Source organism: Dipodomys spectabilis, unplaced genomic scaffold (assembly GCF_019054845.1).
Source record: "Dipodomys spectabilis isolate Male_0828 unplaced genomic scaffold, ASM1905484v1 ptg000043l, whole genome shotgun sequence".
Lineage (NCBI taxonomy): Eukaryota > Metazoa > Chordata > Mammalia > Rodentia > Heteromyidae > Dipodomys > Dipodomys spectabilis.
In genome coordinates this window covers 25,291,626-25,435,804 of record NW_024870720.1, presented here as the reverse complement: position 1 = coordinate 25,435,804, position 144,179 = coordinate 25,291,626, and the positions used below count along the sequence as shown (strand labels likewise).

Sequence of the window (144,179 nt, the reverse complement as noted above, 5' to 3'; positions counted from 1 at the left end):
TCTTGTTTTTTTCAAAAATCAACTTATTACCTTGTTGGTTGCTTTTCTTTCAATCTGTAATTTATTTTGTTTCTGGTCATTGCTATTTCTTTGCTTCTATTAATTTGAGGTTTGCTTGGTTCTTCCTTTTCTAGTTTCTTGAGAGCCATTTGTGATATTTTTCTCTAACCCCCCCCCCCCTTCCTTTTCCTCTTATATATTAAGTTCCATCCTATGTCTACTTCTGTTGAATTCCATCTCCTCTGAATCAATAAAGCATTAATTTCCCCTTGGGTTTCTTCATTGTAACATTGTTTGTTCATGGAATTTTCTTTAATCTCCATTTTTGATGTTTTTTTTTTTTTTTTTTTGTCGGCCGTGGGGCTTGAACTCTGGGCCTGGGCGCTGTCCCTCAGCTCTTCAGCTCAAGGCGAGCGCTCTACCACTTGAGCTACAGCGCCATTTCCGGTTTTCTGGTGGTTTATTGGAGATAGGAGTCTCACGGTCTCTCCTGCCCGGGCTGGCTTTGAACCGCGATCCTCAGATCTCAGCCTCCTGAGTAGCTAGGATTACAGGCGTGAGCCACCAGCGCCCGGCTATTTTTGATAGTTTTTAAATGTTGTATATTTTTTAACTTCATGTTTTATTCTATGTGGTCAAGAAAATATTTCTCATGATGCCAATTTTGCTGCATTTTTTGTATTTGTTTTGTGTCTATGTCTTATCATATAGAATTTTCCTTATGCTAATGAGAGGAATGTTCATTCAGGAACCTTTAAATGAATGTGTTAACATTTGCTAGCTCGGCTTGGCCTATTGTATAATGTAACTCTAATGTTTCTTTGTTGATTTTTGTCTGCATAATCTGTCCTTTAAGGAAAGCTGGATGTTTAGTCTCTAAGGGTTATTTGGCATCAACATATTAGTATTAGGTTAATAATGTTTTATTCATTTATTGCTAACATTGGATGAATATATATATGGAGAGAGAATTATGATTTCTCTTTTGTTTGTACTGATCCATTGATGATTATGGACTGAGGCTCCTTTGTGGTGTTTCACAGGATTTTACCTAAAGTCTATATTATCTTCATTAGTATAAACACTCTTGTTCTCTTCTGGTAGGCATTTCTGTGTTCAAGTTTTATTGTTCCTTTACTTTCAGTGCATGTGAGAACATACAGATGACACAGTCTATTGTGTTATATTTGTTTTTAATCTACTCAGTTTGTATGTGTTTCAGTGAGGAGGTTCAGCTGTTTTGATTCAAGATCATTACTAATAAATATATATTCCTGTCATGTCATTTTTTTGTTTCTGTTGACTATATTTTGTTTAGTTTCCTCATCTCTTACTTTTCTTCCTTGTGACGTGACAGTGTTCTGTAATGAGAATGTTATAATTCTCCTTTATTCTTTTGTATATTTGCCTTATACTTCTGTGTCTCTTTGATGGATGGTATCATCCTTTTCTTTCTAGGTAAAACACCTTTAAGCATTTTTTGTGCTTAAATTACTACTAATAGTAGTGAGTGGAAACAATATTTACTAGTTTGAAAAAGACTTTATTCTCTTTTATGTTTGAGGGACAATCTATATTAAATATATGTCATATAATTTCTATATTTACACATATTGCATATATTATATATGTATATGCAATATATACATATATGTATATATTACACATGTATGAATTATATATATGTATTTATACACATGTTGTATTTATAGTATATATGTTCTATATATATTGTACTCACATGTATATACATATAATATATATATATGTATATATCCTGTAGTTGGTATGCATTTTTCAATATATTTCAATATATCAACCCTGTGTTATCTCATGTAAATTTACTGCTGAGTATTTTACTCTATAGCAATTCCTTAATAGGTGTCTTGAAATATTCTGTTGTTTTTGTAATTCTGCTTGTTTATGTTTTTTATGATCATTTGCTGATATGCTTTGGGCAGGATCAATCTTGTCCAAATTAATTAAAGTTTCACTGATCCTTACAAGCATCTGTATCTTAGTGAGTGCCTTTAAAATTATTATTTTGAATTCTTTTTAAGGCAATAATTAACTTCATTAAGGAATGGAAGGGGTAAAAACGATGGACAAGTAATGGACCCATTGAGTTATCATGTGACTGTAACCCCTCTGTGCAGCATCTTCACAATAAAATAATTTTTTAAGAAAGGTTTCTTTAAAAAAATTTCCAAGGAGGTGGGAGGGAAGGGATGGTAGGGGAAAAACAAAGGAGGAGGCAACAATCCTCAATAAGAAATGTACTCATGACCTTGCTCATGTAACTGTAACCGTTCTGCCCAGTATTTTTACAATAAAAAACATACAAATATTTTCCAAGAAGTTACTGTGTTCCCTTTGAATTATCACAGTATCTTCTTTTTCCCATGTATCTTGTGTCCCATATTGATATTTGTCCATGTGACACATCAGTTGGGTACCGGTTACATAGGATGGTTTCCAAAGTAAAATACTTTGTTATTATAATAAGTGTCAGGGAACTGGTGATAATGAATGCCTTTGCCTTGATGCCAGATATGTGCTTTGCTGTAGTGTCAACACAGATCTTCACTTGTAGGCAATATCCGTGAGATCTGAGTGTCTCAGGTGCTTCTTCTGTAGGAACGCGAGATTACATTGCCAACTGAGATGTATTTCTCACAGGTAAAGCTCCTCAGAGTAAAAGTCATTTAGAAAAGAAGATTATTCTTTTCTAAAAGTAGTGATTCAGTTAAAGTCATATTTACAAACCAAGTTAGTCAATGATGGCTTGGCTTTCAAATGTTTCTTCTGTAAAATGGCAGATCAGAAAGCAGGATGGAGCACCTTGAATATCTTTGGGTTGCTTTGGAGCAATGCATCAGGCATGGAAAAAGCAGGAAGACCGCCTGTCAGCGCCAATAATTGTTTCCAGTGTATCTGAATGCCGGAGCCTGCGGGCAATGAAAGGGAATCCTGAATTAGGGGGCAAGGATGCAGAAAAATAAAGACAAAGACAAAGGATGGGGTCGGGAGGTCTGCAGCTCAAGACTGCAGCAGCGTTTATTTTTAACTTTCCCTAATATATACTATTAGAAGTCAAGAGCTAATAGCAGGTTACAATAGTCCAGAAAAACAAGGAAAATTCAGTAAAAACAGAATGCAGTAAAAACAAGACAAGGTCAACTGGTAGAAAGTAAAACAAACTGCAGACACAGCAAAGCAATCCTGGGCACCTGGTGTTTTCTGTAAGCCAATCCATTATGGGCCTTCAAGCAAGCACAGGGGTCAAGATGACCTTTGAGCTTTACTGTCAGCTCCCAACAGCTCCCAACATCTGAAGTGCATTTATTGGGCTACTCAGCTTCATCCTGGGGCTGAAAATGAGCGAGAAGGGCCAAAGTTTACTTTGAAGGCCTTATCAAGTAAGCTGTGCATTGTAAGAATGTCTCTTTCTGGGTCACATCAGGATATGAGAGGCCCCCTGGCTGCTTCATGAGAACTTCAGAAGAAAATTGTTGCCTTCCCTACATTTGTCTACAGTACGAAGACCACTATAGTTTGCATCTTGAATGTCTTTCTAAGGCCTATTTTGGAGGTCCAGTTATTAACTGATGGAACTGTGAGTAATATCATAACTTTAAGAAAAAAGGTCTAAAAAGGGGAACCTATACAACAGCAATACTCACAAAACAATATGTTGGAAATGATCTGTACAACTTGGGAGGGGGGTTGGGAAAAAGGAAAGAGAGAGAAAAATGAAGGAGGGGTAACAGGTTAGACAAGAAATGTACTCACTGCCTTATGTAACTCTGTACATCATTGGATAATTAAAAACTGTAAAAAAAAACTCATAAAATGTAGTAATTTCATGACAATTTTCACTGGTTGTAATATCCTTGTATTGTTCCATAAAAATCACTACCTCTTAAAGTAGTTAATCTTTATAATCTGAAGTTTAATTTTTCTACCAGAAGTAAATGCAAACTCAAAATGTGGGACTACTTGTACTATTTTCTAGTTAATTATCATGTCTCAGCTGGTAGAGTGCTAGCTAATGAGTAAAAGTGTCAGGTACCAAGTTTGAGTCCCCATTTCAGATCTAAAAGAAAAAGCTTAAGGTCATCAGTTAATTTTACTGTGACCAAGAATATAGATATAGTCAGGAATGTGTGTAGATAAGTGGCAGTGAAATGACCTAGCATGTTGGAGGCCCTGGGTTAATGTATACCAGCTTTACAGAGCAAGTAATATTGAGAAGAATTTGTATCTATGAGTATCAATATAAAATAATAACTTAAAATCTGCATTTGATCAGATAAGCGTTAATTTAATATATTATGATTGTACTTTCTTGAACTCATAAAAACCATGATAGTCAGTTCTTTTTCAAGGTTATAAAATTAAGCTATATTGGCCGTACAAAAGTTTTCACTTGGTATTTCTATGCACACATATTTTGTACTTTGGTCAATTTCATCCTCTGTATTACTGCTGGAGCCATTTCAGAGAGAGTAGAAGATAAAGTAAATCAAAGCTATTAATGTGATTAGAATATTTTCTCATTTTCTGAAACATTTTTAAATGATAGGAATTTATACTGATAATGTAAAATATAGGGGAGAGAGTATCATTTTTATGTTGAATTTATACCTGTTTATATTTATTTTCACTTGCTTTGGTTAATCTACACTTTCCATGTTCATTTGAATCATCCTTTGACATAGTATTTCTGTGTACTGCATACAGAGTGTCTGTTTTCTTTCTTTTTCATTAGTGGTAATAGAAAACAGGCTACATGCCTGCCAGGCAAGCACAGTTGTTTATTAAGCTTCACACACAGCCCTTATGTTCCTGTTTGCTTTCAAGAGAGAGTCTCAGGCAATTTGTATGATCTGACCTCAAAATCAAAATCTTTCTACACCAGTTTCATCCATTGCTGAATTATAAGCTTCAGCTACCATCCATGTCTGACTCTTAAGTTTTCGTCCTATAAAACTTGCCATTCACTGTAAGGGTTTCTTTTATTTATTTTTTTTTTATTTGTGAACATACTGTACAGAGGAGTTACAGTTACATGGGCAGGATAATGCGTACATTTCTTACCAAGCATTGCAGCCTCCTCCTTTGTTTACCCTTCACATCCCTTCCCAGCTTCCCCCCTCCCCCCCTAATCCCAATCCTTTTCCTTCCCTCCCCCCCCCACCAACGTTGTAAAGTTCGTTTTGGACATGACAGCTTGTACTTCTCATTGTTGCAATAGGTCCACCTGTATCCTTAAACAACTGGTTTTTCCCCATCTCCTCCACAAGTTATACTGACATCAAATATAGTGAAAGCAGGGGTTATACTGTGGGGGAGGGACATACAAAGCAACAAAGAGATAATCTTATAAATGTGTTAGAAACACATGCATGAAAGAAAAAAACATTAAAATATGGATCTAAGGGTTCATTTTCCTGACATCACATTATCTGACGTTTTCCGCTTGACTCATACATATACTAGATATTACAAATAAGGGAAACCATGGGACCTACGTTTTTTTGGGCCTGGCTTACTTCACTTAATATAATTTTTTCCAAGTTTTTCCATTTCCTAACAAATGGGGCAATGTCATTCTTTCTGATGGAGGCATAGAATTCCATTGTGTATATATACCACATTTTCTTGATCCAATCATTTACTGAGGAGCATCTGGGTTGGTTCCATATCTTAGCTATGGTAAATAATGCTGCAATAAACATAGTTGTGCTGGTAGCTTTAGTGTGGTCTTGTTTGTAAACGTTAGGGTAAATGCCCAAAAGTGGGATTGCTGGGTCATAGGGGAGCTCTATGTGAAGTCTTTTGGGGAACCTCCATACTGCTTTCCAAAGTGGTTGAACAAGTTTACAGGCCCACCAACAATGAAGTAAGGTTCCTTTCTGCCCACATTCCCTCCAGCATCTGTTGTTGTTAGAGTTCTTGATTTTTGCCGTTCTAACTGGAGTGAGGTGATATCTCAATGTTGTTTTGATTTGCATTTCTTTTATGGCTAGGGATGTTGAACATTTCTTCATGTGTCTATTGGCCATCCTTCTTTCTTCTTCAGAGAAGTTTCTCTTTAAGTCTTTCGCCCACTTATTTATTGGGCAGTTGTTTCTTTGAGGATTTGTTGTTGGGGGATTTAATTTTTGAGTTCCAAGTATATTTTAGATATGAGACCCTTGTCCGTTGTATGGCTAGTGAAGATCTTCTCCCAATCCGTGGGCTTTCTATTGATCTTGCTAGCTATGTCATTTGCCCTGCAGAAGCTCTGCAACTTTATGCAATCCCATTTGTCCAACCTTTCTTTGATTTGTTGTGTTTCCGGGTCTCTATTCAGAAAATTTCGGCCTGAGCCAGGGAGACCTAGGGTTTCTCCTATTCCATCCTGTAATGTTTTCAGAGTGTCTGCTTTGAGTTCAAGGTCTTTGATCCATTTGGAGTTGATTCTGGTGCAGGGTGATATATAAGGATCTAGCTTAAGTTTTCTACATGTAGTTAACCAATTTTGCCAGCACCATTTACTGAAGAGGTTGTCTTTCTTCCATTCTATTGCTTTAGCTCCCTTATCGAAGATTAGATGGCTATGGGTCTGTAGGTTCATTTCCGGGTTTTCAATTCTATTCCATTGGTCCTGAGGTCTGTTCTTATGCCAATACCAAGCTGTTTTGATTACTATGGTTTATAGTAGAGTTTGAAGTTTGGTATTGATATTCCTCCAGCAGTGTTCTTCCCATTCAGGAGCGTTTTTGCTATTCGGGGTCTTTTATTGTTCCATATGAATTTTTGGATTGCCTCTTCTATTTCCTTGAAGAATGAGGTTGGAATTTGGATAGGTATTGCGTTGAATTTGTAGATAGCCTTGGGAAGTATTGCCATTTTCACGATGTTAATCTTTCCAATCCAGGAGCATGGGAGGTTTTGCCATTTTTTAAGTTCTGTGTTGATTTCCTTTTTCAAGCTTTTAAAGTTTTCATCATAGAGGTCCTTCACTTCTTTAGTTAAGTTAATTCCTAGGTATTTTATTTTTTGTGGGGCTATTACAAATGTAGTTGCTTTCCTAATTTCAGCCACACTTTTCTCATTGTTGGCATACAGAAAAGCCATTGATTTTTGGGGGTTAATTTTATAAACTGCTGCTTTGCCAAAATTTTGAATCAGGTTGAGTAATTTGGGAGTGGAGTCTATGGGATTCTTTAAATACAAGATCATGTCATCTGCAAAGAGGGAGAGTTTTATTTCTTCTTTCCCTATTTGGATCCTGTAAGGGTTTCTTAAATGAGACAGAAAAACATAAAAACTACAGTGATATAAGGCTTTGCAATTAGGGAGAATGTGAAACATAAGCAATTCAGAGATCAAAATGTTATTTGTTCAATTGTTAATATGTTCCTAATGTAACATCTAGAAATTTTTTAAAAAATTGCTCAAAATAAACCTATCAGTTGCAAAACTTCTCTTTTGTAAATAGAAATCATTGATTTGTGTAATTACTCAGAATCAGCCTCTTACTTAAAGAATCTAAGGTTAACATTTAGAATGTATCCCTGTTCTAAGCACGTTATTGGAAAGCAACACACAAGTAAGCATGTGACAGTCCTTTAGTGTTCATGTTCACTTCACAATACAGAGTAGGAGTCTGAAGTAGGTTCTTACTTTTTCCCTGTGTCAGCCTGAACTATGATGGCCTTCTATATGGATTTCCAGGAGGTGGGATGACAGGTGAATATACCCACATTTGGCTGTTGATGTTGTTTTGTGAACTTTTCTGACCTTTGTGAACTGTGATTTGAACTTTTCTGCTCCATGTGAACTATGATATGAACTTTTCTGCCTATGTACCATGATCCTTGTGATGTCCACGACCCAAAGAGATAAGACTACATAAGTGAGCCATTAGTGCTCAGCTTCAGTGGAGTTTTAATTGAATTTGCCTTATTTATAACTTTTCTCCAATATATTTAATATCTTGCAAAGTACATTATATATATATAGAAGTTATGGTTTCTATTTTTAAAGGTTGAAACGTTTCTTAGTCTACAAGAGGAAATGTTCATCATCCCTAAACATAAAGGAAATGGAAAGCAAAACAACTGAGATTCTGTCTCAGCTCAGTTAGATTGGCAGATATACACAATGGAATTTTGCACAGCAATTAGAAAGAATAACATTATGACATTTCCATGGAAAAGGATGGACCCAGAACAAATGATGTTAAGTGGTATAACCCAAGCTCAGAAACTACAACAGTGCATGTTTTCACTCCTTTGTGGAAGCTAGATCTGAAATACACATTTAGATATAATAGATAACTATACTTCGAGTCTTTATGTAGCTGTGCTATATATTTGACTCCTTGTATGTAAACCATGTTTTATCTCTGTATTCTGTAATATCTGTTTCAAAACCATCCCTGTGGTAGTCTGCCTCATATACTCCTGGGGAATGTGTTGTTTCTAGATAATTTGGTCCTTCCTCTGGAGTGAAGAATTCCAAACACTTTGAATCAGCCATCTTTTTGATATCCTGGGGGCATTTTTATGACGCTTTATTAGAATACTGTTGATTAGAGTACTTGAAAACTGACAGTGATGATGATTACATGCTTCTGGAACTATACTATAAAGCATTGATGCCAAACTTTAAACTGAATTGGATCAATGTGAATTATATTTCAGAACAGTTACTATCAAAAACTCTTCAATCATGATATCTGAGAAATGTTGAGCAATTATGAAATTACTATGTTTCTTCTGTGTCAAAAAGGATGCCAAACCAAATCACCACTCAGCTGCCAAAATTTTTTGCATAATTACAAAATGGCTTACATAAAACAAGGTACTTACACAAACATGTCATAGACTCCTAGCTGCCTGAAAGTATTCAATTACAAAAGGGATGCTGAATTTACCGGTCAAATCATCAGGAAATTAAATTTCTTTATAAATCTGCCATTCAGTCCACATGCCCCAATTGCTCATTTTACACTTTTGCTTGGATCAACCCAAGTTATATTTTAACGTAATGATCAATTTTTTATTTGTGTGTAAGCACAAGAACTTGTCAGAGGTGAACATAGTTTGAAGGTCGCTGTGCTGTTAGTCAGGATGACTTGGAAATGGATTTCAATTCTACTACTATTACAGCTGAATTATTACTTTAACTCTGGAAGCTGTGGGAAAGTACTGGTGTGGCCCGTGGAATATAGCCACTGGATGAATATGAAGGTAATACTGGATGAACTTATCATGAGGGGTCATCAAGTCACAGTTGTGAGACCATCATCTGCTATTTTTGTTGATAGCAATGAAGCATCCAGCATTAAATTTGAAACTTTCCCTTCGGCTTACAAAACCGATGAATTCATCGCATTTTTCACAAGATTCACCTCTATGTGGACATATGAACTGCCAAGAACAACATGTTTGGCATATTCACCATTACTGGAGAATCTATTTAGGACATTTTCTGATGCTATGCTAAATATTTGTAAAGAAGCAGTTCTGAACAAGGAACTTATAGCAAGGCTACAAAAAGCAAGATTTGATGTTGTGATTGCAGATGGCGTCGGTCCTTGTGGGGAGCTTCTGGCTGAGCTATTGGAGATTCCTTTCATGTACACTCTCCGCTTCTATCCTGGCTACACAACCGAAAAGTATAGTGGAGGGCTTCTATTCCCTCCCTCTTATGTGCCTGTCATTCTGTCAGGATTAAGTGGTCAGATGACTTTCATGGAGAGGGTAGAAAACATGATATGCATGCTTTATTTTGACTTTTGGTTCGAGACATTTGAGTCAAAGAAGTGGAGTCGCTTTTACAGTGAAGTTTTAGGTAAGTTTAATAGGGTAAGATCGTAACTTTTGTAAAAGTTGAAAGAGGTACTCTGAGATGCATGTGAAATAAGAGAAATTTGTCAGTTGTAGATGGAACAGTTAAATGAGATATAAATTTGTCTACCAGATTATGGGATCAGAGAGAAGACAATGGACAATTACCTATCTATACAAGACACTGTAGGAGATTATCCTCAGTAAAAATTGTTCGTTTTTTTCTTTGTTATCAAAATCACCAGTTACCTAAGAGACTGATGAATGAAAATATGTATACTGAGGAGATACATTTTTCACAGGAAACAAGAAATAGTTTTCCTTGATCAATTTCCTTATTTAAATCAAAATATTTATTTGTATTCTTCTTTATTTTCTTTTTGCTTATACCGAGGTTTGGACTCAGAGAACTCAATCTTACTTGGCTTACTTATTTGGGCTGTTACCTTCCCACTTGAACCATGCCCCAGCCCAGCATTTTGCTGCTTCATTAGAGGGGTAGTCTTGAAAATATTTCTGCCCATGTGAGCTTCAGACTTCATTCTTCCAGATCTCAGAATCCTGGGTAGCTAGGGTTAGAAGTGTGAGCCACTGGTGACCAGTTTTCTGGATTTACTAAATGACTTCCTTATTCTTGACCAATACAATGTTTCAGCACAGACTCAATAACTATAACTCTTAATGTATCCACATTCCTTTATTGTTTCTCATAATCTATTTTATAGACATACAATCTAGTAAAGTGATGATATACTTGTGATTATTCTCTGTCATTCTTATTATGTTCCTACGTTTACTAAATATTAGCCATCAATAAGGTAAATTCAGTTATCTAGTCTCAATATTTCTGAAATACTTCCAGCTGATATTTTCCAGTGTTTCCACATAAAAATAAATATTTTAGACTCCTAATGTGAATCAACTAAAAGGAAGAAATTCAGCCACAGTCATAAAAATTCACTCATATGGGAAATCAAGAATCAAGGAACAGTTATTACAATGTAGAAAACTAGTTTAAGTACTGCAGAGAAAATAATTTCTGTGACTATGAAAGAATTATTGAGTCTGGAGTTTGAAAATTTCTCTAATGGATAATGAGAAAAGAAATGCATAGTTAATTCTATAATTGCTTATTTTAATGATTATTTATGACTGCTAATAAATTGAGGTGCCATAGATATAGCGTCTTACCAGAATGCTTTTCACACAAATACACACTTACCATATTTCTTGTGTAGTACATTTTATCAACAAACACATTGTATATCATTAAGTACAAATTATACCAATCATTTTTAGAGAAATATAAATATTTTATTAAGAAACAACTCTTTCATGTCCTTACCTACTATTTACTTTTCCCCTCTCCACTCAGGACGACCCACTACCTTAATGGAGACCATGAGTAAAGCAGAAATCTGGCTTATTCGATCTTACTGGGACTTGGAATTCCCTCGCCCAACTTTACCAAATGTTGACTTTGTTGGAGGACTCCACTGCAAACCTGCCAAACCCTTGCCTAAGGTAAATTGATAACATTTTGTCTGTGTTATTTCATTTCCTTTTCAATAAATATGGTTCTGGACCACTCAATACAAGTCTTTGTTTACAGTGAAAGAAAAACAGTAAGTAGGGTAAAGCAGTCTACCAATTGAAACTAATTTTTGAACCATCACAAGTTTCTGGATCTCAGAAAACTTAGAGTCATTCAGAACAAAGTCAGCTTAATTAAGATTTAATGAGTCAGCACCTAGAAGGAATCCTTGATTCACTCATAAAACTATCAAGTAATTAGCATATAAAGAAATAAGTATTAGACATGCAAGGAAACACTGCAGCTATTTCTACTACAACGCATAGCCATTTTAAAAGGAGACTTTAGAATCAATTAGTAAAAATTATGTGGAAACATCTTGGAAAGGAAAAATTACAAAATTAAAGTAATATCTGATAGGAATCAAAGAAAGTTTCTCCATCACTAAGAGTGAAATATTAGATGAACAATGCTCAGATATAAGTTCTGAGAAATGAGAGTTGAAAAAGGTGTATAAAAAAAGAAATTAGACTAGTAAGAACAATTTATAAGAACTAATCTTTTTCTTTTTTAATATTAATAAATTTTTATTGTGAAAATAACGTACAGAGGAGCTACAATTACATGACCAAGGTAATGAGTGCATTTCTATCAAGCATTGTTGCCTCCTCCTTTGTTTCCCCTTACCATCTCTGCCCTCCCATCTCCCTCCCCCCCATGGCTTTACCTACCTCACACCCACAGCCAACAAAGTTGTAAAGTACGTTTTTCCACATAAAGTCTTGTACATCTCATTGTTGCAATGGGTCCACCTGTATCCCTATTTAAACAATTTGTTTTTTCTCTTCCCCCCCACAAATTATACCAACATCAAATACAGTGAAAACAGGGGTTATAGCGTGGGGGAGGGACATACAAAGCAACAAAGAAACCATCTTATAAATATGTTAGAAATAGTAGCAAGAAAGAAAAACCATTTGAATCCTTATGTTGGGGTTCATTTTGCCTAACATCAACTTATCTGACCATTTCTGCTTGTCTCAGATGTAAACTAGTTATTGCAAATAAGAGAAACCATGGGACCTATGTGTCTTTGGGCCTGGTTTACTTCACTTAATATAAGGGAAAAATGCTAGACAATAATTTAGACTCAAGATGGAAATGTTTGGAAATTTTATTGCACACTGGTGTCAATATCTGATTTAATACTACCTGTGCCCTTACTATTGGCTAATGGAAAATTTTGTGTTTTATGTATCTTATTGCGTTTTATGTATCTTCTCTGGCTATTGTCTGATAGTATTTGATTTTTCTCTCCTAGTTTTCTATTAATGATTTTGCCTGTCATAAGAAGGGTTTGAACTCAACTTGGACATTGTCCCTGAGCTTCAGTGCTCAAGTCTAGCACTCTAGCACTTGAGTCACAGCTCTGCTTCCAGATTTTCCTTGGTTAATTGAAGCTGAGAGTCTCACAGACACTTTTTCCCAGGCAGACTTTGAACCATGATCCTCAGATCTCAGCCTCCTGACTAGCTAGGGTTACAGGCAAGAGCCAACCATACTTGGCTAGTTGGATTGAGCAATATTTTAAATGTTTGCTTCACTATTATTTCTCTGTGTGTGTGTGTGTGTGTGTGTGTGTGTGTGTGTTTGGTAAGGCAAAATTTTTCTTCACAGGAAATGGAAGACTTTGTGCAGAGCTCTGGTGACAATGGTGTGGTGGTTTTTACCCTGGGGTCAATGGTTGATAACATAACAGAAGAGACAGCCAATGAGATTGCATCAGCACTGGCCCAAGTTCCACAAAAGGTGAGATAGTGTACCTCAATAATTGTCTTCACTGAATGGAACTTCAACTGTGTAAGTTTCTGATTGCACTAGTTTCCTGGTGAAAGATACACTGTAACTACAGCTCTAGCTTAGCCAGTTTAAAGACAAAGCAATGCATCACAGATGCTCAGATAGTATTCAATGTGGATTGTTTTAAATTTACAGTACGTACAACATGAATTCCGTCATCAGAATAAACACAATATCCAAAGTATGAAACTTTGTCTTTATCATAGTATTACCAGCAAGACTTCACAGACATCCTGAAATTTTCATCTAGTCATAGCAAGAATGTTGAAGCCTCTCAATAAACTAAGCAAGTTTCATAAAGGAATTAAATTACACTTGATAAGTGACATCATACAATAACAATTAGCATGTAGAAAAAAGGTTTGAAATGTTCTACATAGTTTAGGGTTCACATGTAATCCTTTCCTCCAATTTTGTAATTGACTGATTTAGTGTGCACTTGAGGGGGTTCTTCAGAGAAAGGCAAAAGAAGGATCACTCCTCCTGCCAGGTATGTATTCAGCCTGATGAATTCAGAGAAAGTAAATAAAGACAACCTGCCCTACAGGACTGGGCCTTCTTCATATATGAAACAAGATCTGTACAGTTCATGTGAAAAGGGAGATATTCTACTGAAAAATAAATGTAGCATCAGTAAAATTTGGATTCCTTGCAGCAGCCATATGACTTATAAACTACAGGCCAGCTCCATTTCCTACTTTAAAGATTTAACCACAATAATGATTGTAAGTTTGGATGTCAGTATCATCAATTTGTGATCAAAATTCAGCTTGCAGATTTCCGAGACATCACAACTAATAATTTCTATTATAAAACTAGTTTCATGTAATTACTAAAAAAGAATTAATTGATTAATCATAAAGAATTGGTTACATAGATTTGAGGAATTTGTCTTTAGAAAAGATTGGACGAAAATAACATGTGTTCATGTGCTGGTCATGAGGCAGGAAATGTAGCCTTAACATGCAGAACAACGGTGTGAGTTGTTGATCTGGGTGTCATGGAAAGACCCAGTCAAAAACCACATAATTGGTTCTAAGGACCATTTGTCTGTCTGTCCAGATCAATGTGTCCAACCAACATTTAAGGGAGGCTAAATGGCCAGGCTACTACCTAGAGTTTTGTGAGTCCCTTCATAGTATGAATAGTATGTTAATATTGTGTACTAACTCCATAATGTGGAACATTCTGTAATATAGTCTGACTTAATACCATGCTCATTATTGTGAAATTTGATTACATTTCTGGTCAAACAGGACAATATTTTTTCACATAACTTCTCTCCAGGGAGAACTGTGAAGGTAAAATAGTTGTTATAAATAGGCAGGTAAGAAACAAATGAAAATGTGAAACTAAAATGAAATCTCATAGAATGAAAGAATATTACCCTAATATCATTTTATAATGGTTGATAGCTAAAACTAGCATTTAGTAAATATTTATGTGGTAAGATGTAAATCATAAGAATTTTTAGTGCTGTTATGCACCAGATCTATCACTGTGACTACATAAAAATTTTGGAATGCATTCATTTGTCATTTATTACATCATTTGTCTAAATATTGTGAAAATTATGATGACATTCCATCTTATTGAGTGTGAAAATAAGTGCAGGAAATGTCGATATTCTTTTTCTCTTACTCTTATAATAGACCTCATTAATGCACCCTACCTGTTCTCTTTATCCATTCTATGTAAGTCATTTAACTGTGTGATCTCTATATTTTAAAAAGTAACATTTTGAAATTTAAAAATATTTTATCTCAACGCACCAGATTCTTTGGAGATTTAATGGAAAGAAACCAGAGACCTTAGGACCAAATACTCGGCTGTACAAGTGGCTCCCCCAGAATGACCTCCTTGGTAAGACTCTGAAATACACATACTGAAAGCATGGGTAACTGTAGAAGTAGTTGATAACAACACAACAGGAAAAGAACTGGTGAAGATGTATTAATAAAAACTCAAAAGTGAAACCACACATTTTTTCCTAACAAAAAAAGGCTAAGTAGTTGGAATTTCATCATACTACATCATATTCTTAACAATCAGTTTATCTTTCTGCAAATATATTTACCATTGATACAGAATTTTCTATAATTACCTGAGGTTATCTCTCTGTCCTTTAATTCATCCTTACATTATCCATCCTCCTAAAGAAGAGCAAGTATTTCAATGCCACTGAAACTTGCTACTTTGTTTTATTTTGAAAGAGTCTGCCTTCTTTGTGGGAAAAATTACTTCATATGAAATGATAATACACTCTATTTCAAGCATCCCTCCTTCATTAGATTAATATACTAGTTTTAAGTTTATGGGAGCATAATCTAACATGACCATTTTCTTGTTTTGGAATTTGCTATGATCCATTATGTTGTTTTCCTATCTGTTCCACAGGAAATGGTATATTTGTTTTCAAATCTCAAGTCATACAAAACTTAGGGCACAAACCATAGGAATTTTACTTACATCTCCAGTTGGTTAGATGCTACTTGCAGAGTGACATAAAGGCAAATTAAATGTAACCCATTGGTTCAAGAATTATTATTTAGACAACACTGTTCTTTTCATTGCTCATGTTATACATTTTTCATTTCATGTCTAAGACTTTAAATGAACAATTGTATTGAAATGTCCCTAATCCTAGGCCATCCCAAAACAAAAGCTTTCATCACTCATGCTGGAGCTAATGGCATCTATGAGGCGATCCATCATGGGATTCCCATGGTGGGCATTCCTTTGTTTGGGGAACAACATGATAACATTGCTCACATGGTGGCCAAAGGAGCAGCTGTTCAACTGGATATAAGAGCAATATCAAGCAAAGACTTGCTCAGAGCACTGGAAGCAGTCATTAATAACCCTGTGTGAGTATAACCTTCATTATGTGTAGGTGTGCATTGGTATGTAAGTCTGTCGGTCTCTTTGTTCATCTGGGCATTACACCCAGGGACTTGCTCATGATTAATGACTACTCTACTCTATTCATTAGTCTGATTCTTGTTTGACCAAATTGTGATTATAGATAATTTCTCACATAAGTCTGACCATGAAAGGTACCCTCAGTTAAGACTTGATTAATTCTGGAAGATTCATCAATAACCCATCATGTGTTTCACAAGTCACAATAATATTTGTGTATGTTTTATGGATGGGGTGTGTGTGTGTGTGTGTGTGTGTGTGTGTGTGTGTGTGTGTGTGTGTGTGTGTGTGTGTGTCTGTGTCTGTGTGTGTCTGCATGTGTCTGTGTCTGTGTCAGTGTCTGTGTTGCAACATTGTTATTCTATACAGGCCAGGATTGCCTCAAACTCATGATCATCATCTTTCAGCATTTGGAATGCTGAGATTCCACAGACCCACTTTCATTTCCAACCATAATTTGTTTTGTTCCCCAGGTGATTTCAGTAAAAAGGAATTATCAAAACCTTGAGAGTAGTACAAAATTCGAGACCAGGCAAAGTGGACTGAAAGGAATCACTAAGAATGACAATAGAAGAATGCAAGGAAGCTTAGGAAAGCAGTGAACTAGAGGCACATAAACTCTTCCTCCACAATTAACACTAACTAACTCATTCAGTTATAACTTTCTTTCCACCTAAGATCGCACTAGTTACTCTTTATAAAATAAAAATTCACTGTGTTTGAAAAATAGAGCATGAAGTTTCGGTGGTTGAAATTTTACTCTTGTGAACCACATGAAAATATCTGTCATTTCAGTTTCTAGTTTTTGTTGTTTCTTCAAAACATTCTAAATGGTTTGTATTGTTAAACAGCAAGAAAATAATCAAATTTCACATTCCTAGTATAAATACTTCCTCAAATATCTATGTTAATGCTTAGATTCTATCATTGTTAACTAACTACAGCTTTTAACATTACCTGATCATCCTAGTAAGAAAAGAGAACATATTTTGAAATGTATGCATATTCTTAGATATCAAGGGACTATGATTATCTTATTCAGAACAAGCATAAAAGAAATTACCTTCAGAAGTACAAGTGAAATGTAACTGCATGATTACTAAAATATCTGAAGCAATAAGTTATTATTCAAATTATTTCAAGAAATAGGTTCAATTATTTTTATACCATTAATTTCCTCTTATACTCAGTAATTCTCTGTATGTAATTCTTCCCTTTCACCATAACTGTAAAAATATTGTAGTGTATTTTACTTTTATTGGATATAATAGTATAGCAGACACATTGTAAAGGCTGTGTTACTTTGATCTCTTTTGGGGAGTAGGTGGGTTTGAACTCAGACCTTAATACTCAAATGTTTAGCTTTCTAAAGGGCATTCTAGAGCTGAGAAGGTGGTTCAGTGGCACAGTGCTTGCCTTGCATGCATGAGGCCCTGGGTTCAATTCCTCAGCACCACACAAGTAGAAAGAGCCGAGAGTGGCTCTGTGGCTCAAGTGGTAGAGCACTAGCCTTGAGCTGAAGAGCTGAGGGCCCAGAGTTCAGGCCCACAACTGACCAAAAAAAAAAAAAGTGGGGACATTTTATGATTTAAGCTCTGACTTTATTCTTTGCTGGTTATTTGAAGGTAAAGTCTAGAGACTTTTCTACCATTCCCAGTTTTGAGCTGTGACTGTCAGGACCTAGCCTCCTGGGGTAGACATGTTTACAGGCAGGAGCCATCAGCATCTAGCTCTGACTTCCATTTTCCTACAGATATTGAGCACCAAAACATATAGTTTGTGAGCCATATTTTATCTTCCTTTCTTTTGAAAGGCAGTGTATTTTTGTATTTTTATTTGCTATACAAGTATATCTCTCATATATTGTTCTTATTAAATTATGAACAGATACAATGTTGATACTGGGAGATACAGGAGATTTCTTAACGAGATAGTACATGCTAAAACTTAGCATTAGCACACATTTCAATCGTTTTTTGATGCATTTCATTTTCTTTCTACCTGCTGTATTACAAAAAGGATCACCACTAGTCCTGGCTGAAGTTCACCCATATCTGTGAGATCTTTTAAAAGAATAGCGATACTTGCCATTGCAATACTCTCCTTCTATAACACCTTGGAATTACCCTTAATAATCATTCTCTAGGCATGCCCACTTTCACCATACTAGAAAGAACAGTTTCAACACAAATCCCATGTACTTATATTGCCTCAAAGTGACTAGAGCACTCTCTTATTGGGTCTAACATCAAAATACTATCAAGAAAAATAACAGCAATGTTAGCAAATGTCTTTGATTGTCTATCTGAAAAGATGAATAATTAAAATCATCCTAAATATGAGTACATTTATTTCTCATAATTCAAGAAAAACTCACTTATTTCTATTTTTCCATTTCCTATCTTTTTGCTGTAAAACAGCAAACAAATAAAAACTGAGACCTTTCAAAAGAGGTTCATAAAAGGAAAAGGCAAGTCATAGAGTATTAGTGGAACAAGTAAGTGAAAGTTCAGGAAATAAAAGGAAGGCTAGATGACAGCCAATGGCTGATGCCTGTGATTCTAGCTGTGATTCCAGAGCTGAGATCTGAGAATTGTGGTTTGACATCAAGCCAGGCAGAACAGTCCCTCAGACTCTGATCTCAACTTAATATTCAAAGAGCCATAACTGGATCTGTGGCTCAAGTGGTAGAGTTCTTCCCCTGAGCAAAGAAAGCTCAAGGGGAGTGTGAAGCCCTAAGACCAGAATAAAACAAAGGAGGCAGGGAATTTTGTAGTTAAATAATAATTAAGCACCAATAAATGATAAAGAAAGCCATCAGGGGAAAATAACTTCTTGATTAAATTATCTATCAATCTCTAAATTATGACACAATTCTAAACTTTGAACAACATGCATTAATAATTAAGCTTTTATATTGCTGTGGATTTCTTTGATCATTCTACATTTGTCTTCAGAAATTCTTGTGTTAACAAGATTTTTCTTATTAATGAAAATACCATTCAGAGGAGTTACAATTACATGGGCAAGATAATGAATACTTTTCTTATCAAGCCTTGTTGCTTTCTCCTTTGTTTCATATTTCTATCCCTTCCCATACCAACCCACCTCCCCCTCCCACCCACACCCCCCCCCACGACTTTAACAAGATTTTTCTAAATGGTTAAATCCAGGGTCATTAAGAAGCTCTTGCCTTTTACACTAACAGGTCTAAAAATACAGCAGAAGAAAAGAATTCTCTTTTCTCTCAAAATTTTTTTAGACTCATCTGCAGAAAATTTCAATATCTGTATTTTCTAGTTTATTTGATATACTTACATCAACTTGATTTACCTTTAGCTACAAAAAGAATGCTATGTGGTTGTCAACCATTCACCATGATCAGCCTATGAAGCCACTGGATCGAGCTGTTTTCTGGATTGAATTTGTCATGCGCCACAAAGGAGCCCAGCATCTGAGGCCACTTTCCCACAACCTCACCTGGTACCAGTACCACTCTCTGGATGTCATCGGATTCCTACTGGCCTGTGTGGCCACTGTTACCTTCCTTGTCTTCAAATGTTGCTTGCTTGTTTACCGAAAGGTTTTTAAGATGGACAAGAAGAAAAAGAGGGAGTAGAGCTTTCAACACTCAGGAAATGGACCAAAAGCCTGCTAAGGAAGAACATCCTAGTGATTTTAAGCACAATCAAGCTGGGAGGGATTCTCATTCACACTTTACCTAAACCTATGCCTTTTGTATTTTCAAATGGATCTTACTCTTGATTAAAAATGAAGCAATGTACAATTCTAATGTCAGAGTTCCTCAAAAACGTCCATGTCAATGATTTATGTAGATAGTATAACTGAATTAACTGGGACATATGGAAATTTGAGTCTGTTAGTTTGAGAGAAGCATACAATCCAAAGTTTTATGGGCATTTTCTAAAAAGGAATATTTTATTAAGATAAAATGAAATGAACTCTTTCTGTGTCTGTCCAAAGAAAAACAGAGGGATAGGTTAAAAGAGGTAACATTTTATTCAGACTACTGACATATGGGAGATAGTTGACAATAACTGAAGTAAACTTCTGCTAACTCAAAGCTAACTAAGATTTTCATAAACATAAAGAGTGAGTGAGAGGAAATGAAGAAAGGAGACTTAAATGGGACTACAATCTATGTGAAGATAAACAACTACAAAAGAAGTGAAAATTTACTGGAAAAGGCCTGCTTTGGGTAGAAAAGTTAGAAGGTGTGCATTATACATGGTCACTGAGACATGATTATTGCTTTTGACCTATGGACAGATTTTATGAATGTAATGAATATAAGAAAATTATATATCATTAAGACCTCGGTGGCTCATGCCTGTAATACCAGCAACACAAGAGGCTGAGATCTAAAGATCACAGTTCAAAGCCAGCCCAGGAAGGAAAGTCTAGGAGAGTGTTAACTCTATTAACCACCAGAAACCAGAAATGGAACTGTGGTTAAAGTGAGTACTAAACTTGAGCAAATAGAATCCAGACCATGAGTCGCTGAGTTCAAGGCCCATTACTGACATAAATAAATAAACAAGCAAATAATAAACAAATAAATAAATAAGGGATCTGATGGGCATTGTGTTGTACATGTGTAATCCCTGTTCCTTAGGAAATGGAGATAGTATGGTGATGGTTTGATTTGAGTAAAGGCAAAACTGTATATGCTCAAGCAAACATGAGACTCTCATTTTTATTCCACTGCTATACTATAGGAAGCATTAATAAAACTAATTATGAAAGTAACATTACAAAAGGAACTAGGTAATGACAGCTACCCTTTATTAACATTTAAATGTATAATCAGTCTATATTTTAAACATAGGATAAAACAAATGTATAAAAACAAAATAATATATTTGTGCTCTTTATTATATTAAGTATTTAACAGAAAAAAACTTTGCAGATACTTTTTCTGCACTTATAATGAAGCTCTATATACATTATTCAAAGCAACTTCTAGTCTACTTTAATTTCTTCCTCAAATTATTATATACAGTAAGATTGCCTATTAACATTAGATATACAAAGGAATATTACTCTACCATAAGGAAAAATTGAACTATATCATTTTCAGGAAAATAAATAACACTGGAGGGACTGGGAAGATGGCTCAGTGGTAGAATGCTTGCCTTGCATGCATGAACACCTCATAAACAGAAGAAAAGAGGGAAGTGGCATTTGGCTCAAGTGGTAGAGCAGTAACCTTGAGCTGAAGAGTTGGGAGACAGCACCCAGACCTAGAGTTTAGGCCCCATGACCGAAAAAATAAATAAATAAAACTGGAAATCATCAGGTTGACTGCTATGAACCAAAAATAAAAATGCTAAATAGAGTTTGGTCTTACTCATTTGTGGAGTGGACACATAAATGATGATGATAATGATAGTATGCAACAGTCAAGATGACGTGAATACAGGACCTTTAAAGAGGGGATCAGCAATAGGAGGAAGAGAGAAAGGAAAGGCTACTGTGGAGCACAGAGGATAAAAGGACATTTAACACACACATCGATGACAGTGTCATGATTATATGAACTAAACGCTACTTGAGAAAGGAGACCTTGGAAGGGGGTGAGAATAGAGTGAAAAATGAAAATACGTTCCAAGTGCACAATGTGTGTATATGGAAATAACACTATCAAAACTCTCAAATTACAAAGAAATGATAACTAAAAAAAAATTCTACAAAAGAGCACTACAGATGCTAACCAGGCTATAAGGGAAAGAAAACATGAAATGCTGCTGGGAGCAATGCAAACCAGTGCAGCTCCTACGGAAAGCAACATGCAAGATTTTCAAAAACTAGACATGGAGCTAGTGAATGACTTAATATCACTGTTGGTCACATCTCTGAAGTAATATAATTGCACACTCAGATGTTTAATGCAGCATTATTTATTAAAAGACAAGTTATGAAATCAGTTTAGATGACCTTTGACTTTTCAACGAATAAGAAAAATAGAGATGTATTCATATATAAATATATAAACACATATATACCTATAAAAGAAAATGAATAGAGATCTACACATGTATATATTAGAGTATTTTACAGAAATAAGAATGTCATATCATTTGCAAACAAATTGGGGAGAAATTGGAGATTAGTGAGTTAAACAGATTAAGTCATGTCCTGAAGGACAAAGGTCACAAGTTTCCTCTGACATGCAGAGTACACAGAGAGTATATCTATATCTGTTCATCTATGTATATACACAGTGTTATTATATATATAGTATTATATTTGTATACATAATGAAAGACCCCAGCCCGTGCTTACCCATTAGGTACCCCAAGAAAGACTGCTGCCCCTCACCCTACATACCTAAGAGAGTGGGGCAGGATACGTGCAGGCCGCTAACCAGGAAACGAAACCTCGGGCCTCTGAGTCACCGCCTGCAGACCCTAGCATGACTCTAGTACATGCCTTAAAACCAGGCATTCCGGTAAAATAGCCGACCAAACCATTCCTTCCTGTAAAACTTAGCCCTAATACTAGGGTGAGGCAGGATGTGATAAATCACTTGTCAAAACTAGGGAACAAACAGTTTCGGTGCATAGCGACCAGCACAGACATGTCAGGGCAAGTACTGACACGTCAGCCCCCCCCCCCCCCCCCCCCCCCCCCCCCCCCGGCCTCGCCTACCCCGTCCGGGCGATTTTAACCTGACCAATCCCTACCTTAAGCGTAATTCAAAAATAATCAACCAATACTCTGTAACCATGCATCTCGCTTCTGTAACCTTGCTTCTGCTGCCCATAAAAGAGGATGCTTTCATGCATCAAGGCGCGCAAGTCTCCCGATAGACTTTGTCGCCCCGGGTACTCGTGTAACCGGTTCCCAGCCACCCGACCCGAACCTTGTGGATCTCGAGGTCGAGTGCACCTGGGAGCCTAGGCATGCCCGAATAAACCTCTTGCTGTTTGCATCCGCACAAGTGGTCTCGTTGTTCCTTGGGGAAGGGTCTCTTCAGATTGAAGGACACCCCACGCCGTCGGGGGTCTTTCATCTGGGGGCTCGTCCGGGATAGAGACCCCCACCCAGGGACCACCGACCCATTTCCGGGAGGTAAGCTGGCCAGCGTCAGTGTGTTGTCTGCGTGTTGTCCGTAACTAAGTTGTGTTGTCAATTACTGTGCGCTTGCGAATCTGGTGAGTTCGGCCGTGCTCGTCTGTATCTGGCGGACCCGTGGAGGAGCTGACGAGCTCGTACTCCCGACCGCAGCCCCCAGGAGACGTCTTGGGGGTGTCCGGAGCCTGAAAAAGTGGCTCATCTGGGGGCCTGAAAAAGTGGCCCATCTGGAACCCGGTCCTTTCGGACGCGTGGTTCGTCTGGGAGACGAGAGGTCCGGACTCTCACTAAAGTCTCCATCTGGTTTTGCTTTCGGCAAAAACGCGCAGCGAAGCTAAGTGTTGTCTGTGTTCGTCATTTATTCTTGTTCTTTTAACATGGGACAAACTGTCGTGACTCCCCTTTACCTTACTCTACAGAACTGGAGAGACGTGCAAATTTCAGCTAGCAATCTCTCAGTAGAAGTTAAAAAAAGGAAATGGATAACTTTTTGTTCATCAGAATGGCCCACCTTTAACTGTGGATGGCCACGGGAAGGAACCTTTAACTTGACTATTGTCTTACAGATCAAGGCTAAAGTAATGGATACGGGGCCACACGGACACCCAGACCAGGTCCCCTATATTGTCACTTGGGAGGCTCTTATTTTAGATCCTCCCCCGTGGATGAAACCCTTCTTATCTACCCCGACCCCCCAAATCCCTGTCCCCTTAGCCCTTCCATCCGCACCTCAACTCCCGTCCCCACCCCTTCCTTCTCCAACCCCCCAACCTCAACTCCCTCCTCCCCTCCTCCCTTCTCCAGCTCCCCAACCCCCTTCACACACCTCACTTTACCCAGCCCTTGTTTCTTTAGAAGGCAAGACACAAATTCCTCCAGAGAAGGACAGGCCTACCACCCCAAAGATTCTGCCACCAGGGGAGGACGTTCTCTTGGATTTATTGGCTGAGGAACCGCCACCCTACCAAGGGCTCGCCCCTCAGCCTCAGGGAGCGGCCGCTGCCGCCCCTCAACCGCCAGCCGATCCTGCACCATCTCCGGTGGCCGGCCGGCTTCGCGGACGCCGGGAACAGGTCCCGGACCCTGCCGCCACCTCTCAGGCGTTTCCCTTGCGCACAGGAATGCGCGGCCAGCTACAATATTGGCCTTTTTCAGCCTCTGACTTGTATAATTGGAAAACTAACAACCCTCCCTTTAGCAAAGACCCCTCAAAGTTAACCTCTTTAATTGGGTCTATCTTAGTAACTCATCAACCCACTTGGGACGATTGCCAGCAACTATTACAGGTACTGCTGACCACCGAGGAAAAACAGCGTGTTTTCCTCGAAGCTAGGAAAAACGTCCCCGGAGACAACGGGCGTCCCACTCAGCTGCCCAATGAGATAAACACTGCTTTCCCCTTGGAACGGCCAAACTGGGACTTCAATACACCAGAAGGTAGGAACCACCTACGCCTTTATCGCCAGTTGCTATTAGCGGGTCTCCATGGGGCCGCCCGGCGACCCACCAATTTGGCTCAGGTAAAACAGGTAGTTCAGAGAGGCGAGGAGTCGCCTTCGGCTTTTCTCGAACGTCTTAAGGAGGCGTACCGCATTTACACTCCTTATGACCCTGAGGATCCAGGACAGGCTACAAATGTCGCCATGTCTTTCATTTGGCAATCAGCTCCTGATATCAGAAAGAAATTAGAGAGACAGGAAGATCTCCAGACATTGTCCCTTCAGGACTTGCTCAAGGAAGCCGAACGCATTTATAATAAACGAGAGACTCCAGAAGAAAGAGAGGAAAGGCTTAGAAAAGAAGCAGAAGAGAGGGAAAGCACACGTGATCGCAAGAGAACTAAGGAGATGAGTAAGTTGTTGGCCACCATAGTAACAGGGCAGAGACAGGAAAGACAGAAGGGAGACAGACCGGGTACCCAATTGGAAAAGGACCAGTGCGCATACTGTAAAGAGAAGGGACACTGGATGAGAGACTGCCCAAAAAGGCTCAGGGGACCTCGGAGACCAAGGCCCCAGGCGTCTTTGCTAACCTTAGACGACTAGGGGGGTCCAGGCCAGGAGCCCCCCCCTGAGCCTAGGATAACTCTGGAAGTTGGGGGGCAACCTGTCACCTTCCTGGTGGATACGGGGGCCCAACACTCGGTATTAACCACGGCCCCGGACCCCTGATCAGCCTGGGTTCAAGGAGCCACTGGAGGGAGACGGTACCGATGGACCACCGACCGAAAAGTGCAGCTGGCCACCGGTAAGGTGACGCATACCTTTTTACACGTTCCTGACTGCCCCTATCCCCTACTGGGGAGAGACTTGCTCACCAAACTGAGGGCGCAAATTCATTTCGAGGAAGCGGGGGCACGCATTACTGGACCTAAAGGACAGCCGTTACACGTACTGACTCTCGGAATAGAGGACGAGTACAGGCTGTATGAACAAGAATCGAGCAAGAAAGACTCGAACGTACATCCTTGGGTGCACAAGTTCCCACAAGCCTGGGCCGAGACGGGAGGCATAGGTTTGGCTATCCACCAGCCCCCTCTAGTTATTCTACTAAAGGCTGCTGCCTCCCCTATATCTATAAAACAATACCCGCTATCTCAGGAGGCCCGTCGGGGAATTCGTCCTCACATAAAGAGACTGTTAGACCAAGGAATACTAACCCCCTGTCAGTCTCCCTGGAATACTCCGCTCCTTCCGGTCAAAAAGCCGGGAACTCAAGATTATAGACCAGTACAGGACTTGAGAGAAGTTAATAAGCGGGTTGAGGACATTCACCCCACGGTCCCTAATCCATACAACCTACTAAGCAGTCTGCCCCCCACTCACATCTGGTATACTGTTCTGGACTTAAAGGACGCATTTTTCTGCTTACGAATCCACCCCAGTAGCCAGCCTATTTTTGCCTTTGAATGGAAGGATCCAGAGCTGGGAGTGTCGGGACAATTGACTTGGACTAGACTGCCCCAGGGGTTTAAGAACAGCCCCACACTGTTTGATGAGGCGTTACATCGGGACCTAGCCGACTTTAGAATCCAACACCCCACGTTAATATTGCTCCAGTATGTAGATGATCTCCTACTGGCAGCCCAGACACAGGAGGACTGCAAATCAGGGACTGAAGATCTCTTGCAGGCCCTGGGTGCCATAGGATACAGAGCCTCCGCCAAAAAGGCGCAAATTTGCCAGAAGCAGGTCACATATCTAGGATATCAGATCAAGGACGGGCAGAGGTGGCTGACAGAGTCTCGCAAACGGACAATTTTGGATATTGCCCCACCCCAGAGTCCAAGACAGTTGCGGGAGTTTCTGGGAACAGCTGGATTCTGCCGACTGTGGATTCCCGGCTTTGCGGAGATAGCCGCCCCTCTGTACCCGTTGACAAAACCAGGGACGCTGTTTGTCTGGGAAGAGATCCAACAAAAAGCCTTCCAAAACATTAAGGAGGCTCTCTTACACTCCCCGGCTTTGGGGTTGCCAGATCTAACCAAACCTTTTGAGCTATTTGTAGATGAAAAACAAGGATATGCAAGAGGAGTCCTGACCCAGAAGCTGGGGCCTTGGAGACGTCCTGTGGCCTATCTCTCCAAGAAGCTGGATCCGGTTGCTTCCGGGTGGCCCCCGTGCCTGCGGATGGTCGCGGCGATTGCAGTTCTGGTAAAAGACTCGGGTAAGCTTACCCTGGGACAGCCACTTATCATTCTGGCCCCACATGCCGTAGAGGCCCTGGTCAAGCAACCACCAGACCGCTGGCTTTCTAATGCCCGCATGACACACTACCAAGCCATGCTCCTAGATAAAGACAGAATACAGTTCGGGCCTGTAGTAGCTTTAAATCCAGCCACCCTGCTTCCACAACCGGGGGAGGCGGAACCCCATGACTGCTTGCAGATCCTGGCCGAAGTACATGGAACTCGACCTGACTTGACCGACCAGCCCCTCCGAGACGCTGACTTCACTTGGTATACAGATGGGAGCAGCTTCTTGGACAATGGGGAGCGGAAGGCCGGAGCTGCCGTCACCACCGAGACTGAGGTAGTTTGGGCTGAGGGACTTCCGCCTGGGACGTCGGCACAGCGCGCCGAGCTGATCGCCCTGACCCATGCACTCAAAATGGCAAAAGGCAAGAGACTTAACGTCTACACCGATAGTCGCTATGCTTTTGCTACAGCTCATGTGCATGGAGAAATCTATCGCAGGCGAGGCTTACTGACCTCAGAGGGCAAGGAAATCAAAAACAAGCCTGAAATCCTGGCCTTATTAGAGGCCTTGTTCTTGCCCCAAAAACTGAGCATTATGAACTGTCCAGGGCACCAGAAAGGACAGACCCCGGAGGCAAGGGGCAATCGGCTGGCTGATGAGGCCACCAAAAAGGCAGCGTTAACCGGGACTTTAAAAACTTCAGTCCTTCCGGTAACATCTAAGCCTCAGGCAAAGAGACTGGATCCACTCCCGTACAGTCCAGAGGACATGGACGACCTAAAGAAAATGGGGGCCACCTTTGACCCCGAGGGAAAGATCTGGACGTATGATGGGAGAACAGTTTGGCCCAGGAGGTGGACTCATCAGATGATAGACCGCCTTCATAAACTAACCCATCTCAGCAACCGAAAAATGAAGACCCTCCTTGACCGCGAAGAAGGACTGAAGTATCTCCTGGGAAAAGAGGACAGCCTACAATCGGTGACAGATCAGTGCACAATATGCGCACGCGTCAACGCCGGAAAGACCAAAGTAGGCCCAGGAGTGCGAGTGCGCGGATAGCGGCCAGGGACCCACTGGGAGATCGACTTCACAGAAATAAAACCCGGCCAGTATGGGTACAAGTATCTCCTAGTGTTCGTGGACACATTTTCAGGATGGGTAGAAGCCTTCCCTACCAAGCAAGAAACCTCCAGAGTGGTAACAAAAAAACTGTTGGAAGAAATTTTTCCTCGGTATGGTATGCCACAGGTGTTAGGGACTGACAATGGGCCCGCGTTCGTCTCCCAGGTAAGTCAGCTGGTGGCTAAGCTATTGGGGATTGATTGGAAATTACATTGTGCTTACAGACCCCAAAGTTCAGGACAGGTAGAAAGAATGAATAGGACAATTAAGGAGACTTTGACTAAATTAACGCTTGCAACTGGCACAAAGGACTGGGTGTTCCTCCTACCCCTAGCTCTTTATCGTGCTCGCAATACCCCAGGTCCCCATGGCCTCACCCCTTTTGAAATTTTGTATGGAGCTCCCCCACCTGCTGTCTACTTCCTTGACCCTCATATTTCTGATTTTGCTAATAGCCCTTCTCTACAAGCCCACTTGCAGGCACTTCAGATTGTCCAGCGTGAAGTCTGGAGGCCTCTCGAGAGGGCATATCAAGACCAACAGAACAACCCCGTCGTGCCTCATCGTTTCCAGATAGGAGATTCTGTGTGGGTCCGCCGTCACCAGACAAAGAACCTGGAACCCCGGTGGAAAGGACCATATTTCGTCCTCCTCACCACTCCTACAGCTGTAAAGGTAGACGGAATCGCCGCCTGGATCCATGCGTCCCACGTCAAGGCTGCCCGGAGCCCGGAGAAAGCTGTAGAGACACCGGCCTGGAAAATACAGCGCACCCAAAACCCTCTAAAGATAAGACTCACGCAAACATGATCGCTCTCTCTCTCTCTTTATTACTATCTCAATTATGCTTCACCTCTCCCAACCCACATCAGCCTGTACAACAAACCTGGCAGGTTTTATCCGGTACTGCGGACATAGTCTGGCAGGTTAGCTCCAACCACCATCCGTGGGGTGCTTGGTGGCCAGATTTGACTCCTGACTTTTGCCAACTAGCGGCTGGATTACCACACCCCTGGGACTTATACGATGCCACATCAAATAACCTCCCTGTATACAGCTGCTGGGATGTTATGGAAGCCTGCTGGGGATGTTATGGTTGCTGTCATCCCGCCTTGAGGGAAGAGTTAGCTAAACTCGATTTCTACGTTTGCCCCCGGGAGGGCAGAACCCGAGCAGCATCTAATCGATGTGGACAGTCAGGTGACTATTTTTGCGCCTCATGGGGTTGTGAGACAACTGGAGATGCATACTGGAATCCAAGCTCCACCTGGGACTTAATTAATGTAAAAAAGGGATACCCCTGGGGCACTTCCTGCCGCTCCAATGGTACCTGCCTGCCCTTAAAAATATCCTTCACAGATAAAGGAAAGGCCTTACTCCCTACCATATGGATGACAGGCCGACAATGGGGACTTAGATGGTATAAGTCGGGACCAGACGTTGGGGTAACATTTCAAATCAGGCTGCGCAAACAATCAATAACCCCCATCCTGCCCATCGGGCCCAATCCAATTTTGTCAGAACCCAGGGCCCCTGCCGCCAAAAACCCCACCACTCCCTCTCCTCAAATTCCCTTGCAAAGCGCCACGGTTTCTTCCCCCTCCCCCCCCCCCCCCCACGCCAAGTCCTCCTTACCCAACCGCCTCGGTGACTGACCCGGCCTTACTGGGGACAGGAGATAGACTCATAAACCTGGTAAGAGGGGCCTATACCGCTCTAAATTACTCTGACCCAAGCCGCACTAAAAGCTGTTGGCTTTGCCTAGCCTCAACCCCTCCTTATTACGAGGGTATTGCTGCAAATGCCAGATTTTCCAAATATACCACACCCCCCACCAGCTGTAACTCCTTACCCAGCCATCAGCTGACCCTTCCGGAAGTATCCGGAAGAGGAACGTGTTTGGGTACTGTTCCCCCGTCCCACAAAATCCTATGTAACCTTACCCAGGCTGTTCCCGCTGGATCCTATTACCTGGTTCCCCAAACTGGACTCTATTGGGCTTGTAGTACCGGCCTAACTCCCTGTGTGTCAGCAGCTATCTTTAATCAAAGTAAGGATTATTGTGTATTAGTGCAGATTTGGCCCCGCATTAATTACCATTCTGACAACTTTGTTCTTCAATATTTCGAAAAGCCGATTCATAGAGGCAAGAGGGAACCCGTAACCATTACGCTAGCTGTTCTCTTAGGTTTGGGAGGAATATCGGCCGGAATTGCTACAGGAGCCACCGCCCTAACGAGAGTAGACCACTACATGCTCCTCCAACAAGCCATGAATGATGACCTAAAAACTTTGGAAAAAACCGTCCGAACACTAACGGACTCTGTAAGCTCCCTAGCCGAGGTAGTCCTTCAGAACCGGAGGGGTTAGATCTGCTCTTCCTGAAGGAAGGGGGCCTATGTGTAGCCTTAAGGGAAGAATGTTGTTTTTACGTTAATAAAACAGGGGTAGTAATTAGGTCCCTAGATAAACTCAAAGAAAGATTGGATAAAAGACAGCGGGAATTTGAGTCCCAACAAAGCTGGTACGAAGGATTATGGAACAAATCCCCCTGGTTCACTACCCTACTATCCTCCCTAATTGGGCCACTGATATTATTAATGCTAATTCTTACCCTGGGTCCTTACATTATAAATCGCTTAATACAATTTGTAAAAGACCGACTATTGGTCGTACAAGCCCTAGTACTAACCCAACAATATCATCACCTCAGATTAACGGAGGAAACATCGGGTGAATGAAGGATTTCATTCAGACAAAAGAAAATGGGGGAATGAAAGACCCCAGCCCGTGCTTACCCATTAGGTACCCCAAGAAAGACTGCTGCCCCTCACCCTACATACCTAAGAGAGTGGGGCAGGATACGTGCAGGCCGCTAACCAGGAAATGAAACCTCGGGCCTCTGAGTCACCGCCTGCAGACCCTAGCATGACCCTAGTACATGCCTTAAAACCAGGCATTCCGGTAAAATAGCCGACCAAACCATTCCTTCCTGTAAAACTTAGCCCTAATACTAGGGTGAGGCAGGATGCGATAAATCACTTGTCAAAACTAGGGAACAAACAGTTTCGGTGCATAGCGACCAGCACAGACATGTCAGGGCAAGTACTGACACGTCAGCCCCCCCCTCCCCCCCTCGCCTACCCCGTCCGGGCGATTTTAACCTGACCAATCCCTACCTTAAGCGTAATTCAAAAATAACCAATCAATACTCTGTAACCATGCATCTCGCTTCTGTAACCTTGCTTCTGCTGCCCATAAAAGAGGATGCTTTCATGCATCAAGGCGCGCAAGTCTCCCGATAGACTTTGTCGCCCCGGGTACTCGTGTAACCGGTTCCCAGCCACCCGACCCGAACCTTGTGGATCTCGAGGTCGAGTGCACCTGGGAGCCTAGGCATGCCCGAATAAACCTCTTGCTGTTTGCATCCGCACAAGTGGTCTCGTTGTTCCTTGGGGAAGGGTCTCTTCAGATTGAAGGACACCCCACGCCGTCGGGGGTCTTTCAATAATACCATATATAATGTGGATATATCTATAAGTATATATACCACTCTCTGTCTTTGTACATATATATCTATATATCACTGTTTCATCACTATGTGTGTATATGTGTAAGTTTATATAATCAATATGCATAAATGTATATATATATTTATATATATAATGATGTAATTGTTGGGCTGTTTGAGGGAAAGGAGATTAAAATGAGAGCATGATTTAGTATAACCAATAACAAAATGCATTGCCAATGTTTGAGGATGGAACATAGAACCAACTGAAAGCTTTTCACATACAGGTGTAAGGAGGGAATAGAACAAAAGAAAAATGTAATGAGTAGAAGTTAATACAGGTTAATTTAATGAAAGTGCAGTACAGTACATGTAGATATGAAATTACATAGTGAAATAGTTTATATGCACTGATACAAATTCTTGAAATTATAGATGCATTCCCTCATTACACGAGGTGAAAGGGACAGAATAGATGAATGAAAAAGTAAATGATAATCATGACCAGTAGTGGAGAGATTTAGTGAATTTTCTGGATTTCTGAGTAAACCTGAATAGAAGAGCACACAATGAAAATCTGCTAAGGGCTCCAGAACAGCAGGTAATAGGCTAGAAGCCAAATTTTCTTAATGTCTTATATTAGTCGTACCTTTTCTTAAAACACTTATATAGTCACCAGCAATTACTTAGCTTTTGCCTTATGGAACTGATTCCGATTACTTCCTTCAATTTTGCATTGGTTTTGTCTTACTCTCGTGAATTGCCTCTAACAATTCTGATTGACAAATGGTTGCAATCCTAACCTTATGTGACCTAGAATTACTAGTTAATTATTACTTTTTTTAACCTTAATCCCATTTATGCCAGGAACTCTAAGCCACTGTCACTATGACTCAGGAATCTAACCCTTTTCACAAAATTGATATTGAGAGCACATGCCTTGATCCTAGCTACTCAGAAGACTGAGATCTGAGGATCATGGTTCAAAGCCAGGCCACGCAGCAAAATCAGTGAAATTCTAATCTCCTATTAAACACTCAAAAGCTGGAGGTGGGGCTTTGGCTTGTGTGGTAGAGTGCTAACCATGAGCAAACAAAGACGAAAAAAAAACTTAGGGACAAATGTTCAGGCCCAAATTCAAGCCCTTGATTGAAAGGTGGATTCTAAACTTCAAAAGATAGTCAAATAGTATAATAAATAGTGCTTTGCCACATCAATTAATAATATAATTTCTGGTTCTGTGAAGTAGGTAAAACAAATATCCACCAAAGATGGGGCCCAAACAAAGTCACCACTGCAGTGCAGGTTTGATGGAGGTAAACACTGAATAGAGCAGAATCTTTTCCATTGGAAGTGAAAAGTAAACAAAGCAAAGGAACAGGTATACATTTCCCTTGCTCCTAGGGTCCATTCATAAAATCACTCTTTAGTAAAGTTAGTTTAAAAACCATTTCCAAATCACACTGGCACCAAGTGTGGAACCTGGCTACCTTCCCACCTCCTCACTGTGGCATCTCTTCCTAAATGGAGAACTGACACTTTGAAAAAACCATGGCATTGACAGACTTGTCACATGAACCCTGTGCGTTTGGATACTGGAGTCAACACTGACAGGTCTCTGAATTGATAATCTATGAATTTGTGCATAAAATATACAGCACACAACAAAATGGACAATTATTTTTGCCAGATTAACCATCACTAAAGTAACCAAAGTCATATTCAATGGCATAGATACCTCAACTGATACTTCAGAAATGTAGCTAGAGGGATTATCAAAAACAACTTCTCAGCAATCAATAGGAAAATGTAAAACAACTAGATCTATTTCTGGACAGATAATCTACTAAATTGGTTTGTAAGTATGTGGGAAACATGGACAGACCAATAACATATGGTAGAGATTCCAAACAAAGAGAAGACTAGGACCAGCTAACTCCACTACTGAATTGTGCCAAAGTTCTCAAGAATTAACCCTGTGTCTTCTCAAGCCATCACCATGCGGCCTGTGTTGGAATATTTCCCCTTTCATCTTGATTTCTTCATTTGGGTCTCCCCTCTTGTTTCCTCATCTTTCCAGATAATGGTTTCTGAAGATTTTTTTTTTAAATCAGCTAACTTCTTTATAAACCCTTTCTCTTTCAGTCTGTAACTTATTTTGTTTCTGGCCATTCCTCTTTCTTGCTTCTATTCATTTGAGGTTTGCTTGGTGCATTCTTTTCTAGTTTCCTGATTGGCATTTGTAGTGTATTTTTTAAACTCCCTCTTCTTGTTCCTCCTTCATGTTAAGTTCCCTGTTATGTCTACGTTTGCTCCATTCCACTTCATCTGAATCAAGAAAATATTAATTTCACTTTGGGTTCCTTAATTGTGACATCCTTTGCTCAAGAAATTTTCTTTCATTTCTCTGTTATGGGTACTTTAAATTTTTCTTTGTTTTTAAATTTTTAATTTTATTCTGTTTTTAAGAAAATTTATCTTATGATGAATTTTTTATATCTATTTTGTATCTGCCAGTTAGCTTATCCTAAAGAATTTTTCTTATGCTAATGGAAGGAATGTTCATGCTGGCACCCTTAAATGAATGTGTTATCTTTTGCTAGTTCTGCTTCCTCTATGGTATAATTTAATTCTCATGTTTCTTTGTTGATTTATTGGCTGCATTAGCTGTCTGTTAATAAATTTGGATGTTTAGTCTTCTAAGCTTTATTTAGTATCAGTATAGTGATATTAGGTTAATAATGTTTTATTCATAGAGTGGTTGGATTGGGGCTATATATTGAGAATTAGCATTTCTCTTTTGTTTGTACTGATCCATTTATCATTATGGAATGACCTCATTTGTAGTGTTTCATGGGTTTTTACCTAGTGTCTATTTTGTCTTCATTAGTGTAAGTACTCTTATTTTCTTCTGTTATTCATTTCTGTGTACAACTTTCATTATTTCTTTACTTTCAACCCATATAGGTTCTTACATTGTGTATTTCATTATATTTGTTTTTAATCTAAGCAGTCTGTATTTTCTTCAGTAAGGAGGTTCCCGTATTACATCCAAGGTGTTTCTGCTTCTCTTACTTTCTTGGGATTGCATAGTTTTTGTAATGATCATGTTATGATTCTTTTTTTTCTTTTGTATATTTACTTTATTCTTCTTCTCTGTCTATGTCAATATGATGGCAGCTATCATAATTTTCTTACAAGATAAGATTCTTTAAGCATTATTTCCAGGATTTGTATATTAGTAGTTAGCTCATAACATTTTTGCTAGTTTAACAATACTTTATTCTCCTTAATGTATAAGGGAATATATATATATATATATATATATACATATATGCATATATATATACTCACATGCATATATAGATATATATATACAGAGACAGAGAAAGAAACAGAGTTCTCAGGTTTAATGAGTTTTTCAGGAATTTGAATATATCAACTCCTGTCTTCTCTGATGTAAAGTTACTGCTGAGTATCATACGCAAAAGCATGTCCTTAGTATATTGAAATGTTATGTTGTTATAATACAGCTTGTTTTGTATTTATAATCATTTTGTGGTCTTTTCTTTTATATGACTGCATTCTCATGTGCCTTGGCTAGCATAAATTTTGTTCCAACCTACTAAAGTTCCATTAAGCCTTCTAAACATCTATATCTCACTGAGTTTCTTTACATTTATTATTCCGAATAGTTTTTAGCCAGTCATTAATTTCATTAAGATTTCTTTAAATTTTTTTCCCAGAAAATATTGTGTTCCCTTTGAATGATCATAGAATTTTCTCTTTTTTACCTGTATCTTATGTCCCTACATTTGCATTTCTGCATGTGGAAGGTCAGTTGTGCAGCCATTATATAGGATCATTTCCATAGTAAAATACTTCCTTGTTATATCTTAGGGAATTGGCCACATCAGATGTATCAGCTTTGAAGACAGTGTTGGTGTTGGTATTGGGTGTTGGGTGTTTGTGTAGGGTCAACACAGATCATCAGATGTAGGCAATGGCGGTGAGCTCTGGGTATGTCAGTGGCTTCTTCTGTAGGGAGAGGACATAACATTGCAGCTGAGATGAATTTCTCTTAGGCAGAGCTAGTCAGCAGCAGCTGTAGGTTGTAAAGACCACTGAGGCTGTTGAGCACTTGTCTGTTTATGGGAGTGTCCTGTGAGTGGTAGCTCCTTATGGTGACAGAGTCTAGGATTCCAGTGTGGAACCTGCCAGTTTTTATTTACAAAAAAGATAAAATAATCAATAAGCAATCAAATCTCAGCAATATAGTCAAGCACAGGCCAACCAAAAGAGGAAACTCAAGAACTGGTCATTACTCTCTGATTCAAAAACCAAAGTAAGGAGATTCTTTATAAAAAGAGGTATAATTCAGTTGAAGTAATATTTACAAAGCAAATAATTCAAATATAGCTTGCTTGAAAATGATGTTTTCTGTAGAACAGTAGATCAAGAAATAATATGGAGTACCCTGGAATATCTTTGCGTTGCTTTGGAGCAATGCCTCAATCACAGAAAACAAAGAAGACCACCTGTCTGTGCCCGAGGGACAGCGTAGTTGCTTCAAGCATCTAAACTGCACTTATAGAGCTATCCAGATTCTTCCTGGGGATGAAAATGAGTGAGAGGGGCCAATATTTGCTTCCTAGGCCTGATCAAGTAAGCTGTGCATTGTGAGAATGTCTCTCTCTGGGTCATATCAGGATTTGTGAAGCCACGTGGTTGCTTCATGAGAATTTCAACAGGCTCCCTCACTCAGGCTCAGAGGTTTGCTGTTGTGGGTGGCCTGAAGAGAGGGGCAGAGTCACCTGCCTGCTTCAAAGGACCAGTGTTTGATACCCAGCTCAGCATTGGCTTCTTGGCAAGTTTCCAGTGGCAAGTGGAAGTTGTCTGGGCATTGAAGGCGATTAGCCTGGCCTGTGGGTCAAGTGGACAGAGAAGCTGAGCAGATTTCTGGTTAGCAGTGTTAGGGTCAGCAGGATTTCTGTTGTTTTCTAGAGGCCTCTGCAGTTGGCACTGCTCAGGTTGAGGCTTCCCAGGACATGGGCAGGACCACTTGAGCCCTTGGGTCAGCTGCCTTGCAGCTTTTCTGGCCCATTGAGGGGATAGTAAACGTGGCACTCTGCAACAAGAGCTTTGGGAGTTGGTGAGGGGCAAGGGCACAAGGAGGGATGGACTTTTTCTCCATGGCAATGCATTTGTCTGCTAACTTAGTGTCCCAAATTAGGCTCATGGCTTATGAGGACAGCAGGCTTCCTCACCAGCAAATAGCAAGAGCAGGATTCTGAGTGGCAATTGTTGGGGAGTCCTATTTACCCTCCTCCACTAGGGGAAGGGTCTTTTGGCTCATGTTCAATGTTGCAAGATGGGAAAGTGAAGAGTCTGTGTTCTTACTCCCTTATTTTATAAAGTCATAGTTCAATCCTGAGTTCTCCATTGCAGTGGCCTCTTCATGTCCTCCCTGTACACTGCCACTCTGCTTCAAACTCCAAGAAAATCACTGTGGTTTGTCTGGGCTTTATTCCTTTGTTGTGGAATAAAACACCTTTATTTAGCCATCTTGCTTCTGTCTTGATGATAGGGAATTTCTTCCCAGGAAGCTATCTACTTGGAGGCTGCACTCTGGTGGTGGTGGGGGGTAGGGAGGGCAGTAGTAGGAGTGGGAGATGGGAAGGGATGGGAAGGGGAAACAAAGGAGGAGGTAACAATGCTTGATAAGAAATGTACTCATTATCTTGCCCATGTAATTGCAACCCCTCTGTATGGTATTTTTACAATAAAAAAAAGTTGTTACATCATCCTTTGTTTTTCCCCCACCATCCCCTCCCTCCCACCTCCACAACTACACTCCCCCACAAACGCTCTCCACAACCGGCCCCGGCCTATATTGTAAAGTTTATTTCTCAACATACTATCTTGTACATCCATTGTTATAATGGGACATGACCATTTTCTTGCTTCAGAATTTGCTCTCTATCATCCATTATGTGTATCCTATCTGTTCAACAGGAAATGGTATATTGATTTTCACATCTCAAGTCACATAAAACCTAATGCCCCAATCATAAGATTTTTTCACTTACCTCTCAATTGGATTAGGTGGTACTTATGGATGAGATCTGAAGGCAATGTCAATGTAACTTCATTGGTTCAATAATTGTTATTTGGAAAAGACTGTTCCTTTCATGTGTTCACGTTATACATTTCTCATTTCACGTCTAAGACTTTTAATGAGCAATTGTATTGAAATGTCCCTAATCCTAGGCCATCCCAAAACAAAAGCTTTCATCACTCATGGTGGAGCTAAAGGCGTCTATGAGCCCATCCATCATGGGATTCCCATGGTGGGCATTCCTTTGTTTGGAGAACAACATGATAACATTGCTCACATGGTGGCCAAAGGAGCAGCTGATCAACTAGATATAAGAGCAATATCAAGGAAAGACTTGCTCTGAGCACTGGAAGCAGTCATTGACAAACCTGTGTGAGTATGAACTTGTGTGTGCATGTGTCTGTCTGTTTGTGTGAGTGTGTGTGTGTGTGTGTGTGTGTGTGTGTGTGTGTGTGTGTGTGTGTTTCTAGATATTACATCTAGGGAATTGCTTCTCATTGGTAACTATCCAACACTTTTGCTACTATGCTTATGTTTTATTAGTCTTTAAGGATAATTTCTTATCAGAGTCCAGACATTTAAATTATCATCAGTTTAGAGTTGGTTAATATTGGAAGAATTCATCAACAACCTAGCATGTGTGTCCTAAGTCACAATAGTGTGTGTGTGTTCTAAAGCTACCAGCACAACTATGTTTATTGCAGCATTATTTACCATAGCTAAGATATGGAACCAACCCAGATGCCCCTCAGTAGATGAATGGATCAAGGAAATGTGGTATATATACACAATGGAATTCTATGCCTCCATCAGAAAGAATGACATTGCCCCATTTGTTAGGAAATGGAAAGGCTTGGAAAAAATTATATTAAGTGAAGTAAGCCAGGCCCAAAGAAACATAGGTCCCATGGTTTCCCTTATTTGCAATATCTAGTATAGGTATGAGTCAAGCGGAAAAGGTCAGATAATGTGATGTTAGGAAAACGAACCCTTAAATATGTATTTTAATGTTTTTGTTTCTTTCATGCATGTGTTTCTATCGCATTTATAAGATTATTTCTTTGTTGCTTTGTATGTCCCTCCCTCACAGTGTAATCCCTGCTTTCACTATATTTGATGTCAGTATAACATGTGGAGGAGATGGGGACAAACAAGTCATTTAAGGATTCAGGTGGACCTGTTGCAACAATGAGAAGTACAAAATGTCATGTCAAAACCAGCTTTACAATGTCAGTGGGGTGGGGGTAAGGGGGGATATGATTGGGTTGGGGGGGAAGGCGGAGGCTGGGAAGGGAGGTGAAGGGTAAACAAAGGAGGAGGCTGTAATGCTTGGTAAGAAATGTATGCATTATCCTGCCAATGTAATTGTAACCCCTCTGTAGAGTATGTTCTCAAATAAAATAAAACTTAAAAAAAAAAAATAGTGTGTGCGTGTGTGTGTGTGTGTGTGGCAACATTGTCATGCTGTAGAACTTGAACTCACAGTCATCATCTTTCAGCATTTGGAATGCTGAGATTTCAGGGATTCACTTTCCTTTCCAGGCATAATAAGTAGCTATTTTCACCAACAATTTCAATGGAAAATAATTATTAGACCCATGAGCATTCTTAAACAGGGCAAATGTGGACAGAAAGGAGTCACTAATGATGACAACAGTTGATTGCAAAGAAGATGAGGACAGCAATGAATTAGGGGTGTATGAACCCTCCCTCTATAAATGACACTAATTAATCCTGTTCAGTTAGAAGTTTCTTTCAGCCTAAGCTCTCACTAGCTACTGTTTATAAAATAAATGTTTATAAAATAAATATTTGGCAAATACTATATGAAGTAAAGATAGTTGAAATCTTAATATGGTGAAAAGGATGAATACATCCATCATTTCAGTTTTTGGGGTTTTTTTGTCGGTCATGGGGCTTGAACTCTGGGCCTGGGCACTGTCCCTCAGCTCTTCAGCTCAAGGCTAGTGCTCTACCATTTGAGCCACACTACCACTTCCCTTTTTTTTTGCATTTGTGGAACTGAGGAATCAAACCCAGGGCCTCATGCATGTGAGGAAAGCATTCCTCCACTGAACCAACCTCCTAGCCCTCTGGGGATTTTTTGGGAGGGAAGTGTGGTTTCTTTAAAAGAAAAAAAAACACTTTTACAATTGTTTACATTGTTGTTAAACAGTAAGACATAATCTAAGCTGTAATTTCTGTTCTATTTAATGCTTCCTAAATTATCTATATTAATGCTTTAATTCTAGCACTAGGACTTTTAAAATTACCTGATTAATCCTGTTAGAAAAACATGCTCCTCTATGTCCCAGCAATTCCATTTTTGGGTATTTACCGAAAGGGTCACAAACAAGACCATACTAAAGCTCCCAGCACAACTATGTTTATTTCAGCATTATTAACCATAGCTAAGATATGGAATCAACCCTGATGCAATGGGTCATCTTGTGTCCCTGTGTCAGTATTTTGTTATTCCCCTTCCCCTCTCCAGATTAGACATATGTACATACAAGATGCATGTACCAAAATCAAGTACAGTAACAACAGGGGATATGCTATAGGGGAAAGAACATACAAAGGAAACAACAACAAAAACTAAAATCACATGGTACATTGAAAACAATAACTATTAACCCAGACCTCTTATGTCCATATCTTGGGGTTCATTTCACTTAGCATCATCCTATATGATCATTGTATATGGCTTTTAAGCTAAGCTTTTCAGCTCATTGGCAAGATTATCCTATATGTATACTAATTATTGCAAATAAGGGAAACCATGGGACCTAAATTTCTTTAGGACTGTGTTACTTCACTTAATATTTTTCCGAGTCTTTCTATTTCCTAACAAATGGGGCAGTGTTGTTCTTTCTGATGGAAGCTTAGAATTCCACTATATATAGATCACATTTTCTTGATCCACTCATCTACTGAAGGGCATCTGGGTTGGTTCCATATCTTAGCTATGGTGAATAATGCTGTGATACACATAGTTGTGCTGGTAACTTTAGTATGGCTTTGTTTGTGATCATTTGAGTAAATGCAGAGATGTGGGATTGCTGGGTCATGGGGGGGTTCTATGTGTAGTTGTTTGTAGAACCTCCATACTGCTTTCCAAAGTGGTTGAACAAGTTTATACTCCCATCAACAATGCAGTAGTGTTCACTTTTGGACACATCCCCCCCATCATCTGTTGTTCTTAGTGTTCTTGTTTATAGACGTTCTAATTGGGGTGAGGTGGAATCTCAATATTGTCTTGATTTTCATTTCTTTTATGGCCAGAGAATTTGAGAATTACTTCATGGGTCTATTGGCCATTGTTATTTCCTCTTCAGAGAAGTCTCTCTTTAAGTCTTTAGCCCACTTGCTGATGGAGTGGTTGCTTCTCTGAGGATTTGTTTTTGGAGGGCTTATTTTTTGAGTTCTAAGTATATTTTATATATGAGACACTTGTCTTTTGTATAGCTAGTGAAGATCTTCTCCCAGTCTGTGGGCTTTCTATTGATCTTACTAGCTATGTCCTTGGCCATGCATAAGCTCTGCAGTTTCATCCAATCCCGTTTGTCCTACCTTTCTTTGATTTGTTGTGTTTCTGGGTCTTTATTAAGAAAATTTTTACCTGTGCCAAGGAGCCCTAGAGTTTCTCCTATTCCTTCCTGTAATGTTTCCAGGCCTTTGATCCATTTGGAGTTGATTCTGGTGCAGGGTGTTATAGAAGGATCTAATTTTACTTTTCTACAGGTGTTTAACCAATTTTTCCAGCACTATTTATTGAAGAGACTGTCTTTCTTCAATTCTATTTTTTGGCTCCGTTATCAAAGATTGGTGGCTACAGGTCTGTGCGTTCATTTCTGGGCTTTCTGTTCTGTTCCACTGGTATTCAGATCTGTTCTTGTGCCAGTACCAAGCTGTTTTGATTACTATGGCTTTGTAGTACAGTTTGAAGTCTGGTTGTTATTCCTCCAGAACCATTCTTTCTGCTAAAGATTATTTTTGGTATTCAGGGTCTTTTATTCACTAGCCATGTAACTGGACAAGGGTCTCATATCTAAAATATACCTGTAACTGAACTTTGAACAACAGGTGCATTAATAATTGCTTACTGAATAAATTAAGTTTTTCTTCTGCCTTTGAAATTGAACTAATTCTACTTTCTACTTAAAAAATCTTGAATTTAACAAGATTTTTTAAATGGCTAAACCTAGTGTCATTAAAAAGCTCTTACCTTTCACACTAAGATGTTTAAAAATAGAGCAAAAGAAAATCATTTTTTTCTCTTCAACATTTTTACCACCTACGGAAATCTTTCAATATCATTTTTCTAGTTCATTTGATATACTTACATCAATTTGATTTACCTTTAGCTATAAATAGAATGCTATGTGGTTTTCAACTGTCACGACCACCTCGACCAGCAAGGAAGACGCGACACCGAGCTCTTCTCTCTGCAGTTTATTCAGACCTTTGAGTAATCTTCTGACCCCAACCCCGGGGAAAATTCCCCACAGCCTTAAGTACCGGCTGGGTAGCAAACCCTGATACGCCACGTGGGAACCACGAATAGGTTCAGGTGTGCGGAAGCAAGCCAGATTCTTTGCCTTAGCCATATAAGGAGTTGTTTACCACAGAGAGCACTCGCCATCGGGAAGGCGGAGGGCGGAAGCCGGCGCCATCTTCCAGGTGCGGCCTCTTGCAGCTCTCTACAGTCAACTATTCACCTTGATCAGCCTATGAAGCCCCTGGATCGAGCTGTCTTCTGGATTGAATTTGTCATGTGCCACAAAGGAGCCAAGCTTCTGAGGCCAATTTCCCACAACCTGGCCTGGTACCAGTACCACTCTCTGGATGTCATCAGATTCCTACTGGCCTGTGTGGCCACTGTTACTTTCCTTCTCTTAAATTGTTGCTTGCTTGTTTGCCAAAAGGTTTTTAAGATGAGAAAGAAGAAAAAGAAGTAGAGCTTTCAATATTCCAGGGAATGGACTAAGAGCATACTAAGTAAAACCATCCCAAGAAATTTGACCACAATAAAGGTGAGAGAATTCTTGTCCATATTTTACCAAACTAGTACCTTCTGGATTTTCAAATGGATCTTACTCCTGATCAAACATGAAGTAATGTACAATTCTAATTTCACAATTCCTCAAAAAATTTCACTTTACTTGTTTATGTATGTTAGTATAAGTAAATGAACTGGGACTTACGGAAATTGAACCTATTAATTTGAGATAAGCATAAGACCCAACATTTTGCTTTACACTTCCAAAAAAGGAATATTTTAATAAAATATGTTCAAATGGGCTCTTTATATCTGTCCAAAATAAGAGAGAGAAAGTAAGATTATAAGAAGTGACAGACTTTTTTCAATCCATTGAAATATGCGAGGGAGTTGACAACAACTGAAACTAACTTCTGCTGAGACAAAGCTAACTAAGATTTTCATAAACATCAAAACTGAGTAACAGGAAGTGAAGAAGTGAGAATAAGGGGAACTGAAGATTTACATCAAGATAGCCAATTACAAAAGAAGTGGAAAATTACTGAACATGGCCTTCCCTGGGTGGAAGAGTTGCAGATTGTGCATTGTATACTGTTGGTGAGTCATATTTTCATGAACAAAGAAAATTGTGGTCTCCTGAACTGACACGCTACATAACTTAGTGTAGGTAGAGGCAAAGGTGGATCTGGTCACTTTGTTCAGCAATGTTGATGTTTTGTGCTTAGTACCATGAAGAAAATACATTGCAAATCCCTCTTGAAATTCAGATTATTTTGTTATTTTCTGTTTTGCAAGATAACTAGAGGCTCAAAGGTTGAAGCAGGACCTCCTGTTTTGCTGTAATGTGTCTCAACAATTTATTCAATCTAGCTTCTTGGAGTCCTTGACAGTGAGTACATGAGACCCTAAATTTATATTATATTTTTACTTATTCTTGAATAGTAACACATAAAAGTAATTGTGAAGCAATTTTAGAAAACATTTAATATTTCAAAAGACCCCCAAAACTCACTGTTAAGATGCTTCTGTCACAGTCTGAACTCAGAACACAGTCCACAAAGCAGGAAAAAAAGGAAATCAATTAAGGAATATTACTTCTGCCTGGCACAAGATAGGTTTAAATAGTTGAATGAGTGACCTGATTATTGATTTTCACATATAGTAAAACTTTACAGCACTCTTTTACAATATCATTCTGGCTGCTGGTGGCTCATGGCCATAATCCTAACCACTTAGGAAACAGATATCTGAAAATCTCAGCTCACAGCCAACCTGGGAAGGAAAGTCAAAGAGATTTCTGTCGACAAGAAAACTGGGAGTAGAGCTGTTAGTCAAGGTTGTTGAACACTAGTCTGAAGCAAAAAGAGCTCAGGGACAGTGCCTGAGCCATGAATTTAAGCCTCAAGACTGACATACACACAGAAACAAAGGAAGGAAAGAAGGAAGAAAGGAAGGAAGGATGGAAGGATGGAAGGAAGGGGAGAGAGAGAGAGACAGGGGGAGAGAGAGAGAGAGAGAGAGAGAGAGAGAGAGAGAGAAAGAAGGAAAGAATCTGATGGGCATAGTGTTGAACATCTGTGATCCCAGATACGTGGGAAATGGAAATAGTATGGTGGTTGTTTGAGGCTAGTAATAGCAAAGTTGTTAAGGCCCATGTTACAGCAGTTGCCTACCAAACATAAGACTCTCAGTTTAATTATTACTGCTACAGTACTAGAGTTACTCTCCAGAAAACTAATTTTAAAAATAATGTTCAGAAAAAAATAGACAATAATGGTAACTTTAAAGATTTCATTTTACGTAGACCAGCAATTTAAAATTTAAAATTAAATAAAAATGAATGTATAGAATATAAAATTAATACACCAATACCGTTTATTACATTAGGTTTTTAACAGAAGAGAACTTTGCAAGTATGTTTTTCTGAGCTAAAAATGAAGCTAACTCTAAATATACTACTCAAAACAAATTCTAGTCTATGTCTAATTTCTTCCTCAAATTATTATATATAATAAGACTTTATATTAACATCACATATAAGGAATATTATGCCTTCTTAGAGAAAAACCAAGCTATGTCATTTTCAGAAAAATGGATAAAATTGGAAATCATCAGGTTGACTTCTGTAAACCAAAGTCAAAATACCAAATACTGCAGGTTATTGCTCATTTGTGCAGTTGACACTAAACTGAGGATGTTGATGTTATGATAATGATGATGACAATAATGATGATGATGTTGATGATGATAGCAATTAGTGGACAAGAGCCATGAATGTAAAAGGAGGAACTTCTAGGAGGGTTCAGCAAAAGGAGAAAGAGAGAAAGGAATGGATATTGTGGAGCAAAAAGGATAAAAGGATATAAAACACACACGCCTATGACAGTGTCACAATAAAGTCTACCAAATGCCATTTGAGAAAGGAGGAGAGATTGAGAGGAATGAGAATATAGTGGAAAAGGACAATATATGCAAAGTGCACAGTGTGTGTATATGAAAAATTATAAGGAAAGTCCCTGTGTTACAAAAAGTGAAAACTGAAAAGTAAAATATTTAAAAAGATACAACAGATGCTGACCAGGTAATCGGGAGAAAAGAAAAGTTATATACTGCTGGTAGAAATGCAAATCAGTGCAGGTCCCGTGGAAAAGACATGGAAGATTTTCAAAAACCTAGAAATAGAGCTATGAATTATTCTCTGAAGTAATTTAATTGCACACTTGAGTGTTTATTCCAGCATCATTTGCTAATAACCAGGCTATGAAGTCTGTTTAAATGCCCTTTGACTTTTCCATAGATAATGAAAAGAGAGATACATATACAATATGTATCTATACATATATAAGGAAATGAATAGAGATGAATACACATATATATTAGAGTATTAAACAGAAAATATGTCATAGCATTTGCAGATAAAATGGATAGCAAAAAGAAAATTGTAATATAAGGGGTTAATTTAATCAAAGTGCAGTACAGAATATTTGGATGCAAAATTACATGGCCAAACAGTTAATATACGCTAATAGAAATTCTTAAAGTTATAGTTGCATTCCCTCATTGTGTGAAATGAAATGGAACAGAATGAATTAATGAAAAAATAAAGGCATGGCCAGGGTTGGAGAGATGTAGTGAATTTTCTGAGTAAAACTGAATAGAGGAGCCCATATGAAATACCTCACCTAAGTGCTGCTGAGCAGTAAGTATCAGGTTAAAAGCAGTATTTTTAATATCATATATTCGTCCTTCCCTTCCTTAGCACACTCTTAGTTCTTACTATTTGGTCAGCCATAACTACTCAGTGTTTGCATTTATATTACTTGCTTCAATTTAGCATTTATTTTGTCTAAACTATTTCCACTTGCTTGTAACAACTCATTGACAAATATTTCAAAATCTTACCTTAAAATTTAACCTAGAAGGCTAGGAAGGTGGCTCGGTGGTAGAGTGCTTGCCTTACATGCATGAGGCCCTGAGTTTGATCTCTCAGTAACCCATAAGAAGAAAAAAGCCTGAAGTGGCACTGTGGCTCAGGTTGTAGAGCGCTAGCCCTGAGTTGAAGAGCTGAGGGACAGCTCCTGGGCTCAGAGTTCAGGCTCAGGGACCGCCCCTCCCCCCCCCACCAAAAAAAACTATTAACCTAGAATTACTAGTTAATTATTGCCACTTTCTAACCTTGACTGATCACACATCTTTTCAGTACCTCTGGGCCACTCTCATGACTCAGGAATCTAACTCTTTTCACAAAAACAAATTTAGTTTTCTTACTTGTCTGTAAGAAAGTAGAGATTTTGCAAAAGAGAAACTGAGAACCCTGTCCTCTCAGCTACTCAGGAGGCTGAGATCAGAGGATCATGGTCTAAACCATCCTCTGAAGAAAGTTTGTGAGACTCTAATATCCAATTAAATACTAGATCTGGAAGTGGACCTCTGGCTCAACTGGTAGAGTGCTAGCCTGAGCACAATAAAAAAGAGAAACACTTAGGGACAAATGCCCAGGCCTAGACTTTAAGCCCCTGAATTCTGGGTGAATTATAAACTTTAAATGATTGTCAATCAGAATAATAAATCATCATTTGCCACATCAAATAATGATACATTTTCTGGTTCCATGTAGTAGGTAAACCAAGTATTCACCAAAGATGGGGGCTCCAACAATGTAACCACTGCAGTGCTGGTTTGGTGGAGGTATCCATAGAAAACAGCAGAATCTTTACCACTGAAAGTGAAAAGATAACAGAGCAAACTAACAGGTGTATATCTCCCTTTTTTTAGTGTCCATCCACAAAATCACTCTTTGGTAAAGTTAGTTTAAAAAAAAAATTTCCAAATCACTCTGGCATCAAGTGGGGTAGCTGGCTGCCTTTCTATGGGCTCAGAATACACTAGCATCTCTTCCTAAATGGAGAACTGAAATTTTTGGAAAAGAAAGAAAAGCCATGGCATTGTCAGAGTTGATATATGTTTGCTGTGTTTTTGGACACTCTAGGCAACAATACAGACAAATCTATGCATTGATAAGCTATGATTTTATGCTTAAAATAGTGCTACTATTACTTCAGAAATGCAGCTGTAGAGATGATCAGAAACAACTTCTCAGCAATGAGTAGGAAAATGTAAAACAAATGGATCTATTTCTGGATGGATAATCTTAAAAATTAGTTTGTAAATATGTAGGAAATATGGACAGACTGATAACATATGGTAGAGATTCCTAGCAGAGAGAAGACTAAGACGAGGTGACTCCACTGCTGAATTGTGCCAAACCTCTAAAGAATTAACGCTGTGTCTTAGAATAATGCCCCTTTCATCTCATTTTATTCACTTGGATCTTTCCTCTTGTTTTTTTCAAAAATCAACTTATTACCTCATTGGTTGTTTTTCTTTCAATCTGTAATTTATTTTGTTTCTGGTCATTGCTATTTCTTTGCTTCTATTAGTTTGAGGTTTGTTGGTTCTTCCTTTCCTGGTTTCTTAAGAGCCATTTGTAATATTTTTCTCAAAACTCCCCCTTCCTTTTCCTCCTATATATGAAGTTCCATCTTATGTCTACTTCTACTGAATTCCATTTCCTCTGAGTCAATAAAGCATTAATTTCCCCTTGGGTTTAAACTCTCCCTCTTTGCAGATGACATGAGCTTGTACTTAAAGAATCCCATAGACTCCACTCCCAAATTACTCAAGCTGATTCAAAACTTTGGCAAAGTAGCAGGGTATAAAATTAACCCCAAAAAATCAATGGCTTTTCTGTATGCCAACAATGAGAAAACTGTGGCTGAAATTAGGAAAGCAACTCCATTTGTAATATCCCCACAAAAAATAAAATACTTAGGAATTAACTTAAGCAAAGAAGTGAAGGACTTCTATGATAAAAACTTTAAAACCTTGAAAAAGTAAATCAAAACAGAACTTAGAAAATGGCAAAACCTCCCATGCTCCTGGATTGGAAAGATTGACATCGTGAAAATGGCAATACTTCCCAAGGCTGCCTACAAATTCAACGCGATACCTATCAAAATTCCAACCTCATTCTTCAAGGAAATAGAAGAGACAATCCAAAAATTCATATGGAACAATAAAAGATCCCGAATAGCAAAATCGCTCCTCAATGGAAAGAACACTGCTGGAGGAATATCAACACCAAATTTCAAACTCTACTATAAAGCCATTGTAATCAAAACAGCTTGGTATTGGCACAAGAACAGACCTCAGGACCAATGGAATAGAATTGAAAACCCAGAAATGAACCTACAGACCCATAGCCATCTAATCTTCGATAAGGGAGCTAAAACAATAGAATGGAAGAAAGACAGCCTCTTCAGTAAATGGTGCTGGCAAAATTGGTTAACTACTTGTAGAAAACTAAAGCTAGATCCTTATATACCACCCTGCACCAGAATCAACTCCAAATGGATCAAAGACCTCGAAGTCAAAGCAGACACTCTGAAAACATTACAGGATGGAATAGGAGAAACCCTAGGTCTCCTTGGCTCAGACTGATATTTTCTGAATAGAGACCCAGAAACACAACAAACCAAAGAAAGTTTGAACAAATGGGATTGCATGAAATTGCAGAGCTTCTGCATGACAAAGGACATAGCTAACAAGATCAATAGAGAGCCCACGGATTGGGAGAAGATCTTCACTAGCCATATTAACAGACAAGGGTCTCATATCTAAAATATACTTGGAACTCAAAAAATTAAATCCCCCAACAATGAATCCTCAAAGAAACAACTGCCCAATAAATAAGTGGGCTGAAGACTTAAAGAGAAACTTCTCTGAAGAAGAAAGAAGGATGGCCAATAGACACATGAAGAAATGCTCAACATCCCTAGCCATGAAAGAAATGCAAATCAAAACAACATTGAGATACCACCTCACTCCAGTTAGAACGGCAAAAATCAAGAACTCTAACAACAGATGCTGGAGGGGATGTGGACAGAAGGGAACCTTACTTCATTGTTGGTGGGCCTGTAAACTTGTTCAACCACTTTGGAAAGCAGTATGGAGGTTCCTCAAAAGACTTCACATAGAGCTCCCCTATGACCCAGCAATCCCACTTTTGGGCATTTACCCAAATGTTTACAAACAAGACCACACTAAAGCTACCAGCACAGCTATGTTTATTGCAGTATTATTTACCATAGCTAAGATATGGAACCAACCCAGATGCCCCCCAGGAGATGAATGGATCAAGAAAATGAGGTATATATACACAATGGAATTCTATGCTTCCATCAGAAAGAATGACATTACCCCATTTGTTAGGAAATGGGAAAACTTGGAAAAAATTATATTAAGTGAAGTAAGCCAGGCCCAAAGAATAATTGGTCCCATGGTTTCCCTTATTTGCAATATCTAGTATATGTATGAGTCAAGCAGAAAAGGTCAGATAATGTGATGTTAGGAAAATGAACACTTACATATGTATTTTAACGTTTTTTTCTTTCATGCATTTGTTTCTAATGCATTTATAAGATTATTTCTTTGTTGCTTTGTATGTCCCTCCCCCACAGTGTAACCTCTGCTTTCACTATGTTTGATGTCAGTATAACTTGTGGAGGAGATGGGGAAAAACAAGTCGTTTAAGGATACAGGTGGACCTGTTGCAACAATGAGAAGTACAAGTTGTCATGTGGAAAAAGAGCTTTACAAAGTTAGTGGGGGGGGAGGGTTGGGTAGGTAGGGGGGGGAAGGCTGGGAAAGGATGTGAAGGGTAAACAAAGGAGGAGGCTGCAATGCTTGATAAGAAATGTACGCATTATCCTGCCCATGTAATTGTAACCCCTCTGTACGGTATGTTCACAAAATAAATTGAAAAAATAAAAATTAAAAATTAAATTTTTGATTGAATTACTTTTTAGGCAATAATTAATTTCATTAAGGAAGGGAAAGGGTAACAATGTTCAACAAGTAATGGACTCATTGCCTTATAAAGTCACTGTAACTCCTCTGTACAACATCATCAAAATAATATAATTTTTTAATGGTTTCTTAAAAAAATTCCAAGGAGGTGAGAGGGAAGGGATGGTAGGGGAGAAACAAAGGAGGAGACAACAATGTTCAATAGGAATGTACTCATTACCTTGCTCATGTAACTGTAACCCCTCTGTGCAGTATTTTACAATAAAAAACATACAATTTTTTCCAAGAAGTTACTGTGTTCCCTTTGAATTATCACAGTATCTTCTTTTTTTCCATGCATCTTGTGTCCCACATTGATATTTGTGCATGTGACAGACCAGTTGGGTACCGGTTACATAGGATGGTTTCCAGAGTAAAATACTTTGTTGTTATAATAAGTCTTAGGGAACTGGTGATAATGAATGCCTTTGCCTTGATGCCAGATATGTGCTTTGCTGTAGTGTCAACACAGATCATCATTTGTAGGCAATATCCGTGAGCTCTGAGTGTCTCAGGGGCGTCTTCTGTAGGGACCGGAGATTACATTACCAGCTGAGATATATTTATCATAGGTAAACCTCGTCATGTGGGGGTGGGGGGAGACAGGGTATGGTAGGGGGAGGAGGATTGGGGGAGGGAGGAAGGATGGGAAGGGATGGGAAGGGGAAACAAAGGAGGAGGCCACAATGCTTGGTAAGAAATTTACTCATTATCTTGCCCATGTAATTGTAACCCCTCTGTACAGTATTTTCACAATTAAAAATAAAAGAAAAAACAAAAAAAAGAAAGAAGAACAAAAAGAAAAAATAGCTCGTCAGAGTAATAGTCATTGTTCTTATAGATTCAAAAGACAAAGTAAGAAGATTTTTTTTTTTGGTCGGGTCGTGGGGCCTGAACTCTGGGCCTGGACGCTGTCCCTCAGCATTTCAGCTAAAGGCTAGCATTCTACCATTTGAGCCACAGCGCCACTTCCACCTTTTTTTTTCTTTTTGCTTATGTGGTGCAGAGGAATCAAACCCAGGGCCTCTGGCATGCAAGGCAATCGCTGCACCACTGAGCCACCTTCCCAGCCCCCAAGAATATTATTTTTTAAAGTAGCAATTCAGTTAAAGTCATATTTACAAAGCAAGTTATTCAATGATGGCTTGGCTTTCAGATGTTTCTTCTGTAAAGTGGTAGATCAGAAAATAGGAAGGAGCACCTTGAATATCTGTGGGTTGCTTTGGAGCAATGCCTCAGCCACAGAAAACCCACCTGTCTGTGCTCAAGAGATAAAATGTTTGCTTCCAATGCATCTAAAGTGCATTTATTGGGCTACTCAGCTTCATCCTGGGGCTGAAAAAGAGCGAGAAGGGCCAAAGTTTACTTTGAAGGCCTTATCAAGTAAGCAGTGCATTGTGAGAATGTCTCTTCCTGGGTCACATCAGGATATGCGAAGCCCCCTGGCTGCTTCATGGGAACTTCAACAGAAAATTGTTGCCTTCCCTACATTTGTCTATAGTAGGAAGACCACTATAGTTTGCATCTTGTATGTCCTTCTAAGGCCTGTTTTGGAGGTCCAGTTATTAACTGATGGCAATGTTAGTAATATCATAACTTCAGGAAAAAAGGTAAAAATGGGAACCTATGCAACAGCAATACTCACAAAACAAAATGTTGGAAATGATCTGTACAACTTGGGAGGGGGGTTGGGAAAAAGGAAAGAGAGAAAAATGAAGGAGGGGTAAAAGTTAGACAAGAAATGTACTCACTGCCTTATGTAACTCTGTATATCACTTTGACAATTAAAAACTGTAAAAAAAAACTCATAAAATGCAGTAATTTTATGACAATTTTCACTGGCTGTACTATTTGATATCCTTGTGTTATTTCATAGAAATCACTAACTCTTAAAGTAGTTAATCTTTATAATCTGAAGTTTAATTTTTCTACCAGAAGTAAATGCAAACTTAAAATGTGGGACTACTTGTACTATTTTCTAGTTAATTATCATGTCTCAGCTGGTAGAGTGCTAGCCAATGAGTGAAAGTGTCAGGTACCAAGTTTGAGTCCCCATTTCAGATCTAAAAGAAAAAGCTTAAGGTCATCAGTTAATTTGACTATGACCAAGAATATAGATATAGTCAGGAATGTGTGTAGATAAGTGGCAGTGAAATGACCTAGCATGTTGGAGGCCCTGGGTTAATATATACCAGCTTTACAGAGCAAGTAATATTGAGAAGAATTTGTATCTATGAGTATCAATATAAAATAATAACTTAAAATCTACATTTGATCAGATAAGCATTAATTTAACTAATATATTATTATGATTGTACTTTCTTGAACTCATAAAAACCATGATAGTCATTTCTTTTTCAAGGTTATAAAATTAAGCTATATTGGCCGTACAAAAGTTTTCACTTGGTATTTCTATGCACACATATTTTGTACTTTGGTCAATTTCATCCTCTGTATTACTGCTGGAGCCATTTCAGAGAGAGTAGAAGATAAAGTAAATCAAAGCTATTAATGTGATTAGAATATTTTCTCATTTTCTGAAACATTTTTAAATGATAGGAATTTATACTGGAAATGTAAAATATAGGGGAGAGAGTATAATTTTTATGTTGAATTTATATCTGTTTAAATTTATTTTCACTTGCTTTGGTTAATCTACACTTTCCATGTTCATTTGAATCATCCTTTGACATAGTATTTCTGTGTACTGCATACAGAGTGTCTGTTTTCTTTCTTTTCCATTAGTGATAATAGAAAACAGCCTACATGCCTGCCAGGCAAGCACACTTGTTTATTAAGCTTCATACACAGCCCTTATGTTCCTGTTTGCTTTCAAGAGAGAGTCTCAGTCAATTTGTATGATCTGACCTCAAAATCAAAATCTTCCTACACCAGTTTCATCCATTGCTGAATTATAAGCTTCAGCTACCATCCATGTCTGACTCTTAAGTTTTCGTCTTATAAAATTTATTGTTTATCTTTAAGAATCTGTACAGGAAACTTGCCATTCACTGTAAAGGTTTCTTAAAGAGACAGAAAAACATAAAAACTACAGTGATATAAGGTTTTGCAATTAGGGAGAATGTGAAACATAAGCAACTCAGATATCAAAATGTTATTTGTTCAATGGTTAATATGTTCCTAATGTAACTTCTAGAAATTTTTTAAAAATTTGCTCAAAATAAACCTTACTATCAGTTGCAAAACTTCTCTTTTGTAAATAGAAATCATTGATTTGTGTAATTACTCGGAATCAGCCTCTTACTTAAAGAATCTAAGGTTAATATTTAGAATGTATCCCTGTTCTAAGCACGTTATTGGAAAGCAACACACAAGTAAGCATGTGACAGTCCTTTAGTGTTCATGTTCACTTCACAATACAGAGTAGGAGTCTGAAGTAGGTTCTTACTTTTTCCCTGTGTCAGCCTGAACTATGATGGCCTTCTCTATGGATTTCTAGGAGGTGGGATGACAGGTGAATATACCCACATTTGGCTGTTGATGTTGTTTTGTGAACTTTTCTGACCTTTGTGAACTGTGATTTGAACTTTTCTGCTCCATGTGAACTATGATATGAACTTTTCTGCCTATGTACCATGATCCTTGTGATGTCCACGACCCAAAGAGATAAGACTACATAAGTGAGCCATTAGTGCTCAGCTTCAGTGGAGTTTTAATTGAATTTGCCTTATTTACAACTTTTCTCCAATGTATTTAATATCTTGCAAAGTACATTATATTATGTAGAAGTTATGGTTTCTATTTTTAAAGGTTGAAACATTTCTTAGTCTACAAGAGGAAATGTTCATCATCCCTAAACATAAAGGAAATGGAAAGCAAAACAACTCAGATTTTCTGTCTCAGCTCAGTTAGATTGGCACATATACACAATGGAATTTTGCACAGCAATTAGAAAGAATAACATTATGACATTTCCATGGAAAAGGATGGACCCAGAACAAATCATGTTAAGTGATATAACCCAAGCTCAGAAACTACAACAGTACATGTTTTCACTCCGTTGTGGAAGCTAGATATGAAATACACATTTAGATATAATAGATAACTTAGAGTCTTTATGTAGGTGTGCTATATATTTGACTCCTTGTATGTAAACCATGTTTTAACTCTGTATTCTGCAATATCTGTATCAAAACCATCCCTGTAGCACTCTGCTTCATACACTCCTGGGGAATGTGTTGTTTCTAGATAATTTGGTCCTTCCTCTGGAGTGAAGAATTCCAAGCACCTTGAATCAGCCATCTTTTTGATATCCTGGGGGCATTTTTATGACTCTTTATTAGAATACTTTACTGTTGATTAGAGTACTAGAAAACTGATCGTGGAGGTGATTACAGGCCTTTAGAATTATCCTAGAAAGCATTGATGCCAAACTTTAAACTGAATTGGATGAATGTGAATTATATTTCAGAACAGTTACTATCAAAAACTCTTGAATCATGATATCTGAGAAATGTTGAGCAATTATGAAATTACTATGTTTCTTCTGTGTCAAAAAGGATGCAAAACCAAGTCACCACTCAGCTGCCAAAATTTTTTGCATAATTATAAAAAGGCTTACATAAAACAAGTGACTTACACAAACATGTCATAGACTCCTACCTGCCTGAAAGTATTTAATTACAAAAGGGATGCCGAATTTACCTGTCAAATGTCTTTTATAAATCTGCCATTCAGTCCACATGCCCCAATTGGTCATTTTACATGTTTGCTTTGATCAACCCAAGTTATATTTTAACTACTTGATCAATTTTTTATTTGTATGTAAGAACAAGAAATTGTCAGAGGTGAACATAGTTTGAAGGTCGCTGTGCTGTTAGTGAGGATGACTTGGAAATGGATTTCAGTTCTACTACTATTACAGCTGAGTTATTACTTTAATTCTGGAAGCTGTGGGAATGTACTGGTGTGGCCCATGGAATATAGCCACTGGATGAATATGAAGGTAATACTGGACGAACTGATCGTGAAGGGTCATCAAGTTACAGTTGTGAGACCATCGAATGCTATTTTTGTTGATAGCAATCAAGAATCCAGCATTAAATTTGAAACTTTCCCTTCGGCTTACAAAACCGATGAATTAATCACAGTTTTCACAAGATTCACCTCTTTGTGGACATATGAACTGCGAAGAACAACATGTTTGGCATATTCACCATTACTGCAGAATATATTTATGACATTTTCTGATATTTGGCTAAATATTTGTAAAGAAGCAGCTCTGAACAAGGAACTTATAGCAAGGCTACGAAAAGCAAGATTTGATGTTGTGATTGCAGATGGCGTCGGTCCTTGTGGGGAGCTTCTGGCTGAGCTATTGGAGATTCCTTTCATGTACACTCTCCGCTTCTATCCTGGCTACACAACCGAAAAGTATAGTGGAGGGCTTCTATTCCCTCCCTCTTATGTGCCTGTCATTCTGTCAGGATTAAGTGGTCAGATGACTTTCATGGAGAGGGTAGAAAACATGATATGCATGCTTTATTTTGACTTTTGGTTCGAGACATTTGAGTCAAAGAAGTGGAATCGCTTTTACAGTGAAGTTTTAGGTAAGTTTAATAGGATAAGATGGTAACTTTTGTAAAAGTTGCAAGAGGTACTCTGAGATGCATGTGAAATAAGAGAAATTCGTCAGTTGTAGATGAAACCGTTAAATGAGATATAAATTTGTTTACCAGATTATGGGATCAGAGAGAAGACAATGGACCTATCTATACAAGACACTGTAGGAGATTATCCTCAGTAAAAATTGTTCATTTTTTTCTTTGTTATCAAAATCACCAGTTACCTAAGAGACTGATGAATGAAAATATGTATACTGAAAAGATACATTTTTTCACAGGAAACAAGAAATTGTTTCCCTTGATCAACTTCCTTATTTAAATCAAAATATTTATTCTTATTCTTCTTTATTTTCTTTTTGCTTATACCGAGGTTTGGACTCAGAGAACTCAATCTCATTTGGCTTACTTATTTGGGCTGGTACCTTACCACTTTAACCATGCCCCAGCCCAGCATTTTGCTACTTCATTGGAGGGGTAGTCTTGAAAATATTTCTGCACATGTGAGCTTCAGATTTCACTCTTCCAGATCTCAGAATCCTGGTTAGCTAGGGTTAGAAGTGTGAGCCACTGGTGACCAGTTTTCTGGATTTACTAAATGGCTCCCTATTCTTGACCAATACAATGTTTCAGCACAGACTCAATAACTTTAACTCTTAATGTATCCACATTCCTTTATTGTTTCTCATAATCTATTTTATACACATACAATCTAGTAAAGTGGTGATATACTTGTGATTATTCTCTGTCATTCTTATTATGTTTCTACATTTACTAAAATATTAGCCATCAATAAGGTAAATTCAATTATCTAATCTCAATATTTCTGAAATACTTCCAGATGATATTTTCCATTGTTTCCACATAATAAATAGATATTTTAGGCTCCTAATGTGAATCAGCTAAAAGGAAGAAATTCAGCCACAGTCATAAAAATTCACTCATATGGGGAATCAAGAATCAAGGAACAGTTATTACAATGTAGAAAACTAGTTTAAGTACTGCAGAGAAAATAATTTCTGTGACTATGATAGAATTATTGAGTCTGGAGTTTGAAAATTTCTCTAATGGATAATGAGAAAAGAAATGCATAGTTAATTCTATAATTGCTTATTTTAATGATTATTTATGACTGCTAATAAATTGAGGTGCCATAGATATAGTGTCTTACCAGAATGCTTTTCACACAAATACACTTACCATATTTCCTGTGTAGTACATTTTATCAACAAACACATTCTATATCATTAAGTACAAATTATACCAATCATTTTTAGAGAAATATAAATATTTTATTAAGAAACAACTCTTTCATGTCCTTACCTACTATTTACTTTTCCCCTCTCCACTCAGGACGACCCACTACCTTAATGGAGACCATGAGTAAAGCAGAAATCTGGCTTATTCGATCTTACTGGGACTTGGAATTCCCTCGCCCAACTTTACCAAATGTTGACTTTGTTGGAGGACTCCACTGCAAACCTGCCAAACCCTTGCCTAAGGTAAACTGATAACCTTTTGTCGGTGTTACTTCATTTCCTTTTCAATAAATATGGTTCTGGACCACTCAATACAAGTCTTTGTTTACAGTGAAAGAAATACAGGGAGTGGGGTAAAGCTTTCTACCAATTGAAACTAATTTTTGAACCATCACAAGTTTCTGGATCTCAGAAAACTTAGAGTCATTCAGAACAAAGTCAGCTTAACTAACATTTAATGAGTCAGCACCTAGAAGGAATCCTTGATTCACTCATAAAACTATCAAATGATTAGCATATAAAGAAGTAAGTATTAGATATGCAAGGAAACACTGCAGCTATTTCTACAACAACGCATAGTCAATTTAAAAGGAGACTTTAGAATCAATTAGTAAAACTTACGTGAAAGCATCGTGGAAAGGAAAAATTACAAAATTAAAGTAAAGTCTGATAGGAAGCAAAGAAAGTTTCTCCATCACTAATAGTGAGATATTAGATGAACAGTGCTCAGATACCAGTTGAGAAATGAGAATTGATAAAGATATATAAAAAAAGAAATTAGACTAGTAAGAACAATTTACAAGAATTAATCTTTTTCTTTCTTAATATTAATAAATTTTTATTGTGAAAATAATGTACAGAGGGGCTACAATTACGTGACCAAGGTAATGAGTGCATTTCTATCAAGCATTGTTGCCTCCTCCTTTGTTTCCCCTTACCATCCCTCCCCTCCCATTACCCTCCCCCCCATGGCTTTCCCCACCTCACACCCACAGCCAACAAAGTTGTAAAGTTCATTTTTCCACATAAAGTCTTGTACATCTCATTGTTGCAATGGGTCCACCTGTATCCCTATTTAAACAATTTGTTTTTTCTCTTCCCCTCCACAAATTATGCCAACATCAAATACAGTGAAAACAGGGGTTATACCGTGGGGGAGGGACATACAAAGCAACAAAGAAATCATCTTATAAAAATGTTAGAAATAATAGCAAAAAAGAAAAAATATTTGAGTCCTTATCTTGGGGTTCATTTTGTCTAGCATCAACTTATCTGACCATTTCTGCTTGTCTCAGATGTATACTAGTTATTGCAAATAAGGGAAACCATGCGACCTATGTTTCTTTGGGCCTGGTTTACTTCACTTAATATAAGGGGAAAATGCTAGAGACTAATTTAGACTCAAGATGGAAATGTTTGGAAATTTTATTGCATACTTGTGCCAATATCTGATTTAATAGTACCTGTGCCCTTACTATTAGCTAATGGAAAATTTTGAGTTTTATGTATCTTATTGCGTTTTATGTATCTTCTTTGGCTATTGTCTGATAGTATTTGATTTTTCTCTTCTAGTTTTCTATTAATGATTTTGCCTGTCATAAGAAGGGTTTGAACTCAACTTGGACATTGTCCCTGAGCTTCAGTGCTCAAGTCTAGCACTCTAGCACTTGAGTCACAGCTCTGCTTCCAGATTTTCCTTGTTTAATTGAAGCTGAGAGTCTCACAGACACTTTTTCCCAGGCAGACTTTGAACCATGATCCTCAGATCTCAGCCTCCTGACTAGCTAGGATTACAGGCAAGAGCCACCCATGCTTGGCTAGTTTGATTGAGCAATATTTTCAACGTTTGCTTCACTATTATTTCTGTGTGTGTGTGTGTGTGTGTGTGTGTGTGTGTGTGTGTGTGTGTGTGTGTGTGTGTGTGTTTGGTAAGGCAAAGTTTTTCTTCACAGGAAATGGAAGACTTTGTGCAGAGCTCTGGAGACAGTGGTGTGGTTGTGTTTTCCCTGGGGTCAATGGTTGATAACATGACAGAAGAGACAGCCAATGAGATTGCATCAGCACTGGCCCAAGTTCCACAAAAGGTGAGATAGTGTACCTCAATAGTGGTCTTCACTGAATGGGCCTTCAACTCTGTAGGTTTCTGATTGTACTAGATTCCTGGTGAAAGATACACTGTTACTACAGCTCTAACTTAGTCAGTTTAAAGACAAAGCAATGCATCACAGATGCTCAGATAGTATTCAATATGGATTGTTTTAAATTTACAGTAAGTAAAACATGAATTCTGTCATCAGAATAAATACAATAGCCAAAGTATGAAACTTTGTCCTTACCATAGTATAGCCAGCAAGACTTCACAGACATCCTGAAATTTTCATCTAGTCATAGCAAGAATGTTAAAGCCTCTCAATAAACTAAGCAAGTTTCATAAAGGAATTAAATTACACTTGATAAGTGACATCATACAATAACAATTAGCATGTAGAAAAAAGGTTTGAAATGTTCTACATAGTTTAGGGTTCACATGTAATGCTTTCCTCCAATTTTGTAATTGACCCATTTAGTGTGCACTTGAGGGGGTTCTTCAGAGAAAGGCTCTGAAGAACCTCCTGCCAGGTATATATTCAGCCTGATGAATTCAGAGAAAGTAAATACAGACATCCTGCCCTGCAGGACTGGGCCTTGTTCATATATGAAACAAGATCTGTACAGTTCATGTGAAAAGGGACATAATCTACTGAAAAATTAATGTAGCATCAGTAAAATTTGGATTCCTTGCAGCAGCCATATGACTTATAAACTACAGGCCAGCTCCATTTCCTACTTTAAAGATTTAACCACAATAATGATTGTAAGTTTGGATGTCAGTATCATCAATTTGTGATCAAAATTCAGCTTGCAGATTTCCAAAATATCACAACTATTAATTTCTATTATAAAACTAGTTTCATGTAATTATTAAAAAAGAATTATTTGATTAATCATAAAGAATTGGTTACATAGATTTGAGGAATTTGTCTTTAGAAAAGATTGGACGAAAATAACCTGTGTTCATGTGCTGGTCATGAGGCAGGAAATGTAGCCTTAACATGCAGAACAACGGTGTGAGTTGTTGATCTGGGTGCCATGGAAAGACCCAGTCAACAACCACATAATTGGTTCTAAGGACCATTTGTCTGTCTGTCCAGATCAATGTGTCCAACCAACATTTAAGGGAGGCTAAATGGCCAGGCTACTACCTAGAGTTTTATGAGCCCCTTCATAGTATGAATAGTATGTTAATATTGTATACTAACTCCATAATGTGAAACATTCTGTAATATAATCTGACTTAATACCATGCTCATTATTGTGAAATTTGATTACATTTCTGGTCAAACAGGACAATATTTTTTCACATAACTTCTCTCCAGGGAGAACTGTGAAGGTAAAATAGTTGTTATAAATAGGCAGGTAAGAAACAAATGAAAATGTGAAACTAAAATGAAATCTCATAGAATGAAAGAATATTACCCTAATCATTTTATAATTGTTGATAGCTTAAACTAGCATTTAGTAAATATTTATGTGGTAAGATGTAAATCATAAGAATTTTTAGTGCTGTTATGCACCAGATCTATCACTGTGACTACATAAAAATTTTGGAATGCATTCATTTGTCATTTATTACATCATTTGTCTAAATATTGTGAAAATTATGATGACATTCCATCTTATTGAGTGTGAAAATAAGTGCAGGAAATGTCGATATTCTTTTTCTCTTATTTTATAATAGACCTCATTAATGCACCCTACCTGTTCTCTTTATCCATTCTATGTAAGTCATTTAACTGTGTGATCTCTATATTTTAAAAAGTAACATTTTGAAATTTAAAAATATTTTATCTCAACCCACCAGATTCTTTGGAGATTTAATGGAAAGAAACCAGAGACCTTAGGACCAAATACTCGGCTGTACAAGTGGCTCCCCCAGAATGACCTCCTTGGTAAGACTCTGAAAAACACATACTGAAAGCACGGGTAACTGTAGAAGTAGTTGATAACAACACAACAGGAAAAGAACTGGTGAAGATGTATTAATAAAAACTCAAAAGTGAAACCACACATTTTTTCCGAAGGAAAAAAAGCCTAAGTAGTTGGAATTTCATCATACTACATCATATTCTTAACAATCAGTCTATCTTTCTGCAAATATATTTACCATTGATACAGAATTTTCTATAATTACCTGAGGTTATCTCTCTGTCCTTTAATTCATCCTTACATTATCCATCCTCCTAAAGAAGAGAAACTTGCTACTTTGTTTTATTTTGAAAGAGTCTGCCTTCTATGTGGGAAAAATTACTTCATATGAAATGATAATACACTCTATTTCAAGCATCCCTCCTTCATTTGATTAATGTACTAGTTTTAAGTTTATGGGAGCATAATCTAACATGACCATTTTCTTGTTTTGGAATTTGCTATGATCCATTATGTTGTTTTCCTATCTGTTCCACGGGAAATGGTATATTCGTTTTCAAATCTCAAGACATACAAAACTTAGGGCACAAACCATAGGAATTTTACTTACATCCCCAGTTGGTTAGGTGCTACTTGCAGAGTGACATAAAGGCAAATTAAATGTAACTCATTGGTTCAAGAATTATTATTTAGACAACACTGTTCTTTTCATTGCTCATGTTATACATTTTTCATTTCATGTCTAAGACTTTAAATGAACAATTGTATTGAAATGTCCCTAATCCTAGGCCATCCCAAAACAAAAGCTTTCATCACTCATGGTGGAGCTAATGGCATCTATGAGGCGATCCATCATGGGATTCCCATGGTGGGCATTCCTTTGTTTGGGGAACAACATGATAACATTGCTCACATGGTGGCCAAAGGAGCAGCTGTTCAACTGGATATAAGAGCAATATCAAGCAAAGACTTGCTCAGAGCACTGGAAGCAGTCATTAACAACCCTGTGTGAGTATAACCTTCATTATGTGTAGGTGTGCATTGGTATGTAAGTCTGTCGGTCTCTTTGTTCATCTGGGCATTACACCCAGGGACTTGCTCATGATTAATGACCACTCTACTCTATTCGTTAGTCTGATTCTTGTTTGACCAAATTGTGATTATAGATAATTTCTCACATAAGTCTGACCATGAAAGGTACCCTCAGTTAAGACTTGATTAATTCTGGAAGATTCATCAACAACCCATCATGTGTTTCACAAGTCACAATAATATTTGTGTATGTTTGTATGCATGGGGTGTGTGTGTGTGTGTGTGTATGTGTGTGTCTGTGTCTGCATGTGTCTGTGTCTGTGTCAGTGTCTGTGTTGCAACATTGTTATTCTATACAGGCCAGGATTGCCTCAAACTCATGATCATCATCTTTCAGCATTTGGAATGCTGAGATTCCACAGACCCACTTTCATTTCCAACCATAATTTGTTTTGTTCCCCAGGTGATTTCAGTAAAAAGGAATTATCAAAACCTTGAGAATAGTACAAAATTCGAGACCAGGCAAAGTGGACTGAAAGGAATCACTAAGAATGACAATAGAAGAATGCAAGGAAGCTTAGGAAAGCAGTGAATTAGAGGCACATGAACTCTTCCTCCACAAATAACACTAACTAACCCATTCAGTTATAACTTTCTTTCCACCTAAGATCGCACTAGTTACTCTTTATAAAATAAAAATTCATTGTGTTTGAAAAATAGAGCATGAAGTTTCGGTGGTTAAAATTTTACTCTTGTGAACCACATGAAAATATCTGTCATTTCAGTTTCTATTTTTTGTTGTTTCTTCAAAACATTCTAAATGGTTTGTATTGTTAAACAGCAAGAAAATAATCAAATTTCACATTCCTAGTATAAATACTTCCTCAAATATCTATGTTAATGCTTAGATTCTATCATTGTTAACTAACTACAGCTTTTAAAATTACCTGATTCATCCTGGTAAGAAAAGAGAACATTTTTTGAAATGTATGCATATTCTTAGATATCAAGGGACTATGATTATCTTATTCAGAACAATTATAAAAGAAATTACCTTCAGAAGTACAAGTGAAATGTAACTGCATGATAACTAAAATATCTGAAGCAATAAGTTATTATTCAAATTATTTCAAGAAATAGGTTCAATTATTTTTATACCATTAATTTCCTCTTATACTCAGTAATACTCTGTATGTAATTCTTCCCTTTCACCATAACTGTAAAAATATTGTAGTGTATTTTACTTTTATTGGATATAATAGTATAGCAGACACATTGTAAAGGCTGTGTTACTTTGATCTCTTTTGGGGAGTAGGTGGGTTTGAACTCAGACCTTAATACTCAAATGTTTAGCTTTCTAAAGGGCATTCTAGAGCTGAGAAGGTGGTTCAGTGGCACAGTGCTTGCCTTGCATGCATGAGGCCCTGGGTTCAATTCCTCAGCACCACACAAGTAGAAAAAGCCGGGAGTGGCTCTGTGGCTCAAGTGGTAGAGCACTAGCCTTGAGCTGAAGAGCTGAGGGCCCAGAGTTCAGGCCCACAACTGACCAAAAAAAAAAAAAAAAGTGGGGACATTTTATGATTTAAGCTCTGACTTTATTCTTTGCTGGTTATTTGAAGGTAAAGTCTAGGGACTTGTCTACCATTTCCAGTTTTGAGCTGTGACTGTCAGGACCTAGCCTCCTGGGGTAGACAAGTTTACAGGCAAGAGCCATCAGCATCTAGCTCTGACTTCCATTTTCCTACAGATATTGAGCACCAAAACATATAGTTTGTAAGCCATATTTTATCTTCCTTTGTTTTGAAAGGCAGTATATTTTTGTATTTTTATTTGCTATACAAGTATATCTCTCATATATTGTTCTTATTAAATTATGAACAGATACAATGTTGATACTGGGAGATACAGGAGATTTCTTAACGAGATAGTACATGCTAAAACTTAGCATTAGCACACATTTCAATCGTTTTTTGATGCATTTCATTTTCTTTCTACCTGCTGTATTACAAAAAGGATCACCACTAGTCCTGGCTGAAGCTCACCCATATCTGTGAGATCTTTTAAAAGAATAGCGATACTTGCCATTGCAATACTCTCCTTCTATAACACCTTGGAATTACCCTTAATAATCATTCTCTAGGCATGCTCATTTTCACCATACTAGAAAGAACAGTTTTAACACAAATCCCATGTACTTATATTGCCTCAAAGTGACTAGAGCACTCTCTTATTGGGTCTAACATCAAAATACTATCAAGAAAAATAACAGCAATGTTAGCAAATGTCTTTGATTTTCTATCTGAAAAGATGAATAATTAAAATCATCCTAAATATGAGTACATTTATTTCTCATAATTCAAGAAAAACTCAATTATTTCTATTTTTCCATTTCGTATCATTTCGCTGCATAACAGCAAACAAATAAAAACTGAGACCTTTCAAAAGAGGTTCATAAAAGGAAAAGGCAAGTCATAGAGTATTAGTGGAACAAGTAAGTGAAAGTTCAAGAAATAAAAGAAAGGCTAGATGACAGCCAACGGCTGATGCCTGTGATTCTAGCTGTGATTCCAGAGCTGAGATCTGAGAATTGTGGTTTAACATCAAGCCAGGCAGAACAGTCCCTCAGACTCTGATCTCAACGGAACATGCAAGGAGCCAGAACTGGATCTGTGGCTCAAGTGGTAGAGTTCTTCCCCTGAGCAAAGAAAGCTCAAGGGGAGTGTGAAGCCCTAAGACCAGAATAAAACAAAGGAGGCAGGGAATTTTGTAGTTAAATAATAATTAAGCACCAATAAATGATAAAGAAAGCCATCAGGGGAAAATAACTTCTTGATTAAATTATCTATCAATCTCTAAATTATGACACAATTCTAAACTTTGAACAACATGCATTAATAATTAAGCTTTTATATTGCTGTGGATTTCTTTGATCATTCTACATTTGTCTTCAGAAATTCTTGTGTTAACAAGATTTTTCTTTTTTTTTATTGTGAAAATACCATTCAGAGGAGTTACAATAACATGGGCAAGATAATGAATACTTTTCTTATCAAGCCTTGTTGCTTTTTCCTTTGTTTCATATTTCTATCCCTTCTCATACCAACCCACCTCCCCCTCCCACCCACACCCCCCCCACCCACGACTTTAACAAGATTTTTCTAAATGGTTAAATCCAGGGTCATTAAGAAGCTCTTGCCTTTTACACTAACAGGTCTAAAAATACAGCAGAAGAAAAGAATTCTCTTTAATCTCAAAATATTTTTAGACTCATCTGCAGAAAATTTCAATATCTGTATTTTCTAGTTTATTTGATATACTTACATCAATTTGATTTACCTTTAGCTACAAAAAGAATGCTATGTGGTTGTCAACCATTCACCATGATCAGCCTATGAAGCCACTGGATCGAGCTGTCTTCTGGATTGAATTTGTCATGCGCCACAAAGGAGCCAAGCATCTGAGGCCACTTTCCCACAACCTCACCTGGTACCAGTACCACTCTCTGGATGTCATCGGATTCCTACTGGCCTGTGTGGCCACTGTTACCTTCCTTGTCTTCAAATGTTGCTTGCTTGTTTACCGAAAGGTTTTTAAGATGGACAAGAAGCAAAAGAGGGAGTAGAGCTTTCAACGCTCAGGAAATGGACCAAAAACCTACTAAGGAAGAACATCCTAGTGATTTTTAGCACAATCAAGCTGGGAGAGATTCTCATTCACACTTTACCTAAACCTATGCCTTTTGTATTTTCAAATGGATCTTACTCTTGATTAAAAATGAAGCAATGTACAATTCTAATGTCAGAGTTCCTCAAAAAGGTCCATGTCACTGATTTTTGTAGATAGTATAACTGAATTAACTGGGACATATGGAAATTTGGGTTTGTTATTTTGAGAGAAGCATAAAATCCAAAGTTTTATGGGCATTTTCTAAAAAGGAATATTTTATTAAGGAAAAATGAAATGAACTCTTTGAGTGTCTGTCCAAAGAAAAAGAGAGGGATAGGTTAAAAGAGGTAACATTTTATTCAGACTACTGACATATGGGAGAGAGTTGACAATAACTGAAGTAAACTTCTGCTAACTCAAAGCTAACTAAGATTTTCATAAACATAAAGAGTGAGTGAGAGGAAGTGAAGAAAGGAGACTTAAATGGGACTACAATCTATGTGAAGATAGCCAACTATGAAAGAAGTGAAAATTTACTGGAAAAGGCCTGCTTTGGGTAGAAAAGTTAGAAGGTGTGCATTATACATGGTCACTGAGACATGATTATTGCTTTTGACCTATGGACAGATTTTATGAATGTAATGAATATAAGAAAATTATATATCATTAAGACCACGGTGGCTCATGCCTGTAATACCAGCAACACAAGAGGCTGAGATCTGAGGATCACAGTTCAAAGCCAGCCCAGGAAGGAAAGTCTAGGAGAGTGTTAACTCTATTAACCACCAGAAACCAAAAATGGAACTGTGGTTAAAGTGAGTACTAAACTTGAGCAAATAGAATCCAGACCATGAGTCGCTGAGTTCAAGGCCCATTACTGACATAAATAAATAAACAAGCAAATAAATAAATAAATAAATAAGGGATCTGATGGGCATTGTGTTGTACATGTGTAATCCCTGTTCCTTAGGAAATGGAGATAGTATGGTGATGGCTTGATTCAAGTAAAGACAAAACTGTATATGCTCAAGCAAACATGAGACTGTCATTTTTATTCCACTGCTATACAATAGGAGGCATTAATAAAACTAATTATGAAAGTAACGTTACAAAAGGAAATAGGTAAAGACAGTTACCCTTTACTAACATTTAAATGTATAATCAGTCTATATTTAAAACATAGGATACAAATAAATGTACAAAAACAAAATAATATATCTGTGCTCTTTATTATATTAAGTATTTAACAGAAGGAAACTTTGCAGGTACTTTTTCTGCACTAATATTGAAGCTCTATATACATTATTCAAAGCAACTTCTAGTCTACTTTCTTCCTCAAATTATTATATGCAATAAGATCGCCTATTAACATTGGATATACAAAGGAATATTACTCTACCATAAGGAAAAATTAAACTATATCATTTTCAGGAAAATAAATAAAACTGGAGGGACTGGGAAGGTGGCTCAGTGGTAAGGTACTTGCCTTGCATACATGAGCACCACATAAACAGAAAAAAAAAACGGAAGAGGCATGTGGCTCAAGTAGTAGAGCAGTAACCCTGAGCTGAAGAGCTGGGAGACAGCACCCAGACCTAGAATTCAGGTTCCATGACCGACAAAATAAAGAAATAAATATACTGGCAATCATCAGGTTGACTGCTATGAACCAAAATCAAAATGCTAAATACAGTATGGTCTTACTCATTTGTGGAGTGGACACATAAATGATGATGATAATGATAGTATGTAGCAGACAACACGAAGTTAAATGCAGGACCTTTTAAGAGGGGATCGGCAAAAGGAAGAAGAGAGAAAGGACAGACTACTGTGGAGCACAGAGGATAAAAGGACATTGAACACACACATCGATGACAATGTCATGATTAAATGAACCAAATGCTACTTGAGAAAGGAGACCTTGGAGGGGGTGAGAATAGAGTGGAAAAGGAAAATATGTTCCAAGTGCACAATGTGTGTATATGGAAATATCACAATCAAACCCCTCGTATTACAAATAAATGATAACTCAAAAATAAAATTCTACTAAAGAGCACAACAGAAGCTAACCAGGTTATAAGGGGGAAGAAAACATGATATGGGAGCAATGCAAACCAGTGCAGCTCCTACAGAAAGCAACATGGAAGATTTTCAAAACCTAGACATGGAGCTAGTGAATGACTTTATATCACTGTTGGTCACATCTCTGAAGTAATGCAATTGCACACTCAGACGTTTAATGCAGCATTATTTATTAAAAGTCAAGTTATGAAGTTAGTTTAGATGATCTTTGACTTTTTGATGAATGTGAAAAATAGAGAAATGTATCCATATATAAATATATATACACATATATACTTATAAAAGAAAATGAATAGAGATCTATACATGTATATATTAGAGTATTTTACAGAAATAAGAATGTCATATCATTTGCAAACTGGGTAGAAATTGGAGATTACTGCGTTAAAAACAGTAAGTCAGTTCCCAAAGGACATAGGTCACAAATTTCCTCCTACATGCAGAGGACACAGAGAGTATATCTGTTTATCTATCTATCTATACAGTGTTATTTTATATATAGTATTATATTGGTATACATAATACCATCTATAATGTGCATATATTTATAACTATATAGACCACTCTGTGTCTTTGCACATATATATATCACTGTTTTATCACTATGTATGTATATGTGTAGGCTTATATAATCAATATGCATAAGTGTATATATATATAAATGTATATACACAGTGATGTAATTGTTGGACTGTTTGAGGGAAAGGAGATTAAAATGAGAGAATGATTTAGTATAAACAATACCAAAATGCATTGCCAATGTTTGAGGATGGAACATAGAACCAACTGAAAGCTTTCCACATGCAGGTGTAAGGAGGGAATAGAACAAAAGAAAATGTAATTAGTAGAAGTTAATACAGGTTAATTTAATGAAAGTGCAGTACAGTAGATGTGGATATGAAATTACATTGAGAAATAGTTTATATGCACTAATACAAATTCTTGAAATTATAGGTGCATTCCTTCATTATACGAGGTGAAAGGGACAGTATGGATGAATGAAAAATTGAAAGATAATCATATCCAACTGTGGAGAGATTTAATGAATTTTCTGGATTTCTGAGTAAACCTGAAGAGCACACAATGAAAATCTGCTAAGGGCTCCAGAACAGCAGGTAATAGGCTAGAAGCCAAATTTTCTTAATGTCTTATTAGTCATACCTTTTCTTAAAACATTTAGTTAGTCACCAGCAATTACTTGGCTTTTGCCTTATGGAACTGAGTCAGATTATTTACTTCAATTTTGCATTGATTTTGTCTTAATTCGTGTGAATTGCCTCTAACAATTCTGATTGACAAATGGTTGCAATCCTAACCTTCAGTGACCTAGAATTACTAGTTAATTATTACTTTTTTTAACCTTAATCCCATTTAGGCCAGGAACTCTAAGCCACTGGCATTATGACTCAGGAATCTAACCCTTTTCACAAAAACAATTTTTTTACTTGTCTGTAAGAAAATAGAGAAAACAGGGAGGTAGGGAAGGGATGTGAAGGGTAAACAAAGGAGGAGGCTGCAATGCTTGATAAGAAATGTACGCATTATCCTGCCCATGTAATTGTAACCCCTCTGTACAGTATGTTCACAAAAAAATTAAATTAAATTAAAATTAAAAAAAAGAAAATAGAGAAAACAGAAATTTTGCAAAAGTGATATTGAGAGCACATGCCTTGATCCTAGCTACTCAGAAGACTGAGATCTGAGGATCATGGTTCAAAGCTAGGCCAGGCAGGAAAAACACTGAAATTCTAATCTCCAATTAAACACTCAAAAGCTGGAGGTGGAGCTTTGGCTTGAGTGGTAGAGTGCTAACCATGAGCTAACAAAGAAGAGAGAAAAACTTAGGGACAAATGTTCAGGTCCAAGTTCAAGCCCTTGAATGAAAGGTGGATTCTAAACTTCCAAAGATAGTCAATGAGTTTAATAAATAGTGCTTTGCCACATCAATTAATGATATATTTTCTGGTTCTATGAAGCAGGTAAAACAAATATCCACCAAAGATGGGGCCCAAACAAAGTCACCACTGCAGTGCAGGTTTGATGGAGGTAAACACTGAATAGAGCAGAATCTTTTCCATTGGAAGTGAAATGTAAACAAAGCAAAGGAACGGGTATACATTTCCCTTGCTCCTAGGGTCCATTCACAAAATCACTCTTTAGTAAAGTTAGCTTAAAAACCATTTCCAAATCACACTGGCCCCAAGTGTGGAACCTGGCTGCCTTCCCACGTTCTCACTGAGGCATCTCTTCCTAAATGGAGAACTGACACTTTGAGAAAAGCCATGGCATTGACAGACTTATCACATGAACCCTGTGCATTTGGATACTGGAGTCAACACTGACAGGTCTCTGAATTGATAATCTATGAATTTGTGCATAAAATATACAGCACACAACAAAATGGACAATATTTTTGCCAGATTAACCATCAGTAAAGTAACCAAAGTCATATTCAATGGCATAGATACCTCAACTGATACTTCAGAAATGCAGCTAGGGGGATTATCAGAAACAACTTCTCAGCAATCAATAGGAAAATGTAAAACAACTAGATCTATTTCTGGACAGATAACCTACTAAAATGGTTTGTAAGTATGTGGGAAACATGGACAGACCAATAACATATGGTAGAGATACCAAACAAAGAGAAGACTTGGACCAGCTAACTCCACTGCTGAGTTGTGCCAAAGTTCTCAAGAATTAACACTGCGTCTTCTCAAGCCATGACCATGCAGCATGTGTTGGAATATTTTCCCTTTCATCTTGATTTCTTCATTTGGGTCTCCCCTCTTGTTTCCTCATGAGTCCAGAAAATAGTTTCTAAAGTATTTTTTGAAACCACTATCTTCTTTATTAACCCTTTATCTTCCAGTGTGTAAATTACTTTGTTTCTGGTCTTTGCTCTTTCTTGCTTTTATTCATTTGAGGTTTGCTTGGTGCATTCTTTTCTAGCTTCCTGATTGGCGTTTGTAGTGTATTTTTTAAATTCCCTCTTCTTGTTCCTCCTTCATGTTAAGTTCCCTCTTCTGTCTGTGTTTGCTCCATTCCACTTCATCTGAATCAAGAAAATGTTAATTTCCCTTTGGGTTCCTTAATTGTGACATCCATTGCTCAAGAAATTTTCTTTCATTTCTCTGTTATGGGTACTTTGAAATTTTTCTATGTTTTTAAATTTCTAATTTTATTCTGTGTGGTTAAGAAAATATATCTTATTGCTGAATTTTTCATATCTGTTTTGTATCTATCAGTTAGCTTAGCATACAGAACTTTTCTTCTGCTAATGAAAGGAATGTTCATGCTGGAATTAATGTGCTAACATTTTCTAGCTCAGCATCATCTGTTGTATAATTTACTTCATGTTACTTTGTTGATTTTTTAGTCCATATGATCAGTCCTTTAAGGAAATTGGATGTTTAGTCTCCTAAGCTTTATTTTGTGTCAGCATAGTGGTATTAGGTTAATAATGTTTTACTCATAGAATGCTAGGATGGGGAGAATTATCATCTTTCTTTGGTTTGTACTGATCCATTTATCATTCTAGAATTACCTCACAGGTTTTTACCTACTGTCTATTTTGCCTTCATTAGTTTAAATACTCTTATTCTCTTCTGTTATGCATTTCTGTGTGCAACTTTTGTTATTCCTTCACTTTCAGTCCATGTGGGTCCTTATAGCTGACACGGTGTAATGTATTATATATTCAGTCTGTAAGTTTTTCAGAGAGGAGGTTTACCTAATTCCATTCAAGGTGTTTTCTCTTATCTTAGTTTTCTTCCTAGCGAATGCATAGTTTTTGTAAAGATCATATTATGATTCTTCTTTTTTTATTTATTTATTTTATTCTTCTGTATCTGTGTCTATATGATGGCAGCTATCACCCTTCTCTTACTAAGTAAGACTCTTTAAGCATTATTTACAGGATTACTCTAACAGTAATTAGTACACAAGTTTTGGTAGTTTGAAAAATATTTTATTCACCTTAATGTTGTGTGTGTGTGTGTGTGTGTGTGTGTGTGTGTGTGTGTGTGTACACATTGATTCTGAGTTTTGCATGAGTTTTTCAGGAATTTGAATATATCAACCCTGTATTATGTCATGTGAAGTTACTGCTGAGTATTATACTCAAATGCATATACTTGATATATGCCTTGAAATGTTATGTTGTTGTTAAAATTCTCCTTGTTCGGTTTTTAGAAACATTTGGTGATCTTCTCTTTTTTATGTCTATATTCTCATGTGCCTTGGCTAGCATAAATTTTGTTCAAACCTATTAAAGTTCCATTGAGCCTTTTAAATATCTATATCGCACTGAGTTTCTTCACAATTATTATTTTGAATAGTTTTTAGCCAGTCATTAATTTCATTAAGATTACTTTAAATTTTTTCCAAAAACGTACTGTGTTCCCTTTGAATGATCATAGAATTTTCTCTTTTTTTACATGTATCTTGTGTCCCTACATTGGCATTTCTGCATGTGGAAGATCAGTTGTGCAGCCATTATAAAGGATCATTTCCATAGTAAAATACTTCATTGTTATATCTTAGAGAATTGGCCACATCAGATGTATCAGCTTTGATGACAGTGTTGGTGTTGGTATTGGGTGTTGGGTGTTTGTGTAGGTTCAACACAGATCATCAGCTGTAGGCAATGACCGTGAGGTCTGGGTGTGTCAGTGGCTTCTTCTGTAGGGATAGGACATAACATTGCAGCTGAGATGTATTTCTCTTAGGCAGAGCTGGTCAGCAGCAGCTGTAGGCTGTAAAGCCCACTGAGGCTGTTGAGCACTAGTCTGTTTATGGGAATGGCCTGGGAGTGGTAGCTCCTTATGGTGACAGAGTCTAGGATTCCAGTGTGGAACCTTCCAGTTTTTATTTACAAAAAAATAAACTAATCAATAAGCAATCAAATCTCAGCAATGTAGTCAAGCACAGGCCAGCCAAAGGAGGAAGCTCAAGAATTGGTCATTACTGTCTGATTCAAAAACCAAAGAAAGGAGATTCTTTTTAAAAAGATGTATAATTCAGTTGAAGTAATATTTACAAAGCAAATTATTCAAATATAGCTGGGCTTAAAAATGATTTTTTTCTGTGAAGCAGCAGATCAGCAGCAGATCAGTGCCTTGAATATCTGTGGAATTTTTGGAGCCATGCCTCAGCCACTGAAAACCAGGAAGACCATCTGACTGTGCCCAAGGGATAAAATAGCTGCTTCAAGCATCTAAACTGCATTATTGAGCTATCCAGATTCTTCCTGGGGATGAAAATGAGTGAGAGGGGCCAATATTTGCTTCCTAGCCCTGATCAAGTAAGCTGTGCATTGTGTCTCTTTTTGGGTCACATCAGGATATGCGAAGCTACTTGTCTGCTTCATGAGAACTGCAACAGGCTCCCTCACTCAGGCTCAGAGGTTTGCTGTTGTGGGTAGCATGAAGAGAGGGGCAGAGTCACCTGCCTACTTCAAAGGGCCAGTGTTTGATAACCAGCTCAGCATTGGCTTCTTGGCAAGTTTCAAGTGGCAAGTCGAAGTTGTTTGGGCATTGAAGGCAATTTGCCTAGCCTGTGGGTAAAGTGGCAGAGAAGCTGAGCAGATTTCTGGTTAGCAGTGTTAGGGTTAACAGGATTTCTGTTGTTTTCTAGAGGCCTCTTCAGTTGGCTACCCAGGAAATGTGCAGGACCACTTGAGCTCTTGGGGCAGCTGCCTAGCAACTTCGTTGGCCCCTTGAGGGGATTGTAAACGTGACACTCTGCAACAAGAGCTTTGGGAGGTGGAAGGACAAGGGCCCAAGGAGGGGTGGATTTTTTCTCCATGGCAATGCATTTGTCTGCTAACTTAGTGTCCCAAATTAGGTTCATGGCTTATGAGGACAACAGGCTTCCTTAGCAGCAAATAGCTGGAGCAGGATTCTGAGTGGCAATTGCTGACCTTTCTCCACTAGAGGAAGGGTCTTTTGGCTCGTGTTCAATGTTGCAAGATGGGAAAGTGAAGAGTCTGTGTTCTTACCCCCTTATTTTATAAAGCCATAGTTCAATCCTGAGTTCTCCGTTGTAGTGGCCTCTTCATGTCCTCCCTGTACACTGTCACTCTGCTTCAAACTCCAAGAAAATCACTGTGGTTTCTCTAGGCTTTATTCCTTTGTTGTGGAGTAAAGCACCTTTATTCAGCCATCTTGCTTCTGTCTTGATGATAAGGAATTTCTTCCCAGGAAGCTATCTACCTGAGAGGCTAAAATCAGGGCATCATTGTTCAAGAACAGATAAGATGGGAGAGTCCATGACATTCATATCTCCAATTAACTACTGAAAAACCAAATGATAGTAAAGACTATTGGAAGGTTAGAAGTAGAATAAATGGGGATAAGGGACTTACAGAGTTAGAAAACTACAAAAAGAAAGCTATAAAACTATTGAAAATTGCCTGGCAAGGTTTACAGTAACACATTTTATAGCACAATAAAATCACATAGTATGAACAAGAGGAATTATTGGTGCTTGAGTCTTCAGTTGAGCTATACTTAGCCAGAATAAATACTTAAAGGAAGACTATTGTGTTGTATGATAAGAGTACACATCCTTCTTGTTATTAAAAATAGTTACTATGGGATTTTTCTTTTTTTCTTTTTTCTTCTTTTTTTTTACTAGTCCTAGGGATTGAATTCAGGGCCTTGGCACTGTCCCTGAGCATCTTTTGCTCAAAGCTAGTGTTCTACCACTAGAGCCACAGTGCCACTTCTGGCTTTTCCTGCTTATGTGGTGCTGAGGAATCGAATCCAGGGCTTCACACATGCTAGCAAGCACTCTACTACTAAGCACATTTCTAACCCCGGAATTTTTCTTGTTTTCACAAACTCTGGAGAGTCTCAACAGGCCACCTATCTAAAACTAGGCAACCCAGCTAACCTCTCTATGCAATTCCAGCTTGGAAAGGTGAAAGATATTTTTGTACATTCTCAAGTGATCATTATTCCTTCACTGAATATTCATTTGGATAGTCATCTCTTGGATAGCCAAACAAACTTTTAAAGAGAAAGAGGAAATCACTTTCCTACATTTAATTAACCATGATAGCTAGGGCTCTGAAAGTCAGTGTGATTAGTTCACTAGAGTATAAAGGTATCTTTCCGTCTTTTGCAGTAAAATTGACAATTTCATACTTTACTTATATCTAGTTTCTTTAATACCCAAATACTGAGTATATGAAAACAAGAAAAGTACTCATAAGTTAAATAAAAATCAGTTATTTCATGCAGCAAATCTTAAACCTTATATTTGAAAGAGCATTTGAAATGGCAAATGGTCCAGGCAACAGTGGCTCATGTTTATATGTGAGCATCTAAGGAGCTAAGATCTGAGGACTGCAAAGCCAGCCCAGACAGGAATGTCCAGATACCCTTACCTCAATTTCCAAACACAAAAATGCTGTGAGTGGGGGCTAGGAAGGTGGCTCAGTGGTAGAGCAATTGCCTTACATGCATGAGGCCCTGGGTTCGATTCCTCAGCACCACATAAGCAAAAAGAAAAAAGCCGGAAGTGGTGCAGTGGCTCAAGTGGTAGAGCGCTAGCCTTGAGCTGAAGAGCTGAGGGACAGTGCCCAGGCCCAGAGTTCAGGCCCCAGGACCGGACCCAAAAAATAAAAAATATGCTCTAAGTGGAGTTGTGGCTCAAGTGGGGCTCAAACCCCAGGACTGATGAAACAGATAGATAGACAGACAGACAGAAACACAGACAGATAGCAAATAAGAAGAAAATAACAGACAGATCCAGAATCATGGATTCAGAATACACTCTACAAACAGAAGAAGAGAGAAATCAGTGAAGAACATTTCTTTGGCCCAATAGGAAAGATTTCAGTTTAAATTGATTGGTGAGAAATATAGAAAAATATCAAAAACAGAAAAATGATTTCACAGTAATATCCTTTATTAAAATTAGGGATTATGATTATTAAAAATACAAATCATAATAATTCCAAAAGTAAATAAGAATGAATTGTTTGATTGAACTGAATTTAAAAATCAAATAAATATATACAATAAAAATATGTTGGAATGATTTATTGTAATATATTCTTAAAGAAGAAAAACCTGATATCTACACATTATTTAGTGACAAAATGAGCTCTTCTACATTCACTTCCAAAGCCAAATTCAAATCTTCTAATGATTTCATAACTACTTTCTGCAAGTCCATTAGTAATATTCTCAAAATATATATTCTTGGGAATTCATAGATGATATAGCCCAATGTATGACTTTGCTTTTTTTTGAGATTACTTAATTATCAATTTCAAATAGTGTTATGAAGGAATTGCCATTTAACAAAGCAGATAATGGATACATTGTGCCTAGATCAATGTCACCCCTTTCCAAATGCTCATCCCTCACTCCCTTACATACCCCTTCAGTCACTCTTCCTAATGTTGTATACAATGGATTCATAGTTTTTCTTTTTTTTTATTGTGAAAATACTGTTACAATTACATGGGCAAGATAGTGAGTACATTTGTTATCTAGCATTGTAGCCTCCTCCTTTGTTTACCTTTCCCATCCCTTCCCATCCTCCCTCCCCCCCCCCCCACCCGTACAATGGATTCTTGAAATCATTTCCTCCCCTCTTTTTTATCTGTTCACTGCTTTTCCCTTGACTCCAGCTCATCCCTTTTGAGTACCTGTGCCTAGTATTTTATTTTGATGATCTTTAATTTTGCCTTTCTAAAGAGTTATACTATTTGAGTTCTCCTTTGAATCTACCATATTTCAGTTAACACATTTATTTACACTTGCATGCCACCCAACATATTTCCATCTAAGCATATAAGCTAAAGCTAGCTTTGACTATACGGGAAAAGAAGCATCATTGGTTTTTGTGGGTCTGACTTATGCCACTTAGCATATTTTTCCAGGTCTTTCCATTCAAAGAAAGTTTGCAATAGTTACTACAGTTAGAATAGTCAGAAGTGATAAACAGAAGACACCTACCTTGAAGAGGAGACCTGGATACTGAATAGGATCAAGAAGCACAATAGAGAGATGACCTAGACCCCTCTTTGGATAAGTTATGGGTATACTTTGATTAGAGAAGTTCTCCACCAACCAATTATCACAGGAGTTAAAGCAGGTTTTGGGCCTATGGAATATGTGAAATACAAAACTCTCTCTCCCTTCTATGTAGCATGGAGAGGGAATCTAAAACCATCACTGTTCAGGGTCCAAAAATCTCTGGTGCCTGCTGATGTATGACAGGTACACAGAAGGGACTAGCTAGGCATTATAATGCAGCTACCAGCTGTGACAGTGCAGCATCCACAGATATTATCTGGCATGATACTGGACAGGAGACTAACAGCCAGTCTTCTGAGTTTTCCATTTGGCTGGTTGCCACAAATGACAAATGTGTACAGGTGCAGGGAGCTGGGACAAACGCCATTACAAGATGGCGCCCACTTCCTTTCAGCTTAGAGGTAAACGACTCCATATTAGGCAAGTGCTTGGCGGGGCTGCGGGTCCCTAGCTTTGCGCATGCGCCATCATTGTAAATCCTGAGCCAATCCCGTGGCACCTGGTGACGGTAGAAGGCGGACAGCCAATCCTGAAGTGACCCGTGTTCCAAACCCTATATAAGCGGCTGCATTTCCTTGCTCGCTCTCTTGCGCTCAAGCTCTCCCTTCAACTAAAAGGCTCTCCAATAAAGTGTGATCTGAGAAGACTCCTGGTGTGGTGGTCGTTCTTCCTCGCTGGCCGAGAAGGCGTTCGCCGCAAGTGGTGCCGAAACCCGGGACCTGCGCAAGAGGTCGAACAGGAGCCAGAACTCAACACACGGAGAGGAGACGTCGGTAAGTATCCCTAGGTATGCTGTTTTTTACTATGGACTATTGGTTGCTTGCATTGCTGCTTCCTTTGTGGTTTGTCTTTCTGGTGGTTCTCTGTGCCTGTCTGCGTTGTGGGGATGACCACAAAGAGGGGGTCTCAAGGAGACCCCTATACCCTTCTTTGAAGGAATTTTCAAACCGGTTCTCAGCCCTACATGTGGAAGGGCAGGACCAAGAACGCAGTGATCCTGTGAGTGACTCAGAGGAAGAAATGTTAGAGGAGGAGGGAGAGCAGCTCGATCCAGCTGATAATGAAGACTTAGAAGAGGCTGCGGCTGAGTATGAGGCAGACAGATATGGGGGGTGGCGTCCCCAAACGATAAGAGTACCGCAGCAGCCAGAAAGGAGGAAAGGAGCTGGCCCTCACCCGTCGGCCCCCCCCCCTCCCCCGCCGTACCCGCCGGCGGGGCGGAGTCACTTTATAAAAGGGAGCACAGGGTCGCGGCTGGTGGCCGCATTTCCGGTTTTTGAAAATCCAATTACTAATGAAAGAAATTTTGAGCCGGTTTCCTACTCCCAGCTTAAGGATTTAGTTGAGGCAGTCCGGACTTATGGAGTGACGGCTAATTATACCATAGCCTTACTCCGAAGGCTGACTGTTAATGCTATGACGCCTACGGAGTGGTTCGAGGTGGCCCGCACCTGCCTTAACCACAGGCAATTTCTTGATTTTCGATCTATTGTTCATGACAAGGCTCAAGCTCAATACAGACAAAACGTCCATGATGGGCATCCTGATTGGACTGTAGACATGCTTCTTGGGCAGGGACCCTTTGCCGTGGATCAACTAGGGTACCCCTTTGAAGTGTACCGGCAAGTGAATACCCTTAGGAAAAGATATAATTTGCCCAGACATATAGCTAGGGATATTGTTAAAGCCTGTAAATCTTGTGTTACCTTTCTTCATCCTCCCCATGTGGGGGTAAACCCCAGGGGGTTGAGACCTAACGCCTTATGGCAAATGGATGTTACTCATTTGACAGAATTTGGAAAGTTAAAATATTTACATGTGTCTGTGGACACCTTTTCTGGTGTCATTCATGCCACACCTTTGGCAGGAGAAAAGGTGTCTCACGTTAAAATACACTGCTTGGAAGCTTGGGCAGCTTGGGGAAAGCCCCTTAGACTTAAGACAGATAATGGCCCTGCTTATACTTCCCAGGGTTTTCGTGCCTTTTGTGCACAACTGCAAGTTGCCCACACTACCGGGTTGCCTTATAATCCTCAAGGACAAGGTATAGTGGAAAGAGCCAATAGAAGCATAAAAGAAATGCTTCAAAAACAAAAAGGGGGAATTGCTGAGTCAGCGTCCCCCAGGGAAAGACTTTCCCTTGCGCTCTTTACCCTCAATTTTTTAATTTTAAATGATAAAGACCAGTCTGCAGCAGACCGGCATGTGACAAGAGACTCTACAGACAATAAAGACATGGTTATGTGGAAGGATGTCATTGATAACAAATGGTATGGACCGGATCCGGCTATTACGAGATCCAGGGGAGCTGTTTGTGTTTTTCCACAGGATCAAGAAACACCACATTGGGTCCCAACTCGGCTAACAAGATTGGTCAAGGAAACTCAGGACGAAAAACAGGATGATCAAGAAGGCGTTGAGCGTGATAATATTACTGATGGTCAAGACCTATCACAGTCAAGGAGAGCTACGATGGGGGATCCTATCGGTATTCCCGAGGCCGATGCCAGTTAGGCACGATGCCCGCCTTTTTCCAAGGTTATTTAGTACTAACAAAACCATGGATCTCCCGTACCTCACACTGGATGTGGAAGAAGCGCCCATCAGAGAAAATCGATCCATTTCCCTAAACGGGAGCTTGTGCTTCCAATTGGTTAAAAATGCATCTGCCCTTTCTCCAGGCATCCTGCTCTTATCTCAAACAGCAGTTATCTTTTAGGTAATTGGACTGGTGAGTTTGATGAGATGCTGGAGCAGCTGTGGATTGCCATTGTGACTGTCAATTCCACGCGAATGGATCCCGGATTTGTGGAGGGGCTCCAGTCCTGGATTTCCTCTGCTGTTTCCTGGTTCAAGGAATGGGTGGGGGTGGGTTTATTTTTAGCTTGCTGCTTGGGCGGATGCGTGGTCTGCCTATGGTTGGTCTGTCGCCTTCGAGCCCAAACCAGTAGGGACAAAGTTGTTATTTCGCAAGCATTAGCCGCCTTGGAGAGTGGATCCTCACCCCAAATTTGGCTGTCGGCCCTGAGAGGTCATTAAGCCTTATCATTTCGCATAGCCCTAGCACCCCGAGGGATCTGGGGATCCCATTGCACCGGGACGGGTATGTGACTGATAACTTGGAACAGGGTGCAAGGCAAGTGCACTGCACTTGAGAAGAATTTTCCTCTCAAGAAGAGCACGTTGGGCTGCAAGTGGGTTGATGCCCAAGATCCCACCTCTGCAAAAAAGGCATCGGACGGGCCTGGTCGTCACTGGGGAAGGCGCCCCCCAGGCGAAGGCCAGTGCAAGGTCCTCTTTTTGAGGCAGAGGCCCGACCTCTACTCTTACCTGAGGCAGAGGCCCGACCTCTACTCTTACCTGTTGCCAAAACAAAAAGGGAGAACTGCAGGGAGCTGGGACAAACGCCATTACAAGATGGCGCCCACTTCCTTTCAGCTTAGAGGTAAACGACTCCATATTAGGCAAGTGCTTGGCGGGGCTGCGGGTCCCTAGCTTTGCGCATGCGCCATCATTGTAAATCCTGAGCCAATCCCGTGGCACCTGGTGACGGTAGAAGGCGGACAGCCAATCCTGAAGCGACCCGTGTTCCAAACCCTATATAAGTGGCTGCATTTCCTTGCTCGCTCTCTTGCGCTCAAGCTCTCCCTTCAACTAAAAGGCTCTCCAATAAAGTGTGATCTGAGAAGACTCCTGGTGTGGTGGTCGTTCTTCCTCGCTGGCCGAGAAGGCGTTCGCCGCATACAGGTAGTTGGGCTATATAATGAGGCCTTGCTTTGTGTGTAATCTCATGGAAACTAGAGAGCTGAGTCATTGGACACCCTCCATTGTGGAGACAAGCCATGGGGCAGGACGTTTAGGCCATAGGGACAGTAGAATGTTATCACAGTGATACACATGATGTGCATGCACCTCAGCTAATACAGCTAATGAAGGTGTGGTTATGGTAGCTGGAGAGGACTGAAGAAGCCATGGACTGCATTATGAATTACTCCATGCTTGATTAAAGACCAGGTAACAATACTATAAAAACTGAGGGTTTGATAATTACTTGAGAAGCTTTCCAAGAGGCCTACCAGAAATGTACTGTATGTATGCTCATATGACCATTTTTAAACACAAAAGCCCAAGACAATTAGGTCAAGAGGGTATTATCCCACTGACATACTGTCAGGTAGATGATATTGCCCTGGGAGCAAGCTAGGCTATCAGTATGCCTATCAGTAAGCCAGGAAGTGCTAATAATAGAACATGGCCAGGGGGACATACTTCACTGGGTGGAAAAATGCAAGACTTCACTAAGCAATTATAGATTCAATGCAAATTACATGTGGCCTGTTATGCCCAAGCCACAGAAATGATGCAACAGTATAATGGGTTGTTGCAACAGGAACTGTGGGATGCTGGATGTCCTCAAAAAATGTAAGGGTAGTCCAAGAGACTATGGCCAATGATTTCTACACTAAGTGAAAGAGAACAAAAGGGAAATATAACTCCTATGTGAAATGAAAATAACTAGCCCCAAAGACCACATGGACACAATCAAAGGGGATTTACTGTCAGCAGAGCTGACAAGGCCAAATATCTCACAGGAGGGGGAAAAATGCTGTCCATCTGTTTCCCAGGGGACACAAATACAGTCAAGAGACTAGAGGTGGGTGGTACTCTGCCTGGGCAGCGGGTCACTGCAGACAGCCAGCAAGTAGGCTGAGCAAAGTAGGCTGGGGAGAGGGGGGAGTCCTGCTGATGTAGTAGTGGCTAGTGATATATGAGAGCCTAGGATGGACACTGTCAAGCCCCAAATGGAAGAGGATATACTAACATTGCCACCTTTGTTGCTCAATAGGTAAAGGTACCAAATCTAGGGAGTATAGGCAGAAGTCATCTCTTCTAAAGCTACTTCCTGCTGAGAAGGGCATGGTAGTGAGTAGGGCACCAGGTACCATCCAAAAGGTATTTGCTTCGCAATTTGATGGATAAAGGTCCTCATCTTTATCATGGGAATAGTTTTAGATATCTCAAATACAGGGCACAATTAGAAAAAGCAAAAAACTGCTGCCAGTGGACCCAAGAGAGGCATAAACCAGGGCATGATTGATACCCAAAAACTGCTGCCAGTGGACCCAAGAGAAACATAAACCAGAGCATGATTGATCTCGAAAAGGAGATGTCAAAAACCTGAGATTCCCAGATGTTTCTTGGATATGGTATCCCAGGCTCACCAATGTCTGATCAGACAAGTGCCAGTCTGGTGCTGGCTGCCAATCCTAGAGCCACAATCAAGGAGAAAAAAATACTAGAGTTAGCAAAGGCCATGGCTGTTATGAAGATGCTAGCTATCCTGAGTGGGGTCCTCTGATTCCTCAGTAACTGGAGGAAGACTGGGACTAATATTTCTTTTGCATAGAGACATGAGTTCAGTTGGCTCAGAGGTTTATAAAGGTTGATTAGGCAGGTGATGTTTGACATGGTGGAGATGAATCTAGTGTGGAAGACTCTGAACCTGCACCGCCATGGGAGTAGAGAGAGTATCTGGTAATGTCCTTCTCACTTAGTAGAAAATGTGGTAGAACTCAATGCCTGTGCCACATAACTTTTGGAAATGTACAGCAGGTCCTCAGAATTTAGGGAGGGCACAGAAGATGACAAAGAAGGCATAGGGCTCTATGGGTCAGCATATTTCTGAAGAAAAGTACACAGGTGCTGAAGGAGAGAAGATAGCACTGGAGGAGGTAAAGGAGAATCTGAGGCCTGAAATAGTGGAGGTGAAGGTGGGCATCCATACCAAACTGCAAAAGGACTTAGTATTAAAGGCTTTTTAGGTAGAACCTACAGATGAAAAACAGCTTGATTAAAATCTGTTTGAGGGAGGAGTTGGCATATTCTGTCTTCCCCTGCCCCAAGGACTGGGGGTGATAAAGAATGGGAAAGTGTCAGGAAATGTCTAGGAACTTGGTTCAGAGCTAAGTTATAGAGGAAATAAAATCCGGGCTGCTGTCTGGATGGAAGCTAGCAGGCCAAAGCTAGGAATGATTTCCTTTCAAAGAAGCTGGGACACAGAGGAAGCACTCTTGGTGGTGGTGGGAAACGTCTATCCATCCTGTAAAGGTGGTGTCTGTAAGAACCAGCAGGTACTTATGAACAGTTGGCATAGAGGTAAAATCAATTTGCCAATCCTCTTTGCTACTTTAAGTTTGATGTGTTAGAAAGGGAGGTGGACACATATTGGTAATGGGGTTGGCCTTTGGCATCCTTTACAGGTATGTGAAAGCTGTGTGAGTAAATGGGTGTCAGCCTAGGTTAAGGGAAGGCTTTGTTTAAGGAACTTTCTTAAGGGTCCTGTATGGGGGTGGAAAGGGAGGTTCTTTCCGTTAGTTCTAAAGGAGTCATCTGACTGGTGGGTCTTGCAGTGAACTATGCCAATGGCTGAGGAGAAAAAAGAGGCTTGCAAAAGCTTGGTTATACAGGGACTATTTATAACTGAGGTCCTGTGGGTTGCCAGAGGCCTTGTTTGTTCCAAATGGCTTCATGAGAAAGGTCAGTATGAAAAGCATATTTAGAGTCCATCTATACCATAAAGGAATGGCCCCAGCCTGGTGAAAAGCTAGTGTTAGGGCATCTAGCTCAGCCTGTTGATTAGTAGAGTTTTCATTTTGTAAACATTACTGTGGAGTAGCTATACAAAGCACTTGACATTCATTGTGATCGTTTCTTAAATGAGGCTCAGAGACATATAAACTAAAGTCACATAAAGATTGGCAATTAAGGAGAATGTGAAACATAAGCAATTCAGAGAGCAAAATGTATTTGTTCATTTGTTAACATGTTCCTAATATAGCTTCTAGATGTTTAAAATATTTATACAATTAACCTTTTTCAAATTAAAGGCATTGAATTTTACAACCTTGTATTTACCTTACTCTCAGTTGCAAAACTGCCCTTTGATAAATAGAAATCTTGATTTGTGTAATTACTCTGAATCAGCCTCTTGTTTAAAGATCAAATGTTAATATTTAGAATATACCCCTGTACTAAGCAAGTTATTGGCCAGCAATACCAAGTAAGCATCTGATAGTCCTTTAGTGTACATATGTGCTTCACAATACAGAGTATGAGCCTGAAATCGGTTCTTACTTTTTTCCTATGCCAGCCTGAACTGTGATGGCCTTCTCTATGGATTTCTAGGACCTGTCATGACAGGTAAATACACCCACATTCAGATGTTGAGGTTGATTTGGGGCTCTGTGAACTTTTCTGCCCTTCGTTAACTGTGATCTGAACTTTTCTGCTCCATGTGAACTATGAGATGAACTTTTCTGTCTTTGAACCATGATCCTTGTGACAGCTATGACCCACATAGCTAAGATTACAGATGTGAGCCACTAATGCTCATCCTCAAGAGAGTCTTTAATAGAATTTGCCTTATTTACTGCTTTTTTATCCACCATTTTAAATATCTTGCAAAGTACATTAAATATATGTGGAAGTTATGGGTTCTATTTTTAAAGGTTGAAAAAATTTCTTAGTCACAAGGAAATACTCATCATGCCTAGCCATCATGGAACTGCAAAGCAAAAAACTCAGAAATTCCACCTCACCCCAGTTAGATTAGCACAGATACAAAGTGGAATTTGCACAGCCATTAGAAAGAATGATCTTATGTCATTTGCAGGGAAAAAGATGGGCCTTCAACAAATCATGTAAGTAATATAATCCAAGCTCAGAGACAACTACGGTTCATGGTTTTACTCCTTTAGGGAATCTAGATCTAAAATACACATTGAGCTGTAGTAGACATATATAGTCCATATTAAGAGTCTTGATGTAGGTGTGCTGTGTGCTTGATTCCTTCTTTGTAAGACCATGATTTATCTTTGATTCTGTCATGTCTCTCTCACAACCATAACCATTTTTCATTGTGGCAGACTGCCTGATATACTCTAGAGTAGTTGTTGTTTTTAGATACTTGGGTCTTTCACTTGGAGTAAAATATTCCACACACTTTGAGTCAGCCATGTTAATGACTTCTTAAGTGCTTTTTCACAATTCCTTATTAGAGTACTTGAATGCTTAAAAACTCATACTGAATGTAGCTACAGGTTTCTGGAAATATACTAGAAAGGACTGATGGTGTGCATTTTAAACTGAATGGTATGATTGTAAATAATATTTCAACAGAGTTGCTACATTAATGTCTTGAATCATGACATCTAAGGAATTTTGAGCAATTTTGAAGTTACCATTTTTATTTCTTAATCAAAGACAATAAAAAGACGAGTCACCTCTCAACTTCACATGTTCTTTCAGAGATTGTAAAATGGCTTACATAAAAGGGGTGGCTTGCAAATACAGGTCATAAAAACTCCTAACTACATGAAAATACCTTATTTCAAAACAGAGGTTGAACTTACTTGTCTAATCATCCCAAAATTGAAGATTGTTTTATAAATCTATCATTCTGTCAAATGGCTCTGACCAGTCATTTTACATTCTTGCTTTGATCAACCCAGGTTATAGTTTAACTTCAAGATCAATTGTTTTCTTGAATATAAGTACAAGAAATTGACAGAGGTGAACATAGTTTGCAGGACACTGTGCTGTTAGACAGAATGACTGGGACAAGGATTTCAGTTCTACTGCTACTACAGTTGAGTTATTACTTTAACTCTGGAAGCTGTGGGAAAGTACTGGTGTGGCCCATGGAATATAGCCACTGGATAAATATGAAGGTAATACTGGACAAACTTACGGTGATGGGTCATCAAGTCACAGTTGTGAGACCATCGTGTGCTATTTTTGTTGATAGCAATGAAGCATCCAGCATTAAATTTGAAACTTTTCCAGCTTCTTCCAATAGTGATGAATTCTCCACAGTTATCCCACGAGCAATCTCTTTGCTGACATATGAATTGCCAAGAACAACATGTTTGGCATATTCACCATTACTGCAGGATATATGTAGGATTCATTCTGATACTATGCTAAATACTTGTAAAGAAGCAGCTCTGAACAAGGAACTTATAGCTAGACTACGTAAAGCAAGATTTGATGTTGTGATTGCAGATGCTATCAGTCCTTGTGGGGAGCTTCTGGCTGAGCTATTGGAGATTCCTTTCGTGTACACTCTCCGCTTCCTTCCTGGCTACACAACAGAAAAGTAGAGTGGAGGCCTTCTATTCCCTCCCTCTTATGTGCCTGTCATTCTGTCAGGATTAAGTGGTCAGATGACATTCATGGAGAGGGTAGAAAACATGATATGCATGCTTTATTTTGACTATTGGTTCGAGACATTTGAGTCAAAGAAGTGGAGTAGCTTTTACAGTGAAGTTTTAGGTAAGTCATGTTTCATTTTTATTAGGGTAAGATCTAACTTTTGTAAAAGCTGAAATAGGTACTCTGAAATGTATATGAAATAAGAGAAATTTGTCTTTTGTTGTTGTTGTTGTTTGTCATGGGACTTGAAATCTGGCCCTGGGCACTGTTCCTGAGCTCTTCAATACAAGATGAGTGCTCTTGAGCCACAGCATCACTTCTGGTTTTCTGGTGGTTTATTAGAGATAAGAGTCTCATGGACTTTCCCTGGCTGGTTTTGAATCATGATACTCAGAACTCAGCCTCCTGAGTAGCTAGGATTACAGGTCTGAGACACCTGTATCCTGCAAGAACTGTGTCTTTCATAGGTGAAACAGTTAAATGAGATATAAAATTGTCTACCAGATTCCTGACTACAGAAAGTCTTACATTATAGGGTCAGAGAGAAGACAACGGACAGTTACCTATCCTATAGGTTACTCTAAGAGGACATCCAATATGAAAAACTTCATCCACAATGAAAAATTGATCATTTGTATTTGTTATCAAGCTGATTAATTACTTCCCTAAGAGACTGATGAATAAACATATGTATACCAAAGAGATATATTGTTTTATTCTACCTATGTATGCAGGAAATAAATTGTCTCCCTCGATTATTTTCCTAGTTAAATCAAAATATTTCATTTGTTTTCTCTTTATTATTTTTTCCTTTTTGTTTGTACCAAGGTTTGAAGTCTGTGACCTCAAGCTTGGTTGGATTACTTGTATAGGCTGGTACTTTACCACTTGAGCCATGCCACCCAGCATGTTCATACTTCATTGGAGGGGTAGTCTTGAGGATATTTCTGACCACGACAGCTTCAGACTTCATGCTTTCTGATCTCAGAATCTTAGGTAGCTGGGGCTCCAGGGGTGAGTCACTGACGACCAGTTTTCAGGATTTTTTAAAAGTTTTCCTTATTCTTGACAGATCCAATGTTTTAGCACAGACTCAATAACTATAACTTCTAGTGATTCCACATTCATTTATTGTTTATAATCATCTATTTTATAGACATAAAATCTTGTAAAGTACTTGCGATTATGCTCTATCACTTTAACTTATTTCTGCATTTAATAAAATATTAGCCATCAGTAAGTTGAATTGAATTACCTAGTCCCAGCATTCCAGATGATATTTGCCAATGTTTCTGTATAATAAATAAATATTTTAAGCTCCTAATGTGAATCAAGTAGAGATAAGAAGTTCAGCCACAGTCATAAAGAATATACTCATATTGGAACTCAAGAATCAAGGAAAAATTTGGTACAATGTAGGAAACTAGTTTGAGAACTGCTGGAAAAATAATTTCTGTGTATATGATAGAATTATTGACTCTGGAATTCAAATATTCCTCTAATGGATAAAGAGAAAAAAATGCATAGTTAGTTCTATAATTGCTTATTTTAATGATTATTTATAACTGCTAATAAACTGAGGTATCAAGATAGACTCTTACCAGATTGCCTTTCATACACAAAAACACACACCACATTTCCTGTGTAGTACATGTTACCAACAAACACATTCTATCTCATTAAGTACAAATGTTAAAAATTATTTTAAGAAAAAAATAAATGTTATATTCAGAAACTTCTCTGTAATGTCATTTTTTACGTCTTACTTTCTCCCTTCTCCACTCAGGACAACCGACTACCTTAATGGAGACCATGACTTGGAATTCCCTCGCCCAACTTTACCAAATGTTGACTTTGTTGGAGGACTCCACTGCAAACCTGCAAAACCCTTGCCTAAGGTAAGTAGATAACCTTTTTTTCTGTTATTTGATTTCCTTTTCAATAAATATGGCTCTGCTCTGCTCAATCCAGGTCTTTGCTCACAGTGAAAGAGATATAGGAAGTGGGGTAAAGTATTGGACCAATTGAATCTTATTTTTGATCCATCACAAGTATCTGCATTTCAAAAACCTAAGAATCATTCAGAACAAAGTCAGTTTAATTAAGACTTAATTTTTCAGAACCTCAAAGGAATCCTTGATTCACTCATAAAAGTATCAAGTGATCTGCATGTAAAAGAGTGATTTTTAGAGATACAAGGAAACACCCCAACAGTCACACCATTTTTCCCATTTAATAGAATGGTTTAGAATCAATTAATAAAAATTATGTGAAAGTATCTGGGAAAGGAAAGATTGCAATAGTAAAAGAAGATATATGGGAATCAGAAAATTTCTCAGTCATTGATATTAAAATGTTATATTAAGAATGCTCAGAAATCAGTTAATGAATGAGAATTGAAATATATATAAAGGAAAGCAATTAGAACAGTAAGAATAATTTACAGCAACTAAATATTTTAGTTAACACGGAATATGCTAGAGAAATAACTTGGAGTCCAGATGGAAATGTTTGCAAAATTTGTTGCAAAAAAATCACCAAATTACTAAGTACTATACGTTTGCCTTTACTAGTGGCTAATGGAAAATGTTATGTCTTATGGATGTTACACTTTTTATATATCTTAATCTGTTATTTTCTGATAATATTTGATTTTCTCTTAGTTTTTTACTAATTTTTTTCTCCCCCATATTTTATATTGATTTTTTTTGATGCTCCTAAGTAGGACTTGAACTCACAACATGGGCACTGTCCCTGAGCTTCAGAATTCAATTCTAGTGCTTTTACTACTTGAGGCATCGTTCTACTTACAGTTTTTTGAGGGTTAATTGGAGCTGAGAGTCTCACAGTCATATCTGCCAGGCTGGCATTGAACCATAATCCTCATATCTCAGCCTCCTGACTACCTAGAATTACAGGCATGAACCAGACATGCTTGGCTAGTTTTTTGTTGTGTTTTGTTTTTTTTAACAAAAAGCAAATTTCTTTACTATACAAAGTACATTGTACAGCTTGACAGGATGCACACAGCCCTATACAGAGGAAAGTAATTCAGATCAACTAGCAGGGTTAAAGCCTTTCTGCACTGTAGACTTTCCATACTCTGGAAAAGAAGCAAACAAACAAAACAATCCCCCTGGACACCCTGGGAAAACAACAACAACCACAAAAACTACCATCTGGGAGGTGGATGAGACCCATGGGAATGCAAAGGGGACAACTGCCATCCTAGGGCCAGTGACAGCACAGGCCACTTGGTTTCAGCAGCGGAGGGAGAGCTCAGCTACAGAAAGTTATTTCATACTTGGTAAAACAGAATAAAGTCCCAAACCAGGGGAAGTAAAGAAAAGAAACAAACACACACACACACACACACACACACACACAGCAAAACCAAACCATATCTACACAGCATTTACAACAAATAAATCTCTAGCTGGCTGGGGGTAAAATATGTATCTATGTATAGTCTATATGTAGATTAGAAAGCTATAAATATAGTTTATAAAGAGTCATTTGATTAGAGGCTATTTAAGGCCCAAGCTTTAGGTTTGACACCTTTATGGGCTAATTAGCTTCCAAAAGAGGAAACCTCATGTTTCCATAGCTATCAAATGCACCCCTCTCATCCCTGAGAACATCGTCACAAATGTGCTCTTGGTCATACGAGGGACTATGGAGAGCTCCATTAATAGAAAAGCAACTCAAAGCACGACTCACATTGCATTGTGCTCAAGCAACAGCCAGGTCACGAGGGCACAATTCCAGCAATAAATCAGCAAGGTGCTACTGCATCTCAGTGACTTTTCCTCTACTCTGAGCTCACATTTCACAGAGCTGTGGCTTACAACTTTCCCAATATGCAGCAATCAAAAAAATGTTTTATAGTAAAAGTGTGTATGTATGGGAGGAAACCAAAATGTTAGGGATGCTTTACCTGTAAGTGTCACACAAAAATCTCAAACCCTATTGCAGCACTGTGATGCATGGTTTCAATTCTAAGATTTAAAGGAAAAAAATCAAACATATGGGAAAAACAGAAAGATCACTAGTCATGAGGTGACAACCCTTGAGAAGAATCTCTAGGGTTCCAGCTAGGTGATCAGGTTTCAAATGGACAGGGCATGTAGTATATACATCTGCTTCCCAGAGAGGGTAGGCTAGCAAACATGGAGAACTCTACACAAGCTTGGGTCCAGGTACTTCAGGAATGTACAAATGCTCCATCAGGTTGTCTGTTACAAAAAGCACAAAAGTGGGCAACAAAAGCAGGTTTTTATGAAGGTGTGGGTTTTTATGTGTGTGGGGGTTTTTAATGTGTGTGTGGCTTTTTTATGGGTGCAAGGAGATTCAGAAAAGCCCCTTTCAAGCTGCAGTCTACAAAGGCTGTCATGCTTAGCTAGTGTGATAAAAACAACACTTGAAATAATATTTGCTTCTCTATTATTAGTGCGTGTGAGAGAGAGAGAGACAGACAGAGAAAGGACAGAGACAGAAACAAGAGAGAGACAGGGAGAAAGTAAGAGAGGAAAGGGAGGAGGGAGAGAAAAAATGAAGCAAAGTTTTTCTTCACAGGAAATGGAAGACTTTGTACAGAGCTCTGGGGACAATGGTGTGGTGGTATTTTCCCTGGAGTCAGTGGTCGATAACATAACAGAGGAGACAGCCAATGAGATTGCATCAGCACTGGCACAGGTTTCACAAAAGGTGAGACAGTGTACTTCAATAGTGGTCTTCACTGAATGGCCCTTAAACGCTGCAGGTTTCTGTTTGCACTAGTTTTCTGTTGAAAGATATGCTGTTACAAGAGCTCTAATTTATTTGAGCCAGTTTAAACAAAATATTCGGATGACAAATGCTCAAATAATATGGATTTTGGATTGTTTTAAATTGACAATAACAACAACATTAATTTTGTCACAAGAAAAAAACGCAGAAGCCACAATGTAAAATTTTGTTATTATGATAATATTGAAACCATCAAATTTCATCCAGTCTTTGCAAGAATTCTATAGCCTCTCAATACACTAAATATGTTTTAGAAAGGAGTTAAAATACACTTAACAAGTAACATTATACAATAACATTTAGCATGTAGAAAAAAAAAGTTTTAAATGTGTGATATGGCTTAGTCTTTTTTCCTCCAATTTTGAAACTGACCCATTAAGTGTACATTTGAGGGAGTTATTCAGAGAAAGGAAAAGGAAGGTTCACCCCTCCTTCCAGTTATGTATTCAACCTTATTCATTAAGAGAAAGTAAATAAAACCAATATGCCCTACTGGATTAGGCTTTGCTTATATATGAAACTAGATCTGTGCAGTTCATGTGAAAGTAGAAATAGTCTACTTAAAAATAAATGTAGCATCATTTAAATTTGGATTCTTTTCAGCAGCCATGTGACTTATGCCAGCTCCATTTTCTACATTTAAAGATTTTCCTCTATTAATGATAGTAAGTTTAGATGTCAGTATCCTATACTTGTGATCAAAATTCAGGTTGCATTTTTTCCTAGACATCACCACTAACAATTTGTCATCTAAACCTAGTTTCATGTAATTACTGAAAAGAAGTAATTGATTTATTATAAAAATCTGAGGAATCTGTCATTAGCAAAGGTTGAACAAAAATAACATTTGTTCATGTGCTGGTCATGAGGCAGTAGGTGCAGCCTTAACATGCAGTACAACAGTGTGAGTTGTGATGTGGGTATGTCATGGAAAGGCCTAGCCAGCCACCACATGATTGCTTCTAAGGACCATTTGTCTGTCTGTCCAGATCAATGTGACCAGGTTGACAACCAGCATTCTAGGGGAAGTTAAATGGTCAGTTTAAAAGCTAGAGTTTCACGAGGCCTTCATAGTTGTCGGGAGCCCTAAAGGGAGTATCTCTGCATGATAAGCTTGACTATCTTGCTGGAACATCTCCAGGCTGTTTACAGAATCTGGTCTTTTCATCCTGCCCCAAACAAAGACCAGGTAGCTGCAGTTGACCACCTTTTCACACTGCCCTAAGCAAACATCCTGCAGCTGCTGCTGTCAATGAAAAAGCTTCCTTATTCTAAGCATATAAATACCCCTGTGTGAAAAATAAAAATTGGCAGCTTGATCAGAATCCTTGTCTTGCTGTCATTCTTCGTGTCTCTTGTCCCTTCATTCCTTTTCGCTTAGGTTCATTGCCCTCGTTGAAGTCCTGCGGGTCGGGACACATAGTATGAATATTATGTTAGTATCATGTACTCATTTATAATGCTGAACACTAGGCAACATAATATCACTTAATACAATACTCAATATTCTGAGGACAGAATAGTTTGATGCTGTTTCTGGTCAAACAGGACAACATGTTTTCACAAGCTTCTCTCCAGGGAGAAGGTTGCACATAAAATATTTGTTATGGCAGGGCGCCAGTGGCTCACACCTATAATCCTAGCTACTCAGGAGGCTGAGATCTGAGGATCGAGGTTCAAAGCCAGCCCAGGCAGGAAGTCCGTGAAAATCTTATCTCCAATAAACTAACAAAAAACCGGAAGTGGTGCTGTAGCTCAAATGGTAGACTACCAGCCTTGAGCTGAAGAGCTGAGGGACAGTGCTCAGGGCCAGAGTTCAAGCCCCACCAACGCCAAAAAAAAAAAAAATTATAAATAGATAGTTAAGAAGCAAATGAAATATGTTAAACTAAAATGAAATCTCATACAATAAGAGAGCACTACCCTAATATCACTTTAGAAATGTTAATAAATAAAATTGGAAGAAGCGAGCTAGTTTAGTAAATATTTATTTGTAAAGATGTAAATCTTAATCATTTTAAGTGCTATTGTGCACCAGATCTATGATTATAATTACATAACAATTGTTAAAAAGGGTTCATTTGTCATTCATCACATCATTTCTATACTTTTTGTAAATAATTATGATGATATCCCATAATATTGAATATGAAAATGAGTATAGGAAATATTGATAGCCTTTTTCTCTGTCTTATAATAGTCCTCGTTAATTAACCTTACTTGTTCTCTTTATACATTCTATGAAAGGCATTTAATTGTATGATCTCTAAATTATAAAACATCACATTTTAACATTTAAAAAGATAGTGTCTTGGGCTGGGAAGGTGGCTCAGTGGTAGAGCGCTTACCTTGCATGCTCGAGGCCCTGGGTTCGATTCCTCAGCACCACATAAGCAAAAAGAAAAAAGCCGGAAGTGGCGCTGTGGCTCAAGTGGTAGAGCGCTAGCCTTGAGCTGAAGAGCTGAGGGACAGCGCCCAGGCCCAGAGTTCAGGCCCCATGACCGGACCTAAAACAAAAACAAAAACAAAAAAAAAAAGATAGTGTCTTTATTTGGCAGATTCTTTGGGGATTTAATGGCAAAAAACCAGACACCTTGGGACCAAATACTCGGCTGTACAAGTGGCTTCCCCAGAATGACCTCCTCGGTAAGACTAAAAGCATGAGCAATTGTAGAAGTAATTGATAAAAACACAATAGTTGTTAACTGATGGAAATTTATTAGTAAAAATTCATAAACAAAAGCCAACTTTTAGATTTATATCCATTCTAAGGAAAATAAGCCTTAACAGATGAAATTTTATCGTACTCCATTGTACACATTTTTTATCAGTTTATCTTTTTTAAAATATATTTACCAATGACAAAGAACTTTCTGTAATCCCCTGAGGTTATCTCTCTGTCCCTAATTCAATCATTATTCTATCCATCCTCCTAAAGTAGGACAAGTTTTTGCAATGCCACGGAAACATACACAGTTGTCTTATTATGAGTAAGTTTGCATGTTATGTGGGAAAAAATTCATGTTGCTTAATATGAAGTCATGATATATTCTATTTCAAGCTTCGATCCTTCGTTAGATTAATGCACTATTTTTAAGTTTATAAAAGCATGATTGTAACAGGTCTATTTTTTTTACATTTTTTTGTAAAAAATTTTTGTAAAAAATTTTTATTGTAAAAACACTGTATAGAGGGGTTACAGTTACATGACCAAGTTTGAGTACATTTCTGATCAAGAATTGTTACATCATCCTTTGTTTTTCCCCTACCATCACCTCCCTCCCACTTCCTCAACTACACTCCCCTCCACGACCTCCACCCCTGCCTTGGCCTAAATTGTAAAGTTTGATTTTCAACATAATGTCTTGTACATCTCATTGTTACAAGGGACATGACCATTTTCTTGCTTCAGAATTTGCTCTCTATCATCCATTATGTGTATCCTATCTTTTCAAAAGGAAATGGTATATTGATTTTCACATCTCAAGTCACACAAAACCTAAGGCACCTATCATAAGATTTTTCACTTACCTCTCAAGTGGATTAGTGGTACTTACCAGTGAGACTTGAAGGCAATGTAACTGTAACTTCATTGGTACAATAATTGTTATTTGGGAAACACTATACCTTTCACAGGCTCATGTTACACATTTCTCACGTTATATATTTCTCATTTTATGCCTAAGACTTTTAATGAACAATTGTATTGAAATGCCCCTATCCCTAGGCCATCCCAAAACAAAAGCTTTCATCACTCATGGTGTAGCTAACGGCATCTATGAGGCGATCCATCATGGGATTCCCATGGTGGGCATTACTTTGTTTGGGGAACAACATAATAACATTGCTCAGATGGTAGCCAAAGGACCAGCTGTTCATCTAGATATAAGAGCAATATCAAGCAAACTTTCTCAGAGCACTGGAAGCAGTCATTAACAACCCTGTGTGAGTATGATCTTGTGTGGGTCTGTGCCTGTGTGTCTGTGTGTCTGTGTGTCTGTATCAGTGTCTGGGTTACAACATTGTTATTCTATACAGGCTAGGATTGCCTCAAACTCATGTTCATTATCTTCTAGCATTTGGAATGCTGAGATTCCACACACCCACTTTCATTTCCAACCATAAATTGTTTTGTTCTCCCAATGATTTCAGTGCAAAGGAATTATCAAAATCTTGAGAATAGTACAGAATTCGAGAACAGGCAAAGTGGACTGAAAGGAATCACTAAGAATGACAATAGAAGAATGCAAGGAAGCTTAGTAAAGCAATGAATTAGAGGCACATGAACTCTTCCTCCACAAATAACACTAACTAACCCATTCAGTTATAACTTTCTTTCCACCGAAGATCTCACTATTTATTATTTATAAAATAAAAATTCAGTGTGTTTGAAAAATAGAACATGACCTTTAGGTGGTTGAAATTTTTCTCTTGTGAACCACATGAAAATATCTGTCATTTCAGTTTCTAGTTTTTGTTGTTTCTTCAAAACATTCTAAATGGTTTGTATTGTTAAACAGCAAGACTATAATCAAATTTCACATTCCTAGTATAAATGCTTCCTCAAATATCTATGTTAATGCTTAGATTCTATCACTGTTAACTAACTACAGCTTTTAAAATTACCTGATTCATCCTGGTAGGAAAAGAGAACATTTTTTTGAAATGTATGCATATTCTTAGATATCAAGGGACTATGATTATCTTATTCAGAACAATCATAAAATAAAAAAAATTCCTTTAGAAGCACAAGTGAAATATAACTACATGATATCTAAAATATCTGGAGCAAGAATGATGTGTTATTCAAATTATTTCAATAAATAGATTAATTTCATTTATACTATTATCAATTTCCTCTTATACTCAGTAATATTCAGTGTATAATTCTCCCCCTTCACCAAAATTGTAAAAACAATGCAGTGTATTTTAATTGTATTGGATATAATAGTATAGCAGACACATTGTAAAGGCTGTGTTACTTTCATCTTTTTGCGGTGGTACTGGGTGTGAACTCAGAGCTTAATTTTTTCAGATGTTTAGCTTTCTAAAGGGCATTCTATGACTTAAGCTATGACTTTGACTTTATTCTTTGCTGGTTATTTGAAGGTAAATCTAGAGACGTTTCTACCATTTCCAGTTTTGAGCTGTGACTGTCAGGACCTAGCCTCCTGGGGTAGACAAGTTTACAGGCAGGAGCCATCAGCATTTAGCTCTGACTTCCATTTTCCTACAGATATTGAGCACCATAACATATAGTTTCTGAGCCATATTTTATCTTCCTTTGTTTTGAAAGGCAGTGTATTTTTGTATTTTTATTTGCTATAAAAATATACCTCTCACATATTGTTCTTATTAAATTTTGAACGAATACAATGTTGATACTGAGAGATGCAAAGATTTCTTAACTAGATAGCACATGCTAGATCTTAGGATGTAACACACATTTCACTCATTTTTTGATGCACTTATTTATTTTTTGTGTGCTGTATTACAAAAAGGATCACCACTAGTCCTGGCAGAAGCTCACCCATATCAGTGAGGTTTTTTTTAAATAATAGGGATACAAGTCACTTTACTTGCCATTGCAATACTTTCCTTCTATAACACCTTGGAATTACCCTTAATAATCATTCTCTACACATGCCCATTTTCACCTTACATACTGGAAAGAATCGTTTCAACACAAATCCCATGTACCTGTAATGCCTCAAAGAAACTAGAGCACCCTCTTATTGGGTCTAACATCCTAATACTGTTAGGTTTTTAAAAAGAGGTAGCCGAGTAAGAACAGCACCAGCACCCACGTGGTATTCAGGTAAGGGGTAGGTTTATTCAGTAGACCTGCTGGGACCAGGCAAGGTTGGCACTCCATTTGGCTGGCAAAAGAGAGAGCGCATCTGGCCCTGGATTAGGCCTTATATAGGGTAGGGGGCAGGGAAGGGTGTGCCCAGGTAAAGGGAAGGGGGATCAGGTGGGAGAAAGGTGTGGCCAAATCAGGTTAAGATATGACCTCAGCAGATGCGGATGTGACCTCTGCCAGTGTCCCAGTTGCCTAGGTAACGCAGGTACTGGGCGAGGTCTGTTCGCCATCCTGGAATGGACCTTACAAATACTAACAATAAAAATCACAGCAATGTTAGCAAATGTCTTTGAGAGTCTATCTGAAAAGATGAATAATTAAAATTATTCTAAATATGAGTACGTTACTTCTCATAATTCAAGAAGAATTCAATTATTTCTATTTTTCCATTTCTTAACTTTTCATTGTATAACAGCAAACAAATAAAAACTGAGACCTTTCAAAAAGGTTCATAAAAGGAAAAGGCAAGTCATAGAGTAATAATGGAACAAGTAAGTGAAAGGGTCAAGAAATAAAAGGAAGGCAAGTTGATAGCCAATGGCTGATGCCTGTGATTCTAGCTGTGATTCCAGAGCTGAGATCTGAGAATTGTGGTTTGACATCAAGCCAGGAAGAACAGTCCCTCAGACTCTGATCTCAACTTAACATTCAAAGAGCCAGAACTGGATCTGTGGCTCAAGTGGTAGAGTTCTTCCCCTGAGCAAAGAAAGCTCAAGGACAGTGTGAAGGCGCTGACTTCAAGCCCTAAGACCAGAACAATAAAAAAGGAGGCAAGGATCTTTTGTGGTTAAATAATAATTAACCCCAATAAATGATAAAGAGGGCCTTCATGAGAAAAAACTTCTTGATTAAATTATCTATCAATCTCTAAATTATGACACAATTCTAAACTTTGAACAACAGATGCATTAATAATTAAGCTTTTATATTGCTGTTGATTTTTTTCAATGATTCTACTTTTGTCTTCAGAAATTCTTGTGTTAACAGGATTTCTCTTTTTTTTATATTGGGAAAATACTATACAGAGGAGATACACTTACATGGGCAAGATAATCAGTACATTTCTTATCAAGTCTTTTTGCCTCCTCCTTTTTTTCCCCTTTCTACCCCTTTCCATCTCTCCCACCTCCACATAACACCCCACTCCCTACCAAAGTTGTAAAGTTTGTTTTTCGACATAACGACTTTAACAAGATTTTTCTAAATGGTTAAATCCAGGGCCATTAAGAAGTTCTTACCTTTCATACTACCATGTCTAAAAATACAGCAGAAGAAAAGCATTCCTTTTCTCTCAAAATTTTTATAGAATCATCTGTAGAAAACTTCAATATCTATATTTTCTAGTTCATATGATATATTTATATTAATTTGATTTACCTTTAGCTACAAAAAGAATCCTATGTGAGTTCCGGGAAGATGGCGGAGGAGAATCTGGAATCTGAACAAGCTCTTGCATAGAAAACAGTTTCAGAGTTCCAGTGAACAGTCCCAAGCCAGAGAATCACACCAAGTGTGCCATCACAGGACAGAGAGTTAGTCAAGAGAGGGGAAGCCAAGCAGACACATCTGAGCAGCTGCTGCTGCGGCGGCAGGGTCGCAGCGGGGACCGCAGCCGCGGCCATACCTGAGCGCTCACACAGAGAGTCCGGGACGAAGGAGCCAGACGCAGTGGGCGAGCAGATTCTACTCAACACCAGCAAGAACCGACAAGGAGCGGACAACTTCATCCTGCACTTTGCAGACCAGAGACGACCCAGGATCCAAGACTCGGCGTGAGTAGAAGCCCCACTTCCTCACTCCTTCCCAGGGAGCAGAGGAGGGAAGGCCACCCCTCCCCCCACCCAGCACCGGTGATCTCCATCTTGGATACTGACAAAGCTCGGAGGAGCGGCTAGCTCCAGCTCAGGCCTTGGAATAAAACGAGTCATTTAGCAGGTCACAAGAACTTAACGGCGAAGTGACCTCACAGACTCAGTTCCATCCAGGGAAAAGTCACCCAGCTCAGGCGCCAGCCATTGGAGTGGCTCTCCTCACCGGGTAACCAGAACCAGAGGCTGCCCCTCCCTCTAGCAGCCACCACAATCAATTGAAAAACAGAAACCCTGAGAATGGCTCCAGGCTGGGTGCTGTGAGTTTTTTTCACAAAATAGACCCACGGAAAAGCTACTGTTTGTTGAAAGGCCTCAACTCTACCCAGAACCTAGCCTCATCACTGCATCCCCCTCTTTTGTGATTCTCAAAGCAGATCACCCTCCCAGTAAACTAACCTGGGAGGGGGATCTCAAAATCTTGGGTAAAGCAGAGCATTTTTCTGCCTGTTCCAACAAACTGACTTAAGAAACCAATCAAGCCACAGGACCTCAAGCTGACCAGAGACTCCAACCAGACTCTGCTTACAGACTAAAGGGAGACACAGGACTCTTCCCACCCCTCCCCCCCCCCCCAAAAAAAATCGAAGAACTTTCTTTTTTTCTTCTTCTTTTCTTGTTTTCTTTTTTTTTTGTTTTGTTTTTTTTTTTCATTTTTTGTTACCTTATATATATAAAAAATTTTTTTTCCTTTTCTAAAACTTTTATTAATCTTTAATTTTTGCCTCTTCTGAAAAAATAATTGTTTTCCAGTAAATGTTTTTTTTATTTTCTTTTCTCCTCTTATAATTTTTATTTTAGGAATACGTGAATGTGTGTTTTCCTTTCTTTTCTTGTCTTCTTTCTCTTTTTCTTTCATTCTTAATTATCTTTTTGTTTTTTTTCTAGCTCTACTGAACTTCTGATCTTTTCTTCTCACTTTCCTATCTTTTCCATCTTTTCGTCTTTGTTCTTCTTTATGTGACTTAACTCTTGTCCTGCACATCCTCAGATAAACCCGTAGTTAACCAGTAGACCCTATCCCCCATTGTGTACACACTTAATCCACAAACTTATTACTCAATTCAAAACCTCTGAGACTTAAATTCATTAATAGCAGTACTAACTCTTTATACCTATATAATATTTTAAGCATTTTTTTAAAGTTTTTCACATCTCCTCTATGTCCCTCCCTTTCTCTCAACATATTCATATTCCTCTATAAATAGATGGTCTTTTAATCTCTAAAATAACATTAATTTTTACGTTTCTATTTTTCTTTCTGGTCTCTTTTCATTCCCCTTTCCCTTTCTTCTTTTTCTCTCTCTCTCTACTTGCATCCTACCCAACCTATTTCCTGCACTGTGATTAGGATATAGTTAACTCTCCCTGTGCCTCCCCACACTAATCTATTCCTATTTTTTACCCACATCTCTCCCTAACCCTAATAATTTCTGGTTTTCCAAATTATTCTCAGCGGTTCGAAGCCCTTTAACATATAGTTGTTTGATGTCGAATAGATGTATCTGTTGAACTAGATTGTATCTGTAGACTATTGACTGTACAAATGCAAACTTTGGTTGATGGTTGCCTTAAGATAGTGTTCTAGCACAAAACTGGTGCTATCCTCATCTCAAATGGGCAGAGTAAGCCGGAAAAACACAAGAAAAATGGCAAATTCGGGTATCTCAATTCCCAATCTTGATAATCAGGGGTTAGAACAGATAATGAATAATCCAGAGGAGAGTTCCCAAACAGCTCTACAAACACTGCTGGCAAACATGATAAATGAAAAGTTTGACAATGTACAAAGGACTCTGTATGAGCGTGACAGGGAGAGAGAGGAGGCATCCCAGAAGTTTATACAGGAATATCATAAGCGTGAGGAAGCTACTCAAAAACTGATACAGGATTTGCATGAACAACTTGAGAATACTCAAAGAGAAAGGGAGGAATGGCGTGAGCAGGCTGAGAACACTCAAAGAGATCTGCAGGAATCCCACGAACGGGAGGAAGCTAATCAAAGAGTAATACAGGAATTGAGAGACCAGGTAGAGAACACACAAAGATCACTAAAGGCATTCATGGAATCCATTAACAAAGAGCTGAAGGAAGTCAGGGAGACCACAAAGGGAATGCTAAATGGAACCCAACAGAAGGAATGGGAGCCCAAAGAAACCATAACCAATCAACTAAGTGATTTGAGGACAAACACTGAACACCAAATTAAGGAAGTAAAGAAATTCATACAAGACCTAAAACAGAGCTTCAACAAAGAACTTGAAGCCATCAAAGCTGACCAACTAGAAGGAAAAGAGATAAAAAACAAAGTAGAGAGTCTTGACAGCAGGTTAGACCATGCAGAAGATCGAATCTCAGGGATTGAAGACAGCCTAGATATTATAGAGAAAGAACATACAACCATCCAAGACAAGTCCAAGAAATATGATAGATCTATCCAACACCTGGAAGACACCATCAGAAGGCCTAATCTAAGGATAATGGGTGTAGAGGAGCACCTAGAAACAGAAGTTAATGGTCTAGGAAATTTGTTTAACAGGATCCTAGCAGAGAACTTCCCAAACATGCAAAAAGATAGGCCTGTCCAGATACAAGAAGCCTTTAGAACCCCAAATAGACCAGACCAGAATAGGACATCCCACCGCCACATTATAATCCACACAGGATCAACTCAGAACAAGGAAAAGATCCTTAAAGCTGTCAGAGAGAAAAGGGTAATCACTTATAAAGGGAAACCAATTAGAATCACCTCAGATTTCTCAGCAGAGACAATCAAAGCAAGAAGAGCCTGGAATGATGTATGCCATGCCCTAAAAACAAACAACAAACTATCAACCAAGAATACTGTACCCAGCTAAACTCTCCTTCATAACCGAAGGCCAAATAAAAACCTTCCATAGCAAAGAAAAATTGAAACAATACATCTCCACCAAACCAGCCCTACAAAAGATTCTTAAAGATGTCCTACACATAGAAAACCAACAAGACCGCAATAAAGGCCAAGAAACTGCACCCAAACTGAGAATCCAAGAACCATAGGAAGAACCCAGTTTTCGCAGCCCCCAAGAAGGTAGATAACATGGCAGGAACTCCCAAATACCTCTCAGTCCTATCTCTTAATGTTAATGGACTGAACTCTCCAATTAAGCGACACAGACTGTCTAGTTGGATTAAAAAACAAGACCCTTCTATCTGCTGCCTGCTGGAGTCACATCTTGCCCGTAAAAACAAACACATTTTCAATGTTAAAGGCTGGAACAAAATCTACCAAGCAAACGGACCGCATAAACAGGCGGGAGTTGCAATCCTAATATCAGATAAAATAGACTTCAAATTAAAATTCGTGAAAAGAGATAAAGAAGGTCACTACATACTAATTAAAGGATCTCTCCTTCAGGAGGATATTACAATTCTAAATATCTATTCACCAAACAATGGAGCACCCAAATTTATCAAAGAAACACTACTTTCCCTCAAATCCCATATAGATCCAAAGACATTAATTGTTGGGGATTTTAACACACCACTCTCCCCACTAGATAGATCAACTCGGCAAAAACTCAACAGAGAAACCACAGATCTAAACAGCTGCATAGATCAACTAGACTTAACAGACATTTACCGAACATTTCACCCAGCAGCATCAGAATACACGTTTTTCTCAGCAGCACATGGAACGTTTTCTAAAATAGACCACATTTTAGGCCACAAAGCAAACTTGTCTAAATTCAGAAACATTGAAGTTATACCTTGCATTCTCTCTGACCACCAGGGAATAAAATTAGAACTCAACACCAAAAGCCACCAAAGAAAGTCTGGTATCACATGGAGGCTGAACAACACACTGCTGAATCATGAGTGGGTCATGGAAGAGATTAGAAAGGAAATTCAAATGTTCATGCTATTCAACAAAAATGAACACACAAAATACCAGCTCCTCTGGGACACAGCAAAGGCAGTACTCAGAGGCAAGTTTATAGCTCTGAGCTCCTACATCAACAAATTGGAGAGATCTGAAACTAGCAATTTAATGACGCATCTAAACCTCCTTGAAAAAGAGCAGCAAGATAAACCCCAATCCAGTAGATGGAAAGAAATAATCAAAATTAAATCAGAATTAAATGAATTAGAATCCAAAAAAACTATAGAAAGAATCAACAAAACAAAGAGTTGGTTCTTTGAAAAACTTAACAAAATTGACAGACCCTTAGCAAATCTTATCAGAAAAAGAAGAGAACACACCCAAATTAATAAACTCAGAGATGAGAATGGAAACATCACCACGGAAACAACGAAGATTCAGAACATTATAAGGGAATACTTCTCAAAACTTTATGCTAATAAGTTTGAGAACTTGACAGAAATGGACCTCTTCCTAGCAAATATTGACATGCCAAATCTAAACCAAGATGAGTTAAACTATCTTAACAGGCCCATATCAAGCATTGAAATAGAAACAGCAATAAGAGACCTCCCAGCTAAGAAAAGTCCAGGACCAGATGGTTTTACAGCGGAATTTTACAAGGCCTTCAAACAGAGCTCACACCAATTCTCCTCCAACTCTTCAATGAAATTGAAAGAGAAAGCTCACTACCGAACACATTCTATGAAGCCATCATAACCCTCATCCCAAAACCAGGCAAGGACTCATCAAAGAAAGAGAACTATAGACCCATTTCTTTGATGAACATTGATGCAAAACTTCTCAACAAAATTTTGGCCAACCGACTTCAACAATTCATCCAAAAAATCATACACCACGATCAAACAGGATTCATTTCAGGGATGCAAATCTGGTTCAATATACACAAATCAATTAATATTATTCATCACATCAACAGGAGCAAGAATAAGAACCACATGGTTATCTCAATAGACGCAGAAAAGCATTCGAAAGATCCAACACCCCTTCCTGATGATGGTTTTGGAAAAATTAGGAATCCATGGAACATTCCTCAATACAATAAAGGCTGTATATGACAAACCTACAGCCAGCATTATACTCAATGGTGAAAAACTAAAGCCATTTCCTCTTAACTCAGGAATAAGACAAGGATGCCCACTCTCTCCACTTCTCTTCAATCTAGTATTAGAATGCCTAGCTACAGCAATAAGACAAGATGCAGACAAAAAGGGGATCCAAATAGGGAAAGAAGAAATAAAACTCTCCCTCTTTGCAGATGACATGATCTTGTATTTAAAGAATCCCATAGACTCCACTCCCAAATTACTCAAGCTGATTCAAAACTTTGGCAAAGTAGCAGGTTATAAAATTAACCCCCAAAAATCGATGGCTTTTCTGTATGCCAACAATGAGAAAAGTGTGGCTGAAATTAGGAAAGCAACTCCATTTGTAATAGCCCCACAAAAAATAAAATACCTAGGAATTAACTTAACTAAAGAAGTGAAGGACCTCTATGATGAAAACTTTAAAATCTTGAAAAAGGAAATCAACACAGAACTTAAAAAATGGCAAAACCTCCCATGCTCCCGGATTGGAAAGATTAACATTGTGAAAATGGCAATACTTCCCAAGGCTATCTACAAATTCAACGCAATACCTATCAAAATTCCACCCTCATCTTCAAGGAAATAGAAGAGGCAATCCAAAAATTCATATGGAACAATAAAAGACCCCGAATAGCAAAAACGCTCCTCAACGGAAAGAACACTGCTGGAGGAATATCAGTACCAAATTTCAAACTCTACTATAAAGCCATAGTAATCAAAACAGCTTGGTATTGGCATAAGAACAGACCTCAGGACCAATGGAATAGAATTGAAAACCCAGAAATGACCCTACAGACCTATAGCCATCTAATCTTCGATAAGGGAGCTAAAACAATAGAATGGAAGACAGACAGCCTCTTCAGTAAATGGTGCTGGCAAAACTGGTTAACTACATGTAGAAAACTAAAGCTAAATCCTTATATATCACCCTGCACCAGAATCAACTCCAAATGGATCAAAGACCTTGAACTCAAAGCAGACACTCTGAAAACATTACAGGATGGAATAGGAGAAACCCTGGGTCTCCTTGGCTCAGGCCGAAATTTTCTGAATAGAGACCTGGAAACAAAACAAATCAAAGAAAGGTTGGACAAATGGGATTGTATAAGGTTGCAGAGCTTCTGCAGGGCAAATGACATAGCTAGCAAGATCAATAGAAAGCCCACGGATTGGGAGAAGATCTTTACTAGCCATACAACGGACAAGGGTCTCATATCTAAAATATACTTGGAACTCAAAAAATTAAACCACCCAACAACAAATCCTCAAAGAAACGACTGCCCAATAAGTAAGTGGGCGAAAGACTTAAAGAGAAGCTTCTCTGAAGAAGAAAGAAGGATGGCCAATAGACACATGAAGAAATGTTCAACATCCCTAGCCATAAAAGAAATGTAAATCAAAACAACATTGAGATATCACCTCACTCCAGTTAGGACAGCAAAAATCAAGAACTCTAACAACAGATGCTGGAGGGGATGTGGACAGAAAGGAACCTTACTTCATTGTTGGTGGGAATGTAAACTTGTTCAACCACTTTGGAAAGCAGTATGGAGGTTCCTCAAAAGACACCACATAGAGCTCCCCAATGACCCAACAATCCCACTTTTGGGCATTTACCCAAATGATCACAAACAAGGCCACACTAAAGCTACCAGCACAACTATGTTTATTGCAGCATTATTTACCATAGCTGAGATATGGAACCAACCCAGATGCCCCTCAGTAGATGAATGGATCAAGAAGATGTGGTATATATACACAATGGAATTCTATGCCTCCATCAGGAAGAATGACATTGCCCCATTTGTTAGGAAATGGACAGGCTTGGAAAAAATTATATTAAGTGAAGTAAGCCAGGCCCAAAGAAACATAGGTCCCATGGTTTCCCTTATTTGCAATATCTAGTATAGGTATGAGTCAAGAGGAAAAAGTCAGAGAATGTGATGTTAGGAAAACGAACCCTCAAATATGTATTTTAATGTTTTTGTTTCTTTCATGCATGTGTTTCTAACGCATTTATAATATTATTTCCTTGTTGCTTTGTATGTCCCTCCCCCACAGTGTAACCCCCGCTTTCACTATATTTGATGTCAGTATAACATGTGGAGGAGACGGGGACAAACAAGTCGTTTAAGGATTCAGGTGGACCTGTTGCAACAATGAGAATTACAAAATGTCATGTCAAAACCAGCTTTACAATGTTGGTGGTGGGGCGGGGAAGGGGGGTATGATTGGGTGGGGGGGAGGGGGGAGGCTGGGAAGGGAGGTGAAGGGTAAACAAAGGAGGAGGCTGCAATGCTTGGTAAGAAATGTATGCATTTTCCTGCCCATGTAATTGTAACCCCTCTGTACAGTATGGTCTCCAATAAAATAAAATAAAATTAAAAAAAAAAAGAAATAGGTTGGGTAGAATGATAATAGAGAGAGAAAAAAAGAGAGAGAAAAAGAAGAGACAAGAAAAAAATAGAAAAGCAAAAATTAAAAATTTAAAAAATGAAACACTTAAAATTATGCAAATTTAAAAATGTACTATTCAGAGAAGAACAGGGATAGGCTAAGTGAAGGGGAGGGATAGAAAGGAGATGTGAAAAACTTAAAAATGTTTAAAATATTATATAGATATAAAGAAGTAGTACTGCTCTTAAGGAATTTAAGTCTAAGACGTTTTGAATTGAGTAATACATTTCTGGATTAAGTGTGTACACAATGGAGGATAAGGTCTAATAATCGACTATGGGTATATTTGAAGATGAGCAGAACAGCAATTAAGTCACAAAAAGAACGAAAGAGAAGAAAAAGTGAAAAGAATGAGAAAGAAAGAACAAAATAGATGAAAAAGGTCAGTAGAGCTAAACAAAAAAAAGAAAAATACAAAGAAAGAAAAAAGCACACACACATATACCCCTAAAATAAAAATTATAAGAAGAAAAAAAAAGTTAATAGAAAACAATTTTTTAAGTTAAAAATTTTAAAAAGTTAAAAAAAATTTATAAAAGGTACCAAAAGAGAGTTCTTTGATTTTTTTGTGGGGGATGGGAAGATCTTGTTTCTCCCTTGTGTCCATAACCAGTCTCTTGTTGGAGTCTCTGGTCAGCTTGTGGTGTTTGATTTTCCTGTGGCCTGGTTGGTTTCTTAAGTCAGTTTGTTTGAGCAAACAGAAAAATGCTCTGCTTTACCCAGGATTTTGTGATCCTCCTCCCAGCCTAGTTCTATGGGAGGGAGATCTGCTTTGAATATCTCAAAAGAGGAAGATGGCTGTTTCCTCTAGTTTGAAGATGCAGTGATAAGGCTAAGGTTCTGGGTAGAGTTGAGGTCTTTCAGCAAACAGCAGCTTTTTCCTGAGGGGCTGGCTTGTGAGACACTCTCAGGCACAGAGTCCAGCCTGGAGCCATTCTCAGGGTTTATGTTTACTGAATTTCAATTGATTGTCCAGGCTGCAGAAGGGAGGGGCAGCCTCTGTCTCTGTTTACCTAGTGAAGAAAGCCACTCCTGGGGCTGCCAGAGCTTGCTAGATGGATTCTAAACTTCCAAAGATAGTCAAGAAGTTTAATAAATAGTGCTTTGCCACATCAATTAATGATATATTTTCTGGTTCTATGAAGTAGGTAAAACAAATATCCACCAAAGGTGGGGCCCAAACAAAGTCACTACTGCAGTGCAGGTTTGATGGAGGTAAACACTGAATAGAGCAGAATCTTTTCCACTGGGAGTGTTAAGCGAACAAAGCAAAGGAACAGGTATACATTTCCCTTGCTCCTAGGGTCCATTTACAACATCACACTTTAGTAAAGTTAGTTTAAAAGCCATTTCCAATTCACACTGGCACCAGTGTGGAACCTGGCTGCCTTCCCATGTTCTCACTATGGCATGTCTTTCTTAATGGAGAACTGAAACTTTGAGAAAAACCATGGCATTGACAGACTTATCACATGAACTCTGTGCTTTTGGATACTGGAGTCAATACTGAAAGGTCTCTGAATTGATAATTTATGAACTTATGCATAAAATATGGCACACAGCAAAATGGAGAATATTTTTTGCCAGATTAACCATCACTATAGCAACCAAAGTCATTTTCAATGGCATATATACCTCAACTGATACTTCAGAAATGCAGCTAGAGGGATTATCAGAAACAACTTCTCAGCAATCAGTAGGAAAATGTAAAACAACTAGATCTATTTCTGGACAGATAACCTACTAAATTGGTTTCTAAATATGTGGGAAACATGGACAAGACCAATAACATATGGTAGAGATACCAAACAAAGAGAAGACTAGGACCAGCTAACTCCACTGCTGAATTGTGCCAAAGTTCTCAAGAATTAACCCTGTGTCTTCTCAAGCCATGACCATGCGGCATGTGTTGGAATATTTTCCCTTTCATCTTGATTTCTTCACTTGGGTCTCCCCTCTTGTTTCCTCATCAGTCCAGATAATGGTTTCTGAAGTATATTTTTTAAATGAGCTAACTTTTTATTAACCCTATATCTTTCAGTCTGTAAGTTATTTTGTTTCTGGTCATTGCTGTTTCTTGCTTTTATTCATTTGAGGTTTGCTTGGTGCATTCTTTTCTAGTTTCCTGATTGGCATTTTGTAGTGTATTTTTTAAACTCCCTCTTCTAGTTCCTCCTTCATGTTAAGTTCCCTCTATGTCTATGTTTGCTCCATTTCACTGCATGTGAATCAAGAATATGTTAATTTCACCTTAGGTTCCTTAATTGTGAAATCCTTTGCTCAAGAAATTTTCTTTCATTTCTCTGTTATGGGTACTTTCAAATTTTTCTGTTTTTAAATTTCTAATTTTTTCCTGTGTGGTTAAGAAAATATATTTTATTGATGATTTTTCATATTTGTTTTGTATCTGCCAGTTAGCTTATCATAGAGAATTTTTCTTATGCTAATGAAAGGAATGTTCATGATGGCACCCGTAAATGAATGTGTTATCTTTTGCTAGTTCAGCTTCCTCTGTTGTATAATTTAATTCTCATATTTCTTTGTTGATTTTTTGGCTGCATTATCTGTCCGTTAATAAATTTGGATGCTTAGTCTCCTAAGCTTTATTTAGTATCAGTATAGTGGTATTAGGTTAATAATGTTTTATTCATAGAGTGGTTGGATTGGGGCTATATATTGAGAATTAGCATTTCTCTTTTGTTTGCACTGATCCATTTATCATTATGAAATGACCTCCTTTGTAGTGTTTCATGGATTTTTACCTACTGTAGGGCACATGAGCAGCAAAGATGGCACTGAGAGGGAGTAGAGTGGACTGAGGCCAATTTGCCTTACGTTCAGTGTGTAACCAGCCCATGAAAGCTTAGGTGCTTTCATGGTGCGACCTTGATAGTAATTGGTTCCTCTTCCTCCCCTGACATGCCACCCGCTCTTTTCGGCTTTAAAAATGGCTGCTTTCTGTTAATAAACAAGTTTTCTTCCTGCTTGATTTGGCTCGCTGCTGTGTCTGATTGTCTCCCAGGCTGAGGGAGGCTGGGGAACGGGAGAGCACTGCACTTACCTTTCCTTGGACCCTGTCCGTCTTTCGTGAGACAGACGAAGACCCAACAACCTACTGTCTATTTTGTCTTCATTAGTGTAAATACTCTTATTTTCTTCTGTTATAAATTTCTGTGTACACCTTTCATTACTTCTTCACTTTCACTCCATATGGGTTCTTACAGCTGACATTGTGTATTGTATTATATTTGTTGTTAACCTAAGCAGTGTGTAGGTTTTTCAGTAAGGAAGATTACCATTGCATTCAAGGTGTTTCTGCTTCTCTTACTTTTCTTTCTTGGGATTGCTTAGTTTTTGTAATGATCATGTTATGATGATTCTCCTTTTTTTCTTTTGTATATTTTACTTTATTCTTCTGTGTCTGTGTCGATATGAAGGTAGCTATCATACTTTTCTTTCAAGATAAGATTTTTTTAAGCATTATTTGTAGGATTTGTTTATTGGTAGTTAGTTCATATCATTTTTGCTAGTTTGAACAATACTTTATTCTTCTTAATTTATAAGGGAATATATATACACACATGCACACACGCATGCATGTATAGATATATAGAGACAGAGACAGATTTCTCAGGTTTGGTATGAGCTTTTCAGGAATTTGAATATATCAACCCCTGTCTTCTCTGATGTAAAGTTACTGCTGAGTATCATACACAAAAACATGTCCTTAATATATTGAAATGTTGTTATAATACAGCTTGTTTTGATTTTATGATCATTTGCTGGTCTTTTCTTTTATTTGACTATATTCTCATGTGCCTTGGCAAGCATAAATTTTGTTCAAACCCATTAAAGTTCCATTAAGCCTTCTAAACATCTATATCTCACTGAGTTTCTTTACATTTATTATTCTGAACAGTTTTTAGCCACTCATTAATTTCATTAAGATTTCTTTAAATTTTTTTCCAAGAACGTACTGTGTTCCCTTTGAATGATCACAGAATCTTCTCTTTTTTACATGTATCTTGTGTCCCTACATTGGCATTTCTGCACGTGGAAGATTAATTGTAAAGCCATTATATAGGATCATTTCCATAGTAAAATACTTCATTGTTATATCTTTGGGAATTGGCCACATCAGATGTATCTGCTTTAATGACAATGGTGGTGTTGGTGTTGGGTGTTCATGTAGTGTCAACTCAGATTAGCAACTGTAGGCAATGACTGTGAGCTCTGGGTGTCTCAGTGGCTTCTTTTGTAGGTATAGGACATAATATTGCAGCTGAGCTCTGGGTTAACATAGTTGCTTCAAGCATCTAAACTGCACTTAATCAGCTTCCCAGCTTCTTCCTGGGGCTGAAAATGAGTGAGAGGGGCCAATATTTGCTTCCTAGGCCTGATCAAGTAAGCTGTGCATTGTGAGAATATATCTTCCTGGGTCACATCAGGATATGCGATGCCACTTGGCTGCTTCATGAGAACTTCAACAGGCTCGCTCACTCAGGCTCAGAGGTTTGCTGTTGTGGATAGCATGAAGAGAGGGGCAGAGTCACCTGCCTACTTCAAATGGCCAGTATTTGATAACCAGTTCAGCATTGTGCCACACCATGTCCTGTGGAGCCTGGGTGAGAGATTGCATTAGACAAAGAGCTTCAAGGAAGCATGCCTGCAGGAAGGGGGTATTGGTTCAAGGCTTCCCATACACTTTGTTGCACCTTTATTGTCTCTACCTTTATTCTTACTATATTCTTCTTGGCTGTACATTTTTTGCCTTTATTTTCGTTTGGCTATTTTTCTATTGATCCGTGAACAGAGCATGTTGTTTCTTTCCAGTCCAATAGAGACGGCTTCTCTAAATAATAAAGACTGGGACCAAAGATAAAATGTGGGCAATGCCCCAATCAATCTATCATCTGCCTCCAGAAACACCTACAACTTCACAAGCAGTTTTGTGGCTCATGCATAGTGAGTATAGAAACTTAAAATTTCCAGATATGTTACAACAGGCAGAATTAATGAATTAAAGTAAGCTAGAAGGAAGCTCAGAGAGTTCTTAAAAAAGGGACCCCTGATAATAAAAGGAAAAGAAAGATTCCCCCAACAGTTATGATTAAGTTTAGTCCAGCTTACGTTATAGGGATAGATGGTGGTTTCTCACAAAATATAAAGTTACTGACATCACATTTCCTGAACTGACCGATGAACCATTGCCTTATACAGGAGCTTATAAAGATGAAAATAGATGGATTAATGTAAAAGGAAAAAGGGTATTTGGAACTCATTAGATTTTATGCAAAGATTAGGTAGATCTAGACCATTATGGTGTTTATTATTAAAACAACAATAAGATAGTTTAAAATAACAATTAGAAATTTGTGTAAACAAATATTGGGATTAAAATAATAGAAAATGGAGAATGCCTGATTCAACCTGGAAGTGGTTTTTAGGATGGTTTCAAAGGGATTTAAAAATATATGGAAAAAATAAAAGATTACAATATAAGTACAGCCCTGTCTTAGGCTTATTAATTATTAAATATCAAAAGGCTGAATAGATGACATATTCTATTAAACAATATGCTAGACTTGTTTCACACCATTTAGCTTAAGCAGTTGGTTGGATAGTCATCAATTTTCATGTAATCCATCAATGCTTTGCTTTTCTTAAAAATTGATTACATGCTTAAATAAAGAATCTATGTCACAATCACACACTGTATAAAATGTTAATTCTTCTCAATAAAGATACACTCAGATGCAACTCTTTTGAGTCTGTGTCTGTTTGTCACTTCGCCGACTCCTTGCCCACCTATCCCGAGATCCCTGTCCCATCGGTCCCAGTGCCCTGGCCGAGCTGGTCCGTCGCAGCATTGGCTTCTTGGCAAGTTTCCAGTGGCAAGTGGAAGTTGTTTGGGCATTGAAGTCAGCTTGCCTGGCCTATGGGTAAAGTGGGCAGTGAAGCTGAGCAGATATCTGGTTAGCAGTGTTAGGGTTAGCAGGATTTCAGTTGTTTTCTAGAGGCCTCTGCAGTTGGTACTGCTCAGGTTGCGGCTTCCCAGGAAAAGTGCAGGGCCACTTGAGCTCTTGGGGCTGCTGCCTAGCAGCTTTGCTGGCCCCTTGAGGGGATTCTAAATGTGGCACTCTGCAACAAGTGCTTTGGGAGGTGGTGAGGGGCAAGGGCACAAGGAGGGATGGACTTTTTCTCCATGGCAATGCATTTGTCTGCTAAATTAGTGTCCCAAATTAGGCTCATGGCTTATGAGGACAGCAGGCTTCCTCAGCAGCAAATAGCAGGAATAGGATTCTGAGTGGCAATTGTTGGGGAGTCCTGTTTACTCTCCTCCACTAGAGGAAGGGTCTTTTGGCTCATGTTCCATGTTGAAAGATGGGAAAGTGAATAGTCTGTGTTCTTACTCCCTTTATTTTATAATGCCAGAGTTCAATCCTGAGTTCTCCTCTTCCTGTCCTCCTTGTACACTGCGACTCTGCTTCAAACTCCAAGAAAATCACTGTGCTTTGTCTGGGCTTTATTCCTTTGTTGTGGAGTAAAGCACCTTTATTCAACCATCTTGCTTCTGTCTTGATGATAGGGAATTTCTTCCCAGGAAGCTATCTACTTGGGAGGCTGAAATCTGAGCATTATTGTTCAAGAACAGATAAGATGGGAGAGTCCATGAGATTCTTATGTCCACTTAACCATTGAAAAACCAAATAATAGCAAAGGCAATTGGAAGGTAAGAAGTAGAATAAATGGGGATAAGAGGCTTATAGAGTTAGAAAACTACAAAAAAGAAAGCTATAATATTCTTGAAAATTACCTGGCAAGGTTTACAGTAACACATTTTATAGTACAATAAAATCTCATAGTATGAACAAGAGGAATTATTGGTGCTTGAGTCTTCATTGAGATATACTTAGCCAGAATAAATACTTAAAGGAAGTCTTTTGTGTTGTACGATAAGAGTACTCATCCTTCTTGTTATTAAAAATAGTTACTATGGGATTTTTCTTTTTTTTCTTCTTTTATTACTAGTCCTGGGGATTGAACTCAGGGCCTGGGCACTTTCCCTGAGCTTCTTTTGCTCAAGGCTAGTGTTCTACCACTAGAGCCACAGCGCCACTTCTGGCTTTTCCTGCTTATGGGGTACTGAGGAATCGAACCCAGGGCTTCACATATGCTAGCAAGCACTCTACCACTAAGCCACATTACTAGCCCCAGAATTTTTCTTGTTTTCACAAATTCTGGAGAGTCTCAACAGGCCACCTATCTAAAACTAGGCCACCCAGCTAACCTCTTTATGCAATTCCGGCTTGGAAAGGTGAAAGGCATTTTTTGTACATTCTCAAGTGATCATTTTTCCTTCACTGAATATTCATTTGGGTAGTCATCTCTTGGACAGCCAAACAAACTTTTAAAGAGAAAGAGGAAATTACTTTCCTACATTTAATTCAGCATGATAACTAGGGCTGTGAAAGTCAGTCTCATTAGTTCACTAGAGTGTAAAGCTATTTTTCCATCTTTCGCAGTAAGATTGACAATTTCATACTTTACTACGCCAACTCACTTTGAAAGGTTAGAGTACTTGAGGCAGTGACCATTTGTTGCTTGTTTCAGAACAGAGCAACACGTGGTGCTAAAACACCTGGTTGTGTGCCTTTATAAGTCCTGTAAATCCTTAGTTGGGGGCTCTCCTCCTGGGCTCCACTGTGTCAGAGTATAGAACAGGGCCCGAGCTGTAGCCCATTTAAATAAAACAGCTATAGAGTCTGACTCTCGGTGGTCTTCTTGGTGGGGGTTCTGCGACCTTGGCATAACATATTAGTGGGGGCTTGTCCAGGATCACCCCAAAGACCCCCAAGACCTCAGACACCAAAGGAAAAACAGCGCTGTCTTTGTTAATTTGTCTTGTCCTGTCATTAGTCTGTTTTACTTTCGTTTTCCTTTGTGAGGACAGCCACTCCAATTCATAAAGGGTTGTCAAAGCGGACGAGCTTGCACAACAACCCTGGAGGAACTGGGAGACGTCCCAGATCCTCTTGTGGAGTGGGGGGTCCTTGGAACCCCACCGTGTGAATTGTGGGGTGGAGGTCGGTTCGGTGTTGGACTGGAACTGACCAAGAGGGACTCCTAACCAAGGCCCAACTCGCCCACTGTGGGTCTGCTCCTTCTGCTGTGGGGCATGGGTGTCCCATTACAGGAGTCAGCAGACCAATTTGGGAGATCTCCACTTCATCTTTTTTTTCCGTAACTATCAGGCCTGCGTGTGTTTTGTTTGTACTGTTTATTGTTTTTTGGACTGAACGACTGATGGGTCGGACTGGAAACCACGGGCACCACTTCATCTAGCCCCCTAGACTTACAAAAAGAAACTAATAAAGAGGAATTGAAATTGTACCCCCAGGTTTTTCAGGGAGATAACTTGGAAGAAGAAATGTGTCCTCCCCTATACTCCCCTTCCCAGGTTCCTTTTGCACAACCTGAGAATGAATGATCAAGAGGAGGAGAGAGCTATAGAATCCTCAGCACCTGCCCTTAAAGTTTCTGAGGGGCCAGTCACTCGATGGCGCCATGGTATCAACCCCCATTCTAATGCAGCTGTTTTTCCCTTATGCTCCATAGGTCCTGTGGATGCAGATGGTCAACAGCAAATCCAATATTGGCCATTTTCTACCAGTGATCTATACAATTGGCACACCCAAAAGGCCCTTTTCTGAGAAACCCCAAGATTTAATTCGTTTGCTTGAAACTATTCTCTTTACTCCTCAGCCCACTTGGGATGATTGCAGTTAGCTTTTACAGGTCCTTTTACCACCGAAGAGAGAAACCATATCCTAGAGGCAGCCTGGAAACATATCCCTGGCCCCACAGGAGCGCCCATCACAGATCCTGCCCTTATTGCTGCCTATTTTCCTGAGATCCGACCAACATGGGACTACAATATGGTTGAAGGTAGGGAGCGACTCCTCGTCTACTGCCAGGCTCTGTTGGCAGGTCTCAAGGCAGCGGCTTGCCAACCTATTAATATGGCCAAGGTTTATGATGTAAGACAGGGAGGAAGTGAAAGTCCAGCAGCATATCTTGAGCGGCTCATGGAAGCTTTTAGTCAATATACCCCGTATGATCTTGAGACCCAGGAGTCGGCTCAGATGATTATGTTTGCCTATATAAATCAAGCTGCACATAAAGCGAAAGTTGCAGGCTCTAGACAGATTTGGTGAAAAGTGTATTAAGGATCTAGTAGCTGCGGTGGAAAATGTTTACAATAAGAGAGAGACAGAGGAGCAAAGACAGGAAAGGAAGGACAGAGAACGTGAAATAGAGCGTGAAAAGAGAGACCTAGCCAAGGAAAAGAGGCCAGACTTGGACTCGCCACTATCGCATGCTGAGCATACCTGGTTCACAGACAGCAGCAGTTTCATTCAAGATGGAAAAAGGTATGCAGGCACAGCAGTCAACATGGACACTGAGATAGTGTGGGCAGAAGCACTCCCCCAGGGAACGTCTGCACAAAGAGCAGAACTAGTGGCACTAACAAAAGCCCTACAAATGGGAAAAGGGAAGAGACAAAACATGTACATGGACAGTCGGTATGCTTTTGCCACTGTGCATGTCCATGGAGCCATTTACCAAGAGAGGGGGCTGCTGACAGCTGAGGGAATTTTAAGCCTCATCCAGGCCATACGGAAACCAGCAAATATTGCCACTATGCACTGCCCTGGCCATCAAAAGGAAACTGATTCTATAACCAAAGGAAATAACTTGGCCAATCAGGCATCTAAGGAGGCGGCCCTCCAGCCCAGAGCGGAAGTACTGACTCCAGTAGACCCAGGGCCATGAGCTTTGCCCCCTGAGCCTCAGTACTCCCAAGAAGACTTGGAGTGGATAAAGAAAATTCCCATGGCCTATAAACCCCCAGACAGAGAAGGAACAAAACCTGGTGAAAACTGGTGAGGGGAAACTTATCTTGTCACAAAGATTGGGAAAGGGGATTCTTAAGAGAATCCATCGGGTCCCTCATGTGGGAACCCAAAGAATGCAGGACTTGCTCTGACACTCAGAAGTGAAAAATAGGCAAGGAAATCAACTCATTGAGGACATTGTTAAAAATTGTAAGGCCTGTCAGCTCACCAATGACCCCAATCAACCAGTTACAAAAGGAGCTCGCCTCCGTGGAGATAGGCCAGGTGTATATTGGGAAGTAGACTTCATAGAAATTAAAATTGGAAAATTTGGATATAAATATTTGCTAGTTTTTGTAGACACCTTTTCAGGATGGGTTGAAGCCTACCCAACAAAGCATGAGACCGCAAACGTCATGGCTAAGAAGATCTTAGAAGAAATCCTACCCAGGTATGGCTTCCCATCCACCATCAGATCGGACAATGGACCGGCCTTTGACTCAAAAGTAAGTCAGGGAATAGCCAGGGCACTGGGAAGGACTGGAAATTGCACTGTGCTTATAGACCCCAGAGTTCAGGACAGGTAGAAAGAATGAATTGGACTCTAAATGAGACCTTAACTAAATTGGCCTTGGAGATTGGAGCAGACTGGGTATCGCTCCTTCCTTTTGCCTTGTTTAGAATAAGAAATTCACCCTATCAGCTTGGCTTTGCTCCTTTTGAATAATGTATGGACACCCTCCACCCATTATCCCTAGCCTTCAGACTGAATTGCTTACTGATTTGGATGATACTGAATTTCTGTGGAAGCTTCACTATTTACAGCAGGTGCATAAGAGTATGTGGCCCCAGCTTAGAGCATTATATGATTCTGCTTCTGTTCCTACCCCCCATTTGTTTAAACCAGGGGACTGGGTGTTTGTTTAAAGGCACAACTTGAGATCTCTGGAACCATCATGGAAGGGACCTTACATGGTGCTACTGGCTACACCCACTGCCCTTAAGGTGGACGGCATTGCTGCTTGGATCCACTGCTCTCACACCAGACCAGCTGACCCCTTTGCCCTGGACGACCATGGGGAAACATGGGAAGTCTCCAAACACCCTACCCAACCACTCCACATATGACTCAAGAAAAAAAAAAAGAACTGATTGTTATTGGTATTGTTGTTTAATAGTATGGCTAAGGTCAGAGAGGGACTATATCCATTCAAGATCAAGAGCTGTTGGAGTTTAGTTTTGGGCTGGAGCCATAAGATTATGTCTCAGGGCCATAAGTCAAGGTGGGGAATGAAATGTTAGAGTACTTGAGGCAGTGACCATTTGTTGCTTGTTTCAGAGCAGAGCAACATGTGGTGCTAAACCACCTGGTTGTGTGCCTTTATAAGACCTGCAAATCCTTAGCTCGGGGCTCTCTTCATGGGCTCTGCTGTGTCAAAGTATAGGACGAGGCCCAAGCTGCAGCCCGTTTAAAACAGCTGTAGGGTCTGACTTTCGGTGGTCTTCTTGGTGGGGATTCTGCGACCTTGGCATAACAACTTATGTCTAGTTTATTTAATACCTAAATACTCAGTATGTAAAAACAAGAAAAATACTTATAAGTTAAATAAATATCAGTTATTTCATAAAGCAATTCTTAAAGCTTATATTTGAAAGAGCATTTGAAATGGCAAATGGTCCAGGCAACAGTGGCTCATGTTTATATGTGAGCTTCTCAGGAGGTGAGAGCTGAGGACTGCAAAGCCAGCCCAGACAGGAAAGTCCAGATACTCTTACCTCAATTTGTAACCACAAAAATGCTGTAAGTGGAGTTGTGGCTCAAGTGGTAGAGTATTAGCCTTGAGCAAAATAGCTCAGCCACAACATCTGGGGCCTGAGTTCAAACCCCAGGACTGATGAAACAGATAGATAGACAGACAGACAGAAACACAGACAGAGAGCAAATAAGAAGAAAATAACAGACAGATCCAGAATCATGGATTCAGAATACACTCTACAAACAGAAGAAGAGAGAAATCAGTGGAGAATGTTTCTTTGGCCCAATAGGAAAGATTTCAGTTTAAATTGTTTGGTAAGAAATATAGAAAAATATCAAAAACAGAAAAATGATTTCACAGTGATATCCTTTATTAAAATTAGGGATCATGATTATTAAAAATAAAAATCATAATAATTCCAAAAGGAAATAAGAATGATTTGTTTGATTGAATTGAATTTAAAAATCAAACAAATATATACAATAAAATATGTTGGAATGATTTATTGTAATATATTCTTAAAAAAGAAAAACCTGATATCTACATATTATTTAATGACAAAATGAGCCTTTCTACATTCATTTCCAAAACCAAATTCAAATCTGCTAATGATTTCATAACTACTTTCTGCAAGTCCATTAGTAATGTTCTCAAACTATATATTCTTAAGAATTCATAGAACATATAGCCCAATGTATGCTTTGCTTTATTTTTTTAATTATCAACTTCAAATAGTGGTACAAAGGAATTGCCATTTAGCAAAGCAGTTTATGAATACATTGTACCTAGCCCAATATCACCCCTTTCAAAATGCTCATCCCTCACTCCCTTACATACCCCTGCAGTCAGTCTTCCTAATTTTGTATACAATGGATTCTTGACTTCATTTCCCCTCCTCTTCTCAATCTGTTCACTGCTTTTCCCTTGACTCCATCTCATTCCTTTTGAGTACCTGTTTCTTAGTATTTTATTTTGCTGATCTTTGACTTTGTCTTTCTAAAGAATTATACTATTATATGGTAGATTCAAGGGTAGATTCTACCATATTTCAGTTAACACATTTATATACACTTGCATACCACCCAACATATTTCCATATACGCATATAAGCTAAAGCTCGCTTTGACTATATGGGAAAAGAAGCATCATTGCTTTCTGTGGGTCTGACTTAGGCCATTTAGCATATATTTCCAGGTCTTTCCATTCAAAGAAAGTTTGCAATAGTTAGGACAGTTAGAATAGTCAGAAGTGATATACAGAAGACACCTGCCTTGAAGAGGAGAACTGGATACTGAATAGCACAATAGAGGGATGACCCAGTCCCATCTTTGGCTAAGCTGGGGGTACACTTTGATTAGAGAAGTTCTCTCTCCACCAACCAATTATCACAGGAGTTAAAGCAGGTTTTGGGCCTATGGAATATGTGAAATACAAAACTGTCTCTCCTTTCTATGTGGCATGGAGAGGGAATCTAAAACCTTCACTGTTCAGGGACCAAAAATCTCTGGTGCCTGCTGATGTATGCCAGGTACACAGAAGGGATAAGCTAGGCATTATAATGCAGCCACCAGTTGTGACAGTGCAGCATCCACAGATATTATCTGGCATGATACTGGACAGGAGATAATAGCCAGTCTTCTGAGTTTTCCATTTGGCTGGTTGCCACAAATGACAAATGTGTACAGGTAGTTGGGCTATATAATGAGGTCTTGCTTTGTGTGTAATCTCATGGGAACTAGAGAGCTGAGTCATTGGACACGCTCCATTGTAGAGACAAGCCACAGGGCAGGACGTTTAGGCCATAGGGACAGTAGAATGTTATCACAGTGATACACATGATGTGCATGCACCTCAGCTAATACAGCTAATGAAGGTGTGGTTATGGTAGCTGGAGAGGACTGAAGAAGCCATGGACTGCATTATGAATTACTCCATGCTTGATTAAAGACCAGGTAACAATACTATAAAAACTGAGGGTTTGATAATTACTTGAGAAGCTTTCCAAGAGGCCTACCAGAAATGTACTGTATGTATGCTCATATGACCATTTTTAAACACAAAAGCCCAAGACAATTAGGTCAAGAGGGTATTATCCCACTGACATACTGTCAGGTAGATGATATTGCCCTGGGAGCAAGCTAGGCTATCAGTATGCCTATCAGTAAGCCAGGAAGTGCTAATAATAGAACATGGCCAGGGGGACATACTTCACTGGGTGGAAAAATGCAAGACTTCACTAAGCAATTATAGATTCAATGCAAATTACATGTGGCCTGTTATGCCCAAGCCACAGAAATGATGCAACAGTATAATGGGTTGTTGCAACAGGAACTGTGGGATGCTGGATGTCCTCAAAAAATGTAGGGGTAGTCAAAGAGACTATGGCCAATGATTTCTACACTAAGTGAAAGAGAACAAAAGGGAAATATAACTCCTATGTAAAATGAAAATAACTAGCTCCCAAAACCGCATGGACACAATCACATAGAGCAAAGGGGATTTATTGCCAGCAGAGCTGACAAGGCCAAATATCTCACAGGAGGGGGAGAAATGGTGCCCATCTGTTTCCCAGGGGACCCATATACAGTTAAGAGACTAGAGGTGGGTGGTACTCTGCCTGGGCAGCAGGTCACTGCAGACAGCCAGCAAGTAGGCTGAGAAAAGTTTAGGTCTGGGGAGAGGGAGGAGTCCTGCTGATGTAGTAGTGATATATGGGAGCCTTGGATGGACACTGCCAAGCCCCAAATGGAAGAGGATATACTAACATTGCCACCTTTGTTGCTCAATAGGTAAAGGTACCAAATCTCGGGAGTATAGGCAGAAGTCATCTCTTCTAAAGGTATTTCCTGCTGAGAGGGGCACAGTGGTGAGTAGGACACCAGGTACCATCCAAGAGGTATTTGCTTGGCAATTTGATTGATAAAGGTCCTCATCTTTATCGTGAGAATAGTTTTAGATATCCCAAATGCACAGCACAATTAGAAAACGCAAAAAAACTGCTGCCAGTGGACCCAAGAGAAGCATAAACCAGGGCATGATTGAGCCCCAAAAGGGGATGTCAAAGACCTGAGATTTCCAGATGTTCCTTGGATATGGTATCCCAGGCTCACCAATATCTGATCAGACAATTGCCAGTCTGGTACAGACTGCCAATCCTAGAACCACAATCAAGGAGAAAACACTACTAGAGTTGACAAAGGCCATGGCTGTTATGAAGATGCTAGCTATCCTGAGTGGGGTCCTCTGATTCCTCAGTAACTGGAGGAAGACTGGGTCTAATATTTCTTTTGCATAGGGACAGGAGTTCAGTTGGCTCAGGGGTTTATAAAGGTTTATTAGGCAGGTGATGTTTGACATGGTGGAGATAAATCTAGTGTGGAAGACTGAACCTGCACCGCCATGGGAGTAGAGAGAGTATCTGGTAATGTCCTTCCCACTTAGTAGAAAATGTCGTAGAACTCAATGCCTGTGCCACATAACTTTTGGAAATGTACAGCAGGTCCTCAGAATTTAGGGAGGGCACAGAAGATGACAAAGGAGGCATAGGGCTCTATGGGTGCTGAAGGAGAGAAGATAGCACTGGAGGAGGTAAAGGAGAATCTGAGGCCTGAAATAGTGGAGGAGAACGTAGGCAGCCATACCAAACTTCAAAAGGACTTAGTGTCAAAGGCTTTTTAGGTAGAACCCACAGATGAAGAACAGCTTGATTAAAATCTGTTTGAGGGAGGGGTTTGCATATTTTGTCTTCCTCTACCCCAAGGACTAGGGGTGATAGGGAATGGGAAAGTGTCAGGAAATGTCTAGGAACATGGCTCAGAGTTAAGTAATAGAGGAATTGAATTCAGGTCTATTATCTGGATGGAAGGTAGCAGGCCAAAGCTAGGAATGATTTCCTTTCAAAGAAGCTGGGACACAGAGGAAGCTCTCTTGGTGGTGGTGTGAAATGTCTCTATCCATCCTGTAAAGGTGTCTGTAAGAACCAGCAGGTAGTTATGAACAGTTGGCATAGAGGTAAAATCAAAAGGGAGGTGGCCACATATTGGTACTGGGGTTGGCCTTTGGCATCCTTTACAGGTGTGTGAAAGCTGTGTGAGGAACTGGGTATCAGCCTAGTTTAGGGGAAGGCTTTGTTTAAGGAACTTCCTTAAGGGACCTGTATGGGGGTGGAAAAGGTGGTACAGGCATTTAAGAAAATCCTTCCTAAAGGGAGGGGTAAGTTCCTTTGTTACAGGCAGTGTTAATGCCCATTGTTTTGAGGACATTGCAGCCCCTATGGCAATCTCACCAGCAAGGTTCTTTCCCTTAGTTCTAATGGAGTCACCTGACTGGTGGGCCTTGCAGTGAACTATGCCAATGGATGAGGAGAGAAAAGAGGCTTGCAAAAGCTTGGTTATACAGGGACTTTTTATTACTGACATCCTGTTGGTTGCCAGAGGCCTTGTTTGTTCCACAAATGGCTTCATGAAAAAGGTCAGTATGAAAAGCATATTTAGGGTCTATCTATATCATCAAGGAATGCCCCAGCCTGGTGAAAAGCTGGTGTTAGGGCCTCTAGCTCAGCCTGTTGATTAGTAGAGTTTTCATTTTGTAAACATTACTGTGGAGTAGCTGTACAAATCACTTGCCATTCATTGTGATTGTTTCTTAAATGAGGCTCAGAGACATGCAAACTAAAGTCACATAAGGATTGGCAATTAGTGAGAATGTGAAACATAAGCAATTCAGAGAGCAAAATGTATTTGTTCATTTGTTAACATGTTCCTAATATAGCTTCTATATGTTTAAAATATTTACACAATTAATCTTTTTCAAATTAAAGGCATTGAAATTTAAACTTGTATTTACCTTACTCTCAGTTGCTTAATTGCCCTTTGATAAATAGAAATTTGTGTAATTACTCTGAATCAGCCACTTGTTTAAAGATCAAAGGTTAATATTTAGAATGTACCCTTGTACTAAGCACGTTATTGGACAGCAATACCAAATAAGCATCTGATAGTGTTTTAGTACTCATGCCCACTGAAAAATACAGAGTAGGAGTCTGAAACAGGGTCTTACTTTATTCCTGTGCCAGCCTGGACTATGATGACCTTCTCTATGGATTTCTAGGCCTGGGATGACAGGTAAATACACCCACATTCAGCTGTTGAGGTTGATTTGGGGCTTTGTGAACTTTTCTGCCCTTTGTTAACTGTGATCTGAACTTTTCTGCTCCATGTGAACTATGAGATGAACTTTTCTGTCGTGAACCATGATCCTTGTGATGGCTATGACCCACAAAGCTAAGATTACATATGTAAGTCACTAATGCTTATCCTCAAGAGAGTCTTTAACAGAATTTGCCATATTTACTGCTTTTTTATCCACCATTTTAAATATCTTGCAAAGTACATTAAATATATGTGGAAGTTATGGGTTCTATTTTTAAAGGCTGAAAAAATTTCTTAGTCACAAGGAAATGCTCATCATCCCTAGCCATCAAGGAACTGCAAAGCAAAAAACTCAGAGATTCCACCTCACCCCAGTTAGATTAGCACAAATACAAAGTGGAATTTGCACAGCCATTAGAAAGAATGATCTTATGTCATTTGCAGGGAAAAAGATGGGCCTTCAACAAATCATGTAAGTGATATAATCCAAGCTCAGAGACAATGGTACATGGTTTCACTCTGGGAATCTAGATCTAAAATACACATTGAGCTATAGTAGGCATATAGTCCATATTAAGAGTCTTGATGTAGGTGTGCTGTGTGCTTGATTCCTTCTTTGTAAGACAATGATTTCTCTTTGATTATATCATGTCTCTCTCACAACCATAACCATTTTTCATTGTGGCAGACTGCCTGATATACTCTAGAGTAGTTGTTGTTTTTAGATACTTGGGTCTTTCACTTGGAGTAAAATATTCCACACACTTTGAGCCAGCCATGTTAATGACTTCCTAAGTGCTTTTTCACAATTCCTTATTAGAGTACTTGAATGCTTAAAAACTCATAGTGAATGTAGCTACAGGTTTCTGGAAATATACTAGAAAGGACTGATGGTGTGCATTTTAAACTGAATGGTATGAGTGTAAATAATATTTCAGCAGAGTTGCTACATTAATGTCTTGAATCATGACATCTAAGAAATTTAGAGCAATTTTGAAATTACCATGTTTATTTCTTAATCAAAGACAATAAAAAGACGAGTCACCTCTCAACTTCAAATGTTCTTGGAGGGATTGTAAAATGGCTTACATAAAAGGGGTGGTTTGCAAATATAGGTCATAAAAACTCCTAACTACATGAAAATACCTTATTTCAAAACAGAGGTTGAACTTACTTGTCTAATCATCCCAAAATTGAAGATTGTTTTATAAATTTACCATTCTGTCAAATGGCTCTGACCAGTCATTTTACATACTTGTTTTGATCAATACAAGTTATATTTTAACTTCAAGATCAATTGTTTTCTTGAATATAAGCACAAGAAATTGACAGAGGTGAACATAGTTTGCAGGACATTGTGCTGTTAGACAGAATGACTGGGCCAAGGATTTCAGTTCTACTGCTACTACAGCTGAGTTATTACTTTAACTCTGGAAGCTGTGGGAAAGTACTGGTGTGGCCTATGGAATATAGCCACTGGATAAATATGAAGGTAATTCTGGATGAACTTATGGTGAAGGGTCATCAAGTCACAGTTGTGAGACCATCGTATGCTATTTTTGTTGATAGCAATGAAGAATCCAGCATTAAATTTGAAACTTTCCCTTCAACTTCCAATAGTGACGAATTCTCCACAGTTTTCTCACGAATGATCTATTTGCTGACATATGAAGTGCCAAGATCAACATGTTTGGCATATTCACCATTACTGCAGGATGTATATATGATGTATTCTGATGCTATGCTAAATATTTGTAAAGAAGCAGCTCTGAACAAGGAACTTATAGCTAGACTACGAAAAGCAAGATTTGATGTTGTGATTGCAGATGGCATCGGTCCTTGTGGGGAGCTTCTGGCTGAGCTATTGGAGATTCCTTTCCTGTACACTCTTCGCTTCTATCCTGGCTACACAACAGAAAAGTATAGTGGAGGGCTTCTATTCCCTCCCTCTTATGTGCCTGTCATTCTGTCAGGATTAAGTGGTCAGATGACATTCATGGAGAGGGTAGAAAACATGATATGCATGCTTTACTTTGACTATTGGTTCGAGACATTTGATTCAAAGAAGTGGAGTAGCTTTTACAGTGAAGTTCTAGGTAAGTCATGTTTCATTTTTATTAGGGTAAGATCTAACTTTTGTAAAAGTTGAGAGAGGTACTATGAGATGCATGTGAAATAAGAGAAATTTGTCTTTTTTGTTGTTGTTGTTTGTCATGGGACTTAAAATCTGAGCCTGGGCACTATCCCTGAGCTCTTCAGCACAAGGTGAGTGTTCTTGAGCCACAGCATCACTTCTGGTTTTCTGGTAGTTTATTAGAGATAAAAGTCTCATTTATTTTCCTTCTGGGCTGGCTTTGAATCACGATATACAGAACTCAGCCTCCTAAATAGCTAGGATCATAGCCATGAGCCACCTGCATCCTGCAAGAAATTTGTCTTTCATAGATGAAACAGTTAAATATAAAATTGTCTACTAGATTCCTGACTACAGAAAGTCTTACATTATACGGTCAGAGAGAAGATAACGGACAGTTACCTATCCTATAGAATACTCTAAGAGGTCATCCAGTATGAAAAACTTCATCCACAATGAAAAATTGATCATTTGTATTTATCAAGCTGATTAATTACTTCCCTAAGAGACTGATGAATGAAAATATGTATACCAAAGAGATATATTGTTTTATTCTACCTATGTATGCAGGAAATAAATTGTCTCCCTCGATTATTTTCCTAGTTAAATCAAAATATTTCATTTGTTTTCTCTTTATTATTTTTTCCTTTTTGTTTGTACCAAGGTTTGAAGTCTGTGACCTCAAGCTTGGTTGGATTACTTGTATAGGCTGGTACTTTACCACTTGAGCCATGCCACCCAACATGTTCATACTTCATTGGAGGGGTAGTCTTGAGGATATTTCTGACCATGACAGCTTCAGACTTCATGCTTTCTGATCTCAGAATCTTAGGTAGCTGGGGCTCCAGGGGTGAGTCACTGATGACCAGTTTTCAGGATTTTTTAAAAGTTTTCCTTATTCTTGACAGATCCAATGTTTTAGCACAGACTCAATAACTATAACTTCTAGTGATTCCACATTCATTTATTGTTTATAATCATCTATTTTATAGACATAAAATCTAGTAAAGTGCTGAAGTACTTGTGATTATACTCTAAATTGTTTCTGCATTTAATAAAATATTATCCATCAGTACTTTGAATCCAATTACCTAGTCCCAGTATTCCAGATGATATTTGTCAATGTTTCTGTGCAATAAATAAATATTTTAAGCTCCTAATGTGAATCAAGTAGAGGTAGGAAATTCAGCCACAGACATAAAGAATACTCATATTGGAACTCAAGAATCAAGGAACAGGGCTGGAAAGGTGGCTCAGTGGTAGAGCACTTGCCTTGCATGCTCAAGGCCCTGGGTTCGATTCCTCAGCACCACATAAGAAAAAAGCCGGAAGTGGCGCTGTGGCTCAAGTGGTAGAGCACTAGCCTTGAGCTGAAGAGCTGAGGGACAGTGCCCAGGCCCAGAGTTCAGGCCCACGACCGGACCCAAAAAAAAAAAAAAAAAAACCAAAAACAAAAGAATCGAGGAACAGTTTGGTACACTGTAGGAAACTAGTTTGAGAACTGCTGGGATAATAATTTCTGTGAATATGATAGAACTATTGACTCTGGAATTCAAATATTCCTCTAATGGATAAAGAGAAAAAAATGCATAGTTAGTTCTATAATTGCTTATTTTAATGATTATTTATAACTGGTCATAAACTGAAGTATCAGGATAGTCTCTTACCAGACTGCCTTTCACACACAAAAACACACACACAGCACATTTCCTGTGTAGTACATGTTACCAACAAACATTCTATCTCATTAAGTACAAATTTTAAAAACTATTTTAAGAAAAAAAATAAATGTTATATTCAGAAACTTCTCTGTAATGTCGTTTCTTACGTTTTACTTTTTCCCCCCTCCACTCAGGACGACCCACTACCTTAATGGAGACCATGAGTAAAGCAGAAATCTGGCTTATTCGATCTTACTGGGACTTGGAATTCCCTCGCCCAACTTTACCAAATGTTGACTTTGTTGGAGGACTCCACTGCAAACCTGCAAAACCCTTGCCTAAGGTAAGTAGATAACCTTTTTTTCTGTTATTTGATTTCCTTTTCAATAAATATGGTTCTGCTCTGCTCAATCCAGGTCTTTGCTCACAGTGAAAGAGATATAGGAAGTGGGGTAAAGCATTCAACAAATTGAAACTTATTTTTGATCCATCACAAGTTTCTGCATTTCAGAAACCAAAGAATCATTCAGAACAAAGTCTGTTTAACTAAGACTTAATTTTTTAGAACCTCAAAGGAATCCTTGATTCACTCATAAAAGTATCAAGTAAAAGTAAAAGTAAAAAAGTGAATGCTAGCTGTACAAGGAAACAATAAACATTTCTACCCCAACAATCACACCTTTTTTCCCATTTAATAGGATGGTTTAGAATCAATTAAAAAAATTATGTGGAAGCATCTGGGAAAGGAAAGATTACAATAGTAAAAGAAGATATACGGGAATCAGAAAATTTCTCAGTCATTGATATTAAAATGTTATATTAACAATGCTCAGAAATCAGTTGATGAATGAGAATTGAAGCATATATAAAGGCAAGCAATTAGAACAGTAAGAATAATTTACAGCAACTAAATATTTTAGTTAACATGGAAAATGCTGGAGTCCAGATGGAAATGTTTGCAAAATTTGTTGCACAATGACACCAATATACTAAGTACTATACGTTTGCCTTTACTAGTGGCAAATGGAAAATGTTATGTCTTATGGATGTTACTCTTTTTATATACCTTTTTTTGGGGGTGGGGGTCCGGTCATGGGCCTGAATTCTGGGCCTGGGCACTGTCCCTCAGCTCTTCAGCTCAAGGCTAGTGCTCTAACACTTGAGCCACAGCACCACTTCCAGCTTTTTTCCTTTTTGCTATGTGGTGCTGGGGAATCAAACCCAGGACCACATGCATGCAAGGCAAGTGCTCTACCACTGAGCCACCTTCCCAGCCCCATCTTTTTATGTATCTTAATCTGTTATTTTCTGATAATATTTGTTTTTCTCTTATTTTTTAATTATTTTTATTTCTCCCCCATGTTTTATAATGATTTTTGATGCTCTCAAGTAGGACTTGCACTCACAACCTGGGCATTGTCCTGAGCTTCAGGGCTCAATTCTAGTGCTTTTACTACTTGAGGCATCACTCGACTTCCAGCTTTTGGGGGGGTTAATTGGAGCTGAAAGTCTCACAGGTATTTCTGCCCAGGCTGGCTTTGAACCATAATCCTCATATCTCAGCCTCCTGACTACCTAGGATTACAGGCAAGAGCCACACATGCTTGGTTAGTTTTTTGTTGTGTTTTAATAAAAAGCAAATTTCTTTACTGTACATAGTACTTTGTACACCTTACAGGATGCACACAGCCCTGTACAGAGGAAAGTATTTCAGATCCACTGGCAGGGTTAAAGCCTTTCTGCACTGTAGACTTTCCACACTCTGAAAAAGAAGCAAATAAACAAAACAATCCCTCTGGACACCCTGGGAAAACAACAACAACCACAAAAACTACCATCTAGGAGGTGGATGAGACCCATAGGAATGCAAAGGGGACAACTGCCATCCTAGGGCCAGTGACAGCACAGGCCACTTGGTTTCAGCAGCGGAGGGAGAGCTCAGCTACAGAAAGTTATTTCATACTTGGTAAAACAGAATAAAGTCCCAAACCAGGGCAAGTAAAGAAAAGAAATAAACACACACACACACAAAAAAAACAGCAAAACCAAACCATATCTACACAGCATTTACAACAAATAAATCTCTAGCTGGCTGGGGGTAAAATATGTATCTATGTATAGTCTATATGTAGATTAGAAAGCTATAAATATGGTTTATAAAGAGTCCTTTGATTAGAGGTTATTTAAGGCCCAAGCTTTAGGTTTGACACCTTTATGGGCTAATTCGCTTCCAAAAGAGGAAACCTCATGTTTCCATAGCTATCAAATGCAACAGTCTCATCCCTGAAAATATCATCACAAATGTGTTCTTGGTCATACGAGGGACTGTGGAGAGCTCCATTAATAGAAAAGCAACTCAAAGCACGACTCACACTTGCATTGTGCTCGAGCAACAGCCAGGTCACGAGGGCACAATTCCAGCAATAAATCAGCAAGGTGCTACTGCGTCCCAGTGACTTTTCCTCTACTCTGAGCTCACATTTCAAAGAGCTGTGGCTTACAACTTTCCCAATATGCAGCAATCAAAAAAAGGTGTGTGTGTATGGGAGGAACCCAAAACTTTAGGGATGCTTTACCTGTCAGTATCACACAAAAATCTCAAACCCTACTGCAGCACTGTGATGCATGGTTTTAATTCTAAGATTTAAAGGAAAAATCAAACATATGGGAAAAACAGAAACGTCACTAGTCATGAGGTGAGAACCCTTGAGAAGAATCTCTAGGGCTCCAGCTAGGTGATCAGGTTTCAAATGGACAGGGCATGTAGTATGTACATCTGCTTCCCAGAGAGGGCAGGCTAGCAAACACGGAGAACTCTACACAAGCTTGGGTCCAAGTACTTCAGGAATGTACAAGTCAGATGCAAATGCTCCATCAGGTTGTCTGTTACAGAAAGCACAAAAGTGGGCAACAAAAGCAGATTTTTATGTGGGGGTGGGTTTTTATGTTGGTGTGGGCTTTTTTATGGGTGCAGGGAGGTTCAGAAAAGCCCCTTTCAAACTGCAGTCTACAAAGGCTGTCATGCTTAGCTAGTGTGATAAAAACAGCACTTGAAATAATATTTGCTTCACTATTATTTGTGCGTGTGTGTGTGTGTGTGTGTGTGTAAGAGAGAGAGAGAGACAGAGAGGGAGAAAGTGAGAGAGGTAAGGAGAAAGGGAGGAAGGGAGGGAGAGAAAAAATGAAGCAAATTTTTTCTTCACAGGAAATGGAAGACTTTGTGCAGAGCTCTGGGGACAATGGTGTGGTGGTGTTTTCCCTGGGGTCAATGGTCGGTAACATAACAGAGGAGACAGCCAATGAGATTGCATCAGCACTGGCGCAAGTTCCACAAAAGGTGAGATAGTGTACCTCAATAGTGGTCTTCACTGAATGGGCCTTAAACGCTGCAGGTTTCTGATTGCACTAGTTTTCTGTTGAAAGATACGCTGTTACAAGAGCTCTAATTTATTTCAGCCAGTTTAACAAAATATATGCATGAAAAATGCTCAAAATAATATGGATCTTGGATTGTTTTAAATTGACAATAAAAACAACATTAATTTTGTCACAAGAAAAAAACCCAGAAGCCATACTGTGAAATTTTATGATGATAATATTGAAACCATCAAATTTCATCCAGTCTTTGCAAGAATTCTATAGCCTCTCAATACACTAAATATGTTTTAGAAAGGAGTTAAAATACACTTAACAAGTGACATTATACAATAACATTTAGCATGTAGAACAAAAAAAGGCTTGAAATGTCTGATATGGCTTAGTCTTTATTCCTCCAATTTTGAAACTGACCCATTAATTGTATACTTGAGGGGGTTATTCAGAGAAAGGAAAAGGAAGGTTCACCCCTCCTTCCAGGTATGCATTCAACCTTATTCATTAAGAGAAAGTAAATAAAACCAATATGCCCTACTGGATTAGGTCTTGCTTATATATGAAACCAGATCTGTGCAGTTCATGTGAAAGTAGACATAGTCTAGTTAAAAATAAATGTAGCATCATTTAAATTTGGATTCTTTTCAGCTGCCATGTGACTTATGAACTACATGCCAGCTCCATTTCCTACATTTAAAGATTTTCCTCTATTTACGATAGTAAGTTTAGATGTCAGTATCTTATATTTGTGATCAAAATTCAAGTTGCATTTTTCCTAGACATCACCACTAATAATTTGTCATCTAAAACTAGTTTCATGTAATTACTGAATAGAATTAATTGATTTATCATAAAAATCTGAGGAGAGTCTCCATGGGGACTGCTTGCTTAGGGGCCACCCAGGTTCCAATTTCAGCTGTCTCCTGTCATAACTTTTCACTTCTGTTTAGAAAAACATTGGAAAGAAAAAAATGATAATTTTTTTTCTAATGGTAAATAAACAAAGGCAGACCCGCCTTTCTAAGTACTCTGAACATATAGAGATTAAAAAGAGGACCCTTCTGGAAACAGAGTTCATCAAGAGTTGTCTGTCATGATCCAGTGAAGAGTGCTCTTTTATTGACTATAAGGACTTTAAGCTGATCTACCAGCAGTATGCAGCGCTCTTCATTGTAGTTGGAGTGAATGACACTGAGAATGAGATGGCTATTTTTGAATTCATCCACGATTTTGTGGAAGTTTAGATGAATATTTCAGCCGAGTGAGTGAACTCGATATAATGTTTAATCTGAATAATGTACACATCATTTTGGATGAGATGGTGCTAAATGGCTGCATTGTGGAAACCAATCCGGCAAGAATACTTGCCCCTCTACTAATCCTTGATAAGATGTCAGAAAGCTGAATAGAAGAGTCTGCCAGACAGCATTGGATTTATAGGAAATGTGACCACCATGGAATTCACCTCAACATATGTATCCCAAAAGAATCTGGAAGGCCACACATGGCAAAATGCAGTAACCTTTCAATTATTACACCAAACAAAATTGCATTTTAAAGTATGAGCAAAGAAATAGCTTCAACTAAGAGCCGTTTTATTTTCTAATTGTAAACATATTTTCCCTTATCTATTTTTTATTGCAAATCTAAGGAATCTTCTTAGCCACTGCTTCATTTTGCAAATTAAATTCAAGAATAACAGGATAGGAAGAATGTGTGGCAGTTATCAGACAAAAAATTTTAAGTTTATTGAAATATATAGGATGTTTTGAGTAAACCTGTCTTCTGAGTGTTTTTCTGTTAAAATGTCTTAGTAAGCTGGGCACAGGTGGCTCATGCTTGTAATCCTTGCTACTGATGTGGAGGAAATCTCAGGATTACAGTTCAAAGCTAGTCAGACAGAAAACTCCTTGGGACTCCTATGTCCAATTAACCACTAAAAAGCCAAAGTCAAATTATGGCTCAAGTGGTAGAGCACTAGCACCAAAACAAAAACAAAAACAAAACCCTCCCGAAATTTAGCAAGTGAAGGGGTGACATTGTCCAAAAAGAAATGTACTCATTACCTGACTTATGAAACTGCAATCTTTCTTACATCACCTTTCAATAACAATAAAAAAATTTTGGGGGGGGGGGGGTCCAGTCGTGGGGCTTGAACTCTGGGCCTTGGTGCTGTCCCTCAGCTCTTCAGCTCAAGGCTACCACTCTGCCACTTGAGCCACAGCGCCACTTCCAGCTTTTTTTTTTTCTGCTTATGTGGTGCTCAGGAATCGAACCCAGGGCCTCATGCATGCAAGGCAAGTGCTCTACCACTGAGCCAACTTCCCAGCCCAATAAAAATATTTTTGAAAATGGAAAAAAAATCTGAGGAATCTGTCATTAGCAAAGGTTGAACAAAAAGAACATTTGTTCATGTGCTGGTCATGAGGCAGTAGGTGCACCCTTAACATGCAGTACAGCAGTGTGAGTTGTGATGCGGGTGTGCCATGGAAAGGCCTGGTCAGCCACCACATGATTGCTTCTAAGAACCATTTGTCTGTCCAGATCAATGTGACCAGGTTGACAACCAGCATCTAGGGGAAGTTACATGGCCAGTTTAAAAGCTAGAGTTTCATGAGGCCTTCATAGTATGAATATTATGTTAGTATCATGTACTCACTCCATAATGCTGAACAGTATGCAACATAATATCACTTAATACAATACTCAGTATTCTGAGGAAAGAATACTGAATAGTTTGATGCTGTTTCTGGTCAAACAGGACAATACCTTTTCACAGAGCTTCTCTCCAGGGAGAAGGGTACACGTAAAATATTTGTTATAGCCGGGTACCGGTGGCTCACACCTGTAATCCTAACTACTCAGGAAGCTGAGATCTGAGGGTCGCCGTTCAAAGCCAGCCTGGGTAGGAAAGTCTGTGAAGCACTTATCTCCAATAAACCACCAGAAAACTGGAAGTAGCGTTGTAGCTCAAGTAGTAGAGCACTAGCCTTGAGCTGAAGAGCTGAGAGACAGCACTCAGGCCCACAGTTCAAGCACCACAACCGCCAAAAGAAAAAAAAAATTGTTATAAATAGACAGTTAAGAAGCAAATGAAATATGTTAAACTAAAATGAAATCTCATAGAATACGAGAGTACTACACTAATATCACTTTATAAATGTTAATAGATAAAAATTGGAAGAAGCTAGCTATTATAGTAAATATTTATGTGTAGATGTAAATCTTAATTATTTTAAATGCTATTGTGGACCAGATCTATGATTATAACTACATAAAAATTGTTAAAAAGGGTACATTTGTAATTCATCATATCATTTCTCTATGTTTTCTGAATAATTATGATGATATTCCATAATATTAAATATGAAAATGAGTATAGGAAATGTTGGTAGCCTTTCTCTCTAAGTCTTATAATAGTCCTCATTAATTAACCCTATTTGTTCTCTTTATCCATTCTATGAAAAGCATTTAATTGTGTGATCTCTAAACTATAAAACATCACATTTTAACATTTAAAAAGATAGTGTCTTTATTTGACAGATTCTTTGGAGATTTAATGGCAAAAAACCAGACACCTTAGGACCAAATACTCGGCTGTACAAGTGGCTTCCCCAGAATGACCTCCTCGGTAAGACTCTGAAAAACACATCCTAAAAGCATGAGCAATTGTAGAAGTAACTGATAAAAACACAACAGTTGTTAACTGATGGAAATTTATTAGTAAAAATTCATGAACGAAAGCCAACTTTTAGATTCATGCCCATTCTGAGAAAAATAGCCTTAACAGATGAAATTTTATCATACTCCTTTGTACACATTTTTTTTTACCAGTTTATCTTTTTTCAAATATATTTACCAAGGACAAAGAATTTTCTTTTTTTTAATTTATTGTGAAAATACTGCACAGAGTGGTTACAATTACATGGGCAAGATAATGAGTACATTTCTTATCAAGCATTGTAGACTCCTCCTTTGTTTCCCCTTCCCATCCCTTCCCATCCTCCCTCCACCCTCCCACCCAATCCTCCCCACCTCCCCCCATGAAAGTTGTAAAGTTCATTTTTGACATAACGACTTGTACATCTCATTGTTGCAATGGGTCTACCTGTATCCCTATTTAAATGATTTGTTTTTCCCCTTCCCCTCCACAAATTATACTGACATCAAATACAGTGAAAGCAGGGGTTATACTGTGGAGGAGGGACATACAAAGCAACAAAGAAATAATCTTATAAATGTGTTAGAAACAATCGCATGAAAGAAAAAAAAAAATTTGAATAGATATCTTAGGGTTCATTTCCCTAACATCAATTATCTGACCTTTTCTGCTTGACTCAGACATATACTAGATATTGCAAAAAAGGGAAACCATGGGACCTATGTTTCTTTGGGCCTGGCTTACTTCACTTAATATCATTTTTTCCAAGACTTTCCATTTCCTAACAAATGGGGCAATGTCATTCTTTCTGATGGAGGCATAGAATTCCATTGTGTATATACTCCACATTTTCTTAATCCGTTTATCTATTGAGGTGCATCTGGGCTGGTTCCATATCTTAGCTATGGTAAATAATGCTGCAATAAACATAGTCTTGCTGGTAGCTTTAGTGTGGTCTGGTTTGTGAACATTTGGGTAAATGCCCAAAAGTGGGATTCCAGGGTCATAGGGCAGCTCTATATGGAGTCTTTTGAGGAACCTCCATACTAATTTCCAAAGTGGTTGAACAAGTTTACACTTCCTCCAGCAATGCAGTAAGGTTCCCTTCTGTCCACATTCCCTCCAGCATTTGTCGTTATTAGAGTTCTTGATTATAGCCATTCTAACTGCAGTGAGGTGGTATCTCAATGTTGTTTTGATTTGCATTTCTTTTAAGGCTAGGGAGGTTGAGCATTTCTTCATGTGTCCATTGGCCATTCTTCTTTCCTCTTCAGAGAAGTTTTTCTTTAAATCTTTAGCCCACTTATTTATTGGGCAGTTGTTTCTTTGAAGATTTGTTGTTGGGGGATTTAATTTTTTGGGTTCCAGGTATATTTTAGATATGAGACCCTTGTCCATTGTATGGCTAGTGAAGATCTTCTCCCAGTTGGTGGGCTTTCTCTTGATCCTGCTAGCTATGTCCTTCTCCATGCAGAAGCTCTGCAATTTCATGCAATCCCATTTGTCCAACTTTCTTTGATTTGTTGTGTTTCTGAGTCTTTATTAAGAAAATTTCTGCCTGAGCCAACAAGACCTAGGGTTTCTCCTATTCTATCCTGTAATGTTTTCAGAGTGTCCGCTTTGACTCGGAGGTCTTTGACCCATTTGGAGTTTATTCTGGTACAGGGTGATATATAAGGATCTAGCTTTAGTTTTCTACAAGTAGTTAACCAATTTTGCCAGCACCATTTACTGAAGAGGCTGTCTTTCTTCCATTCTATTTTTTTAGCTCCCTTATCGAAGATTAGATGGCTATAGGTCTGTAGGTTCATTTCTGGGTTTTCAATTCTATTCCATTGGTCCTGAGGTCTGTTCTTGTGCTAGTACCAAGCTGTTTTGATTACAATGGCTTTGTAGTAGAGTTTGAAATTTGGTATTGATATTCCTCCAGCAGTGTTCTTTCTGTTGAGGATCGTTTTTGCTATTCAGGGTCTTTTATTGTTCCATATGAATTTTAGGATTGGCTCTTCTATTTCCTTGAAGAATGAAGTTGGAATTATGATAGGTATCGCATTGAATTTGTAGATAGCCTTGGGAAGTACTGTCATTTTCACTATGTTGATCTTTCCAATCCGGGATCATGGGAGTTTTTGTCACTTTCTAAGTTCTGTTTTGATTTCCTTTTTCAAGTTTTTAAAATTTTCATCATAGAGGTCCTTCACTTCTTTGGTTAAGTTAATTCCTAGGTATTTTATTTTTTGTGTGGCTATTACGAATGGACTTGCTTTCCTAATTTCAGCCACACTTTTCTCATTGTTGGCATACAGAAAATCCATTGATTTTTGAGGGTTAATTTTATACCTTGCTACTTTGCCAATGTTTTGAATCAGCTTGAGTAATCTGTGGGATACTTTAAATACAAGATCATGTCATCTGTAAAGAGGGAGAGTTTTACTTGTTCTTTCCCTATTTGGATCCCCTTTATGTTTGCATCTTATCTAGTTTGGAGATGCTGTGAGGAGGCCTTTCAGCAAACGGTAGCTTTTCCCTGAGGCACTAGCTTGTGAGATACTCACAGAGCCTAGCCTGGAGCCATTCTCAGGGTTTATGTTTACTGAATTTCAATTGATGGTCAAGGCTGCTGTAAGGAGGGGCAGCCTCTGTCTCTGTTTACCTAGTGAAGAAAGCCACTCCTGGGGCTAGAGGCCAGGGCTGGGTGGCTTTTACCTGGGTGGAGCTGAGTCTGGCAGGACAGCTTAGGTTCTTGTGACCTGCTAAATGACTCTAGTTTTCTTCCAAGGTCTGAGTTGGAGCTAGCAGCTCAGCCAGGCCTTTGTCAGTATCAAAGACGGACATCTCCGGTACTGGGGGGGGGGGGGGGGGGTTGGCCTTCCCTCCTCTGCTCCCTGAAAAGGAGTCTTGGTTCCTGGGTCGTCTCTGGTCTGTGAACTTCAGGATGAAGATGTCTGCTCCCTGTCGGTTCTTACTGGTGTTGAGTAGAATCAGCTCACCTGCCGGGTCGGGCTCCTTCATCCCAGATTCTCTGTGTTGCAGGTATGGCGGCTACAGCCGCCACCACAGCAGTCACAGCTGCCGCTGCAACAGTTGCAGCGGCAGCTGCTGTCAAGTGCTCAGATCTGTTTCCTTATCTGGATTTTCCTTCTCTGGCCTAACTCTCCGTACTGTGATTGCACACTTGCTGTGATTCTCTGGCTTAGGACTGTTCACTGGAACTCTAAAACTGCTTTCTATGGGAGAGCTTGTTTAGCCTCCAGCTTCTCCTCTGCCATCTTCCCGGAACTCCACAAAGAACTTTCTGTAATCCCCTGAGGTTATCCCTCTGTCCCTAATTCAATCATTATTTTATCCATCCTCCTAAAGTAGGGCAAGTTTTTGCAATGCCACTGAAACATACACAGTTGTCTTATTATGGCTGAGTTTGCATGTTATGTGGGAAAAAATTCATGTTGCTTAATATGAAGTCATGATACACTCTATTTCAAGCTTCACTCCTTCATTACATTAATGCACTATTTTTAAGCTTATGAGAGCAAGATCTAACGGGACCATTTTCTTTTTTACATTTTTTATTGTAAAAACACTGTCCAGAGGGGTTACAGTTACATGACCAAGGTAATGAGTACATTTCCTATCAAGAATTGTTACATCATCCTTTTTTTTCCCCCCGCTACCATCCCTTCCTTCCCACCTCCACAACTACACTCCCCCCTAAATACCCCCACCCCCAGCCCTGACCTAAATTGTAAAGTTCGTTTTTCAACATAATGTCTTGTACATCCCATTGTTATAATGGGACATGACCATATTCTTGCTTCAGAATTTGGTCTCTATTATCCATTAAGTGTATCCTATCTGTTCAACAGGATATGGTATATTGATTATCACATCTCAAGTCACACAAAACCTAAGGCACCTATCATAAGATTTTTCACTTACCTCTCAAGTGGATTAGGTGGTCCTTATGGGTGAGACATGAAGGCAATGTAAATATAACTTCATTGGTACAATAATTGTTATTTGGGAAACACTATACCTTTTACATGCTCATACATTTCTCATTTTCTGTAAGACTTTAATGAGCAATTTTATTGAAATGCCCCTAATCTTAGGCCATCCCAAAACAAAAGCTTTCATCACTCATGGTGGAGCTAACGGCATCTATGAGGCGATCCATCATGGGATTCCCATGGTGGGCATTCCTTTGTTTGGGGAACAATGTGATAACATTGCTCACATGGTGGCCAAAGGAGCAGCTGTTCAACTGGATATAAGAGCAATATCAAGCAAAGACTTGCTCAGAGCACTGGAATCAGTCATTAACAACCCTGTGTGAGTATAAACTTGATTATGTGTATGTGTGTATTTGTATGTAAGTCAGTCAGTCTCTTTGTTTATCTGGGCATTACACTCAGGGACTTGCTCATGATTAATAACCACTCTATTCGTTAGTCTGATTCTTGTTTTACCAAATTGTGATTATAGATAATTTCTCAATCCAGTCTGATCATGAAAGTTACCCTCAGTTAAGACTTGATTAATTCTAGAAAATTCATCAATAACCCATCATGTGTTTCACAAGTCATAATAATATTTTGTATGTTTGTATGCATGAGGTGTGTGTGTATGTGTGTGTGTGTGTGTGTATGTGTGTGTGTGTGTGTGTGTGTGTGTGTGTGTGTGTCTATGTTGCAACATTGTTATGCTATACAGGCCAGGATTGCCTCAAACTCATGATCATTATCTTTCAGCATTTGGAATGCTGAGATTCCACAGACCCAGTTTCATTTCCAACCATAAATTGTGTAGTTCCCCCAGTGATTTCAATGCAAAGGAATTATCAAAACCTTGAGAATAGTACAAAATTCTAAATCAGGCAAAGTGGACTGAAAGGAATCACTTAAGAATGACAATAGAAAATGCAAGGAAACATAGGTAATCAGTGAATTACAGGCACATGAATTCTTCCTCCACAAATAACACTAACTAATCCATTCAGTTGTAACTTTCTTTCCACCTAAGATCTCACTAGTTACTATTAATAAAATAAAAATTCAGTGTGTTTGAAAAGTAGAGCATGACGTTTAGATGGTTGAAATTTTACTCTTGTGAACCACATGAAAATATCTGTCATTTCAGTTTCTAGTTTTTGTTCTTTCTTCAAAAAATTCTAAATGGTTTATAATCTTAAACAGCAAGACAATAATTCAGTTTCACATACCTAGTATAAATGCTTCCTCAGATGTCTTTGTTAATGCCTAGATTCTATCACTGTTAACTAACTACAGGTGATTCATCCAAATAGGAAATGAGAATATTTTTTGAAACGTATGCAAATTCTTAGTTACCAAGGGACTATGATTATCTTATTCAGAACAATCATAAAATAAAAAAGAAATTACCTTCAGAAGCAAAAGTGAAATGTAACTTCATGATATCTAAAATATCTGGAGCAAAAATGACTTCTGTTCAAATTATTTCAATAAATATATTAATTTCATTTATACTATTATCAATTTCCTCTTATACTCAGTAATATTCTGTGGATAATGCTCCACTTTCACCATAACTGTAAAAATAATGCCATGTATTTCAATTGTATTGGATATATTAGTATAGCAGACACATTGTAAAGGCTGTGTTACTTTGATCATTTTGGGGGTACTGGGTCTGAACTGACCACTTAATATTCAGATACTGAGCTTTCTAAAGGGCATTGTATGACTTCAGCTATGACTCTGACTTAACTCTTTGCTAGTTATTTGAAGGTAAAGTCTAGAGAGTTTTCTACCATTTCCAGTTTTGAGCTGTGACTGTCAGGACCTCAGCCTCCTGGGGTAGACAAGTTACAGGCAGGAGCCATCGGCATCTAGTTCTGACTTCTATTTTCCTACAGATATTAGGCAACATAACATATAGTTTGTGAGCCATATTTTATCTTCCTTTATTTTGAAAGGCAGTATATTTTTATATTTTGAACAGATACAATGTTGATACTGAGAGATAAAGGAGATTTCTTAACTAGATAGAACATGCCAGATCTTAGGACTAACACACATTTCACTCGTGTTTTGATGCATTTCTTTCATTTTTTGCCTGCTGTATTACACAAACGTTCACCACTAGTCCTGGCTGAAGCTCACCCATATCAGTGAGTTTTTTTTAAATAATAGGGATACAAGTCACTTTACTTGCAATACTCTCCTTCTATAACACATTGGAATTTATACTTAATAATCATTCTCTACACATGCCCATTTTCAACGTACATACTGGAAAGAATCGTTTCAACATAAATCCCATGTACCTATAATGCCTCAAAGAAATTAGAGCATCCTCTTATTAGGTCTAACATCATAATACTAACAAGAAAAATAATAGCAATATTAGCAAATATCTTTGAGAGTCCATCTGAAAAGATGAATATTTAAAATCATTCTAAATATGAGTAGATTATTTCTCATAATTCAAGAATAACAGCAAACAAATAAAAACTGAGACCTTTCAAAAGAGCTTCATAAAAGGAAAAGGCAAGTCATAGAGTAATAGTGGAATAAGTAAGTGAAAGGGTCAAGAAATAAAAGGAAGGCAAGTTAATACCCAATGGCTGATGCCTGTGATTCTAGTTGTGATTCCAGAGGCTGAGATCTGAAAATTGTGGTTTGACATCAAGCCAGGCAGAAAAGTCCCTCAGATTCTGATCTCAACTTAACATTCAAAGAGCCAGAACTGGATCTGTGGCTCAAGTGGTAGAGTTCTTCCCCTGAGCAAAGAAAGCTCAAGGACAGTGTGAAGGCCCTGATTTCAAGCCTTAAGACCAGAACAAAAAAAAGGAGGCAAAGAACTTTTGTAGTTAAATAATAATTAACCCCAATAAATGATAAAGAGAGCCTTAAGGGGAAAAAACACTTCTTGATTCAATTGCCTATCTCTAAATTATGACACAATTCTAAACTTTGAACAACAGATGCATTAATAATTAAGCTTATATATTGCTGTTGGTTTTTTCAATGATTCTACTTTTGTCTCCAGAAACTCTTGAGTTAACAAAATTTTTCTCTTTTTTTTTAATTGTAAAAATACCATACAGAAGAGTTACAATTACATGGGCAAGATAATGAGGACATTTCTTATCAAGCCTTGCTGCCTCCTTCTATTTTTCCCCTTTCTACCCCTTTGCATCACTCCCCCCCACACATAACACCCCACCCCCCACCAAAGTTGTAAAATTAGTTTTTCAACATAACGACTTTAACCAGATTTTTCTAAATGGTTAAATCCAGGGTCATTAAGAAGCTCTTGCCTTTTACACTAACAGGTCTAAAAATACAGCAGAAGAAAAGCATTCTCTTTTCTCTCAAAATTTTTATAGAATCATCTGCAGAAAATATCAATATCTATATTTTCTACTTCATTTGATATACTTATATCAATTTGATTTACTTTTAGCTACAAAAAGAATGCTATGTGGTTGTCAACCATTCACCATGATCAGCCTATGAAGCCACTGGATCGAGCTGTCTTCTGGATTGAATTTGTCATGCGCCACAAAGGAGCCAAGCATCTGAGGCCACTTTCCCACAACCTCACCTGGTACCAGTACCACTCTCTGGATGTCATCGGATTCCTACTGGCCTGTGTGGCCACTGTTACCTTCCTTGTCTTAAAATGTTGCTTACTTGTTTACCAGAAGGTTTTTAAGATGGACAAGAAGAAAAAGAGGGAGTAGAGCTTTCAATACCTCAGGAAATGGACTAAAAGCCTGCTAAGGAAGAACTTCCTAGTGATTTTTATTACAATCAAGCTCGGAGGGATTCTCTTCCACATTGTACCTAAACTTATGCCTTTTGTATTTTCAAATGGATCTTACTCTTGATTAAAAATGAAGCAATGTACAATTCTAATGTCAGAGTTCCTCAAAAAGTTCCATGTCACTGATTTATGTAGATAATATAACTGAATCAACTGAGACCCATGGAAATTTGAGCCTGTTAGTTTGAGAGAAGCATACAATCCAAAGTTTTATGGGTATTTTCAGAAAAGGAATATTTTAATAAGACAAAATGAAATGAACTCTGTGTGTCTGTCCAAAGAAAAAGAGAGGGATAGGTTAAAAGAGGTAACATTTTATTCAGACTACTGAATATGGGAGAGAGTTGACAATAACTGAAGTAAATTTCTGCTAACTCAAAGCTAACTAAGAGTTTCTTTTTTTTTTTTTTTTGGGTCCGGTCGTGGGGCCTGAACTCTGGGCCTGGGCACTGTCCCTCAGCTCTTCAGCTCAAGGCTAGCGCTCTACCACTTGAGCCACAGCGCCACTTCCGGCTTTTTTTCTTTTTGCTTATGTGGTGCTGAGGAATTGAACCCAGGGCCTCGAGCATGCAAGGCATGCGCTCTACCACTGAGCCACCTTCCCAGCCCCTAACTAAGAGTTTCTAAACATAAAAAGTGAGTGAGAGGAAGTGAAGAAGGGAGGATGAAAAAGAACTACAATCTATGTGTAGATGGCCAACTACAAAAGAAGTGAAAAATTACTGGAAAAGGCCTGCTTTGGGTAGAAAATTTAGAAGGTGTGCATTATGTCATTGAGACATGATTATTGCTTTTGACATATGGACAGATTTTATGAATGTAATGAAAATTAGATATCGTTGAGACCATGGTTGCTGCAATCCCAGCAACACAAGAGGCTGAGATCTGAGGATCACAGTTCAAAGCCTGCCTTGGAAGGAAAGTCTAGGAGAGTGTTAACTCTATTAATCACCAAAAACCATAAATGGAACTGTGGCTAAAGTGAGTACTAAACTTGAGCAAAAACAATCCAGACCATGAGTCACTGAGTTCAAGGCCCATTAATGACATAAATAAATAAATAAGGGATCTGATGGGCATTGTGTTGAACATGTGCAATCCCTGTTCCTTGGGAAATGGAGACGGTATGGTGATGACTTGATTCGAGTAAAGGCAAAACTGTATATGCTCAAGTATTCCTGAACTGACCTAGCAAACATGAGACTCTCATTTTTATTTCTACTGCTATACAATAGGAGATATTATAAATGAAACTAATTATGAAAGTCACATTACATAATGAAATAGGTAATGACGGGTACTCTTTATTAATATTTAAATGTATAATCCGTCCATATTTTAAACATAGGATACAAACAAATGTATAAAATACAAAAATAATACATGTGTGCTTTTTATTATTTAAGTTTTTAACAGAAGAAAACTTTGCAGGTACATTTTTCTGCGCTAATAATGTAAGTTCTATATACACTATTCAAAGCAACTTCTAATCTACTTTAATTTTTTCATCAAATTATATACAGTAAGATTGCCTATTAACATTAGATATACAAAGGAATATTACTCTACCATAAGGAAAAATTAAACTATATCATTTTCAGGAAAATAAATTAAACTGGAGGGACTGGCACGGTAGCTCGTTGGTAGGGTGCTTGCCTTGCATGCATGAGCACCACATAAACAGGAAAAATGCCGAAGTGGCATGTGGCTCAAGTGGTAGAGCAATAACCTTGAGCTGAAGAGCTGAGAGACAGCACCCAGACCTAGAGTTCAAGCCCCATGGCCGACAAAATAAATAAATAAATAACTAAAACTGAAATCATCAGGTTTACTGCTATGAACCAAAATCAAAATGCTAAATACAGTATGGTCTTACTCATGTGTGGAGTGGACACATAAATGATGATGATGATAGTATTTAGCAAACAAGATGAAGGTAAATGCAGGACCTTTTAAGAGGGGATAGCAAAAGGAGGAAGAGAGAAAGGACAGACTACTGTGGAGCACAGAGGACAAAAGGACATTGAACACACACATCGATGACAATGTCATGATTAAATGAACCAAATGCTACTTGAGAAAGGAGACCTTGGAGGGGAGTGAGAATAGAATGGAAAAGGAAAATATGTTCCAAATGCACAATGTGTAGATGGAAATATCACAATCAAAACCTTCATATTACAAAGAATTGGTAACTCAAAAAATAAAATTGTAAAAAAGAGTACAACAGATGCTAACCAGGTTATAAGGGGAAAGAAAACATGATATAGGAACAATGCAAACCAGTACAGCTCCTATGGAAAGCAACATGGAAGATTTTCAAAAACTAGACATGGATCTAGTGAATGACAATATCACTGTTGGTCACATCTCTGAAGTAATGTAATTGCACACTCAGATGTTTAATGTGTCATTATTGATTAAAAGCCAAGTTATGAGGTCAATTTAGATGACCTTTGACTTTTCAATGAATGAGAAAAATAGAGAGATGTATCCATATAAGAACATATATACACATAGAAACCTATCAAAGAAAATGAATACAGATCTATACATGTATATATTTGAGTATATTACAGAAAAATGTCATATAATTTGCAAAACAACTGGGTAGAACCTGGAGATTAGAGCCTTAAACAGAGTAAGTCAGATCATGAAGGACAAAGGTCACAAGTTTCATCTCACATGCAGAGTACACAGAGAGTATATTTATATCTGTTTATCTATCTCTCTATGTATCTATACAGTGTTATTATATATAGTATTATATTTGT

At 38.6% G+C, this 144,179-nt stretch overlaps 2 protein-coding genes and 2 pseudogenes across 8 annotated transcripts; all 4 read left to right on the top strand.

Moving 5' to 3' along the window:
* The first annotated feature begins 3,333 nt into the window (after nt 1-3,333).
* On the top strand, nt 3,334-19,948 carry LOC122106622 (UDP-glucuronosyltransferase 2B17-like). 2 transcript variants are annotated; one of them, XM_042678024.1, is made up of 6 exons: nt 3,334-3,616; nt 11,221-11,369; nt 13,057-13,188; nt 15,015-15,102; nt 15,887-16,106; nt 19,501-19,948. In XM_042678024.1, the coding sequence occupies exons 2-6, from the start codon at nt 11,238-11,240 to the stop codon at nt 19,778-19,780; spliced, it is 852 nt and encodes a 283-aa protein (XP_042533958.1). In that variant the 5' UTR covers nt 3,334-3,616; nt 11,221-11,237; the 3' UTR covers nt 19,781-19,948. The 2 variants fall into 2 exon arrangements, with proteins under 2 accessions (XP_042533958.1, XP_042533957.1); XM_042678023.1 differs by lacking the exon at nt 3,334-3,616 and adding an exon at nt 9,078-9,849.
* A 34,970-nt stretch (nt 19,949-54,918) lies between these two features.
* Nucleotides 54,919-141,488, top strand: LOC122106621 (UDP-glucuronosyltransferase 2B17-like). 6 transcript variants are annotated; one of them, XM_042678018.1, is made up of 6 exons: nt 54,919-55,690; nt 57,056-57,204; nt 58,914-59,045; nt 60,863-60,950; nt 137,706-137,925; nt 141,043-141,488. In XM_042678018.1, the coding sequence occupies exons 1-6, from the start codon at nt 54,967-54,969 to the stop codon at nt 141,320-141,322; spliced, it is 1,593 nt and encodes a 530-aa protein (XP_042533952.1). In that variant the 5' UTR covers nt 54,919-54,966; the 3' UTR covers nt 141,323-141,488. The 6 variants fall into 6 exon arrangements, with proteins under 6 accessions (XP_042533952.1, XP_042533951.1, XP_042533954.1 ...); XM_042678017.1 differs by lacking the exons at nt 137,706-137,925; nt 141,043-141,488 and adding exons at nt 61,716-61,935; nt 65,302-65,755; XM_042678020.1 differs by lacking the exons at nt 137,706-137,925; nt 141,043-141,488 and adding exons at nt 61,716-61,935; nt 62,423-62,664.
* LOC122106625 lies at nt 85,373-94,713 on the top strand (annotated as a pseudogene).
* On the top strand, nt 130,907-131,457 carry LOC122106626 (annotated as a pseudogene).
* Nucleotides 141,489-144,179: the final 2,691 nt, after the last annotated feature.

Bases quoted from the DNA above. Each gene is read 5' to 3' on its own strand.
- LOC122106621 (XM_042678018.1), top strand. From the start codon at position 54,967: ATGACTTGGAAATGGATTTCAGTTCTACTACTATTACAGCTGAGTTAT. The intron at 55,691-57,055 runs GTAAGTTTAATA...CTCTCCACTCAG, and splicing joins CTTTTACAGTGAAGTTTTAG to GACGACCCACTACCTTAATG. The intron at 60,951-137,705 runs GTAAGACTCTGA...CCCTAATCTTAG, and splicing joins CCCCCAGAATGACCTCCTTG to GCCATCCCAAAACAAAAGCT.
- LOC122106622 (XM_042678023.1), top strand. From the start codon at position 9,126: ATGACTTGGAAATGGATTTCAATTCTACTACTATTACAGCTGAATTAT. The intron at 15,103-15,886 runs GTAAGACTCTGA...CCCTAATCCTAG, and splicing joins CCCCCAGAATGACCTCCTTG to GCCATCCCAAAACAAAAGCT. The intron at 16,107-19,500 runs GTGAGTATAACC...ATTTACCTTTAG, and splicing joins GCAGTCATTAATAACCCTGT to CTACAAAAAGAATGCTATGT.